The following is a 144,179-nucleotide window of genomic DNA, read 5'->3' as shown; positions in this document are numbered from 1 at the left end:
CGATACTCAACTGCCGAATGTTAAGAGGCAGGAACTGCTGAATGTTAAGAGGCAAGGCCTGGAGAGGCAATACTCAACTGCTGAATGTTAAAAGGCAGGGCCTGGAGAGGCAATACTCAACTGCTGAATGTTAAGAGGCAGGGCCTGGAGAGGCAATACTCAACTGCTGAATGTTAAGAGGCAGGGCCTGGAGAGGCAATACTCAACTGCTGAATGTTAAGAGGCAGGGCCTGGAGAGGCAATACTCAACTGCTAAATGTTAAGAGGCAGGGCCTGGAGAGGCAATACTCAACTGCTGAATGTTAAGAGGCAGGGCCTGGAGAGGCAATACTCAACTGCTGAATGTTAAGAGGCAGGGCCTGGAGAGGCAATACTCAACTGCTGAATGTTAAGAGGCAGGGCCTGGAGAGGCAATACTCAACTGCTGAATGTTAAGAGGCAGGGCCTGGAGAGGCAATACTCAACTGCTGAATTTTAAGAGGCAGGGCCTGGAGAGGCAATACTCAACTGCCGAATGTTAAGAGGCAGGGCCTGGAGAGGCGGTACTCAACTACCAAGGTTGTCAGAAACGCCGAGGTATGCATCAACCTGGAGAGGCTACTCAACAATTTTCCACCAGAAGACATTACAAGTCAGAAGGTTGGCACATTACCCGGACAATTGGGTCAACTCCTTTACTTGTCAATCGGTACACCAAAAGGCCGTTTGACTAAGTAAAGGGGGGGCAGCTGTAGACCCCTAAAATTGTCCGGGTCGGAAATAAAGCTTGAAGACTCTCGAAGACTGAAGGAAGATCAGCCAGAAGGACTCCTGGAAGGCCCTAGGAGGGTTCTCTGTAGTCTAGAGGTCTTAGAATAGCTTAAAATAAGGAAGTGGAGGGAATGAAGCCCAATACGGCCGTACTGAACTTAATACGGCCGTATTGAAGCTTCAATACGGCCGCAATGAACTCAATATGGCCGTATTGAAGTTTCTGAAACTTCAATACGGCCGTACTGAAATCAATACGGCCGTATTGAAGCTTCAATACAGCCGCAGTGAACTCAATACGGCCGTATTGAAGTTCAAAAATTTCAATACGGCCGTATTGATTCCATAGCCCGTATTGCGCCTGTTCCCTATAAATATGACGTCAATTGGACGTCATAGGACACTTTCACACATAGTTTTAACCCTCTCCTTGAGTATTCTGGGGTTTTTGAGCAGTGTTCTGCCCTAGAAATCACTCGGAGAGTTGATCCGACGAAGTTCTTGAGTCTCGAGCCATTTTGCTTGAGGATCGAACCTAGTCGAAGGGAAATCCTCCGGATTTCCGTAGTCGAAATTTTATAGGAGGGAGCAAGCGGGCTTGTAGAGCGAGGGAACGCCAAAAAGCTTCCCAGTTTTACGAAATATATAAAAGCACGCTTCAAAGGTTTCTTCTTAAATCCTTCCTTTTACTGCTTTCTGTGTGCATATTAAATTGTCATCATGTAGATAGTTAATTTATAATTGCTTAGAATAAATAGGGGTAATTTAGTAATTTTGTACTATTATTTTCAGAAATAATCTGTCATAGGGAACCCGAAAGGGGCGTTGTGGGGTGCTAACACCTTCCCCACACGTAACCGACTCCCTTACCCAACTCTGGTTGTAATGGCCGAAGTTGATTTATAAAATCGATTGCCTTATCCCTTTTTCCAATGTTTTGAGTAAAACATTGGTGGCGACTCCACGAACCCTTTTACTACGAAAACCACTAATCCATGGAGGGTCCCGCTTGGGATTAACATGGATTGGTGAGACATTTAATAAATAAATTGGATAAGATCGACAAGGTCTCAGTTTGAGAACAAGTCGTTCTAATAATCCAATACATTTTCAAAACTAAAATAAAAGCGAGCTCGACCGTCTTCGCGACCGCCGAGGCCCGTTTGGGCCGGTGGCGACACTCCTTCATTTCATGGGAAAGAGGATGCAGATGCCTACTTGGATTGGAAACCAAGACAAGCTATGTATTGGTGGACAACTCTAGTTAAGGAAAGAAGGTTTCACAATGACCCACTCGTACAATATTGGAATGACCTAAGGAGTGTTATGAGAAGAAGGGATATTTCTTCTTATTATAGTATAGAGCTTATGGATAAGCTCCAAAGACTCCAACAAAAGAATATGAGTGTGGAAGAGTATAGACAGAAAATATATCTTTATCTTATGAGAGTCGGCATAAGGGAGGAAGAGAGATTGACCATAGCAAGGTGCTTGAGTGGTCTTAATTTTGATATAAGAGATAAGGTTGAGTTACTCCCTTATAGGAACCTTGATGATTTGGTCCAACTTTGTATAAGGGTGGAACAACAACATTTGAGAAAAAATTCTTTCAAGAAAGATAAAACTCAATCTAACTCTTATGTTAAAAAGGATTATAAGAGGAAGGGAAAATTTTCTAAATACAACAATAAAATAGAACCCTCCAAGAATCTTCAAAAAGAAAAGGAAAAGGGAAAAAAAACTTCCACTTCAACCAATAAAACTAGTGAAATCAAATGCTTTAAATGTCTTGGAAGAAGATATATTGCCTCACAATGTCCAAATAAAAAAGTGATGATTTTAAGAGGACAAGACATTTATAGTAGTTATGATGAATCTAGCACTATTACTTTAAGTGAAAGTGAATCTAGTGATGAAGACCATGAAATTGAAAATGCTTATCCATATGATTGTCAACTAGTAACCATTAGGAGACTTCTTGGAAGTCAACCTAGTGATCAACATCTTTCAAAATGACAACAATTTTCACACAAGGTATAAAATTTTAGATAATGCATGTTCTATCATTGTGGATAGTGGGTCATGCTGCAATTGTTGTAACACTAAGTTGGTCGAGAAGTTAAAACTAACCACAATTCCCCATCCAAAAGCATATCAACTTCATTGGCTAAATGAAGATGGGGATATCGTAGTGGATACACAAGTGAAGGTCAAGTTTTCAATAGGCAACTATGAAGATCAAGTAGTATGTGACACAATGCCTATGGAAGATTGTCACATTTTGTTACGAAGACTATGGCAATTTGATAAGAAAATTATGCATAATGGTCTTACTAGTGAAATTACCTTTACTCAATAGGAAAAGAAATTTGTACTTCATCCTTTATCTCCTTCCAAGGTGATAGAAGATCAAGTACAAATGAAATTGAAAAGAGAAAAAGAAAAAAAAAATTGAAAAAAGAAGAAGAAAAACATAAGTCTTCAAAGAAGAAAAAGGAAAAAGAGAATGAAACTTCTTCTTTAAAAAATCTTCAACAAGAAAATGAAATCAAGAAAACTCTTCATGTTGAACAACCTTCTTACCTTCTTCTTTGTAGAAGTGTGTTAAATTACCATAATTTATCTCTTAAACCTAGTTTTCTACCACATGGGGTTGAAAACCTTTTAAAAAAATTTGGTTATGTATTCCCTAGTGAGGGTCCAAAGGGCCTTCCATCTTTTAGGGGTATAGAATATCAAATTGATTTTGTGCCTGGGGCAAGCCTACCAAATAGGCCAACGTATAGGACCAATCCCCAAGAAACAAAAGAAATAGAGAACCAAGTTCAAGAGTTGTTGGACAAAGGATGGGTGCAAAAGAGTTTAAGTCCCTAAGAAAGATGGAAAATGGAGAATGTGTTGTGATTATAGAGCTATCAATAACATCATTATCAAGTATAGGCACCCAATCCCAAGACTTGATGACATGCTTGATGAATTACATGGTGCTACCATATTTTCCAAAATAGATCTTAAGAGTGGATATCACCAAATAAGAATAAAGGAACGTGATGAGTGGAAAACTGCATTTAAGACTAAGTTTGGTCTATATGAGTGGTTTGTCATGCCCTTTGGGTTGACAAATGTATCAATTACATTCATGAGGCTTATGAATCATGTCTTAAGAGAGTGTATTGGGAATTTTGTTGTTGTTTATTTTGATGACATCTTAATCTATAGTAGGAGTCAAGATGATCATCTAGGACATCTTAGACAACTTCTTTTGATCCTTAGGAAAAAACAATTGTTTGCTAATGTAGATAAATGCACCTTTTGTGTTGATCATGTGGTATTCCTAGGATTTATTGTTAAAAAAAATGGGGTTCATGTTGACCTCGAGAAAATCAAAGCCATCCAAGAGTGGCCAAAACCAAAGAATATTGGTGAAGTTAGGAGTTTTCATGGATTTGCAAGTTTTTATAGATGTTTTGTTCCTAAATTTTCCACCATTGCTTCACCCCTAAATGAACTTGTCAAGAAAGATAATCCTTTTGAATGGGGTGAAAAACAAGACCAAGCATTTCTATCCTTAAAAGATAAACTCACCAATGCACCCATATTAGCTCTCTTGATTTTTCTAAAACTTTTGATCTAGAATGTGATGCATATGGAATTGAAATATGTGCTATATTATTGCAAGGAGGACACCCAATTTCCTATTTTAGTAAAAATAATTAAAAAGTGCCTCCCTCAACTATCCTGCCTATGACAAGGAGTTGTATGCTCTGGTCAGGTCCCTCCAAATTAGGGAACATTATCTAATGTCCAAAGAGTTTGTCATATATAGTGATGTGGTTAGATTTTCTTGAACAATTTCCTTATATTATCGAATTTAGAAAGGGAAAAACTAATGTGGTGGCTAATGCCTTTTCACGAAGGCACGCCCTGCTTGTTACCCTTGGAACTCAAATTTTAGGGGTTGATAATATCAAGGAAATATATGAGAAAAATATAGACTTTGCATCTATTTATTCCTCTTGTCAACAAAAGGCTATTAATGGTTTTTAGGTGGTTGAGGGGTATTTATACAAAGAAGGGAAATTATGTATACCCCAAGGTTCCATGAGAAACAAGTTAACAAAAGAAAGCCATAAAGGTGTGTCGCCACCGGCCCGAAACGGGCTTTCGGCCTTCGCGAAGGATGGTTGGACTCGTTTATTTGTTTAAAAATATGGATTGCTAGAATGACGTATTCTCAAACTGAGACCTTGTCAAACGAGCAATTTTATTAAATGATTCACCAATCCATATTAATCCCAAGCGGGACCCTCCATGGATTAGTGGTTTTCGCAAAAAGGAGGGGTTCGTGGAGTCGCCACCAATGTTTTACTCAAAACATTGGAAAAAGGGATAAGGCAATTGATTTTTACAAATCAACTTTGGCCATTACAACCAGAGTTGGGTAAGGGAGTCGGTTACGCGTGGGGAAGGTGTTAGCACCCCACAGCGCCCCTTTCGGGTTCCCTATGACAGATTATTTTCTAAAATAACAGCGTAAAATTACTAAATTACCTCTATTTATTCTAAGCAATTATAAATTAACTATCTACATGATGACAGTTTAAATATGCACACAGAAAGCAGTAAAAGGAAGGATTTAAGAAAAAACCTCTTGAAGCGTGCTTTTATATATTGAGTGAAACTGGGAAGCTTTTTGGCGTTCCCTCGCTCTACAAGCTCGCTCGCTCCTTCCTAAAAAACTTTTAACTATGGAAATCCGGAGGATTTCCCTTCGACTAGGTTCGATCCTCAAGCAAAATGGCTCGGGGCTCAAGAACTTTGTCGGATCAACTCTCCGAGTGATTTCTAGGGCAGAACACTGCTCAAAAACCCCAGAATACTCAAGGAGAGGGTTAAAACTATCTGAAAAAGTGTGGAATGACGTCCAATTGACGTCATATTTATAGGGAATAGGCGCAATACGGCCTACAGAAGCAATACGGCCGTATTGAAATTTTTGAACTTCAATACGGCCGTATTGAGTTCAATACGGCCGTATTGAAATTCAGAAATTTCAATACGGCCGTATTAAATTCAATACGGCTGTATTGAAGCTTCAATACGGCCGTATTGATTTCAGTACGGCCGTATTGAAGTTTCAGAAACTTCAATACGCCGTATTGAGTTCACTGCGGCCGTATTGAAGCTTCAATACGGCCGTATTAAGTTCAGTACGGCCGTATTGGGCTTCATTCCCTCCACTTCCTTATTTTGAGCTATTCTAAGACCTCTAGACCTACAGAGAACCCTCCTAGGGCCTTCCAGGAGTCCTTCTGGCTGATCTTCCTTCAGTCTTCGAGAGTCTTCAAGCTTTATTTCCGACCCGGACAATTTTAGGGGTCTACAGCTGCCCCCCCTTTACTTAGTCAAACAGTCTTTTGGTGTACCGGCTGACAATTTAAGGAGTTGACCCAATTGTCCGGGTGATGCGCCGACCTTCTGACTTGTAGCGTCTTCCGGTGGAAAATTGTTGAGTAACCTCTCCAGGTTGTTGCATACCTCGGCGCTCCTGACAACCTCGGTAGCTAAGTTTGCCCTCTTCAGGTCCTGCCTCTTAACATTCAGCAGTGTGAGTTTACCCTCTCCAGGTCCTGCCTCTTAACATTCAGCAGTGTGAGTTTACCCTCTCCAGGTCCTGCCTCTTAACATTCAGCAGTGTGAGTTTACCCTCTCCAGGTCCTGCCTCTTAACATTCAGCAGTGTGAGTTTACCCTCTCCAGGTCCTGCCTCTTAACATTCAGCAGTGTGAGTTTACCCTCTCCAGGTCCTGCCTCTTAACATTCAGCAGTGTGAGTTTACCCTCTCCAGGTCCTGCCTCTTAACATTCAGCAGTGTGAGTTTACCCTCTCCAGGTCCTGCCTCTTAACATTCAGCAGTGTGAGTTTACCCTCTCCAGGTCCTGCCTCTTAACATTCAGCAGTTGAGTTTACCCTCTCCAGGTCCTGCCTCTTAACATTCAGCAGTTGAGTATTGCCTCTCCAGGCCCTGCCTCTTAACATTCAGCAGTTGAGTTTACCCTCTCCAGGTCCTGCCTCTTAACATTCAGCAGTTGAGTATTGCCTCTCCAGGCCTGCTTCCGTGTCTTCTGATCACTTCGGCAATGATTTGATATGATTTTTGTCTCCACAGTCCACGATGCTGCTTCGACGGTTTTTCTGATTTTGTGCCGCTGAGGGTTGGATAACGCAGGGATCCGTCTAGGGGATGTGCAGTCATTCATAGGTTCTTGTGCCCCAACTTGCATTGCATTGTTGGTACCCATGGGGAATTTTTGACTCCTTGGGGTGTAGACACAGATGCTCTCTCTCTGAGTTGAGCGATGCCTTATGTTTGGCTGACGTCCTTTTGACGTGGGTGGAGTATCCCGGTTGTCCTTATTCGGGTATCTCTTTTGGATTTTCTGATTTTTGTAGCCTCTGTGTAGGCTGTTTATCCGCTGGGGATTTTGTCATTCATTTCTTGACTGGCCTCTTCTGTTAGGCAAATGATCTTGATGTTTGGTGCTTGGCTGGATGCCACATTCTGTTTGGGGAATATTTATTGATATATATTTTTTTCCTTTTTTGGAAGAGTGCCTCTGAGTAGGCGAATTATCTTGATGTTCAGTGTTCGGCTGAGTGCCGGATTCCTCTTGGGGAATGGTTATTGATCTTTTTGTGATTTTTCTTGAAGGGGTGCCTCTGAGTAGGCGAGATTGGGGATTTAGGGATCTTATGTATCCCAGAGTATTATTTAGGAAGCCTCTGCAGGCTTAGCCTCACTCAACGCTTGAGTTGGAGAGCTATCTTCACTGAGGAAGTTTTAGTCCTTTGACTTGTATATACTGTTTGGATGATCGCACTTCCATTGGGGATTGCGTCGATCTTGCTTTGATAGCTCTCGCTGGGGATTTTCCCGTGAGCTTGAGCTGAGGTTCCCTCTGGGGAGTATTATTTCTGCGAGCCTCTCCAGGCTCAGTTATTCTGCATACTGTGGAGGATGTGGAGTATTATTTTGGTAAGCCTCTCCAGGCTTAGTTATTCGGTTCAAACTGTTTGTTGGATTTTCTATATCCTTGCCCCTTTTTTTTCATTTTCGGCTTTTTCTGTATTTTGCCTTTTCTTCTGATTTGGCTTTTTCTGTATTTTGCCTTTTTTTATGTTTTTGGCTTTTGCTGTATAGAAATTAAGAGTGCTAAAGAAATTAAATTCAGTTATTATGAGAGAGTATTATTTCGGCAAGCCTCTCCAGGCTCAGTTATTTTGCAGGAGTATTATTTCGGCAAGCCTCTCCAGGCTCAGTTATTCTGCAGGAGTATTATTTCGACAAGCCTCTCCAGGCTCAATTATTCTGAAGGAGTATTATTTCGACAAGCCTCTCCAGGCTCAATTATTCTGTGGGAGTATTATTTCAACAAGCCTCTCCAGGCTCAATTATTCTGTGGGAGTATTATTTCGACAAGCCTCTCCAGGCTCAATTATTTTGTGGGAGTATTATTTCGACAAGCCTCTCCAGGCTTCAATTATTCTGTGGGAGTATTGTTTCGGCAAGCCTCTCCAGGCTCAGTTAGTTTGAGAGTATTGTTTCGGCAAGCCTCTCCAGGCTCAGTTATTTTTGAGAGTATTCTTTCGGCAAGCCTCTCCAGGCTCAGTTATTCTGTATGATGCTGTTGATTTTCTGAATCTTTGTGTTTTGCTTGCTGCTGTCATACACAAGCAATTTTCTATTTTTCTATTTTATGTGATTGCCTCATGATAAGGTCTTTGAATGTGCAACTAATGTGTGTGATGCACGCGATGCAAGTTTTTATTTTTGTTCTTTTATTTAGAAAAGTGAATGATTCTCCCTATCCTCTTCTTTTTTGGAGGAGTTTCTGTCATAGACGCGAGGGAGGATTTTTGTGAGCCTTTTATGCAGGAGATTATGGATTTTACAGGAACCCCTCCAATTTTCTTTATTGACCGATTATTAAGGAATCTCATACAATTTTTAGAAATACCAATTTAAAGGCATAATCACATGGTCAAGAGGGAAAAGAAATGAATGGATATTTTATTAATATTCACAAATGTTTTTACAGAAAGATGTACAGAAGGAATTTCCGAAGAATGGCTGGCCAGGGTAGGCTATATACATTTTAGCTTTAAACAATTATATCTGTAATTGTCGCCCTTCCCGTTCCCCTAATTGCTTCGGGTGAGATGCCTGAGCCAGGAGTGTAGATACTGCAAGACGCTTGCTTCTAGAAAATTATCACTTGTACCGCCTTTCGGTTTTCGATTCAAGTGATCGTTGCTTGCTTTGTTTTTACATCTTATTCTTTTGCCCCTAATTTTTGCCTAGGACGTATCCTAGCGGGGATAATTTTGCCTTTGTTTTGCCTAGTACCCTTGTACTGGCGGGCTTTTTGTTTTGCCCTAATTTTTGCCTAGGATGCCCTTTTTGGGTTTTCATCCTAGCGGGCTTGTGCAAGCAACGTCTTCAAGCATAATACTTCTTTACCATGTCAGCGTTGACTGGGTATTGAAGTTCTTCTCCGTCCATGTTTGTGAGGATCAGTGCTCCTCCGGAGAAGGCTCGCTTTACTACGTACGGTCCTTCGTAATTCGGGGCCCACTTTCCGATTTTGTCCTTTTGAGCTGGTAGCAATTTCTTCATCACTAGCTCTCCCTCATGGTAGACTCGAGGGTGGACTTTCTTGTCAAAAGCCTTTTTGATCTTCCTCTGATAGACTTGACCATGGCATATGGCGTTCAGCCGTTTCTCTTCAATGAGGTTCAACTGGTCATACCGGCTTTGAACCCATTCTGCCTCGGAAAGTTTTGCTTCCATGATTACTCTCAGAGAAGGTATTTCGACTTCAACAGGCAGAACTGCCTCCATTCCATAAACAAGGGAAAATGGAGTAGCTCCTGTGGATGTGCGTACTGAAGTCCTGTATCCATGGAGAGCAAAGGGTAGCATCTCATGCCATTCTTTGAATGAGACAACCATCTTTTGTACTATCTTCTTGATATTCTTATTGGCTGCCTCGACTGCCCCATTCATTTTTGGTCGGTATGGGGAAGAGTTGTGGTGTTGGATCTTGAACTCTTGGCACAGTTCTTCCACCATCTTGTTATTTAGATTGGATCCATTATCAGTGATGATTTTGTCGGGAATACCGTATCTGCATATGATATTCTTTCTGATGAAGGATGTTACCACCTTTCGGGTCACATGAGCATACGATGCCGCTTCTACCCATTTGGTGAAATAGTCAATGGCCACAAGGATGAATCTGTGTCCATTGGATGCCTTTGGTTCGATGGGTCCAATAACATCCATGCCCCACATTGCAAATGGCCAAGGTGAAGCCAACACATTGAGTGGCGTTGGTGGGACATGAATATTGTCGGCATATGCTTGACATTTGTGGCATTTCCGAACGTATTGGTAACAATCCCTTTCCATGGTCGACCAATAGTACCCTGCCCTAAGGATTTTCTTAGCCATTGCAGGTCCGGGAATGTGGGTACCGAAAACCCCCTCATGTATTTCTTTGATCACATTTTGAGCTTCGACTTGGTCTATACACCTCAACAAGACCGAGTCGTAATTCTTTTTGTAGAGGGTTTCTCCTATTAGCAGAAATCCCATGGCCCTTCTTCGGATATGCTTTTTGTCATTATCGTTGGCCATGTCAGGATATTCCCCTTTTTTCAGATATTGTTTGATATCGTGGAACCATGGACAATCGTCAATATCTTCATCTATCAGAAGGCAGAACGCTTGCTTGTTATGCCGCCGGATATTAATGACAGGCATTTCATGTTCACTATCCAAGGCGAACATTGATGAGAGCGTAGCAAGGGCGTCAGCAAACTGATTCTCCTCCCTTGGAATGTATTCAAAGATGACACTTTGGAAGAATTGTGTCAAATCTTTGATATGCTCAACATATGGTATCAGTTTAGGATTTCGGACTTCCCAGTCACCTCGTAGCTGATGGATGACTAAAGCCGAATCTCCAAATACTTTGAGTTTGAGGATACCATTGTTGATAGCCGCTTGGATTCCTAACGCGCAAGCCTCGTATTCGGCCATATTATTTGTACAGTCGAAATTGAGTCTTGCTGTTAGAGGGATATGCTTTCCTTGTGGGGAGATTAACACTGTCCCAATCCCCTGTCCAAGCATGTTGGAGGCTCCATCAAAATACATGGTCCACGCATCATCTTTTGGTTCTTCATGTTGTATACTCATTATATACTCATCGGGGAAATCATCCTGAAGGGATTGGTAATCATTGGTCGGCCCGTGTGCTAGGTAATCAGCTAGGGTACTGCCTTTGATGGCTTTTTGTGTGACATGTATGATGTCAAATTCTGATAATTGTACTTGCCATCGGGCGATCTTCCCAGTGATTATTGGCTTGTCGAACACATACTTAATTGGATCCATTTTGGAAACCAACCAAGTAGTATGCCTTATCATATACTGCCTGAGCCTTTGTGTTGCCCACGCTAACGCACAGCAAGTCTTTTCTAATGGCGTGTAGCGGGTTTCATAATCTAGAAATTTCTTGCTCAAGTAGTAGATGGCTCGTTCTTTCTTTCCAGTTTCGTCCTGTTGTCCTAGCACGGCTCCCATGGACTCATCAAGCACTGTTAGATAGAGGATTAATGGCCTTCCCTCGACAGGTGGCACCAATACTGGTGGATTGGCCAAGCACTGTTTGACCTTGTCAAAAGCTCGTTGACAATTCTCATCCCAAGTTTCGGAATGATTCTTGCGCAACAGCTTGAATATTGGCTTGCACGTGTCAGTCAACTGTGCGATGAACCTTGCAATGTAGTTCACCCTGCCAAAGAATCCTCTTATCTCCTTCTCGGTTTTAGGAGGAGGCATTTCCATTATTGCCTTTACTTTATCGGGGTCCACCTCTATGCCTTTTTCACTAACGATGAACCCGAGAAGCTTACCCGACCGGACTCCGAAAGTACACTTAGCCGGATTTAGCTTAAGCTGATACTTGCGAAGCCGATTGAATAATTTTCTCAAATATTGAATATGGTTCATCTCGTCTTTCGACTTTGCGATCATGTCATCCACGTATACTTCAATTTCCTTGTGGATCATGTCGTGGAATAGTGTCACCATCGCTCGTTGGTAGGTGGCGCCCGCATTTTTAAGTCCAGAAGGCATTACCCTATAGCAAAAAGTGCCCCAGGGTGTGATGAAAGAAGTTTTCTCGCGGTCTTCCTTATTCATTTTGATTTGGTTATACCCCGAGTATCCATCCATAAAGGAATAGAGCGTGTTCGTGGCTGTGTGATCCACGAGTGTATCAATATGTGGCAAGGGAAAATCGTCCTTTGGACTGGCACGATTCAGATCCCTATAGTCAACACACACTCTAACCTTTCCATTCTTTTTGATAACTGGCACAATGTTAGCCAGCCATTCGGGATATTGGGATACAACCAAGAATCCCGCGTCTAATTGTTTTTCCACTTCCTCCTTGATCTTTAAAGACGATTCGGGCTTGATTCGTCGAAGCTTTTGTTTAACGGGTCGAAACCCTTCTGTCAATGGCAACTTGTGCTCGACGATTTTAGAGTCCAAACCGGGCATATCACGGTACGACCATGCAAATACATCCTTGTATTCCCTTAATAATTGGATCAATTGTGATTTTATTTCATCACTGATATGGGTCCCAATGTTGACCTCTTGTATTTCTTGACCCTGCCCCAAATTTACGGTCTCCAATTCTTCTTGATACGGTTGGAGTAGACGAGCTTCTTGATCTAGCAGTCTTTGCAGATCCGGAGAGATGGTCTCCTCATCACTGTCCGACTCAACCCATTCATCCTCGGCTTTTGGATCCCGATCGAAGCGAACAATCACAGACATAATTATTTATTGGTTCTGTTTAGGTTTAGAATTTATTAATGTTAATGAGAGAGAGAGAAAAGAACGGAATGAGAGAATAATATGTGAAAAATGCCTTTTTATTGATATATGTATGTAAAACTGTACAAAACCCTTATTTACATGAAAAAGGTCCTCATGATCTCGGGTACTGATCATGAGTCCCAAAAAGAAAAATGTGGAGGGACCCTATCGTGGCTTGCCATACTCTACTCCTGCTTTGGTAGAGGATTCTTGCTCACATCGGGCGCTGTCGAATCGAAAGTGACCCATCCAGCATCAATAAGGCTTTGGACCTTGTGTTTGAGAGCTAGACAGTTCTCTGTTGAATGCCCTGGTGCTCCCGAATGGTATAGACATTTGTCTTGAGGCTTATACCAATCGGGGTAAGGTGGGTCGATCTTTCTTGGTGGAATATAGGCTAGAAGTTGGGCTTCTACTAGCTTCGGCAGGAGATCGCTATAAGTGGTCGGAAGTTTGTCAAACTTCTTCACAGAGTTGTATTGCGATTTGCCTGACTTCGAAGTGGAAGAAGATGGAGAAATGGTTACAGCGTTGACTCCTCCTTCTTTCTTCTTCCCGAAGGCCTTCTTAGCTTCATATGGTTGGGAAGGCTTAGCCAGCTTCCCACTTTTAAGTCCTTGTTCCACCCTTTCTCCAATGGTGATGATGTCCGAGAAGAGTGTCGTTGTGTTCCCTATCATTTTATCGTAATAGGGACCAGTCAACGAGTTGATGAATAAGGACACCGTCTCCTTATCCGACAGCGGGGGCTCTATCTGTGCCGCCAACTCCCTCCAACGTTGGGCGTACGCCTTGAAGGATTCATCATTCTTTTTACTCAAGGCTTGAAGATCAGACCTATCGGGTGTTAGGTTGATGTTGTATTTATAGCGCTTGAGAAAGGCGTCGGCCAACTGCCTCCACGTGCACACTTGATTTCCATCCAGCTGCATATACCAATTGAGTGCAGTTTCAGCTAAGCTCTCTTGAAAGCAATGGATCAAGAGCTTTTCATTTGTGGCATATGCAGCCATCTTGCGACAGTACATGGTGAGATGACTTTTGGGGCAAGTCGATCCCACGTACTTTGGGAAATCCGGCACTTTAAATTTAGGAGGGAATTGAATGTCCCTCACTAAGCACATGTCAGCGGCATCTTTGATGTCAAAATCATGCCCCTCCATAGCCCTCAACCGATCCTCTAGGGCGTGGAATTGTTCTTTTGAAACCTCGGGCTCTTTAATCATGATTCCAGCCCCAAGGGGTACAGCATGTGGAGGATCTTTTTCATGCTCTTCCTCCTCTCCCTCATGATGGGACCCATGTTCACTGTGATGAGATCCATGGACGTTGTGGTGACGCATGAGTTCCATCATTTGCGCCATTTGCTCTTTAAGCTGTGAAAGCTCGGTTGTGAGCTTCTTGTTTTGCTCCTCCAATGCTTCCATTTTCTTGATTCTCTGTGCGCGCGTAAGGACAGAGAGATGACCAGCCACTTTCTAAAATGAATGTTTAGTTAGTTTATTTTATGGAATGAATACACTCTTTAACATGAGCTTGATAAACCTCCATCTTTAAGGCGCTGCCTTTTTAAGACGGAAGTTTACCACCCTTCTTTATCTATGATCTCTCCCCAACGGAGAATCTCTATAGTCATGGGTCTCTTTCACTCATGTCAAGAGGTATTGGTGAACCTAAAATGCATGGTTTATGAGGATGCATGATGTCTTTTATTGGTAATGATGCACATGCCCCTTACTTTTATATTTTCACACATTGGTTTTTCCTCTCATGTCATGACATTTTCATGCATGGGGATTTATTCTTAGACCTTATTACGAGGTTATTTATTAATGCACAAACAATTGCACATAAGCATTTACACAAACAAATTCACTCATCCACGAACAGTCACGAACGAATCACGAGGTAGGGGTCTCCTGCAGAAAAGTGCATATTCAAGGAGGATCTAACTGTTCTCACTTGGTCAAAGGCCCCCAAGGTGCCCCCATGTAGACCCCTAAAATTGTCCGGGTCGGAAATAAAGCTTGAAGACTCTCGAAGACTGAAGGAAGATCAGCCAGAAGGACTCCTGGAAGGCCCTAGGAGGGTTCTCTGTAGGTCTAGAGGTCTTAGAATAGCCCAAAATAAGGAAGTGGAGGGAATGAAGCCCAATACGGCCGTACTGAACTTAACACGGCCGTATTGAAGCTTCAATACGGCCGCAGTGAACTCAATACGGCGTATTGAAGTATCTGAAACTTCAATACGGCCGTACTGAAATCAATACGGCCGTATTGAAGCTTCAATACAGCCGTATTGAACTCAATACGGCCGCATTGAAATTTCTGAATTTCAATACGGCCGTATTGAACTCAATACGGCCGTATTGAAGTTCAAAAATTTCAATACGGCCGTATTGCTTCTGTAGGCCGTATTGCGCCTATTCCCTATAAATATGACGTCAATTGGACGTCATTCCACACTTTTTCAGATAGTTTTAACCCTCTCCTTGAGTATTCTGGGGTTTTTGAGCAGTGTTCTGCCCTAGAAATCACTCGGAGAGTTGATCCGACAAAGTTCTTGAGCCCCGAGCCATTTTGCTTGAGGATCGAACCTAGTCGAAGGGAAATCCTCCGGATTTCCATAGTTAAAAGTTTTTAGGAAGGAGCGAGCGAGCTTGTAGAGCGAGGGAACGCCAAAAAGCTTCCCAGTTTTACTCAATATATAAAAGCACGCTTCAAGAGGTTTCTTCTTAAATACTTCCTTTTACTGCTTTCTGTGTGCATATTTAAACTGTCATCATGTAGATAATTAATTTATAATCGCTTATAATAAATAGGGGTAATTTAGTAATTTTACGCTATTATTTTAGAAATAATCTGTCATAGGGAACCCGAAAGGGGCGCTGTGGGGTGCTAACACCTTCCCCACGCGTAACCGACTCCCTTACCCGACTCTGGTTGTAATGGCCAAAGTTGATTTATAAAATCAATTGCCTTATCCCTTTTTCCAATGTTTTGAGTAAAACATTGGTGGCGACTCCACGAACCCTCCTTTTGCGAAAACCACTAATCCATGGAGGGTCCCGCTTGGGATTAATATGGATTGGTGAGACTTTTAATAAATAAATTGGATAAGATCGACAAGGTCTCAGTTTGAGAACAAGTCGTTCTAATAATCCAATACATTTTCAAAACTAAAATAAAAGCGAGCTCGACCGTCTTCGCGACCGCCGAGGCCCGTTCGGGCCGGGTGGCGACAGATGGCGACTCCACTGGGGAAGCTTCGAGAGTCAGTCCCATTTAGTGACAGATTATTTTTAACAAATAATAGTTAAAATTACTTCATTACCCCTTGCTTGTATGATAATATGCTTTATATATTTGGCTTTAAATAACTGTTGTTTGTTTAAATTTCCGCAATTGTTTGAAATAAAAATTGCACACAAACCTTTGCACACAACAGTTCCCTCTATACCCGGGGGCATGAGTGGTAATCCATAGGGAGTGGATGTTAGTACGGCCGGTTGAATGGGTCTATAGGAGCCTACGAGACCGTTGTCGGAAAAACATCACTCAAGGTGATAACCATGAACTTGAGTCCGACAGTGCGTTGGAGCTTTCCATCGACTTACGACGAGAGGAATTGGGACCCTATAATGGGGGCACCTTGGGGGCCTTTGACCAAGTGAGAACAGTTAGATCCTCCTTGAATATGCACTTTTCTGCAGGAGACCCCTACCTCGTGATTCGCTCGTGACTGTTCGTGGATGAGTGAATTGTTTGTGTAAATGCTTATGTGAAATTGTTTGTGCATTAATAATAAACCTCGTGATAAGGTCTAAGAATAATCCCCATGCATGAAAATACCATGACATGAGAGGAAAAACCATGTGTGAAAATATAATAAAAGTGAGGAGCATGTGCATCATTACCAATAAAGATATCATGCATCCTCATAAACCATGCATTTTAGGTTCACCAATACCTCTTGACATGAGTAAAAGAGACCCATAATTATCGAGATTCTCCGTTGAGGAGAGATCATAAGTCAAGGAGGGTGGTAACGCTTTGTTTTAAAAAGGCAGCGCCTTAAAAATGGAGGGTTATCAAGCTCATGTCAAGAGCGTATTCATCCCATAAATTAATTAGATTAAATATTCATTTTTAGAAAGTGGCTGGTCATCTCTCTGTCCTCACACGCGCGCAGAAAATCAAGAAGATGGAAGCGCTGGGGGAGCAAAATAAGAAGCTCACAACCAAGCTCTCTCAGCTCAACAAGAAAATGGACGCGTTGGAGGAACGAAATAAGGAGCTTACAGCCGAGCTCTCACAGCTCAAAGAGCAAATGGCGCAAATGATGGAACTCATGCGTCACCACAACATACAAGGGGCTGAGCATAGTGACCATGAGTCCCATCATGTTGGAGGAAGAGTGGAACAAGAGCTGAAAAGCGGGAAGCTAGCTAAACCTTCCCAATCATTTAAAGCTAAGAAGACCATTGGGAAGAAGAAGGAGAGAGAAGTCAGTGCCATAACCATCTCTTCGTCTTCTTCCACTTCGAAGTCAGGAAGATCGCAATTCAAACCTGTGAAGAAGTTTGATAAACTTCCGACCACATATAGCGACATCCTGCCGAAGCTAGTGGAAGCACGTCTTCTAGCTTACGTTCCACTAAAGAAGATTGATCCACCTCATCCCAGTTGGTACAAACCACAAGACAAATGTTTATACCATTCGGGGGCATCGGGGCATTCAACGGAGAACTGCAGAGCTCTCAAATATAAGGTCCAAGACCTTATTGATGCCGGGTGGATCACTTTTGATTCGATAGCGCCCGACGTGAGCAAGAATCCTCGGCCAAAGCAGGATTAGAGAGAATAACAAGCCATGATAGGGTCCCTCCACTTTTTTCTTTTAGGGACTCATGATCTGTACCCGAGATCATGAGAACCTTTTCATGTAAATAAGGGTTTTGTACAGTTCTACATACATATATCAATAAAGAGGCATATTTCACACATTATTCTCTTATTTTGTTCTTTTCTCTCTCTCTCATTAACATTAATAATTCTAAACCTAAACAGAACCAATAAAATAATTATGTCTGTAATTGTTCGCTCTGACCGGGATCCGAAAGTTGAGGATAAACGGGTTGAGTTGGACAGTGATGAGGAGACCATCTCTCCGGATCTGCAAAGACTGCTAGATCAAGAAACTCGTCTACTCCAACCGTGTCAAGAGAAATTAGAGACCGTGAATTTGGGGCAAGGCCGAGAGATAGAAGAGGTCAACATTAGGACCCATATCAGTGATGAAATAAAGACTAATGTTTCCACTATGATTATAATAAAATCATTCTTCATTGCTTCTTTTCTTGCTTATAATAAAATTCTAAACCACATTATTTTTAACCCTGTTTGAATAAACATGAATGAGGTTAAAATCATCTTAATAATAATAAGCCCACATCATTTTTATGTGGAGGTGTGTGTGACAACTTGGAGCACCTTCCCTTGGCCTTGACAAGTGCCATCATGGGTAAAAAGAAATCTTTCAAAATAAAAGAAGCTCGGCAGGAAACTCAAAAAAGGGGACTGCGCAAAAATAAGAGCAAAAGACCTGCTAGGAATCCCACGAAAGGGTGACCTAGGCAAAAGTTAGGGTTACAAAAAATAAACAAAAATAAAGGTCCGCTAAAACGCCACAAAAGGGTGTTTTAGGCAAAAATAAGGACAATCAAAAAACAAAATAAATCCATGATGGTACCATGAACCGAATTCAAAAAGAAAGGTTCAAGGGAAGTTATCTAAGTTGTCAAATCACAACGTCAATAAACAAAGATTTTCTTAACTTCATAAGTGTTTAATCAAACAAGCCTAAACACATAAGCCTACCTTGGCCAAACATTCTTACAAAAACCATTTTTGAAAAATAAATCCCTTCTAAAACACAAACTTCAAAACAAAAATATCTTTCCCTTCTTTTCTCTCTTGTCCCAAAAGATTTTAGAATAATTTAGTGGAAGCATGGAGAAATAAATCATCACTGAAAATGGATCTAATCTGAATAATAAAATGGTGGAAGAACTGAGCCAAGAATTCAAGATCCAACACCACAACTCTTCCCCATATCGGCCAAAGATGAATGGGGCAGTCGAGGCAACCAAAAAGAACATCAAGAAAATAGTGCAAAAGATGGTTGTCTCATTTAAAGACTAACACGAGATGTTACCCTTTGCTCTTCATGATTATAGGACTTCAGGAGGCAATTCTACACGTCGAAGTCGAAAAACCTTATATAAGGGTAATCATGGAAGCAAAACTTTCCGAGGCAGAAAGGGTTCAAAGCCGACACGACCGGTTGAACCTTATCCTAGAGAAACGGCTGAACGCCATATGCCATGGTCAAGCCTATCAGAGGAAGATCAAGAAGGCTTTTGACAAGAAAGTCCACCCTCGAGTCTACCATGAGGGAGAGTTGGCAATGAAGAAATTACTACCAACTCAAAAGGACAAAATCGGAAAGTGGGCCCTAAATCACGAAGGACCGTACATGGTAAAACGAGCTTTCTCAGGAGGAGCATTGATCCTCACAAACATGGATGGAAAAGAACTTCGATACTTAGTCAACACTGACGTGGTAAAGAAGTACTATGCTTGAAGACGTTGCTTGCATAGGCCCGCTAGGATGAAAACCCAAAAAGGGCGTCCTAGGAAAAAGTTAGGATAAAATAAAAAGCCCGCCAGTACAAGGGTACTAGGCAAAACAACGGCAAAATCATCCCCGCTAGGATACGTCCTAGGCAAAAGTTAGGGGCAAAAGAATAAGATGTAAAAGCAAAGCAAGCAACGATCGCTTGAATCGAAAACCGAAAGGCGATTCAAGTGATTATCTTCTAGAAGCAAGCATCTTGCAGCATCTACACTCCTGGCTCAGGCCGAAGCAATTAGGGGAACGTAAAGAGCAACAATTACAGATATAATTGTTAAGCCCAATGTATATAGCCTACCCTGGCCAGCCATTCTTCATAAATTTCCTTCTGTATATCTTTCTGTAAAAACACTTGCGTATATCAATAAAATATCTATTCATTTCTTTTCTCTCTTGACCATGTGATTATGCCTCTAAATTGATGTTTCAAAAATTGTACGAAACTCTCTTAATAATCGGTCAAATAAAGAAAATTGGAGGGGTTCCTATAAAATCCATAGATCTCCTGCATAAAGGCTCATAAAAATACTCCCTCGCGTCAATGACAGAAAGTCCTCCAAGAAGAAGAGGATAGGGAGAGCCACTCACTTTTCTAAATAAATGAACAAAAATAAAAAATTGTATTGCATGCATCACACATATTAATTGCACATTTAAAGACCTTATCATGAGGCAATTGCATAAGATAGAAAAAATAGAAAAAATTGCTTGTGTATGACAGCGGCAAACAAAATGCAAAGATTCAGAAAATCAAAAGCGTCATACAGAATAACTGAGCCTGGAGAGGCTTGCCGAAAGAATACTCTCAGAATAATTGAGCCTGGAGAGGCTTGTCGAAATAATACTCCTTCAGAATAATTGAGCCTGGAGAGGCTTGCCGAAATAATACTCCTACAAAATAACTGAGCCTGGAGAGGCTTGCCGAAATAATACTCTCTCATAATAACTGAATTTAATTTCTTTAGCACTTTTAATTTCTGTACAGAAAAAGCCAAAAACATAAAAAAGGCAAAATACAGAAAAAGCCAAATCAGAAGAAAAGGCAAAATACAGAAAAAGCCGAAAATGAAAAAAGGCAAGGATATAGAAAATCCAACAAACAGTTTGTACAGAATAACTAAGCCTGGAGAGGCTTACCAAAATAATACTCCACATCCTCCACAGTATGCAGAATAATTGAGCCTGGAGAGGCTCGCAGAAATAATACTCCCCAGAGGAAACCTCAGCTCGCGCTCAGAACAAATCCCCAGCGAGAGCTATCAAAGCAAGATCGACAAAATTCCCAATGGAAGTACGATCTCCCAAGCAGAATATCCAAGTCAAAGGACTTAAACTTCCTCAGTGATGATAGCTCTCCAACTCAAGTGTTGAGTGAGGCTAAGCCTGCAGAGGCTTCCTAAATAATACTCTGGGATACAATAAGATCCCCAAATCCCCAATCGCCTACTCAAGAGGCATCCCTGCAAAAAGGAGAAGAAAATCAAAAATATCAATAAGTATTCCCTAAGTGGAATCCGGCTCTTAGCCAAACATCGAACGTCAAGCCGATACGCCTAACAGAAGAGGCTAATCAAAATCAACGACAAAATCCCCCAGCGGATAATAGCCTACACAGAGGCAACACAATCAGAAAATCAAAGAGAGACACCCGAATAAGGACAACCGGGATACTCCATTCACGTCAAAAGGACGTCAGCCAAACATAAGGCATCGCTCAACTCAGAGAGAGAGCATCTGTGTCTACACCCCAAGGAGTCAAAAATTCCCATGGGTACCAACTAAGCAATGCAAGTTGGGACACAAGAACCTATGAATGACTGCACATCCCTTAGGCGGATCCCTGCGTTATCCAGCCCTCAGCAGCACAAAATCAGAAAAACAAACCGTCGAAGCAGCATTGTGGACTGTGGAGACAAGCTATACTCAACTGCCTCATGTTGAGAGGCAGGGCCTAGAGAAGGCGATACTCAACTACCTCATGTTGAGAGGCAGGGCCTGGAGAGGCGATACTCAACTACCTCATGTTGAGAGGAAGGGCCTGGAGAGGCGATACTCAACTACCTCATGTTGAGAGGCAGGGCCTGGAGAGGCAATACTCAACTGCTGAATGTTAAGAGGCAGGGCCTGGAGAGGCAATACTCAACTGCTGAATGTTAAGAGGCAGGACCTGGAGAGGGTAAACTCACACTGCTGAATGTTAAGAGGCAGGACCTGGAGAGGGTAAACTCAACTGCTGAATGTTAAGAGGCAGGACCTGGAGAGGGTAAACTCACACTGCTGAATGTTAAGAGGCAGGACCTGGAGAGGGTAAACTCACACTGCTGAATGTTAAGAGGCAGGACCTGGAGAGGGTAAACTCAACTGCTGAATGTTAAGAGGCAGGACCTGGAGAGGGTAAACTCACACTGCTGAATGTTAAGAGGCAGGACCTGGAGAGGGTAAACTCACACTGCTGAATGTTAAGAGGCAGGACCTGGAGAGGGTAAACTCACGCTGCTGAATGTTAAGAGGCAGGACCTGGAGAGGGTAAACTCACACTGCTGAATGTTAAGAGGCAGGACCTGGAGAGGGTAAACTCACACTGCTGAATGTTAAGAGGCAGGACCTGGAGAGGGTAAACTCACACTGCTGAATGTTAAGAGGCAGGAACTGGAGAGGGTAAACTCACACTGCTGAATGTTAAGAGGCAGGACCTGAAGAGGGTAAACTTAGCTACCGAGGTTGTCAGGAGCGCCGAGGTATGCAACAACCTGGAGAGGTTACTCAACAATTTTCCACCGGAAGACGCTACAAGTCAGAAGGTCGGCGCATCACCCGGACAATTGGGTCAACTCCTTTACTTGTCAGCCGGTACACCAAAAGACCGTTTGACTAAGTAAAGGGGGGGCAGCTGTAGACCCCTAAAATTGTCCGGGTCGGAAATAAAGCTTGAAGACTCTCGAAGACTGAAGGAAGATCAGCCAGAAGGACTCCTGGAAGGCCCTAGGAGGGTTCTCTGTAGGTCTAGAGGTCTTAGAATAGCCCAAAATAAGGAAGTGGAGGGAATGAAGCCCAATACGGCCGTACTGAACTTAACACGGCCGTATTGAAGCTTCAATACGGCCGCAGTGAACTCAATACGGCGTATTGAAGTATCTGAAACTTCAATACGGCCGTACTGAAATCAATACGGCCGTATTGAAGCTTCAATACAGCCGTATTGAACTCAATACGGCCGCATTGAAATTTCTGAATTTCAATACGGCCGTATTGAACTCAATACGGCCGTATTGAAGTTCAAAAATTTCAATACGGCCGTATTGCTTCTGTAGGCCGTATTGCGCCTATTCCCTATAAATATGACGTCAATTGGACGTCATTCCACACTTTTTCAGATAGTTTTAACCCTCTCCTTGAGTATTCTGGGGTTTTTGAGCAGTGTTCTGCCCTAGAAATCACTCGGAGAGTTGATCCGACAAAGTTCTTGAGCCCCGAGCCATTTTGCTTGAGGATCGAACCTAGTCGAAGGGAAATCCTCCGGATTTCCATAGTTAAAAGTTTTTAGGAAGGAGCGAGCGAGCTTGTAGAGCGAGGGAACGCCAAAAAGCTTCCCAGTTTTACTCAATATATAAAAGCACGCTTCAAGAGGTTTCTTCTTAAATCCTTCCTTTTACTGCTTTCTGTGTGCATATTTAAACTGTCATCATGTAGATAATTAATTTATAATCGCTTATAATAAATAGGGGTAATTTAGTAATTTTACGCTATTATTTTAGAAATAATCTGTCATAGGGAACCCGAAAGGGGCGCTGTGGGGTGCTAACACCTTCCCCACGCGTAACCGACTCCCTTACCCGACTCTGGTTGTAATGGCCAAAGTTGATTTATAAAATCAATTGCCTTATCCCTTTTTCCAATGTTTTGAGTAAAACATTGGTGGCGACTCCACGAACCCTCCTTTTGCGAAAACCACTAATCCATGGAGGGTCCCGCTTGGGATTAATATGGATTGGTGAGACTTTTAATAAATAAATTGGATAAGATCGACAAGGTCTCAGTTTGAGAACAAGTCGTTCTAATAATCCAATACATTTTCAAAACTAAAATAAAAGCGAGCTCGACCGTCTTCGCGACCGCCGAGGCCCGTTCGGGCCGGTGGCGACACCCCATTATAGGGACCCAATTCCTCTCGTCGTAAGTCGATGGAAAGCTCCAACGCACTGTCGGACTCAAGTTCATGGTTATCACCTTGAGTGATGTTTTTCCGACAACGGTCTCGTAGGCTCCTATAGACCCATTCAACCGGCCGTACTAACATCCACTCCCTATGGATTACCACTCATGCCCCCGGGTATAGAGGGAACTGTTGTGTGCAAAGGTTTGTGTGCAATTTTTATTTCAAACAATTGCGGAAATTTAAACAAACAACAGTTTATTTAAAGCCAAATATATAAAGCATGTTATCATACAAGCAAGGGGTAATGAAGTAATTTTAACTATTATTTGTTAAAAATAATCTGTCACTAAATGGGACTGACTCTCGAGGCTTCCCCAGTGGAGTCGCCATCTGTCGCCACCGGCCCGAAACGGGCTTTCGGCCTTCGCGAAGGATGGTTGGACTCGTTTATTTGTTTAAAAATATGGATTGCTAGAATGACGTATTCTCAAACTGAGACCTTGTCAAACGAGCAATTTTATTAAATGATTCACCAATCCATATCAATCCCAAGCGGGACCCTCCATGGATTAGTGGTTTTCGCAAAAAGGAGGGGTTCGTGGAGTCGCCACCAATGTTTTACTCAAAACATTGGAAAAAGGGATAAGGCAATTGATTTTTACAAATCAACTTTGGCCATTACAACCAGAGTTGGGTAAGGGAGTCGGTTACGCGTGGGGAAGGTGTTAGCACCCCACAGCGCCCCTTTCGGGTTCCCTATGACAGATTATTTTCTAAAATAACAGCGTAAAATTACTAAATTACCTCTATTTATTCTAAGCAATTATAAATTAACTATCTACATGATGACAGTTTAAATATGCACACAGAAAGCAGTAAAAGGAAGGATTTAAGAAAAAACCTCTTGAAGCGTGCTTTTATATATTGAGTGAAACTGGGAAGCTTTTTGGCGTTCCCTCGCTCTACAAGCTCGCTCGCTCCTTCCTAAAAAACTTTTAACTATGGAAATCCGGAGGATTTCCCTTCGACTAGGTTCGATCCTCAAGCAAAATGGCTCGGGGCTCAAGAACTTTGTCGGATCAACTCTCCGAGTGATTTCTAGGGCAGAACACTGCTCAAAAACCCCAGAATACTCAAGGAGAGGGTTAAAACTATCTGAAAAAGTGTGGAATGACGTCCAATTGACGTCATATTTATAGGGAATAGGCGCAATACGGCCTACAGAAGCAATACGGCCGTATTGAAATTTTTGAACTTCAATACGGCCGTATTGAGTTCAATACGGCCGTATTGAAATTCAGAAATTTCAATACGGCCGTATTAAATTCAATACGGCTGTATTGAAGCTTCAATACGGCCGTATTGATTTCAGTACGGCCGTATTGAAGTTTCAGAAACTTCAATACGCCGTATTGAGTTCACTGCGGCCGTATTGAAGCTTCAATACGGCCGTATTAAGTTCAGTACGGCCGTATTGGGCTTCATTCCCTCCACTTCCTTATTTTGAGCTATTCTAAGACCTCTAGACCTACAGAGAACCCTCCTAGGGCCTTCCAGGAGTCCTTCTGGCTGATCTTCCTTCAGTCTTCGAGAGTCTTCAAGCTTTATTTCCGACTCGGACAATTTTAGGGGTCTACAAGGTGGTCTTATGGGGAATTTTGGAATTGATAAACTCTAAATTTTCTTAAAGAAAACTTTTTCTGGCCCCATATGAGAAAAGAAGTCCAAAGGCATTGTGTTAGATGCATAGCTTGTTTACAAGCTAAATCTAAGGTAATGCCTCATGGAACTTACACACCTTTACTTGTTGTTTCTTCCCCTTGGGTAAATATTAGCATGGACTTTGTGCTGGGTTCACCTAAAACCCATGTAGACCCCTAAAATTGTCCGGGTCGGAAATAAGACTCAAAGACTCTCGAAGACCGAAGGAAAGTCAGCCGGAAGGACTCCTGGAAGACCCTAGGATGATTCTTTGTAGGTCTAGAAGTCTTAGAGTAGCTTAGAATAAGGGTGTGTGAGGATTGGAGCTCAATACGCCCTCTTAGAGGTTCAGTACGGCCGTACTGAGCCATTTGAACTACAATACGGCCATAATGAAATCAATACGGCCGTACTGAATTCAGTACGGCCGTACTGTAGTTCAAAAACTCAGTACGGGCCGTATTGACTCCTTAGGCCGTACTGCGCCTCAATCCTATAAATAGGACGTCATTGGCTCGTCCTTCCACACATTTGGAGCATTGCTCCACCCTCTGGCTGAGTATTCTTGGGTTTTTGAGCTATTCTCTGCCCTAGAAATCTCTCCGAGAGCTGATCCGACTAAGTTCTTGAGTTCACGAGCCTTTAGCTTGAGACTCGAACAAGTCGAAGGGAAATCTCTTTGATTTCCATAGTTAATATTTATTTTTAGGGAAAAGAGCGAGCGAACGTGTAGTGGGAAGGAGTGCCAAAAAGCCTCCTAACTCCTTTTTGAATATATAAAAGCCCGCTTCGAAGGTTTCTTTCCAAATCCTTTCTTTTACCGCTTTCATTTATCGCTTTTTGATTGTTGCATTGCACGTTTAAAGCTTTCATCATGTAGATAGTTTACTTATAATCGTTCTAATAAATAGGGGTAGTTTAGTAATTTTACGCTATTATTTATGAAATAATCCGTCATAGGGAACCCGAAAGGGGCGTTGTGGGGTGCTAACACCTTCCCCACACGTAATCGACTCCCTTACCCAACTCTGGTTGTAATGGCCAAAGTTGATTTGCGAAAATCAATTTCCTTATGTCTTTTTCCAATGTTTTGAGTAAAACATTGGTGGCGACTCCAAGAACCCCTTTTGGTGAGAATCATTTAACAAAATTGTTAGTTCGATGAGGTCTCAGTTTGAGAATAAGTCGTTCTAACAATCCATCATTTTTCAAAACTAAAAAAGAGAGTCCAACCATCGTCGCGAATGCCAATGTCCGTTTCGGCGGGTGGCGACAACCCAAAGGGGAATGGACTCTATCTTTGTGGTTGTGGATAGGTTTAGCAAGATGGCATATTTTATTCCATGCCACAAGGTAGTTGATGTTAGCAACATTGCAAAACTCTTTTTTAGAGATGTGTTCAAACTTCACGGACTCCCTAAGACCATTGATCGATGTCGTACCCGATCAAATAAAATATGAAATTTGTAGTACTAGGAAGTGACTCCTAGGTCTTCTCTCAAGGAGCAACAATGCCAATCCAAGGTTCATGTAATACAAACAAACAAACACACAATATGGGGGGGTTTTCAGATTCAAATGAACAAAAACATCAACAGTAATCAATAAAACAGTACACTTTCCAACTCAGTCATCACACACACATCATTGGTTCAAAATATTATCTTCAATCGTTTTAAACCTTGGTTCAGTTTCTAGTAATCACTAAACGTCATTACTCTTGTTTTGAACGCATACAAATGAAGCATTAGCATACATTCATTTCTCTGTTTCACGGGATTAAGCAAACCATGAACAAAACATTCAATCGAGATGAACAAATACCATTAAGCATGGAAAATACAAGGGTTAGAACACGAAGATGCAATGAAATAAACAGACCTCAATGAGCATTAAACTGAGTTAGAAAGTGTTTCAAGTTTAGGCTTCCATGGAGGAAGACAAAGAAGAAAACAAAGAGAGAAATGGAAGAAGAAAATGAAAAATGAGTAATATGTATTCTCAATACAACCAGAAAAGAAAAATGTGAAGAAAAATAGTTCCAGAATAGGGAAAACGTAAAAGAAGAAGGAGAGAAATGTGGTCACATCAAGTCTGCCCACTTGGTGGCTGCATGGTCAGCCTCATGACCTAAAAGAAACATGGTCAAAACCCTAAAATGAAAGTGGGCCTCCTTCCCATTTGTCTGGCCCAAAAAACACTAAAACAAGGTTAACAAAAATGTAAACATGTGGTTGATGTGGCAAGTTGGTGCTGACATGGCGCTTACGTGGCCTGTTATCTCTTGAAGTCCAAAAATAAAATCCAAGCCCGAAAATGCTCCACAATTAACCTGAAAATAATTGATAAGCAAAAATTAGACCAAGTGAATCAGAATTAATTAAAATTCGAATTACTGGCCAATGAAGCCCAAATAGTGAAACTGTACAATTAATAAGCGATTAAGCCCAAATCAACAATTAAAATAAGTACAAAAAGATAAATAAATAAGGGAAAATAATGACTCATCAAATTCCCCCACTCTTAGCCTTTTGCACTCCTGGGCAAAATCATGAAGCAAAGCAATGGATAAATTCAGAACAACAAAGAGAGCCACATGGAGAAGAACAAGATCAAAAATAGCAACACACAAACAACAGAGTTACATACTCCTTATTGAATCCTGGGGAAGGAGAGGGATAAACAACATGCAACACACAAGGAGCCAAAGAAGTCAAATGCCTATGAACATCATCCAAGTATTTCTAAACATGGCAAGGAGAGCAGTCAGTCCAAAAGGTGAATGAAAAGCAATAGAACCTCACAAGATATGCACTATATCACTGTATCTCTCAAGTGTCTAGGCTACTATATAATCTCATAGCACTCATGAAAAACAAGCAACAGATAGTAGAAAAGTCTTGCAAGGAGGGACAAGCATCTGTTGGATGATTAATTGAAGTGCAGATGCCACATACTTTTGCTGGTGTAATATATTTCTGACTTGTAGCAAGTTAGGAGACTAAGGTGGTGAGAGCATCAATCTTACTCTCTAGCTTCTTATGTTCTGTTGACTCAGAGGCTCCCACATCACGAACACCTCTCACAACTATGGCATCACTCCTCATATTGAATTATTGCGAATTGGATGCCATTTTTTCAATCAGCCCTCTAGTAGAAGCAGGTGTCATATCTCCTAAAGCTCATCCACTAGCTACATCAATCATGATTCTATCCATTATGTTCCACCCCTCATAGAAATACTGCAATAATAGTTGCTTTGAAATTTGATGGTGAGGGCAGCTAGCACACAACCTCTTGAATCTCTCCTAGTACTCGTATAAGCTCTCCCCCATGAATTTCCTAATTCCAGATATATCTTTTCAGATTGCAGTGGTCCTGGATGCAGGGAAGAATTTTTTGAGGAACACTCTCTTCAAGTCGTCCCAGCTTGTTATTGAACCAGGAGCCAGATAGTACAACCAGTCCTTGGAAAGATCCTCCAATGAAAAAGGGAATGCCTTCAGGTGTATGTGATCTTCAGGGACATTATGTGTTCTCATGGTGGAACAGACTATGTGGAACTCCTTGAGATGCTTGTGTGGATCCTCACCTGCACGACCATGAAACTTGGGCAAAAAATGGATTAGTCCATTTTTAAGCACAAAAGTAACATCTTATTCAGGGTATTGAATGCATAAACTCTCATATGTGAAATCAGGTGCAACCATTTCCCTAAGTGTTCTCTCTCTAGGTGCAGCTTGGTCACCCATGTTTTCAATTGAGTCAACTTTAGATGCTACACTCACACTATGGTTATCACTCTTAGGAAGTGGAACTATATGCTCTCTAACTAATCTAAGGAAGGTCCTATCTATTTCAGGATCAAATGGATGCAAAATGGCTGCATTGTTCCTAGTCATGCACTACATGCAATCACATGCAACTACGTGAACATTAAGGGTTAAAAGGGAATTTTCATGAAAACTTGGAAACTATCAAAACCAATATACCAATATCATCCTAAAATCATTAGAAACTACCAAAAAAAATTTCAAAGAAAAATTCAAAGCCTAACTATATGAACTACCCATGAAAAGCTTTGAAAAATAGGGAAATAAAACTTCAAAAATAGAAAAAAAAATAGTAATCAACCTTTTTTTGAAAATCTATCTGGGGCCAAACAGCATAGAAATCTGGGTTTGATAGATATTTTTTGTTTTTTCTACACAAAATGAAAAAAAAGTTTGCTTAATTCTGATAACTAGAGCAAAAGTTATGGCCGTTTGAAGTTTTGTTGAAAACTATTTTAAAAAATTTTAGTATCTTCAAATGTGGACCAAATTGGGTGCCCCTGCTATTTTCTACACAAAATATAGGTTGAAATAAGTTACCACACAAAATTTGAGGCAAAAATAACAAGTCTAGCTATCAAAACCAAAAATCACAATTAATTGGAAAATTCAGCTACTATTCAGCACTATTCACGTGCCACATTTTGCACCAGATTTGTAACACTTCCGCTCCATTTTACCATAGTTTTAGGACCCTAACAGAGGACTAGTAGGGAGAGAAAATAGAGTATGCTCACAGCACACGAAATGAAAACAAAGTATGTGGCGCACCAAAACAGAGCAAAAACGCACCAACACGCACCAAAAAAAAAAACAGAGTTATCCTACTTCACAATGAACACACAAACATAGACACACTAATATACATAAACATGAGCACGAACATAACACAACACACACTATATTATGAACCTTTGGCTGGGGCATTGCTCCCCGGAAACGACGCCAAATTTGATCGGTGTCGTACCCGATCAAATAAAATATGAAATTTATAGCACTAGGAAGTGACTCCTAGGTCATCTCTCAAGGAGCAACAATGCAAATCCGAGGTTCATGTAATACAAACAAACAAACACACAATATAGGGGGTTTTCAGATTCAAATGAACAAAAACGTCAACAGTAATCAATAAAATAGTACACTTTCCAACTCAGTCATCAGACACACATCATTGGTTCAAAATATTATCTTCAATCGTTTTAAACCTTGGTTCAGTTTCTAGTAATCACTAAACGTCATTACTCTTGTTTTGAACGCATACAAATGAAGCATTAGCATACATTCATTTCTTTGTTTCACGGGATTAAGCAAATCGTGAACAAAACATTCAATCCAAATGAACAAATACCATTAAGCATGGAAAATACAAGGGTTAGAACATGAAGATGTAGTGAAATAAACAGACCTCAATGAGCATTAAACTGAGTTAGAAAGTGTTACAAGTTTAGGCTTCCATGGAGGAAGACAAAGAAGAAAACAAAGAGAGAAATGGAAGAAGAAATCAAAAAATGAGTAATTTGTATTCTCAATACAACTAGAGAAGAAAAACGTGAAGAAAAAAAGTTCTAGAACAGGGAAAGCATAAGAGAAGAAGGAGAGAAACGTGGTCACATTAAGTCTGCCCACTTGGTGGCTGCATGGTCAGCCTCAAGACCTAAAAGAAACATTGTCAAAACTCTAAAACAAAAGTGGGCCTCCTTCCCATTTGTCTAGCCCAAAAAAGACTAAAACAAGGTTAACAAAAATGTAAACATGTGGTTGATGTGGCAAGTTGGTGCTGACATGGCGCTTACGTGGCCCTTTATCTCTTGAAGTCCAAAAATAATATCCAAGCCCGTAAATGCTCCACGATTAACCTGAAAATAATTGATAAGCAAAAACAAGTGAATCAAAATTAATTAAAATTCGAATTACTAGCCCAATGAAGCCAAAACAATGAAACTGTACAATTAATAAGTGATTAAGCCCAAATCAACAATTAAAATAAGTACAAAAAGATAAATAAATAAGGGAAAATAATGACTCATCAATCATAGTGTCTGACAGAGATACTAAGTTCCTAAGCCATTTTTGAAAAGTTTTATGGTCAAGGCTAGCAACCAAATTAATTTTCTTTACCACTTGTCATCTTTAAAATGATGGATAAACAGAGGTAGTTAATAGATCTCTCTTTTTGAAGTTGTGTATGATTTTAATCCTCTTACACCTATGGACTTGATACCCCTTCCTGAAGTAAATCATTTTATTCATAAAGAAGGGGCATCAATGGCTGAATTTGTTAAAAAACTACATGAGAGGATTAAAATGCAAATACAACAATAATTTGAGAGATATACAAAATACAACAATAAAGGAAAAAAAAATATGATCCTTGAGGAAGGAGATTGGGTTTGGCTTCATTTACAAAAAGAACGGTTTCCACAAAAAAAAAAAAGAAGTTTAAACTTAGTCCCCTAGGAGATGGACATTTTCAAGTCCTCCAAATTGTTAATGATAATGCTTACAGGCTAGATCTTTCAGCTGATTATGGTGTTACTCCTACCTTTAATGTTAGTGATTTAAAACCTTTTATAGGAGCTAGTGATGATGATGAGGAGCATATAGATTCGAGGATGAATCCTTTTCAAGAGGAAGGGGATGATGGAAGAGCATGGACCAAGGGTCCAACCACTAGAGCCATGGCCAGGAGATTACAGAAAGATTTGATTGCTTCAAAGCTTGGTGGACCCAATGGGCTTGGTGGGCCCAGGGTACTTTCACATAGGCTTCACAATGATCCACCTTATTTGTACTTAACTTTGTAGTGTAGGATTTATATGTTTTGGTTTTGTATTTTTAGGCCACCTAGATTAGGTTTTTAGGCCATAGGCTTAGTTGGTCTATTTTTGGGCTTTATGGGCCTTGGGTATTTTGGTACCCAATATTGGGCTCATTTTGCTTCTTTTATTATTTCCTATTGTTTATATTTGATAGGCCATTGTATTTTGGCCATTAGGATAGGAAAATAGAGTGAAAACTTAATTAGGTAATGTTGGCTAGATTTAAGTTTCATCTAGAATTAATTTGAGTTGTATTTGGGTCACATGTATTAAGCCAATGGTGGTTGCGCATGGTACATCCCAAATTAGCCTCAAATTAACTCTAAATGCAACTTAAATGCATAATTTAAGCAAACACATGACATAACACATGGGAGTGATCGAGAATTTTAAATTCAAATGTCATTTGAATTCAAAATCCGACGCCAAGGCATGGCTTGAGTTTGGCGCCAATTGTGCAAGCCACTTGTCCTATAAATTCACTCATTCCTTCACATTTGAATCACTTTTCAATATATGAGAAATATGAACCTTTTGCTTCAGCCAATTCTCTCCCAAAATTCACCGAATTCTTTGCTTAGATCTAGGGAATTTGAGAGCTTCTAAGCCCTTCCATGAGTAATCTTTTTCTCATCTTGCTTAGGTGCTTCCTTCTCTAGTTTAGGAGAGTCTTCAAGAGTCTTAGCTAGAGTCACACTTTTAGAATTCAAATCTCAAGGAGGAGATCTCGGCTTTGGAGTAAGGAAAAGGAGGTTTTCCAATCACTTCACTTGCCTCACTCCATCAGGCTCTAACTTCTCTCGAAGTCTATGGTTGCCTACTCTAATGTACGCTCCATTTTAGAGTCTTCATTGTCTGATCCAAAGTCAACAGCCTTTGATGATGGAATGACTGAGATGAAGTCCTCAGGTGTAAAGGAAGAGGGTTAGACCATTGAGCTATTAAAATTGAAAGGTGCAACAAAGAGCACATTAGTTGGCATCACCATATCATTATCATGCATAGGTTCCACAAGAGTGGGGAACTATGGTGCCAAATAAACTATTGGCCTCGATGGTAGAGTCTAACTATAGGCTTCAACTTTAGCTTCATTGGTTGTAAAGGGAACTTCCACCTTCTTTGACACCCAATCTTCAATAATTGGCCATCAAGATGATTTGTCTATGCGATAGATGATTCTGCAATGGAAATTTTCATTAAGGGCACTTCTTCAATAGTTGCAACCAGTGAGTTTGCATGAACCCCTTGAAAAAATAGGTCTATAAATGATGACTCCTCCTAATTCAAGTTTATAAACCCTGGTTGAGTAGACGATTCCTCAAGAACCTTGGTGTGTGCCTTTAATTCCTACACATTGTCTATAATTGTTGCAAACGCAACAGGCTCATCCTAAGTTAGAGAAGATGAAGCCTATCCTTCAACCTCCGGAAAGGATGGTTGTAGACACCCAATTCATCCAAGGTATCCAAAACAAGGCAAGAAGACTTTGCAGGCCCAACATGACATCAGATTGGACCTAAACAAATGCCAAGAGGCCTAGAAGCACAAAAAGGGTAAAATAGGAGCCCAGAATGGGCCATTCCCAAATTGGAATGAGTCGTTCCAATTCACTAAAAAGGTTTGAAAACCCTAGGTCAGAACGAGGCATTCAAGGGTCCAAAATGAGCCGTTCTGGCCCCGGTTGTTATAGGAAAATTTGAATTTGGAATGGGCCATTCTGATTTTGGAACGGGCTGTTCCAAATTCAAATTTTAGCCATCAAATAGTAGTAGTCTGGAATACCTCATTTTGATAACCAGAATGGCCATTCCAATCAGACCTGACGCCTATAAATAAGACATCTTGTGCACAGTGCTAGGGAAGGAAAAAACGGAGCAAAAATAGCCTTACGAGAGTCTTAGATAACTCGATATTCTCTCTCTCTCTCCCTCCTTTTGTATTTCTTTAGATTTATGAGGTGATTTGTAGTGTGTAAGGCAACCAAAAAACGCCTTGAACCCATCATTAGAAGTACATGTTGTAAAGCTCGTTCAAGAGGTATTTCATCAAATTCTTTATCTATCATCTATCATATCTTGTCTTAATTATTGCCATAAATAAAAGCAACCATGTAGACGACTTGAGGTCAATTGCGTAATTTAAATTTAAGAATGTAAATAACTGTTAAAAAAGGGAACTAAATATTTAAATTTTTATTCACCATTGTGATAATTTCATCATAGGGTATCGATTTAGGGCGATGTAGGATGCCTAACACTTTTCCTACACGTAACCAACTGATCGATGTCGTACTCGGTCAAATAAATGCAATTAAAATGCAGTACTAGAAAGTGACTCCTAGGTCATCTCCCAAGGACCAGTTCTTTCTATCAAAGGATCAAACACGTAGTTGGGGGCAGTTTTGAGCAGATTATCGAAATTAAATAAAACAGAGCAGAGATATGAATTAATTGTAGTAATTAAAATAGGTCAGACCCTTGAACATAATGCCCTCTAATATCCTCGGTTCACGAAAGATAATCTATCTGAACTTAATCATGTTCAGTCCAGATTAACCAACTAAGCGAAGACTAACCTGAGACCTTACTACACGAATTAAGCAAACGTGAACCTTGTCAGACCTTCTTCCTCAAGATTAAGCAACCTGAGATACTGAATGCAAACAACCCAGAGTCATTAAGCATGAATCAGATGTTGTACACCTCAGAATAGATACCTCACAAGGGAGAATCAAGCAGAGCAGAAATGCAACGCACAGAGAACCTCCATCAGAGGGTTGCAATCTGCCCAAAGGCCCAACCCTGGGGTTTTAGCCTCCATAAAAAAAAAGCAGATACAGAAACGAAAATGCAAGGAGAGGAGAGGAGAGCAAAACGAAAATGGATAATTTGTATTCTTCAATGCAAGGGTTCAGATACAAAAAATAAAATTCATACAAGAGGAGAGGAGAGTAAAACATAAACTGCAGCTACAAGAGAGAAAAACGTAAAAAACAAAGAGAAGCCAAGAAGGTAACGTGGTCACATCATATGTCCCTGTTAGTGGCTGCCCTAGGACCCTAAAAAAAACCCTAGTAAAGTCAAAATGGGCCCCCAAGTCAGGTTCGACCCGAAAATACATAAAATAAATGAAAAATAAAATAAAACAAAATGTTGATGTGGCGCTGACGTGGCAGTTGATGTGGCAGCTCCTCTTGAAGTTCAAAAATTAATTCCAAGCCCAGATAATTATTAAACTGCCCTGAAAATAAAAAATTGGAATAATTAGATTCAGAAAATTCAAATTAGTTAAAATATGAATTACCGGTCCAATTAAAGCCTAAATAGAAAACAGTGCAAAATATCAACAATTAAGAACAAATCAGAGATTAAAATAAGTACAGAAAGGTAAGAAAATAAGGGAAAATAATGACTCATCAAATTCCCCCACACTTAGCCTTTTGCTCTCCTGGGCAAAATAAAAAAAATAGAGCAAGCAACTATTCCAAAGACAGCAAAGAGAGTGACACAACAGGAAGAAACAGAAACAAGAGTACACATAAGAAAACAAAAAAAATTTACACAATCCTCAATGAATCCTGGGAAAAAAAAGGAGTAGACAACATCCAACACACGAAAAGTCAGAGAAACCAAATACTTATGGAAATCATCCAAGCATTTCTAAACAAGGCAAGAAAATCGGTCAGTTCAAGAGGTGACTCAAAAGCAACAGAACCTCACAGGATATGCATTGTATCACTGTATCTCTCAAGTGTCTAGGAAATTGTATACTCTCAAAGCACTCATGAAAAAAAAGCAACAGATAAACTTGGCAAGCCTCTAAAATTAACACCCAATAAACATGCACATAAGGATCATAAGCTCTTTTCAGGGTTGTAATGTGGTCAAGGACAAGGTAGAGGATAAAATATGGGATAAGTAGCTAAAAACCAGAGGAACCAGAGGAGCAATGGGGAATAAGTCAAGAATACGCGCAAGAAACAAACCCAGAAACCTCTAATGACCTCTATGATGATCAATCCTCTTTCTCTTGCCTCAAACAACTTCTCTTTTTGGTTTTTTTCTTTTTTTTTGTTTTGTTTTTTTTGTTTTGTTTTTGTTTTGTTTTTTTTTTATTTTTTAAACGAACAGTACGTAGTGGACAGTACATACGAAAATTTGAAATGAGATAAGATAACATGCAGAGAAATAAAATGCACAGCATAAGGAATCAACTAGCCAATATACATCATCCAATGAAACATACACACACCCCTACACTTATTCAAGAACTTATTCCCAAAACAATTCCAAAAGCTCCAAAACTCCCTAAGGTTAAGGTAATCATGGTTTTTCGCTTAAGGCTTGTAATGAGCTTCAAACAAAGAAGGGGAAATAGGCTCAGCAGGGGTTATCAAAGGAGTTAATTCAAGGTAGGCTTATTTGGCTAGAGGCTTATGAGAATCAAAATGCCTTAATCCTTTCCAAACATGCATGCGGACCAAGAAATATCAAACAGAGTCAAGCCAAGAATATTGTGCAGGCAATCAAGAGGCAAAACACATAAGAAAGAACAGAGAAGGGGTCAGAACCTCACACAGGGTAAATCTGTCACATTCAATTCAACTCTCAAACCTTATAATCAAACTTGCCAAGCAGAGAAAGACAGGGATTTCAATCCATATAACATCAAGTAACTCATATCCAAGAGTGAAACAAGTGCCTACAAACTATCAAAACCCAGAAATCAAAGAGAAACGTGCAAAAATGTACATAACAACTAAACATAAAACCTAAACCAAAAATAACAAATAAACCCTAAAAGCATATAACCAAAACAGTCCCCCCCACACTTAAAATACACATTGTCCCAATGTGGCACAAATTGAAAATTAGAGCAATCAGAACAATCAATAAATCTGGACAAGTGCAATAAAAGTAAAGAAGGAGAAGAAAAAAGAAAACTCCCTAAATCATGGTGGGAGAGAAGCAGGGTCAAGCAGAGACATCTCCTCTACAACAACATCCAACAAAGATGGATTGCTGAGGAATGGCTTTAGCCGGTGCCCATTGACTTTAAAGCTCTTATCTGTGGATTCACTTTTGATCTCAACTGTACCATAAGGATAAACATTAGTAACAACAAAAGGTCCAATCCACTTTGATCGTAACTTACCACCCATGAGTCTGAGTCGAGAATTGTACAAAAGAACTTTCTGTCCAACCACGAAGTCCTTCCTAGCTATCAAGCTGTCATGGAACTTCTTGGTTTTCTCCTTGTAGAATTTTGAATTCTCGTAGGCTTCCAAGTGGATCTCATCAAGTCCATTTAGTTGCAACCTCCTTTCCTCACCAGCCTGATCAATGGAGAAGTTGCAGGTCTTCACAGCCCAGTAGGCCCGATGCTCAATCTCAACAGGTAAATGACATGCCTTGCCAAAGACAATCCGATAAGGAGACATCCCTATGGGTGCTTTGTAGGCAGTCCTATGTGCCCAAAGAGAATCATCCAACCTGTTATTCCAATCTTTTCTGTTGGGCTGTACAATCTTCTCTAAGATTCTCTTGATCTCCCTGTTTGAAATTTCAGCTTGCCCATTGGTTTGGGGGTGGTAAGGTGTAGAAATTCTGTGCACTACCCCATACTTCTTGAGCAAAGCCTGCATAGATCTGTTACAAAAATGGGTGCCTTAATCACTAACAATAGCTCTGGGTACTCCAAACCTGTAGAATAGGTGAAATCTAACAAAATCCATAACAACCCGAGCGTCGTTGTAGACCCCTAAAATTGTCCGGGTCGGAAATAAAGCTTGAAGACTCTCGAAGACTGAAGGAAGATCAGCCAGAAGGACTCCTGGAAGGCCCTAGGAGGGTTCTCTGTAGGTCTAGAGGTCTTAGAATAGCTCAAAATAAGGAAATGGAGGGAATGAAGCCCAATACGGCCGTACTGAACTTAATACGGCCGTATTGAAGCTTCAATACGGCCGCAGTGAACTCAATACGGCGTATTGAAGTTTCAGAAACTTCAATACGGCTGTACTGAAATCAATACGGCCGTATTGAAGCTTCAATACAGCCGTATTGAACTCAATACGGCCATATTGAAATTTCTGAATTTCAATACGGCCGTATTGAACTCAATACGGCCGTATTGAAGTTCAAAAATTTCAATACGGCCGTATTGCTTCTGTAGGACGTATTGCGCCTATTCCCTATAAATATGACGTCAATTGGACGTCATTCCACACTTTTTCACATAGTTTTAACCCTCTCCTTGAGTATTCTGGGGTTTTTGAGCAGTGTTCTGCCCTAGAAATCACTCGGAGAGTTGATCCGACGAAGTTCTTGAGCCCCGAGCCATTTTGCTTGAGGATCGAACCTAGTCGAAGGGAAATCCTCCGGATTTCCATAGTTAAAAGTTTTTAGAAAGAGCGAGCGAGCTTGTAGAGCGAGGGAACGCCAAAAAGCTTCCCAGTTTTACTCAATATATAAAAGCACGCTTCAAGAGGTTTCTTCTTAAATCCTTCCTTTTACTGCTTTCTGTGTGCATATTTAAACTGTCATCATGTAGATAGTTAATTTATAATTGCTTAGAATAAATAGGGGTAATTTAGTAATTTTACGCTGTTATTTTAGAAAATAATCTGTCATAGGGAACCCGAAAGGGGCGTTGTGGGGTGCTAACACCTTCCCCACGCGTAACCGACTCCCTTACCCAACTCTGGTTGTAATGGCCAAAGTTGATTTATAAAATCAATTGCCTTATCCCTTTTTCCAATGTTTTGAGTAAAACATTGGTGGCGACTCCACGAACCCTCCTTTTACGAAAACCACTAATCCATGGAGGGTCCCGCTTGGGATTAATATGGATTGGTGAGACGTTTTAATAAATAAATTGGATAGGATCGACAAGGTCTCAGTTTGAGAACAAGTCGTTCTAATAATCCAATACATTTTCAAAACTAAAATAATAAGCGAGCTCGACCGTCTTCGCGACCGCCGAGGCCCGTTTGGGCCGGTGGCGACAGATGGCGACTCCACTGGGGAAGCTTCGAGAGTCAGTCCCATTTAGTGACAGATTGTTTTTAACAAATAATAGTTAAAATTACTTCATTACCCCTTGCTTGTATGATAACATGCTTTATATATTTGGCTTTAAATAACTGTTGTTTGTTTAAATTTCCGTAATTGTTTGAAATAAATTGCACACAAACCTTTGCACACAACAGTTCCCTCTATACCCGGGGGCATGAGTGGTAATCCATAGGGAGTGGATGTTAGTACGGCCGGTTGAATGGGTATATAGGAGCCTACGAGACCGTTGTCGGAAAAACATCACTCAAGGTGATAACCATGAACTCGAGTCCGACAGTGCGTTGGAGCTTTCCATCGACTTACGACGAGAGGAATTGGGTCCCTATAATGGGGGCACCTTGGGGGCCTTTGACCAAGTGAGAACAGTTAGATCCTCCTTGAATATGCACTTTTCTGCAGGAGACCCCTACCTCGTGATTCGCTCGTGACTGTTCGTGGATGAGTGAATTGTGTGTGCATTTTTATGTGACATTGTATGAGCATACATTGCACCTTTTAAACATACAACATTCTTTTTAAATAAAAAAATAATAAATAGGAATAAGGATCTTCTAAGTACATGGTGTTAACATCTACCTTCATTGCATTCATATAGGTAGTTTCCCTTTTCACCCAAAAAATAAATACAAAAAAGATACAAAATACCCAAAGAAAAAAAAAAAAAAAAAAAAAAGAAAAAAGAAAAAAAGGGGTCATTTATCCAAACCAAGCAATATCATGCATCATCTTAGGGACATCCTAAAAACATGATAATGCTTAGTTGAATAAACATTATGCATGCATATTCACCACCATCATCTCATATCATGCATATAGATCATGGAGGAATCTAGGAGTCATACATCTCTCCTAGTAATCCATTAATAAACATTAATAAAAAGAAAGGATTAGTCGATGCGTATGTTCAAAGAATGGATCGCACGCCGTTCGTTATCAAGTGTAAGCCAATGTAGACCCCTAAAATTGTCCGGGTCGGAAATAAAGCTTGAAGACTCTCGAAGACTGAAGGATAATCAGCCAGAAGGACTCCTCGAAGGCCCTAGGAGGGTTCTCTGTAGGTCCAGAGGTCTTAGAATAGCTCAAAATAAAGAAGTGGAGGGAAAAAGCCCAATACGGCCGTACTGAACTCAATACGGCCGTATTGAAGCTTCAATACGGCCATACTGAAGTCAGTACGACCGTATTGACACTTCAATACGACCGCTGCGAACTCAATACGGGCGTATTGAAATTTCTGACTTTCAATACGACCGTATTGAACTCCAATACGACCGTATTGAAGTTCAAAAATTTCAATACGGCCGTATTGGCCCTGTAGGCCGTACTGCGCCTATTCCCTATAAATATGACGTCAATTGGACGTCATTACACACTTTTTCACTCAGTTTTGACTCCCTCCTTGAGAATTCTGGGGTTTTTGAGCAGTGTTCTGCCCTAGAAATCTCTCTGGGAGTCGATCCGACGAAGTTCTGGAATTCCGAGCACTTAGCTTGGAGATTCGAACCTAGTCGAAGGGAAATCCTCCGGATTTCCGTAGTCAAAATTTTATAGGAGAGAGCGAGCGGGCTTGTAGAGCGAGGGAACGCCAAAAAGCTTCCCAGTTTTACGAAATATATAAAAGCACGCTTCAAAGGTTTTCTTCTTAAAATCCTTCCTTTTACTGCTTTCTGTTTGTATATTTAACTGTCATCATGTAGATAGTTAATTTATAATCGCTTATAATAAATAGGGGTAATTTAGTAATTTTATACTGTTATTTTAGAATATAATCTGTCATAGGGAACCCGAAAGGGGCGCTGTGGGGTGCTAACACCTTCCCCACGCGTAACCGACTCCCTTACCCGACTCTGGTTGTAATGGCCAAAGTTGATTTATAAAATCAATTGCCTTATCCCTTTTTCCAATGTTTTGAGTAAAACATTGGTGGCGACTCCACGAACCCTCCTTTTATGAAAACCACTAATCCATGGAGGGTCCCGCTTGGGATTAATATGGATTAGTGAGCCTTTTAATAAAATTGCTCGTTTGACGAGGTCTCAGTTTGAGAATAAGTCATTCTAGCAATCCACATTTTTCAAACAAATAAACGAGTCCAACCATCCTTCGCGAATGCCGAAAGCCCGTTTCGGGCCGGTGGAGACAGATGGCGACTCCGCTGGGGAAGCCTCGAGAGTCAGTCCCATTTAGTGACAGATTATTTTAACAAATAATAGTTAAAATTACTTTATTACCCCTTGCTTGTATGATAACATGATTTATTATATGGCTTTAAATAACTGTTGTATGTTTAAATTCCGCAATTGTTTGAAATACAAACTGTACACAAACCTTTGCACACAACAGTTCCCTCTATACCCGGGGGCATGAGTGATTAACCATAGGGAGTGGATGTTAGTACGGCCGGTTGAATGGGTCTATAGGAGCCTACGAGACCGTTGTCGGAAAAACATCACTCAAGGTGATAACCATGAACTCGAGTCCGACAGTGCGTTGGAGCTTTCCATCGACTTACGACGAGAGGAATTGGGTCCCTATAATGGGGGCACCTTGGGGGCCTTTGACCAAGTGAGAACAGTTAGATCCTCCTTGAATATGCACTTTTCTGCAGGAGACCCCTACCTCGTGATTCGCTCGTGACTGTTCGTGGATGAGTGAATTGTTTGTGCATTTTTATGTGACATTGTATGAGCATACATTTGCACCTTTTAAACATACAACATTCTTTTTTAAATAAAAAGAATAAATAGAAATAAAGATCTTCTAGTACATGGTGTTAACATCTACCTTCATTGCATTCATATAGGTAGTTTCCCTTTTCACCCAAAAAATACAAAAAAGATACAAAATATTCAAAAGAAAAATATGTATTTACCCAAACCAAGCAATATCATGCATCATCTTAGGAAAATCCTAAAAACATGATAATGCTTAGTTCAATAAACACAATGCATGCATATTCAACATCATCATCTCATGCATATAGATCATGGAGGGATCTAGGAATCATTCATTTCATACATCCCTCCTAGTAATTCAGTAATAAACATAAATAAAAAGAAAGGATTAAATCGATGCGTATGTTCAAAAATGGATCGCACGCCGTTCGTCATCAAGTGTAAGCCAACAACCGCGCCAAGCGAGCGCACATCAACTCCGTTGTTGGTAATCAAGACGAATAAAGGGGAAGGTCCGACACCATTAAGGATCACCGCTCCAAGACCTTTCCCCTACGAATCAAATAAGGCTGTGTCGTGGATATACGACATCCACTCTTCTGCCGACAGCGATATCTCCAACATCGCTGGACTTGGGGGCATGACTAGGAGTGGCAGGATCTACACTCCCGAAGATCTTCATGATAAAGCCCCCAAGAATAAAGAAAAAAAAGAAAAGAAAACCGAGGAAAAAGAATCCGAGGAGGAGACAGACGAGCTGTTAAAGTTTATCCAACAGAGCGAGTACTCCATCGTGGATCAACTTCATAGGACGCCAGCAAAGATTACGCTGTTGTCGTTGATCCTAAGTTCCGAACCGCATCGGCAAGCTCTGTCGAAAGTCTTGAACGAGGCATACGTGTCGCACACTATCTCCCAAGACGAGTTTGAGGGGATTGTTAGTCACATCAAGGCTAATGATCACCTCACCTTCATCGATGAAGAAATCCCCGCCGAGGGATCAATCCACAACAAGCCCTTGCACATCTCTGTAAAGTGCAAGGAGTATCACATCGCTAAAGTCTTGGTAGATAATGGATCTTCCTTGAATGTGATGCCAAAAAGAACGCTCAAGCAATTGGCGATCAAGGGAGTCCAAATGCGCCCGAGCAACATGATCGTTCGAACCTTCGATGGATATAAGAGAGAAGTAGTGGGAGAGATCAATCTTCCAATCCAAATTGGACCCACTATCTTTAATGTCGAATTCCAAGTGATGGACATTACTCCCGCATACAGTTGTCTCCTCGGCCGACCTTGGATTCATGATGCGAAAGCTGTACCTTCTACGCTCCACCAGAAAGTCAAATTCATTGTAGGTGACAAGCTGGTGACTGTACAAGCTGAAGATGATATACTCATCAGTTAGCCATCCACCATACCTTACGTGGATGCAACGGAGGAAGCTTTAGAAACCGCCTTCCAAGCATTGGAAATCGCCAATGTCGAAACGTTTCCCCGAGAAATGAAGAAGGTAGCCTCCATGCTCACCAAGAACGGATACTTGCCAGGACAAGGATTAGGCAAGGACTCCCAAGGAATCCCGGAGCTACCCATTATCAAGGATAATCCGGGGAAACAAGGGTTAGGATACAACCCTTATAAAGATCAAAGAACGAAGAGGAATCAAGATCCTTCTCGACGTTCTTTAAGCCACATCTTTAGGAAGGCCGGTTGACAAGCGTTAAGGCCGGTCGTCGTCGTCAAAATGTTTTTTTCCTTCTAATAGGGATGTATAGACTCAGTGACTATTAGAGATCACTCCTCGGGGACAGCCCGACCCCCGAGCCTCGATAGGGCACATGTTTCCGCTGCGATTATAATAAAATCATTCTTCATTAATTTCTTATTGCTTCTTTTCTTGCTTGCAATAAAATTCTAAACCACATTATTTAACCCTGTTTGAATGAACATAAGTGAGGTTAAAATCGTCTTAATAATCAATAAACCCGCATCATTTTTATGTGGAAGTGTGCATGACAGCTTGGAGCACCTTTTCTTGGCATCAATAAGTGCCATCATGGATAAAAGAAATCCTAAAGATAATAAGCTCGGCAGGAAACCCAAAAAGGGGACTGCGCAAAAATAAGAGCAAAAGACCCGCTAGGAATCCCACAAAAGGGTGACCTAGGCAAAAGTTAGGGTTACAAAAATGAACAAAAAACAAAGGTCCGCTAAAACGCCACAAAAGGGGGTTTTAGGCAAAAATAAGGACAAACAGAAAAACAAAATAAATCCATGATGGTACCATCAAATGAATTCTACAAGGGGCTCAAGAAAAGCTATCCAAGTTGTCAAAGCACAATCATTAATAACAAAGATGTGCTTAACTTCATAAGTGTTTAATCAAACAAGCCTAAACACAATAAGCCTACCAATGGCCAGCCATTCTTACAAAATCCATTTTTCAAAAATAAAATAATCCCCTCTAAAACACAAACTTTTGAAAATATATATCCTTTCCTTCTTTTCTCTCTTGTCCCAACGATTTTTGAATAATCTAGTGGAAACATGGAGATATAGTGGTCAATAGGAGGGTTGACACATCTTCTAAAGAAAGGGAAGAATCATTTGGTTGATGACACCAAATCTCAAATATAATACGCATCATTCCTCGGTTACAGAAGTCGGCAGCGCACAGTCCGTCTGGAGGTATGGAAAAATCCAAACACAAAAACGCATCGGTTAATTCTTTTGAAAAAAGAATCAAATAGAATTAGGTGCATCATACTGCATACATGCATACAGATGATAGGTGTACTGGAAGATCACTTATTCTCTGTTTATTGAAAAAACAAAAAATAAATAATATAAATTTCAGAAAAAACAATGCGCCTGTACCATGTTCAGTACACCCGTACTAAAATCAGGGTTATGAACAAAATTTCAACTCAATACGGGCGTACTGAAATGGATGCGGCTGTATTGGCCATAAAGAAATTTTCAAAGACCTCGTCATGAGGCAATTGCATAAAATAGAAAAAATAGAAAAATTGCTTGTGTATGACAGCAGTCAACAAAAGCCGAAAATGAAAAAAGGCAAGGATATAGAAAATCCAACAAACAAGATTGCACAGAATAACTGAGCCTGGAGAGGCTTGCCGAAAGAATACTCTCAGAATAACTGAGCCTGGAGAGGCTTGCCGAAAGAATACTCTCAGAATAACTGAGCCTGGAGAGGCTTGCCGAAACAATACTCCCACAGAATAACTGAGCCTGGAGAGGCTTGCCGAAAGAATACTCTCAGAATAACTGAGCCTGGAGAGGCTTGCCGAAATAATACTCTTTCAGAATAACTGAGCCTGGAGAGGCTCGCCGAAATAATACTCTCTCAAAATAATTGAGCCTGGAGAGGCTCGCTGAAATAATACTCTCTCATAATAACTGAGACATTTCTGTACAGAAAAAGCCGAAAAACAACAGAAAAGGCAAAAATACAGAAAAAGCCAAAAAATGACAAAAAAGACAAAAATACAGAAAAAGCCAAAAAATGACAAAAAAGGCAAATATACAAAAAAAAAGACAAAGATTTCACATCTTTCAGAATAATTGAGCCTGGAGAGGCTTGCAGAAATAATACTTCCTCAGAATAACTAGAGCCTGGGGAGGCTCGCAGAAATAATACTCCCCAAAGGGAACCTCAGCTCATGAAGCTAATATCCAACAAGAGCTTCCAAAGCAAGATCGTCAAAATCTCCCAAAGGAAGTACGATCATCCAAGTAATATATCCAAGTCAAAGGACTTCAGACTTCCTCAGTGGAAAGTAGCTCTCCGACTCAGGCATTGAGTGAGGCTAAGCCTGTAGAGGCTTCCTAAATAATACTCTCCCGATCAGACAGAATAATTGAGCCTGGAGAGGCTCGCAGAAAGAATACTCCCTTCAGAATAATTGAGCCTGGAGAGGCTCGCAGAAATAATACTCCTTCAGAATAATTGAGCCTGGAGAGGCTCGCAGAAAGAATACTCCCTCAGAATAATTGAGCCTGGAGAGGCTCGCAGAAACAATACTCTTCCTTCAGAATAGTTGAGCCTAGAAAGGCTCGATTCCCCAGAGATATCTCAAGCTTACACTCACGGGCCAAATTCCCCAGTGAAAGCTATCAGAATGCGATCAGCGAAATCCCCAAAGGAGGCCTGATCATCCAAGAAAAATGTCTAAGGACTTTAAACTTCCCCAATGGAGGATAGCTTTCCAACTCAAAAGCGATGAGTGAAGCTAAGCCTGAAGAGGCTTTCTAAATAATACTCTGGGATGAATAAAAACTTCAAATCCCCAAGCGCCTACTAAAGAGGCATCTCTTCAAAAGGAAGACCAATAAACTATTCCCCAAGTGGAATTTGGCTCTCAGCCTAACAAATGAACGTCAAGATGATCTGCCTAACAAAAGAGGCCAATCAACATCAATCCCCAGTGGATGATCGCCTATCCAAGAGGCATCCCCACAAAAGGGGAAGAAAATCAAAAAGATTAATAAGATTCCCCAAACGGAATTTGGCATCCCGCCAAAACATCGAACATCAAGACTATCTGCCTAACAGAAGAGGCCAGTCAAAAAATCAACATGTCAACATCCCTAGCGGATAACAGCCTACACAGAGGCTACAAAACCAGAAAAGTCAAAAAGAGTCACCCGAATAAGGATAATCGGGATACTCCACCAACGTCGACAGGACGTCAGCCAAACATAAGGCATCGCTCAACTCAGAGAGAAAGAGCATCTGTGTCTATACCCCAAGGAGTCAGAAATTCCCCATGGGTACCAACTAAGCAAAGCAAGTTGGGGCACAAGAACCTATGAATGACTGCACATCCCCTAGACGGATCCCTGCGTTATCCAGCCCCTAGTGGCACAAAATCGAAAAACAACCGTCGAAGCAGCATCATGGACTGCGGAGACAAAATCATCACAAATCCCTGGAAAGGAGATATTCACGCTACCCCGTCGTCACAAACACGGAGGTATGCAGCTTCCGGCTCGGGCAATGAGCGAAGCTATCTCTAGGAAAAGGGGTACTCATCGCTTACCGTTGTCACAAAGGTACTTAGCTTCCGGCTCAAACAAAGAGTGAAGCTAAGCCTGGGGAGACGGTACTTACAGCTTCCAGCTTGGGCAACAAGCAAAGCAAGACCCTGGAGAGGGCAAACTCAAGTACCGAAGTGTTCAGAAAACATGGAGGTACGCAGCTTCCGGCTAGGGCGTCTAGTGAAGCTAACCCTGGAGAGGGTAAACTCAACCGCCTTATGTTGAGAGGCAGCCACATGTTGAGTGGCAAAGTCTGGAGAGACGGTACTCACCCGCCACATGTTGAGTGGCAAAGTCTGGAGAGACGGTACTCAACCATCAGCGTCATCAGAGGTGCGTTGGTGTCCAAACTTCCGGCTCGAACAAAGAGTGAAGTTAAGCCTGGAGAGACGGTACTCACAGCTTCCAGCTTGGGCAACAAGCAAAGCAAGGCCTGGAGAGGCAAAACTCATACTGCTCACCGTCGTCACAAAGGTGCTTAGCTTCCGGCTCGAACAAAGAGTGAAGTTAAGCCTGGAGAGACGGTACTCACAGCTTCCAGCTTGGGCAACAAGCAAAGCAAGGCCTGGAGAGGCAAAACTCACACTGCTTACCGTTGTCACAAGGGTACTTAACTTCCGGCTCGAACAAAGAGTGAAGTTAAGCCTGGAGAGGCGGGTACTCAACCATCAGCGTCATCAGAGGCGCGTTGATGTCCAACTTCCGGCTCGGGCGTCGAGTGAAGTTGGCCTTGGAGAAGGTAAACTCAGCTACCGAGGATGTCAAAAGCGCCGAGGTATGCACCCACCTGGAGAGGCTACTCAACATTTTCCCACCGGAAGACGCTACAAGTCAGAAGGTCGGCACAATACCCGGACAATTGGGTCAACTCCTTTACTTGTCAGCCGGTATACCAAAAGGCCGTCCGACTAAGTAAAGGGGGGGCAGCTGTAGACCCCTAAAATTGTCCGGGTCGGAAATAAAGCTTGAAGACTCTCGAAGACTGAAGGATAATCAGCCAGAAGGACTCCTCGAAGGCCCTAGGAGGGTTCTCTGTAGGTCCAGAGGTCTTAGAATAGCTCAAAATAAAGAAGTGGAGGGAAAAAGCCCAATACGGCCGTACTGAACTCAATACGGCCGTATTGAAGCTTCAATACGGCCATACTGAAGTCAGTACGACCGTATTGACACTTCAATACGACCGCTGCGAACTCAATACGGGCGTATTGAAATTTCTGACTTTCAATACGACCGTATTGAACTCCAATACGACCGTATTGAAGTTCAAAAATTTCAATACGGCCGTATTGGCCCTGTAGGCCGTACTACGCCTATTCCCTATAAATATGACGTCAATTGGACGTCATTACACACTTTTTCACTCAGTTTTGACTCCCTCCTTGAGAATTCTGGGGTTTTTGAGCAGTGTTCTGCCCTAGAAATCTCTCTGGGAGTCGATCCGACGAAGTTCTGGAATTCCGAGCACTTAGCTTGGAGATTCGAACCTAGTCGAAGGGAAATCCTCCGGATTTCCGTAGTCAAAATTTTATAGGAGAGAGCGAGCGGGCTTGTAGAGCGAGGGAACGCCAAAAAGCTTCCCAGTTTTACGAAATATATAAAAGCACGCTTCAAAGGTTTTCTTCTTAAAATCCTTCCTTTTACTGCTTTCTGTTTGTATATTTAACTGTCATCATGTAGATAGTTAATTTATAATCGCTTATAATAAATAGGGGTAATTTAGTAATTTTATACTGTTATTTTAGAATATAATCTGTCATAGGGAACCCGAAAGGGGCGCTGTGGGGTGCTAACACCTTCCCCACGCGTAACCGACTCCCTTACCCGACTCTGGTTGTAATGGCCAAAGTTGATTTATAAAATCAATTGCCTTATCCCTTTTTCCAATGTTTTGAGTAAAACATTGGTGGCGACTCCACGAACCCTCCTTTTATGAAAACCACTAATCCATGGAGGGTCCCGCTTGGGATTAATATGGATTAGTGAGCCTTTTAATAAAATTGCTCGTTTGACGAGGTCTCAGTTTGAGAATAAGTCATTCTAGCAATCCACATTTTTCAAACAAATAAACGAGTCCAACCATCCTTCGCGAATGCCGAAAGCCCGTTTCGGGCCGGTGGCGACAGCCAACAACCGCGCCAAGCGAACACACGTCAACTCCGTTGTTGGTAATTAAGACGAATAAAGGGGAAGGTCCGACACCGTTAAGGATCACAGTTCCAAGGCCTTTCCCTTACAAATCAAATAAGGCTGTGCCGTGGATATACGACATCCACTCTTCTGCCGACAGCGATATCTCCAACATCGCTGGACTTGGGGGCATGATTAGGAGTGGCAGGATCTACACTCCCGAAGATCTTCATGACAAAGCTCCCAAGAATAAAGGGAAAGAAAAAGAAGAAAAAACCGAGGAAAATAAGGAATCCGAGGAGGAGACAGACAAACTGTTAAAATATATCCGACAGAGCAAGTACTCCATCATGGATCAACTTCATAAGACGCCAGCAAAGATTACTCTGTTGTCGTTGATCCTATGCTCCGAACCGCATCGGCAAGCTCTGTTGAAAGTCTTGAACGAGGCATATATGTCGCACACTATCTCCCAAGACGAGTTTGAGGGGATTGTTAGTCACATCAAGGCTAATGATCACCTCACCTTCATCGATGAAGAAATCCCCGCCAAGGGACCGAATCATAACAAGCCCTTGCACATCTCTGTAAAGTGCAAGGAGTACCACATCGCAAAAGTCTTGGTGGATAATGGATCTTCCTTGAATGTGATGCCCAAAAGAACGCTTGATCAAGTGGCAATCAAGGGAGTCCAAATGCGCCCGAGAAACATGATCGTTCAAGCCTTCGATGGATCTAAAAGAGAAGTGGTGGGAGAGATCAATCTTCCAATCCAAATTGGACCCACTATCTTCAACGTCGAATTCCAAGTGATGGATATTACTCCTGCATACAGCTGTCTCCTCGGCCGACCTTGGATTCATGATGCAAAAGCTGTACCCTCTACGCTCCACCAGAAAGTCAAATCCATTGTGGGTGACAAGCTGGTGACTGTACAAAATGAAGATGATATACTCATCAGTAAGCCATCCGCCATACTCTATGTGGATGCAGCAGAGGAAGCTCTAGAAACCGCTTTCCAAGCATTGGAAATTGCCAATGTTGAAACGTTTCCCCGAGAAATGAAGAAGGTAGCCCATATGCTCACCAAAAATGGATACTTGCCGTGACAAGGACTTGGCAAGGACTCCTAAGGAATTCCCTAACTACCCGTTATCAAGGACAATCCGGGGAAACAAGGGATAGGATATGACCCTAATAAAGATCAAAGAACGAAGAGGAATCAAGATCCTTCTCGACGTTCTTTAAGCCAGATCTTTAGGAAGGCCGGTTCACAAGCGTCAAGGCCGGTTGTCATCGTCAAAATGTTTTTCTCCTTCCGATAGGGATGTATAGACTCAGTGACTATTAGAGATCACTCCTCGGGGACAGCCCGACCCCCGAGCCTCGATAGGGCACATGTTTCCGCTGCGATTATAATAAAATCATTCTTCATTAATTCTTTATTGCTTCTTTTCTCGCTTGCAATAAAATTCTAGACCACATTATTTTAACCCTGTTTGAATAAACATGAATGTAGACCCCTAAAATTGTCCGGGTCGGAAATAAGACTCGAAGACCCTCAAAGATCAAAGGAAAGTCAACCAGGAGGACTCCTAGAAGGCCAAAGGATGACTATCTGTAGGTTTAGAGGTCTTAGAGTAGCAAAAATAAGCAAATAGGAAGAAATAAGCTCAGTACGGCCTGTTTGAGACTCAGTACGGCCCGTATTGAAGTTTTGAACTTCAATACGGCCGTACTGAAATCAATACGGCCGTATTGAAGGTTTTGAACTTCAATACGGCCGTATTGAATTCAATACGGCCGTATTGAAGAACAAATCTTCAATACGGGCCGTATTGACCCCCAATGCCCGTACTGCGCCTGTTTCCTATAAATAAGACGTCATTGGACGTCATTCCACACTTTTTCAGATAGTTTTAACCCTCTCCTTGAGTATTCTGGGGTTTTTGAGCAGTGTTCTGCCCTAGAAATCACTCGGAGAGTTGATCCGACAAAGTTCTTGAGCCCCGAGCCATTTTGCTTGAGGATCGAACCTAGTCGAAGGGAAATCCTCCGGATTTCCATAGTTAAAAGTTTTTTAGGAAGGAGCGAGTGAGCTTGTAGAGCGAGGGAACGCCAAAAAGCTTCCCAGTTTCACTCAATATATAAAAGCACGCTTCAAGAGGTTTTTTCTTAAATCTTTCCTTTTACTGCTTTCTGTGTGCATATTTAAACTGTCATCATGTAGATAGTTAATTTATAATTGCTTAGAATAAATAGGGGTAATTTAGTAATTTTACGCTGTTATCTTAGAAAATAATCTGTCATAGGGAACCCGAAAGGGGCGCTGTGGGGTGCTAACACCTTCCCCACGCGTAACCGACTCCCTTACCCAACTCTGGTTGTAATGGCCAAAGTTGATTTGTAAAAATCAATTGCCTTATCCCTTTTTCCAATGTTTTGAGTAAAACATTGGTGGCGACTCCACGAACCCCTCCTTTTTGCGAAAACCACTAATCCATGGAGGGTCCCGCTTGGGATTAATATGGATTGGTGAATCATTTAATAAAATTGCTCGTTTGACAAGGTCTCACTTTGAGAATACATCATTCTAGCAATCCATATTTTTAAACAAATAAAAGAGTCCAACCATCCTTCGCGAATGCCGAAAGCCCGTTTCGGGCCGGTGGCGACAGATGGCGACTCCACTGGGGAAGCCTTGAGAATCAGTCCCATTTAGTGACAGATTATTTTTAACAAATAATAGTTAAAAATTACTTTATTACCCCTTGCTTGTATGATAACATGCTTTATATATTTGGCTTTAAATAACTGTTGTTTGTTTAAATTTCCGCAATTGTTTGAAATAAAAATTGCACACAAACCTTTGCACACAACAGTTCCCTCTATACCCGGGGGCATGAGTGGTAATCCATAGGGAGTGGATGTTAGTACGGCCGGTTGAATGGGTCTATAGGAGCCTACGAGACCGTTGTCAGAAAACATCACTCAAGGTGATAACCATGAACTTGAGTCCGACGGTGCGTTGGAGCTTTCCATCGACCTACGACGAGAGGAATTGGGTCCCTATAATGGGGGCACCTTGGGGGCCTTTGACCAAGTGAGAACAGTTAGATCCTCCTTGAATATGCACTTTTCTGCAGGAGACCCCTACCTCGTGATTCGCTCGTGACTGTTCGTGGATGAGTGAATTGTTTGTGTAAATGCTTATGTGCAATTGTTTGTGCATTAATAAATAACCTCATAATAAGGTCTAAAGAATAATCCCCATGCATGAAAAAACCATGACATGAGAGGAAAGACCATGTGTGAAAATACAATAAAAGTGAGGAGCATGTACATAATTACCAATAAGACATCATGCATCCTCATAAACCATGCATTTTAGGTTCACCAATACCTCTTGACATGAGTAAAAGAGACCCATAATTATCAAGATTCTCCGTTGAGGAGAGATCATAAGTCAAGGAGGGTGGTAACGCTTTGTTTTAAAAAGGCAGCGCCTTAAAAATGGAGGGTTATCAAGCTCATGTCAAGAGCGTATTCATCCCATAAATTAATTAGATTAAATATTCATTTTTAGAAAGTGGCTGGTCATCTCTCTGTCCTCACACGCGCGCAGAAAATCAAGAAGATGGAAGCGCTGGGGGAGCAAAATAAGAAGCTCACAACCGAGCTCTCTCAGCTCAACAAGAAAATGGACGCGTTGGAGGAACGAAATAAGGAGCTTACAGCCGAGCTCTCACAGCTCAAAGAGCAAATGGCGCAAATGATGGAACTCATGCGTCACCACAACATACAAGGGGCTGAGCACAGTGACCATGAGTCCCATCATGTTGGAGGAAGAGTGGAACAAGAGATGAAAAGCGGGAAGCTAGCTAAACCTTCCCAATCATTTAAAGCTAAGAAGACCTTTGGGAAGAAGAAGGAGAGAGAAGTCAGTGCCATAACCATCTCTTCGTCTTCTTCCACTTCGAAGTCAGGAAAATCGCAATTCAAACCTGTGAAGAAGTTTGATAAACTTCCGACCATATATAGCGACATCCTGCCGAAGCTAGTGGAAGCACGTCTTCTAGCTTACGTTCCACTAAAGAAGATTGATCCACCTCATCCCAGTTGGTACAAACCACAAGACAAATGTTTATACCATTCGGGGACATCAGGGCATTCAACGGAGAACTGCAGAGCTCTCAAATATAAGGTCCAAGACCTTATTGATGCCGGGTGGATCACTTTTGATTCGATAGCGCCCGACGTGAGCAAGAATCCTCGGCCAAAACAGGATTAGAGAGAATAACAAGCCATGATAGGGCCCCTCCACTTTTTTTCTTTTAGGGACTCATGATCTGTACCCGAGATCATGAGAACCTTTTCATGTAAATAAGGGTTTTGTACAGTTCTACATACATATATCAATAAAGAGGCATATTTCACACATTATTCTCTTATTTTGTTCTTTTCTCTCTCTCTCATTAACATTAATAATTCTAAACCTAAACAGAACCAATAAAATAATTATGTCTGTAATTGTTCGCTCTGACCGGGATCCGAAAGTTGAGGATAAACGGGTTGAGTTGGACAGTGATGAGGAGACCATCTCTCCGGATCTGCAAAGACTGCTAGATCAAGAAACTCGTCTACTCCAACCGTGTCAAGAGAAATTAGAGACCGTGAATTTGGGGCAAGGCCGAGAGATAGAAGAGGTCAACATTGGGGACCCATATCAGTGATGAAATAAAGACTAATGTTTCCACTATGATTATAATAAAATCATTCTTCATTGCTTCTTTTCTTGCTTATAATAAAATTCTAAACCACATTATTTTTAACCCTGTTTGAATAAACATGAATGAGGTTAAAATCATCTTAATAATAATAAGCCCACATCATTTTTATGTGGAGGTGTGTGTGACAACTTGGAGCACCTTCCCTTGGCCTTGACAAGTGCCATCATGGGTAAAAAGAAATCTTTCAAAATAAAAGAAGCTCGGCAGGAAACTCAAAAAAGGGGACTGCGCAAAAATAAGAGCAAAAGACCCGCTAGGAATCCCACGAAAGGGTGACCTAGGCAAAAGTTAGGGTTACAAAAAATAAACAAAAATAAAGGTCCGCTAAAACGCCACAAAAGGGTGTTTTAGGCAAAAATAAGGACAATCAAAAAACAAAATAAATCCATGATGGTACCATGAACCGAATTCAAAAAGAAAGGTTCAAGGGAAGTTATCTAAGTTGTCAAATCACAACGTCAATAAACAAAGATTTTCTTAACTTCATAAGTGTTTAATCAAACAAGCCTAAACACATAAGCCTACCTTGGCCAAACATTCTTACAAAAACCATTTTTGAAAAATAAATCCCTTCTAAAACACAAACTTCAAAACAAAAATATCTTTCCCTTCTTTTCTCTCTTGTCCCAAAAGATTTTAGAATAATCTAGTGGAAGCATGGAGAAATAAATCATCACTGATAATGGATCCAATCTAAATAACAAGATGGTGGAAGAACTGTGCCAAGAGTTCAAGATCCAACACCACAACTCTTCCCCATACCGACCAAAAATGAATGGGGCAGTCGAGGCAGCCAATAAGAATATCAAGAAGATAGTACAAAAGATGGTTGTCTCATTCAAAGACTGGCATGAGATGCTACCCTTCGCTCTCCATGGTTATAGGACTTCAGCACGTACATCCACAGGAGCTACTCCATTTTCCCTTGTTTATGGAATGGAGGCAGTTCTGCCTGTTGAAGTCGAAATACCTTCTCTGAGAGTAATCATGGAAGCAAAACTTTCCGAGGTAGAATGGGTTCAAAGCCGGTATGACCAGTTGAACCTCATTGAAGAGAAACGGCTGAACGCCATATGCCATGGTCAAGCCTATCAGAGGAAGATCAAAAAGGCTTTTGACAAGAAAGTCCACCCTCGAGTCTACCATGAGGGAGAGTTGGCAATGAAGAAATTACTACCAACTCAAAAGGACAAAATCGGAAAGTGGGCCCTAAATCACGAAGGACCGTACATGGTAAAACGAGCTTTCTCAGGAGGAGCATTGATCCTCACAAACATGGATGGAAAAGAACTTCGATACTTAGTCAACACTGACATGGTAAAGAAGTACTATGCTTGAAGACGTTGCTTGCATAGGCCCGCTAGGATGAAAACCCAAAAAGGGCGTCCTAGGCAAAAGTTAGGGTAAAATAAAAAGCCTGCCAGTACAAGGGTACTAGGCAAAACAACGGCAAAATCATCCCCGCTAGGATACGTCCTAGGCAAAAGTTAGGGGCAAAAGAATAAGATGTAAAAGCAAAGCAAGCAACGATCGCTTAAATCGAAAACCGAAAGGCGATTCAAGTGATTATCTTCTAGAAGCAAGCATCTTGCAGCATCTACACTCCTGGCTCAGGCCGAAGCAATTAGGGGAACGTAAAGAGCAACAATTACAGATATAATTGTTAAGCCCAATGTATATAGCCTACCCTGGCCAGCCATTCTTCATAAATTTCCTTCTGTATATCTTTCTGTAAAAACATTTGCGAATATCAATAAAATATCTATTCATTTCTTTTCTCTCTTGACCATGTGATTATGCCTCTAAATTGATGTTTCAAAAATTGTACGAAACTCTCTTAATAATTGGTCAAATAAAGAAAATTGGAGGGGTTCCTATAAAATCCATAGATCTCCTGCATAAAGGCTCATAAAAATACTTCCTCGCGTCAATGACAGAAAGTCCTCCAAGAAGAAGAGGATAGGGAGAGCCACTCACTTTTCTAAATAAATGAACAAAAATAAAAAATTGTATTGCATGCATCACACATATTAGTTGCACATTCAAAGACCTTATCATGAGGCAATTACATAAAATAGAAAAATAGAAAAATTGCTTGTGTATGACAGCAGCAAGCAAAATGCAAAGATTCAGAAAATCAACAGCATCATACAGAATAACTGAGCCTGGAGAGGCTTGCCGAAAGAATACTCTCAAAATAACTGAGCCTGGAGAGGCTTGCCGAAACAATACTCCCACAGAATAATTGAGCCTGGAGAGGCTTGTCGAAATAATACTCCTTCAGAATAATTGAGCCTGGAGAGGCTTGCCGAAATAATACTCCTGCAAAATAACTGAGCCTGGAGAGGCTTGCCGAAATAATACTCTCTCATAATAACTGAATTTAATTTCTTTAGCACTTTTAATTTCTGTACAGCAAAAGCCAAAAACATAAAAAAGGCAAAATACAGAAAAAGCCAAATCAGAAGAAAAGGCAAAATACAGAAAAAGCCGAAAATAAAAAGGCAAGGATATAGAAAATCCAACAAACAATTTGTACCGAATAACTAAGCCTGGAGAGGCTTACCAAAATAATACTCCACATCCTCCACAGTATGCAGAATAACTGAGCCTGGAGAGGCTCGCAGAAATAATACTCCCCAGAGGGAACCTCAGCTCAAGCTCACGGGAAAATCCCCAGCGAGAGCTATCAAAGCAAGATCGACGCAATCCCCAATGGAAGTGCGATCATCCAAACAGTATATACAAGTCAAAGGACTAAAACTTCCTCAGTGGAAGATAGCTCTCCAACTCAAGCGTTGAGTGAGGCTAAGCCTGCAGAGGCTTCCTAAATAATACTCTGGGATACATGAGATCCCTAAATCCCCAGTCGCCTACTCAGAGGCACCCCTTCAAGAAAAATCACAAAAAGATCAATAACCATTCCCCAAGAGGAATCCGGCACTCAGTCGAACACTGAACATCAAGATAATTCGCCTACTCAGAGGCACTCTTCAAAAAAAAGAAAAAAATATATATCAATAAATATTCCCAAACGGAATATGGCATCCAGCCAAGCACCAAACATCAAGATCATTTGGCCTAACAGAAAGGCCAGTCAAGAAATGAATGACAAAATCCCCAGCGGATAAACAGCCTACACAGAGGCTACAAAAATCAGAAAATCCAAAAGAGATACCCGAATAAGGACAACCGGGATACTCCACCCACGTCAAAAGGACGTCAGCCAAACATAAGGCATCGCTCAACTTAGAGAGAGAGCATCTGTGTCTACACCCCAAGGAGTCAAAAATTCCCCATGGGTACCAACAATGCAATGCAAGTTGGGGCACAAGAACCTATGAATGACTGCACATCCCCTAGACGGATCCCTGCGTTATCCAGCCCTCAGCGGCACAAAATCAGAAAAACCGTCGAAGCAGTATCGTGGACTGTGGAGACAAAAATCATATCAAATCATTGCCGAAGTGATCAGAAGACACGGAAGCAGGCCTGGAGAGGTAATACTCAACTGCTGAATGTTAAGAGGCAGGACCTGGAGAGGGTAAACTCAATTGCTGAATGTTAAGAGGCAGGACCTGGAGAGGGTAAACTCAACTGCTGAATGTTAAGAGGCAGGACCTGGAGAGGGTAAACTCACATTGCTGAATGTTAAGAGGCAGGACCTGGAGAGGGTAAACTCAACTGCTGAATGTTAAGAGGCAGGACCTGGAGAGGGTAAACTCACACTGCTGAATGTTAAGAGGCAGGACCTGGAGAGGGTAAACTCACACTGCTGAATGTTAAGAGGCAGGACCTGGAGAGGGTAAACTCACACTACTGAATGTTAAGAGGCAGGACCTGGAGAGGGTAAACTCACACTGCTGAATGTTAAGAGGCAGGACCTGGAGAGGGTAAACTCACACTGCTGAATGTTAAGAGGCAGGACCTGGAGAGGGTAAACTCAACTGCTGAATGTTAAGAGGCAGGACCTGGAGAGGGTAAACTCAACTGCTGAATGTTAAGAGGCAGGACCTGGAGAGGGTAAACTCACACTGCTGAATGTTAAGAGGCAGGACCTGGAGAGGGTAAACTCACACTGCTGAATGTTAAGAGGCAGGACCTGAAGAGGGTAAACTTAGCTACCGAGGTTGTCAGGAGCGCCGAGGTATGCAACAACCTGGAGAGGTTACTCAACAATTTTCCACCGGAAGACGCTACAAGTCAGAAGGTCGGCGCATCACCCGGACAATTGGGTCAACTCCTTTACTTGTCAGCCGGTACACGAAAAGACCGTTTGACTAAGTAAATGGGGGGCAGCTGTAGACCCCTAAAATTGTCCGGGTCGGAAATAAGACTCGAAGACCCTCAAAGATCAAAGGAAAGTCAACCAGGAGGACTCCTAGAAGGCCAAAGGATGACTATCTGTAGGTTTAGAGGTCTTAGAGTAGCAAAAATAAGCAAATAGGAAGAAATAAGCTCAGTACGGCCTGTTTGAGACTCAGTACGGCCCGTATTGAAGTTTTGAACTTCAATACGGCCGTACTGAAATCAATACGGCCGTATTGAAGGTTTTGAACTTCAATACGGCCGTATTGAATTCAATACGGCCGTATTGAAGAACAAATCTTCAATACGGGCCGTATTGACCCCCAATGCCCGTACTGCGCCTGTTTCCTATAAATAAGACGTCATTGGACGTCATTCCACACTTTTTCAGATAGTTTTAACCCTCTCCTTGAGTATTCTGGGGTTTTTGAGCGGTGTTCTGCCCTAGAAATCACTCGGAGAGTTGATCCGACAAAGTTCTTGAGCCCCGAGCCATTTTGCTTGAGGATCGAACCTAGTCGAAGGGAAATCCTCCGGATTTCCATAGTTAAAAGTTTTTTAGGAAGGAGCGAGTGAGCTTGTAGAGCGAGGGAACGCCAAAAAGCTTCCCAGTTTCACTCAATATATAAAAGCACGCTTCAAGAGGTTTTTTTCTTAAATCCTTCCTTTTACTGCTTTCTGTGTGCATATTTAAACTGTCATCATGTAGATAGTTAATTTATAATTGCTTAGAATAAATAGGGGTAATTTAGTAATTTTACGCTGTTATCTTAGAAAATAATCTGTCATAGGGAACCCGAAAGGGGCACTGTGGGGTGCTAACACCTTCCCCACGCGTAACCGACTCCCTTACCCAACTCTGGTTGTAATGGCCAAAGTTGATTTGTAAAAATCAATTGCCTTATCCCTTTTTCCAATGTTTTGAGTAAAACATTAGTGGCGACTCCACGAACCCCTCCTTTTTGCGAAAACCACTAATCCATGGAGGGTCCCGCTTGGGATTAATATGGATTGGTGAATCATTTAATAAAATTGCTTGTTTGACAAGGTCTCACTTTGAGAATACATCATTCTAGCAATCCATATTTTTAAACAAATAAAAGAGTCCAACCATAATGAACAAAAACAAAAGCCCACTAAGACATCACAAATGGGTGTTTTAGGCAAAAGTTAGGGCCGTCAAAAAAGAAAAACAAAATAAATCCATGATGGTACCATCAATTGAATTCAACAAGGGGCTCAAGAAAAGCTATCCAAGTTGTCAAAACACAATCATTAATAACAAAGATGTGCTTAACCTCATAAGTGTTTAATCGAACAAGCCTAAACACATAAGCCTACCATGGCCAGCCATTCTTACAAAATCCATTTTTCAAAAATAAAATAATCCCCTCTAAAACACAAACTTTTGAAAATATATCATTTCCTTCTTTTCTCTCTTGTCCCAACGATTTTTGAATAATCTAGTGGAAACATGGAGATATAGTGGTCAATAGGAGGGTTGACACATCTTCTAAAGAAAGGGAAGAATCATTTGGTTGATGACACCAAAATCAAATACGCATCATTCCTCGGTAACAGAAATCGGCAGAGCACAGTCCGTCTGGAGGAATGGCAAAAATCTGAACAAAGAACGCATCGGTTAATTCTTTTGAAAAAAGAATCAAATAGAATTAGGTGCATCATAATGCATACATGCATACAGATGATAGGTGTACTGGAAGATCACTTATTCTCTGTTTATTGAAAAAACAAAAAAAATAAAAAATATAAATTTCAGAAAAAACAATGCGCCCGTACCATGTTCAGTACACCCGTACTAAAATCAGGGTTATGAACAAAATATTAACTCAACATGGGCGTACTGAAATGGATGCGGCCGTATTGGCCATAATGAAATTTTCAAAGACCTCGTCATGAGGCAACTACATAAATTAGAAAAAATAGGAAAAATTGCTTGTGTATGACAGCAGCAAACAAAATGCAAAGATTCAGAAAATCAACAGCGTCATACAAAATAACTGAGCCTGGAGAGGCTTGCCGAAAGAATACTCTCAAAATACCTGAGCCTGGAGAGGCTTGCCGAAAGAATACTCTCAAAATAACTGAGCCTGGAGAGGCTCGCCGAAATAATACTCTCTCAAAATAATTGAGCCTGGAGAGGCTCGCCGAAATAATACTCTCTCAGAATAACTGAGACATTTCTGTACAGAAAAAGCCGAAAAACAACAGAAAAGGCAAAAATACAGAAAAAGCCAAAAAATGACAAAAAAGGCAAACATACAGAAAAAGTCAAAAGTCGACAAAAAAGACAAAAGATTTCACATCATACAGAATAACTGAGCCTGGAGAGGCTTGCAGAAATAATACTTCCTCAGAATAACTAAAGCCTGGAGAGGCTTGCAGAAATAATACTCCCCCAACTGTACAGAATAATTGAGCCTGGAGAGGCTTGCTGAAATAATACTCTCATCAGAATAACTGAGCCTGGAGAGGCTTACTGAAATAATACTCTCTCAGAAATAACTGAGCCTGGAGAGGCTTGCCGAAACAATACTCATTCAGAATAATTGAGCCTGGAGAGGCTCGCCAAAATAATACTCCACATCAAAGAATAATTGAGCCTGGAGAGGCTCGCAGAAATAATACTCCCCAGAGGGAACCTCAACTCATGCTCTTGGATTCAAAATCCCCAGCAAGAGCTATCAAGCAAGATCGTCAAAATCCCCAATGGAAGTACGATCTCCCAAGAAGAATATCCAAGTCAAAGGACTTAAACTTCCTCAGTGAAGATAGCTCTCCAACTCAAGTGTCGAGTGAGGCTAAGCCTGTAGAGGCTTCCTAAATAATACTCTGGGATACATAAGATCCCTCATTCCCCAATCGCCTACTCAGAGGCATCCCTGCAAAAGGAGAAAAATCAAAAAACATCAATAACCATTCCCCAAGCGGAATCCGGCACTCAGCCGAACACTGAACCCCATTCCCCAATCGCCTACATAAGAGGCACTCCTTCAAACGGAAAAATCATAAAAAGATCAATAATCATTCCCCAAGTGGAATCTGGCTCTCAGCCAATCATTGAACATCAAGGTGATATGCCTAACAGAAGAGGCTAATCAAAATCAACATCCAGAATCCCCAGCGGATAACAGCCTACACAGAGGCAGCAAAAAATCAGAAAATCAAAAAGAGTTACCCGAACAAGGATAACCGGGATACTCCACCAACGTCGAAAGGACGTCAGCCAATCATAAGGCACCGCTCACATCAGAAAGAGCATCTTTGTGTCTGCATCCCTAAGGAATCAGAAATTCCCCAGTGGGCACCAACTACGCAATGGAAAGTTGGGACACAAAAAACCTATGAGTAACTGCACATCCCCTAGACGGATCCCTGCGTTATCCAGCCCTCAGTGGCACAAAAATTAAAAAACAACCGTCGAAGCAGCATCGTGGACTGTGGAGACAAAATCATCACAAATCCCTGGAAAGGAGATATTCACGCTACCCCGTCGTCACAAACACGGAGGTATGCAGCTTCCGGCTCGAGCAATGAGCGAAGCTATCTCTGGAAAGGGGGGTACTCACTGCTTACCGTTGTCACAAGGGTACTTAGCTTCCGGCTCGAACAAAGAGTGAAGTTAAGCCTGGAGAGGCGGTACTCACAGCTTCCAGCTTGGGCAGCAAGCAAAGCAAAGCCTGGAGAGGCGAAACTCACACTGCTCACCGTCGTCACAAAGGTGCTTAGTGTCCGGCTCGAACAAAGAGCGAGACTAAGCCTGGAGAGGCGAAACTCACACTGCTCACCGTCGTCACAAAGGTGCTTAGTTTCCGGCTCGAACAAAGAGCGAGACTAAGCCTGGAGAGGCGAAACTCACACTGCTACCGTTGTCACAAGGGTACTTAGCTTCCGGCTCGAACAAAGAGTGAAGCTAAGCCTGGAGAGGCGGTACTCACAGCTTCCAGCTTGGGCAGCAAGCAAAGCAAAACCTGGAGAGGCTACTCGACAATTTTCCACCGGAAGACGCAACAAGTCAGAAGGTCGGCGCATCACCCGGACAATTGGGTCAACTCCTTTACTTGTCAGCCGATACACCAAAAGGCCGTCCGACTAAGTAAAGGGGGGGCAGCTGTAGACCCCTAAAATTGTCCGGGTCGGAAATAAAGCTTGAAGACTGTCGAAGACTGAAGGAAGATCAGCCAGAAGGACTCCTGGAAGGCCCTAGGAGGGTTCTCTGTAGGTCTAGAGGTCTTAGAATAGCTCAAAATAAGGAAATGGAGGGAATGAAGCCCAATACGGCCGTACTGAACTTAATACGGCCGTATTGAAGCTTCAATACGGCCGCAGTGAACTCAATACGGCGTATTGAAGTTTCAGAAACTTCAATACGGCCGTACTGAAATCAATACGGCCGTATTGAAGCTTCAATACAACCGTATTGAACTCAATACGGCCGTATTGAAATTTCTGAATTTCAATACGGCCGTATTGAACTCAATACGGCCGTATTGAAGTTCAAAAATTTCAATACGGCCGTATTGCTTCTGTAGGCCGTATTGCGCCTAGTCCCTATAAATATGACGTCAATTGGACGTCATTCCACACTTTTTCACATAGTTTTAACCCTCTCCTTGAGTATTCTGGGGTTTTTGAGCAGTGTTCTGCCCTAGAAATCACTCGGAGAGTTGATCCGACAAAGTTCTTGAGCCCCGAGCCATTTTGCTTGAGGATCGAACCTAGTCGAAGGGAAATCCTCCGGATTTCCATAGTTAAAAGTTTTTAGAAAGAGCGAGCGAGCTTGTAGAGCGAGGGAACGCCAAAAAGCTTCCCAGTTTTACTCAATATATAAAAGCACGCTTCAAGAGGTTTCTTCTTAAATCCTTCCTTTTACTGCTTTCTGTGTGCATATTTAAACTGTCATCATGTAGATAGTTAATTTATAATTGCTTAGAATAAATAGGGGTAATTTAGTAATTTTACGCTGTTATTTTAGAAAATAATCTGTCATAGGGAACCCGAAAGGGGCGCTGTGGGGTGCTAACACCTTCCCCACGCGTAACCGACTCCCTTACCCAACTCTGGTTGTAATGGCCAAAGTTGATTTATAAAATCAATTGCCTTATCCCTTTTTCCAATGTTTTGAGTAAAACATTGGTGGTGACTCCACGAACCCTCCTTTTACGAAAACCACTAATCCATAGAGGGTCCCGCTTGGGATTAATATGGATTGGTGAGACGTTTTAATAAATAAATTGGATAGGATCGACAAGGTCTCAGTTTGAGAACAAGTCGTTCTAATAATCCAATACATTTTCAAAACTAAAATAATAAGCGAGCTCGACCGTCTTCGCGACCGCCGAGGCCCGTTTGGGCCGGTGGCGACAGTCGTTAGTTCTGGTGGGTTTGGCTTCCACCCATTTTGAAACATAATCAACAGCTAAAAGAATGTAGGAAAAACTAAAAGAAATAGGAAAGGGACCCATGAAATCAATACCCCAAACATCAAACACCTCATAGAATCGCATGGGCTGCTGAGGCATCTGCTGTCTCCATGTAAGGGATCCTCCTGCTTGCTGACTGATCAAAGCCGTATCCGGTCAAATAAATGCAATTAAATGTAGTACTAGGAAGTGACTCCTAGGTCATCTCCCAAGGACCATCTTTTACTATTAAAGGCTTAAACACACAAAGTGATAGAAGAAGGAAGAAGAAGTGAAGATGTACTCCTCCTTAGCTTCTCCTAAGCACGGATCTTCTTCAAGGAAATGCAATCCAAATTGATTGAACACTATAGGAGGATTCTCGGAATAGGATGAAGGCTCAAGCCTTGGATGGAAGCATCCAAGCTCAAGGACCAATGGAGTGCTCACTTCAAAGAGAAGGAAGAAGGTGAACTTCCTAGGGTTTTGAGGTGAATTCTCTGAAGACTTTGAAGAGGAAACTCGGCACTTAGGCTCTCAAATTTCATATATGATTCAAAGTGGTACAAAATGGGAAAGGAGGGAACATATATAGCATCCGGATTGGCTCACACTTGGCGCCAATGTGCAAGCCTCATGTGGCGCCAAGTTTTTTTTTAATTCAAATTTGAATTTGAATTCAAAAACTCAACTCACATGCTAGGGACCGGTCACATTAGTGTTAAGTGTCCATTTAGGTTGAATTTAAATGGCATTTAGGGTTGAATTTGTGTCACACTTGTTCAGCCAAGCTGGCGCAAACAATGTGACTCCAAATTCAACTTAAATGCAAGTTAAATTTAACCTAATGTTGCCTAATCCTTAGATTTAATAATTCCTCCTTAAATCCTAAACTAATGACCCAAATACAATGGTCAATGAAATACAATGAAAGGAAAAAATTACAAGAAGAAGAATGAGCCTAATATTGGGTATCAAAAGCCCAAAGCCTAAGAAGCCCAATTACAAGCCCAAAAGCATAAACCCTAATCTATGGTCAAAATACAAGACCAAAATCAAAGTAGTTTCCTATACTAATAAAATGCAATAAAACATGGTGTTTAATCAAGTAAGGTCCATGTGAGAAGCAGCCTAGGCCCACCAAGCCCATTGGGCCCACTAAGCTCTGAAGCAGACAAGTCTTCAAGTAATCTCCTGGCCATAGCTCTGGTGGTTGGGCCTTTAGCCCATGCTCTTCCATCACAAAGTGGGGGAGGGGGTTTGGTTCAGAATTTTCAGTTTGTAACACAATAAAATGAAATAAAACAGTAAGTAAAACGAATTGGTTCCGTGTACAAATTGCAACTCTTTTATCCCTGGTTCTCAAAAGATTTCTCTGTTCATAACTTAATCCTTGTTCGATCCGAGTTAACCAACTAAGCGAAGATTAACTCAAGATTTCCCTACACGAATTAAGCAAACGTATACAACATTAAACCTCCCCACAAGATTAAGCAACTTGTGAGCAACCTGATTCATTAAGCATGAACAGGTGTCAAAAATGTTTCAGAGGTTCAATGAAGAAGAACCAAGGAGAACACAGATACAAATATGAATAAAACCTCAATTAGAGATTACAATCTGCTCAAGGAGCCAACCCCTGGGTTTTTAGCCTCCCATTAAAATAACACAGAGAAAGAAAACGAAAATGCAAGGCAGAGAAAGAAAACGAAAATGCAAGGTAGAGAAAGAAAACGAAATGAGTAATCTGTATTTCAATCTGTATTCTTCAATGATTCAGATACAAAACGTAACACATAAGAGAAGAAGAGAAGCAAAACGTAAAACTCAGCTGAGAGCAAGAAAAACGTGAATAATAATGGAGTTTTTGAGCAGACAAGGGAAAACAAAAACGTCCAGAACCTAAAGAGACCAAAACGTAAAAGAACAAAGAAGGAGGCAGCTAGGTCACGTAGGCACATCAGAAATATTCAAGCTAGTGTGATGGAATCATGCCTAGGAAGGCAAGGGGTGACCCATTGAAAGAGCCAAGAGGAATGGGCTAGACATGAAGGCTTGGGCCAGTCAAGGCCCAATGGGCCTGGTGGGCTTGGAAGGTCCAAGTCAAGCTTCACATGGGCTACATTGAGTGTTTTGTAAATAACATGTTAGTATAGGTGTGAGTCTTTGGGCTTGAATTGCATTTTTGGGCCTTGTATTTTGGCCAAGTAGTTTAGGAATTTAATTTCATGGTCATTTAAATTTAGGGTTAATTAGGAGTACATATGCATTTTAATTTACATGTAATTAGCCTTACATTTAGTGAGCATTTTCGCCATGTGCACTCATGCACATGGGGTGTCCGAAAATTGCTCCTAAATGCAAGGTAAATCACATGCAGATGGAGTGGCACATGGGGAGACTGGATTTGGCTCCCAAAATTTGAATATTTGAATTCAAATTTTGGCGCCTAAGGTTAGTTAAACCATACCATGGTTTAACTTAACCTTAGGTTAAGCCCATCTAGTCACACACACTTCTTAATTCTATAATTTTACCTATGGCCGGATATTGTAGACACTTTGGATTTTTGGATGAGTTTTTCTCTCTTAGAAATCTCCTTCTCCGAAGTCACCTTCTCCTACAACTCTACCTTACTTGAGCTCCTCTCCTTGTAGAGTTAGGAAAGCTTTCTTCTCCAGCCTTAGCTAGAAGCAAGCCTAGGTCACATTGAAGCTACTTGGAGTCTCTTCCTTGAATTTCTTCTAAGGAATCCGAGAAGCTTTGGAAGTGTTCATGAGAATTCCAAGTGGAATCTCATCAAGTGGTATCAAGAGCATTCGGTTCTTCAAGAGATAAGTCATTTTTCTTGTCTTTTGAAGTTTGGATCCGTGACTATCTTCTTCTTGTGTTCATCTTGTGTTCATCTTATTCTTGAGATTTTGTCACCTAGAGTTTACTCTTTCCTAGATCTAATTTTTGTCTTAAAAATTGATGGATCTAGTATCATGTGCTTGAATGATTCATTTATGCTTTATGACTATATGCTTCCATGAATCATGCTCCATTCTCTTTTGCCTATTAGGAATTTTCTGCCTATTAGCTTTTTGATTTGTTTGAGTCATAATTCAATATTTTATTCGGTCATTGCATTATTGAGTCCTTTTTATTTTGAATTCATGTCTAGTAGTAATGTGTAGTTCTTGTTATGTTCATCTTTCCTAGCTATGCTTGTTTGATTCGTCTTGAATTTTTTTGAATTGCATCTTGAAAATATTTTCTGGATTTGGCCAAGATCCTTTAGTCTTGGTATATGCTCATAATTTTTGTTTCAATTTGAGTTCATAAACTACTACTAGTTCATTAGTAGTTTTCTTAGAAATTTTAGGTTTCCTATACTTGAAAATGTCTTAAGAAAATTTTCTCCTTATCCGTGAGTGTTTGATCTTGTGTAACTTGTGTGTGCTAAAAATTTGTGTTTGTATCTCATTTTGAAATTTGAAATTGGAGCCAAAACCGTGCATGTGCCATTCAAAATAGCAAGCATCAAAATCATGTTGAATGTTCATTACATCTTAACCTAATTTGCTTGTCATTTGGAATTTAAATTGGAATCCGGTTTTGTGTTTCCTTCTAGTGTGAATGAGACTATTGTATTGCATTTTGAAAAAGGCAACTCCTAAGATTAAAAAAATATATATATAGAAGAAAGATCAAAAGAAAATGCAAAATCAAAGTGATTAAAAAAAAGTGCTAAACCTAAATTTCCAAAAGAAAAAGTCATTTAAGGAGTTTTTGTTACAAGATTTATTCTCGGTTTGATATTGCTTATTTTTACATCATATTTTCAGCTTACATTACTTGAGTGTTTTGGTTTTGTGAATCAAATTTTAGAACCTTTCTTAGGTCAATTCTTTCTTGTCCTAGCCATTTCTTGTCTTGTGTCATCTATCTTGTCTTCTTCTACTCTACTCTTGTCTTCAATAATTCTCAAATTTCTTTGTTGTTCATGATCATTGTTTAAACTCAAGTGTGACCTATGTTTGACCTAGCCTATCTCCCTAGAAGCTAGTTCTACAAGGGTCATCAAAAGAGGACTAAGAAAAGGAGGAGGAAAGGACATAGGTGGCTCTCGGATTTGGCTACTCAAAAGCATAAACACTAAACACTTGTGGCTGGAAACTTTGGTGGTGGCTAGACTTGATCATCCGTGGACATCCTTGGAGTTTAAAATTTGTTTTGTAATTGAATTTAAAAAAAAATAGAAGCATTAGTGACGGATTTAGAGACCAACTTTTCCTTACTAACTTGAAATTTTTGTTGCAAAATTGGTCACTAATCCCTCACTAATTCTTGGTGGCTGTTTTCTAATTTCTTTTTAAGCCACTTGTTCTTTGCTGTTTAGCTTTGTATTTTACCTTGTAATTGGCCATTTGAAGGAGTGTCTTGGGTGTGTCTTTGGTACACAACCATCTCTCCTTAGGTGTTCATTTTCGTTAGAACTTGGTGAGAGTGGTCCTTGATTGATCTTTGGTATCTCTCAAGCTCTCACCCTAGGACACGTTTAGGTAGTTTAATTTTTGCATTAATAGTTTTTTTAATTGCTTTCAACCGTCTAACATCTCTTAGTTCACAAATCATAAATAAATATTTTTCATTGAAAAAATATTTTTGTAGAGATTAAACACAAGGGGGATTAGTAATTTTTTACTTGAAGAGGCTTGGTTATTAAGTGGCTCTTAGTAGCTCACCTCCCTCCAAAGTTCAATTTGTATACTTAGTCCTCCAAGTACTTAGTCTTAACCTTGTTTCAAAAATTGCTTTTAACAAATCTTTCATTAAAAAAATCTTTCCCCTATAATGGAAGAATTTTCTACTCCTCAAAGTGATAGTAATTCAAGTGATTATAATGATATTGCCAAAGTATCACATGAATTAAGATAACTAAAAATTTGGAAATAGCAAGAGTCCAAACAAAGACTTAAAGAAAAACTTAAAAGAGAGGCTCAACTTGCCCTCTTGTAGGAGGAAATTCGGATATTAAAGGACAAGGAAGAAAAACTTTTAAAAAAAGAAAAATTGAGGAAAACAAGAGAAAAAGAAAGAAAACAGACATTACTCTTAGGGAAGAGTAAGGAGGAAAATATTATGATGGAAATGGTAAGGAGGAGTGATGAATGTTCTTCTCCTTAGCTCTCCTTATGACCGGATCTTCTTCAAGGAAATAGAAACCAACGTGATGAACACTAGATGGAGGAAGAATCTCAGATATAGAAGAGGCTTAAGCCTTGGATGGAAGCATCCAAGCTTAAGGTGCAAGGGAAAGCTCACTTCAAAGAGGAGGAAAACCTAGTAGGGTTCCTAAGGTGAAGCTTTCTCTCATGGTGACTCTTGAACGAAATTTGGCTGAATAAGCTCTCAAATTTCATTATTCTCAAAAGTGAATACAAAAATGTGAAGGGAGGACTTAAGTATGCACGGAAATGAAGCACATAGGCACCTAAACCAAAGCTACACAAATTGGCGCCTAAAGTTTGAATTCAAATTTGAAATTTGAATTCAAACTTTGGTGCACATGTGTAAGTCCGAAAATTTAGGTACCAAGGTGCATTTAGGTCTGATTTGAGAGTCATTTAGGGTTAATTTGAGTGTCACATGTTCAACCACCAATGGTGCAAAACATGTGACTCAAATGTAACTTAAATGGCTTCCAAATTAAACCTAGTTTAACCTAATTAGCATACTTTAGTATTCCTTGTATTTTCCTATTCTAATGACCTAATTACATTGATCAAACAATTACAATGGAAAGGAAAAATTACAAGAATGAAAATGAGCCCAATATTGGGTACCAAAAGCCCAAAGGCCCATGAAGCCCAAAACTAGGCCCAACAAGCCTAAAACCTAAAATGCTACTCTATGTGGTCCAAAATACAAGACCAAAATATATGATACCTATACTAACATGATGTATACAAAACATATGAAAATAGCTATAACAAAATATGGCCCATGAAAAGTTCAACTTGGGCCCTTCCCAGGGCCCATCAGGCCCATTGGGCCCCCTGACTGGCCCAAACCTTCATGTCTAGCCAACTCCTCTTGGCTCCTTCAATATGTCACCCTCTTGCCTTCCTAGGCATGATTCCATCATATTACCTCTAAGGACTTGTGTGTGAAGAGAGTTGTTCTATCATTAAAAATCATTTTCAAAATACTCTCTCCATACATAGAGACCTTAACTCTTACCCTTGTGCTACCACTAGTCATGAAGTAGAGATTCTAGACCAAAATATTTTAAAGAAAAATGAATCTCAATTTCAAGATATAGTGGAGAAGAAGTGGACTACATTTAGTTCTACTTCTTGTGCTACTTCCTTAGAGGTGCCCAAGGAAGAAAGCATTCCTCTCTTTAGGATACCTTCTACCTTAGTTGTTCTAGTAAAGCACCCAAAATTTGGAATATATTGTTTGATAGATATATCTTGTCATGTTTCATATTCTATTTTTGATCTTATGGGAAGTTCATCTTTATTTGAACTTAAATTACATCCTTCCTTTCAAGACCAAAATAGTTTATATGAGTTTTCAAGATTTCACAAGACATTATCTTTTGACAAGTATCTAATAAACAATATGATTCAAAATTATTTAGGAAGTTTTCTTTTTGTAGTGTTTTTGAGAGCATGCCTAGAACATCATTTAGGATACTTTAGGCAAGAAGTTGTAGTTTTTAAAAATCATTCTTTCCAATGTATTACATTTGCTTCAGATAAACATATCACCTCTAATATATGGTATTTTGAGCATGTAGGTGTTGATTCCTATCATATGGATCCTCGTGATTTGAGGACAAATTCTTTTCAAGAGGGAGGGGATGATGGAATCATGCCTAGGAAGGCAAGGGGTGACCCATTGAAAGAGCCAAGAGGAATGGGCTAGACACGAAGGCTTGGGCCAGTCAAGGCCCAATGGGCCTGGTGGGCTTGGAAGGTCCAAGTCAAGCTTCACATGGGCTACATTGAGTGTTTTGTAAATAACATGTTAGTATAGGTGTGAGTCTTTGGGCTTGAATTGCATTTTTGGGCCTTGTATTTTGGCCAAGTAGTTTAGGAATTTAATTTCATGGTCATTTAAATTTAGGGTTGTAGACCCCTAAAATTGTCCGGGTCGGAAATAAGACTCGAAGACTCTCGAAGACCAAAGGAAAGTCAGCCGGAAGGACTCCTGGAAGACCCTGGAAGACCCTAGGATGATTATTCATAGGTTTAGAAGTCTTAGAGTAGCTTAAAATAAGAATGTGGGAGGATTGAAGCTCAATACGACCTCCTAGAAGTTCAGTACGGCCGTACTGAACAATTTGAACTACAATACGGCCGTACTGAAGCCAATACGACCATACTGAAGTTTTTGAACTTCAGTACGGCCGTACTGAAACCAATACGACCGTACTGAAGTTTTTGAACTTCAGTACGACCGTACTGAATTCAATACGGCCGTACTGTAGTTCAAATCTTCAGTACGGGCCGTATTGATGTCAGAGGCCGTACTGCGCCTCACTCCTATATATAGGACGTCATTTGGACGTCATTCCACACATTTCCACACATTTGGACACCTTTTGGGACCTTCTTGTTGAGCATTCTGGGGTTTTAGAGCAGTGTTCTGCCCTAGAATTCTCTCCGAGAGCCGATCCGACGAAGTTCTTGAGTTCTGAGCATTTAGCTTGGGAATTCGAACTAGTCGAAGGGAAATCTTTCTGATTTCCATAGTAAAAATTAATCTTTAGGGAAGGAGCGAGCAAGCGTGTAGTGGGAAGGAGCGCCAAAAAGCCTCCTAACATTTGAATATATAAAAGCACGCTTCAAAGGTTTCTTCTTCAAAATCCTTCCTTTTACTGCTTTCTGATTGTCGCATTGCATGTTTAATTTATTCATGTAGATATCTTGTTCATAGTCGTTTCTAATAAATAGGGGTAATTTAGTAATTTTACACTGTTATTTATGAAATAATCCGTCATAGGGAACCCGAAAGGGGCGTTGTGGGGTGCTAACACCTTCCCCGCACGTAACCGACTCCCTTACCCAACTCTGGTTGTAATGGCCAAGGTTGATTTGCGAAAATCAATTGCCTTATCCCTTTTTCCAATGTTTTGAGTAAAACATTGGTGGCGACTCCAAGAACCCTTCTTTTTGCGAAAACCACTAATCCATGGAGGGTCCCGCTTGGGATTAACATGGATTGGTGAAATCATTTAATAAAATTGTTAGTTCGATGAGGTCTCAGTTTGAGAATAAGTCGTTCTAACAATCCATCATTTTTCAAAACTTAAAAAGAGTCCGACCATCGTCGCGAATGCCAAGGTCCGTTTCGGCGTGGTGGCGACAAGGGTTAATTAGGAGTACATGTGCATTTTAATTTACGTGTAATTAGCCTTACATTTAGTGAGCATTTTCGCCATGTGCACTCATGCACATGGGGTGTCCAAAAATTGCTCCTAAATGCAAGGTAAATCACATGCAAATGGAGTGGCACATGGGGTGACCGGATTTGGCTCCCAAAATTTGAATATTTGAATTCAAATTTTGGCGCCTAAGGTTAGTTAAACAATACCATGGTTTAACTTAACCTTAGGTTAATCCCATCTAGTCACACACACTTCCTAATTCTATAAGTTTACCTATGGCCGGATATTGTAGACACTTTGGATTTTTGGATGAGTTTTTCTCACTTAGAAATCTCCTTCTCCGAAGTCACCTTCTCCTACAACTCTACCCTACTTGAGCTCCTCTCCTTGTAGAGTTAGTAAATCTTTCTTCTCCGGCCTTAGCTAGAAGCAAGCCTAGGTCACATTGAAGCTACTTGGAGTCTCTTCCTTGAAGTTCTTCTAAGGAATCCGAGAAGCTTTGGAAGTGTTCATGAGAATTCCAAGTGGAATCTCATCATAGTGGCTGCCAAGTCAGCCCTACCCTGGGCTCCTATGAGCTAAAACGAAATTGGGCCCCCAACATCTGACCCAAGGTACAATAAAATAGAGTAAAGGCTGAAAATAAATGTTGAGGTGGAAATGGTGTAGTGGTGACATGGCAGATGATGTGGCAGCTCCTCTTGAAATCCAAAAATTAATTCCAAGCCCAAATAATTATTAAACTGGCCTGAAAATAAAAATTTGGAATAATTATATTTAGAAAATTCAAATTAGTTAAAATATGAATTACCGGTCCAATTAAAGCCCAAATAGAAAATAGTGCAGAATATAAACAATTAAGCACAAATCAGAGATTAAAATAAGTACAGAAAGGTAAGAAAATAGGGGAAAATATTGACTCATCAAATTCCCCCACACTTAGCCTTTTGCACTCCTGGGAAAAATAAAAAAGCAGAGCAAGGAACAATTGCAAAGACATCAAAGAGAGTGACACAACAGGAAGAAATAGAAACAAGAACACAAACAAGAAAACAAACAGATTTACACAATCCTCAATGAATCCTGGGAAAAGAAAAGGAGTAGGCAACATTCAACACAAAAAGAGTCAGAGAAACCAGATACTTATGGAAATCATCTAAGCATTTCAAAACATGGCAAGACAATCAATCAACTCAAGAGGTGAATCAAAAGCAATAGAACCTCACAAGATGTACTGTATCACTGTATCTCTCAAGTGTCTAGGCAACTGTATACTCTCAAAGCACTCATGAAAAACAAGCAACAGATAGACTTGGCAAGCCTCTAAAATCAACACCCAACACACAAGCACATAAGGATCAAAAGGTCTTTTTAGGGTTGTAATGAGGCCAAGGACAGGGTAAAGGATAATATATGGGATAAGTAACTACAAACCAGAGGAACCAGAGGAGCAATGGGGAATACGTCAAGAATACGCACAAGAAACAAACCCAGAAACCTCTAATGACCTCTATGATAATTAATCCTCTTCCTCTTGCCTCAAACAACTTCTTTTTTTTTTCTTTTTTTTCTTTTTCTTTTCTTTTTTTTTGAAGAGTAAGTGACCAGTGCGTAGTGAACAGTACACATGAAAATTTAAAATGGGATAAGATAACATGCAGAGAAGTAAAATGTACAGCATAAGGAATCAACTAGCCAATATACATCATCCAATGAAACACACACACCCCCACACTTATTCAAGAACTTATTCCCAAAACAATTCCAAAGCTCCAAAACTCCCTAAGGTTAAGATAATCATGGTTTTTCGATCAAGGTAGGCTTATTTGGCTAGAGGCTTATGAGAATCAAAATGCCTTAATCATATCCAAACATGCATGTGAATCAAGAAGTATCAAATAGAGTCAAGACAAGGCAACTGTGCAGGCAATCAAGAGGCATAAAACACAAGAAAGAACAGAGAGTGGCTCAAATCCTCACACATGGTATATCTGTCATAATTAAAATAACCTCTCAAACCTCAAAATCATCTTTCCAAGCAGAGAAAAACAGGGATTTCAAACCATATAGTATCAAGAAACTCCTATCCAAGAATGAAGTAAGTGCCTACAAACAATCAAAACCCGGAAATCAAAGAGAAACATGCAAAACTATACATAACAACTAAACATAAAACCTAGACCCAAAAATAACAATTAAACCCTAAAAGCATATAACCAAAACAGTTCCCCCCCACACTTAAATCACACATTGTTCCGATGTGGCCCAAACAGAAGATTAGAGCAATCAGAACAATCAATAAATCTGGACAAGTGCAATAAAAGTAAAGAAGGAGAAGGGGAAAGAAAACTCCCTAAATCATGGTGGGAGAGAAACAGGGTCAAGTAGAGACATCTCCTCTACCACTGCATTCAACAGGGAAGGATTGCTGAGGAAAGGCTTCAAACGGTGCCCATTAACCTTGAAGCTCTTGTCTGTGGATTCACTTTTGATCTCAACTGTACCATAAGGAAAAACATTAGTAACAAGAAAAGGTCCAATCCACTTTGATCGTAACTTACCACCCATGAGTCCGAGCCTAGAATTGTACAAGAGAACTTTCTGGCCAACCACGAAGTCCTTCCTAGCTATCAAGCTGTCATGGAACTTCTTGGTTTTCTCTTTGTAGAATTTTGAATTCTCGTAGGCTTCCAAGCGGATCTCATCAAGCTCATTTAGTTGCAACCTCCTTTCCTCACCAGCCTGATCAATGGAGAAGTTGCAGGTCTTCACAGCCTAGTAGGCCCAATGCTCAATCTCAACAGGTAAATGACTGTAGACCCCTAAAATTGTCCGGGTCGGAAATAAGACTCGAAGACTCTCAAAGATCGAAGGAAAGTCAGCCAGAAGGACTCCCAGAAGACCATAGGATGACTATCTGTAGGTTTAGAGGTCTTAGAGTAGCCAAAAATAAGAAAGTGGAGGGAATGAAGCCCAATACGGCCTCCCAAGAGTTCAGTACGGCCGTATTGAACATTTTAAACTACAATACGGCCGCACTGAACTCAATACGGCCGTATTGAAGTTCAATACGGCTGCATTGAACTCAATACGGCTGCACTGAACTTCAATACGGCCGTATTGAGGTTTTTGAACTTCAATACGGCCGTATTGAATTCAATACGGCCGTATTGTAGTTCAAAACTTCAATACGGACCGTATTGACCCCCAGAAACCGTATTGAGCCTCTTCCCTATAAATATGACGTCAATGGGACGTCATTTCACACTTTCACACACAGTTTTAACCCTCTTCTTGAGTATTCTGGGTTTTTTTTGAGCAGTGCTCTGCCTAGAAATCACTCGGAGAGTTGATCCGACGAAGTTCTTGAGTCACGAGCCATTTGCTTGAGTCTCGAACCTAGTCGAAGGGAAATCCTCCGGATTTCCATAGTTAAAATTTTATAGGAGGGAGCGAGCGGTCTTGTAGAGGGAGGGAACGCCAAAACGCTTCCCAATTTCTGTCAAGATATATAAGAAAGCACGTTTCAAAGGTTTATCTCTTTAAAGTCCCTTCTTTTACCGCTTTCTGTGTGTACATATTTAAACTGTCATCATGTAGATAGTTAATTTATAATTGCTTAGAATAAATAGGGGTAATTTAGTAATTTTGCACTATTATTTTTAATAATCTGTCATAGGGAACCCGAAAGGGGCGCTGTGGGGTGCTAACACCTTCCCCACGCGTAACCGACTCCCTTACCCGACTCTGGTTGTAATGGCCGAAGTCGATTTTTGAATCGATTGCCTTAAACTTCTTTTTCCAATGTTTTGAGTAAAACATTGGTGGCGACTCCATGAACCCTTCCTTTTTATGAAAACCGCTAATCTATGGAGGGTCCCGCTTGGGATTAACATGGATTGGTGAGCCTTTTAATAAAATTGCTCGTCTGACAAGGTCTCAGTTTGAGAATAAGTCATTCTAGCAATCCATATTTTCAAACAAATAAAAGAGTCCAACCATCCATCGCGAATGCCGAAAGCCCGTTTCGGGCCGGTGGCGACAGATGGCGACTCCGCTGGGGAAGCCTCGAGAGTCAGTCCCATTTAGTGACAGATTATTTTTAACAAATAATAGTTAAAATTACTTCATTACCCCTCACCTGTATGATAATATGTTTATCTAATTGGCTTTAAATAACTGTTGTATGTTTAAATTTTCGCAATTGTTTGAAATAAAAACTGCACACAAACCTTTGCACACAACAGTTCCCTCTATACCCGGGGGCATGAGTGGTAAGCCATAGGGAGTGGATGTTAGTACGGCCGGTTGTCGAATGGGTCTATAGGTGCCCGTAGACCGTTGTCGGAAAGCATCACTCAAGGTGATAACCATGAACTCGAGTCCGACAGTGCGTTGGAGCTTTCCATCGGCTTACGACGAGAGGAATTGGGTCCCTATAATGGGGGCACCTTGGGGGCCTCAGACCGGTGAGAACAGTTAGAACCACCTTGAATATGCACCTTTCTACAGGAAACCCCTACCTCGTGATTCGCTCGTGACTGTTCGTGGATGAGTGAATTGTTTGTGTAAATGCTTATGTGCAATTGTTTGTGCATTAATAAATAACCTCGTGATAAGGTCTAAAGAATAATCCCCATGTATGAAAAAACCATGACATGAGAGGAAAGACCATGTGCGAAAATATAATAAAAGTGAGGAGCATGTGCATCATTACCAATAAGTTATCATGCATCCTCATAAACCATGCATTCTAGGTTCACCAATACCTCTTGACATGAGTAAAAGAGACCCATAATTATCGAGATTCTCCGTTGGAGAGGGATCATAAGTCAAGGAGGGTGGTAACACTCCGTTTTAAAAAGGCAGCGCCTTAAAAATGGAGGGTTATCAAGCTCATGTCAAGAGTGTATTCATACCATAAATTAATTAGATTAAATATTCATTTTTAGAAAGTGGCTGGTCATCTCTCTGTCCTCACACGCGCACAGAAAATCAAAAAGATGGACGCGTTGGAGGAACAATATAAGAAGCTTACAGCCGAGCTCTCACAGCTCAAGGAGCAAATGGCGCAAATGATGGAACTCATGCGTCACCACAACATACAAGGGGCTGAGCACAGTGACCATGAGTCCCATCATGTTGGAGGAAGAGTGGAACAAGAGCTGAAAAGTGGGAAGCTAGCTAAACCTTCCCAATCATTTAAAGCTAAGAAGACCTTTGGGAAGAAGAAGGAGGGAGGAGTCAGTGCCATAACCATTTCCTCATCTTCCTCCACTTCGAAGTCAGGAAGATCGCAATTCACCCCTGTGAAGAAGTTTGATAAACTTCCGACCACCTACAGCGATCTCCTGCCGAAGCTAGTGGAAGCACGTCTTCTAGCTTACGTTCCACCAAAGAAGATGGATCCACCTTATCCCGAGTGGTACAAACTACAAGATAAATGCCTATACCACTCGGGGGCACCAGGGCATTCAACAGAGAACTGCCTAGCTCTCAAACACTAGGTCCAAAGCCTTATTGATGCCGGGTGGATCACTTTTGATTCGACAGCGCCCGACGTGAGCAAGAATCCTCGGCCAAAGCAGGATTAGAGAGAAGAACAAGCCACGATAGGGCCCCTCCATATTCTTCTTTTAGGGACTCATGATCAGTACCCGAGATCATGAGAACCTTTTCATGTAAATAAGGGTTTTTGTACAGCTTTAATACATATCAATAAAGAGACATTTTTCACATTACTCTCTTTTTTGTTCTTTTCTCTCTTTCCTCATTAACATTAATAATTCTAAACCTAAACAGAACCAATAAAATAATTATGTCTGTAATTGTTCGCTCTGACCGAGATCCAAAGTTGAGGATAAATGGGTTGAGTTGGACAGTGATGAGGAGACCATTTCTCCGGATCTGCAAAGACTGCTAGAACGAGAAGCTCGCCTACTCCAACTCGTCAAGAGAAATTGGAGATCGTGAATTTGGGGCAGGGCCGAGAGATAAAAGAGGTCAATATTGGGACCCATATCAGTGATGAAATAAGGACACATGTTTCCACTATGATTATAATAAAATCATTCTTCATTGCTTCTTTTCTTGCTTATAATAAAATTCTAAACCACATTATTTTTAACCCTGTTTGAATAAACATGAATGAGGTTAAAATCATCTTAATAATAATAAACCCACATCATTTTTATGTGGAGGTGTGTGTGACAACTTGGAGCACCTTCCCTTGGCCTTGACAAGTGCCATCATGGGTAAAAAGAAATCTTTCAAAATAAAAGAAGCTCGGCAGGAAACTCAAAAAGGGGACTGCGTAAAAATAAGAGCAAAAGACCCGCTAGGAATCCCACGAAAGGGTGACCTAGGCAAAAGTTAGGGTTACAAAAATAAACAAAAACAAAGGTCCGCTAAAACGCCACAAAAGGGTGTTTTAGGCAAAAATAAGGAAAATAAAAAAACAAAAATAAATCCATGATGGTACCATGAACCGAATTCAAAAAGAAAGGTTCAAGGGAAGTTATCTAAGTTGTCAAATCACAACGTCAATAAACAAAGATTTTCTTAACTTCATAAGTGTTTAATCAAACAAAGCCTAAACACATAAGCCTACCTTGGCCATCCATTCTTACAAAAACCATTTTTGAAAAATAAATCCCCTTTAAAACACAAACTTCAGAACAAAAATATCTTTCTTTTCTTTTCTCTCTTGTCCCAAAAGATTTTAGGATAATCTAGTGGAAGCATGGAGAAATAAATCATCACTGAAAATGGATCTAATCTGAACAACAAAATGGTGGAAGAACTGTGCCAAGAATTCAAGATCCAACACCATAACTCTTCCCCATATCGGCCAAAGATGAATGGGGCAGTCGAGGCAACCAATAAGAACATCAAGAAAATAGTGCAAAAGATGGTTGTCTCATTTAAAGACTGGCACGAGATGTTACCCTTCGCCCTCCGTGGTTATGGGACTTCTGTACGCACATCTACAGGAGCTACTCCATTCTCCCTCGTCTATGGGATGGAGGCAGTTCTACCTGTCGAAGTCGAAATACCTTCCCTAAGGGTAATCATGGAAGCAAAACTTTCCGAAGCAGAATGGGTTCAAGGCCGGTATGACCAATTGAACCTCATTGAAGAAAAACGGTTGAACGCCATATGCCATGGTCAAGCCTATCAGAGGAAGAACAAAAAGGCTTTTTGACAAGAAAGTCCACCCTCGAGTCTACCATGAGGGAGAGTTGGTAATGAAGAAATTGCTACCAACTCAAAAGGACAAAATCGGAAAGTATGCCCCAAATCACGGAGGACCATACGTGGAAAAACGAGCCTTCTCAGGAGGAGCATTGATCCTCACAGACATGGATGGAAAAGAACTTCGATACCCAGTCAACGCTGACGAGGTAAAGAAGTACTATGCTTGAAGACGTTGCTTGCATAGGCCCGCTAGGATGAAAACCCAAAAAGGGCGTCCTAGGCAAAAGTTAGGGCAAAATAAAAAGCCCGCCAGTACAAGGGTACTAGGCAAAACAAAGGCGAAATTATCCCCGCTAGGATACGTCCTAGGCAAAAGTTAGGGGCAAAAGAATAAGATGTAAAAGCAAAGCAAGCGACGGTCACTTGAATCGAAAACCGAAAGGCGGTTCAAGTGATTATCTTCTAGAAGCAAGCGTCTTGCAGCATCTACGCTCCTGGCTCAGGCATCTCACCCGAAGCAACTAGGGGAATGTAAAGAGCAACAATTACAGATATAATTGTTAAGCCCAATGTATATAGCCTACCCTGGCCAGCCATTCTTCAGAAAATTCTTATGTATATCTTTCTGTAAAAACACTTGTGAATATCAATAAAATATCTATTCATTTTCTCTTCTCTCTTGACCATGTGATTATGCCTCTAAAAATTGGTATTTCTAAAAAATTGTATGAAATTCCTTAATAATCGGTCAATAAAGAAAAATTGGAGGGGTTCCTATAAAATCCATAATCTCCTGCATAAAAGGCTCACAAAAATATTCCCTCACGTCGATGACAGAAATTCCTCCAAGAAAAGGAGGATAGGGAGAGCCATTCATTTTTCTAAAAACATTAAATAATAAAACTTGCATTTGTGCATCACACACATTAGCATCACATTCAAAGACCTTATCATGAGGCAATTGCATAAAATAGAAAATAGGAAAAATTGCTTGTGTATGGCAGCGGTCAACAGAAAAAGCCGCAAATCAACAGAAAAGGCAAAAATACAGAAAAAGCCAAAAAATGACAAAAAAGGCAAAAAATACAGAAAAAGCCAAAAACGACAAAAAGGCAAAAGATTTAGAAAATCGATCGCCTCGTACAGAATAACTGAGCCTGGAGAGGCTTGCCAAAATAATACTCTCTCAGAATAATTGAGCCTGGAGAGGCTTGCCGAAACAATACTCATGCAGAATAACTGAGCCTGGAGAGGCTTGCCGAAACAATACTCCCACAGAATAACTGAGCCTGGAGAGGCTTGCCGAAATAATACTCCCATAGAATAATTGAGCCTGGAGAGGCTTGCTGAAAAAATACTCCCACAAAATAATTAAGCCTGGAGAGGCTTGCCGAAATAATACTCTCCAAAAGACGTCTCGACTCGCATTCTCGGGCTGAACAAAAAACAATACTCATGCAGAATAACTGAGCCTGGAGAGGCTTGCCGAAACAATACTCCCACAGAATAACTGAGCCTGGAGAGGCTCGTCGAAATAATACTCTCTCAGAATAACTGAGCCTGGAGAGGCTTGTTGAAATAATACTCCCCAACTGTACAGAATAAATGAGCCTGGAGAGGCTCGCAGAAATAATACTCCCCAGAGATATCTCAGCTTCCACTCACGGGCCAAATTCCCCAGTGAAAGCTATCAAACCAAGATCAACAAAATTCCCCAAGGGAGGCTTGATCATCTAAACAGAATATCCAAGTCGAAAGGACTTAAACTTCCTCAGTGGAAGGTAGCTTTCCAACTCAAACGAAGAGTGAAGCTAAGCCTGAAGAGGCTTTCTAAATAATACTCTGGGATACATAAGAACTTCAAATCCCCAGTCGCCTATACAAGAGGCACTCCTTCAAAAAAGGAAAATCAAAAATCCAAAAGATCAATAATCATTCCCCAAGTGGAATCCGGCTCTCAGCCAATCATTGAACGTCAAGCTGATACGCCTAACAGAAGAGGCCAATTACAACCAATGACAAAATCCCCTAGCGGATAACAGCCTACACAGAGGCAACAAAATCCAAAAAATCAAAAAGAGTCACCCGAATAAGGATAACCGGGATACTCCACCAACGTCGAAAGGACGTCAGCCAATCATAAGGCACCGCTCATCTCAGAAAGAGCATCTTCGTGTCTACACCCCAAGGAAACAGAAATTCCTCAATGGGCACCAATTACGCAATGCAAAATTGGGACACAAGAACCTATGAGTAATTGCACATCCCCAAGGCGGATCCCTGCGTTATCCAGCCCTCAGTGGCACCAAAATCAAAAACAGATCGTCGAAGCAGCATCGTGGACTGTGGAGACAAAACCATCACAGATCCCTGGAGAGGGCAAACTCACATTGCCAATGTCGTCAAGAACACGGAGGCAGACCCTGGGGAGGGCAAACCGCAGACCCTGGAGAGGGCAAACTCACCCTGGGGAGGGCAAACCACAAACCCTGGAGAGGGCAAACTCACCCTGGGGAGGGCAAACCGCAGACCCTGGAGAGGGCAAACTCACCCTGGGGAGGGCAAACCGCAGACCCTGGAGAGGGCAAACTCACCCTGGAGAGGGCAAACTCACCCTGGGGAGGGCAAACCGCAGACCCTGGAGAGGGCAAACTCACCCTGGGGAGGGCAAACCGCAGACCCTGGAGAGGGCAAACTCACCCTGGGGAGGGCAAACCGCAGACCCTGGAGAGGGCAAACTCACCCTGGGGAGGGCAAACCGCAGACCCTGGAGAGGGCAAACTCACCCTGGAGAGGGCAAACTCAACCTGGAGAGGCTACTCAACGATTTTCCCACCTAAAGACACTACAAGTCGGAAGGATGGCTTATTCCCCGGACAATTGGGTCAACTCCTTTACTTATCGAACGGTACACCAAAAGGCCGTTTGACTAAGTAAATGGGGGGCAGCTGTAGACCCCTAAAATTGTCCGGGTCGGAAATAAGACTCGAAGACTCTCAAAGATCGAAGGAAAGTCAGCCAGAAGGACTCCCAGAAGACCATAGGATGACTATCTGTAGGTTTAGAGGTCTTAGAGTAGCCAAAAATAAGAAAGTGGAGGGAATGAAGCCCAATACGGCCTCCCAAGAGTTCAGTACGGCCGTATTGAACATTTTAAACTACAATACGGCCGCACTGAACTCAATACGGCCGTATTGAAGTTCAATACGGCTGCATTGAACTCAATACGGCTGCACTGAACTTCAATACGGCCGTATTGAGGTTTTTGAACTTCAATACGGCCGTATTGAATTCAATACGGCCGTATTGTAGTTCAAAACTTCAATACGGACCGTATTGACCCCCAGAAACCGTATTGAGCCTCTTCCCTATAAATATGACGTCAATGGGACGTCATTTCACACTTTCACACACAGTTTTAACCCTCTTCTTGAGTATTCTGGGTTTTTTTGAGCAGTGCTCTGCCTAGAAATCACTCGGAGAGTTGATCCGACGAAGTTCTTGAGTCACGAGCCATTTGCTTGAGTCTCGAACCTAGTCGAAGGGAAATCCTCCGGATTTCCATAGTTAAAATTTTATAGGAGGGAGCGAGCGGTCTTGTAGAGGGAGGGAACGCCAAAACGCTTCCCAATTTCTGTCAAGATATATAAGAAAGCACGTTTCAAAGGTTTATCTCTTTAAAGTCCCTTCTTTTACCGCTTTCTGTGTGTACATATTTAAACTGTCATCATGTAGATAGTTAATTTATAATTGCTTAGAATAAATAGGGGTAATTTAGTAATTTTGCACTATTATTTTTAATAATCTGTCATAGGGAACCCGAAAGGGGCGCTGTGGGGTGCTAACACCTTCCCCACGCGTAACCGACTCCCTTACCCGACTCTGGTTGTAATGGCCGAAGTCGATTTTTGAATCGATTGCCTTAAACTTCTTTTTCCAATGTTTTGAGTAAAACATTGGTGGCGACTCCATGAACCCTTCCTTTTTATGAAAACCGCTAATCTATGGAGGGTCCCGCTTGGGATTAACATGGATTGGTGAGCCTTTTAATAAAATTGCTCGTCTGACAAGGTCTCAGTTTGAGAATAAGTCATTCTAGCAATCCATATTTTCAAACAAATAAAAGAGTCCAACCATCCATCGCGAATGCCGAAAGCCCGTTTCGGGCCGGTGGCGACAATGACATGCCTTGCCAAAGACAACCCGATAAGGAGACATCCCTATGGGTGCTTTGTAGGTAGTCCTATGCACCCAAAGAGCATCCTCCAACCTGTTACTCCAATCTTTTCTGTTGGGCTGGACAATCTTCCCTAAGATTCTCTTGATCTCCCTGTTTGAAATTTCAGCTTGCCCATTGGTTTGGGGGTGGTAGGGTGTAGAAATTTTGTGCACTACCCCATACTTCTTGAGCCAAGCCTGCATAGATCTGTTACAAAAATGGGTTCCCTGATCACTAACAATAGCTCTGGGTACTCCAAACCTGCAGAATAGGTGAGATCTAACAAAATCCACAACAACCCGAGCATCGTTAGTTCTAGTGGCTTTGGCTTCCACCCATTTTGAAACATAATCAACAGCTAAAAGAATGTAGGAAAAACCAAAAGAAACAGGAAAAGGACCCATGAAATCAATACCCCAGACATCAAACACCTCACAGAATAGCATGGGCTACTGAGGCATTTTTTGTCTCCATGTAAGGGATCCTCCTGCTCGCTGACACTGCTCACAAGTGCTACAAGTCTTCCACGCATCTCTGAAGATGGTGGGCCAGTAGAAACCACAATCGAGCACCTTGCGAGCTATCCTCTAAATGCCTAGATGGCCCACCTGGGGCGGAAGAGTGACAAAACTACAGGACCGAATCGATCTCATGATCGGGTATGCATCTCCTAATCACCTGGTCACTGCACAACTTCCACAAATAGTGGTCATCCCAAATATAATGCTTAGCATCACTCTTAATTTTATAAATCTGAGCTCGTGATGCTAAGGGAGGAAAAATAGAAGCAACTAAAAAATTAACAATATTTGCAAACCAAGGGGTGGTAGAAGAAACAGAAACAGAAGAAACAATCAAAAGATTTTCATCAGGAAAGTTATCTTGGATGGGCAACATGTCAGCACTATCCTCAGCTCTTTCAATTCTACTGAGATGGTCTGCCACTAAATTCTGAGCTCCACTCCTGTCCCGTATATCCAGATCAAACTCCTGGAGCCAGAGCATCCACCTGATCAATCTGGGTTTTGACTCAGCCTTTTTTAGTAGGTACTTCAAAGCTGCGTGGTCAGTATAGACAATAACATGAGAACCAAGCAAATAAGATCTAAATTTATCAAAAGCAAAAACAATGGAAAGAAGCTCTTTCTCAGTGGTAGTGTAATTTGCTTGGGCAGCGTCCAAAGTCCGGGAAGCATAATATATCACTCTGGGAAACTTGTCAACTCTCTATGCTAGCACAACTCCCAATGCATAATTGGATGCATCACACATCAGCTCGAATGGGACTATCTAATCAGGTGCCTGAATGATTGGCGTGGTGGTGAGTGCTTCCTTGAGGCAGTCAAAAGCCTGTTTACACCTGTCATCAAAAACAAAATCAACCTCTTTTTGCAGTAGATTGGACAGTGGAAGGGCCTTCTTGCTGAATTCTTTGACAAAGCGCCTGTAGAAACCTGCATGGCCAAGAAAAGATCGAACCTCTCACACGCAAGAGGGGTAAGGTAACTTTGAAATAACAGAGACTTTCGCAGGATCTACTTCTATGCCCTTACTTGAAATAATATGCCCTAAAACTATACCATGTTCTACCATGAAGAAACATTTTTCAAAATTGAGAACAAGATTAGTTTCAATGCATCTATTAAGCACTCTATCCAAATTATCTAAGCATGTGGCAAAAGAGGATCCATATACAGTAAAATCATCTATAAACACCTCTATGCAATTTTCAAGAAAATCAAAAAAGATACTAAGCATGCACTGCTAGAAGGTACCAGGGGCATTGTGTAGGCGAAAGGGCATCCTCCTATAGGAAAAAGTGCCAAAAGGGCAGGTGAATGTGGTTTTATCTTGATCTTGAAGAGCAATCTAGATTTGAAAATAACCAGAAAAACCATCAAGAAATGTAGACCCCTAAAATTGTCCGGGTCGGAAATAAAACTCGAAGACCCTCAAAGATCGAAGGAAAGTCAGCCAGAAGGACTCCTAGAAGACCATAGGATGGCTATCTGTGGATTTAGAGGTCTTAGAGTAGCTTAAAATAAGGAAGTGGAGGAAATGAAGCCCAATACGGCCGTACTAAACTTAATACGGCCGTATTGAAGCTTCAATATGGCCGCAGTGAACTCAATACGGCGTATTGAAGTTTCTAAAACTTCAATACGGCCGTACTGAAATCAATACGGCCGTATTGAAGCTTCAATACAGCCGCAGTGAACTCAATACGGGCGCATTGAAATTTCTGAATTTCAATACGGCCGTATTGAACTTCAATACGACCGTATTGAAGTTCAAAAATTTCAATACGGCCGTATTGATTCTGTAGCCCGTATTGCGCCTATTCCCTATAAATATGACGTCAATTGGACGTCATTCCACACTTTTTTACACAGTTTTAACCCTCTTCTTGAGTATTCTGGGGTTTTTGAGCAGTGTTCTGCCCTAGAAATCACTCGGAGAGTTGATCCGACGAAGTTCTTGAGCCCCGAGCCATTTTGCTTGAGGATCGAACCTAGTCGAAGGGAAATCCTCCGGATTTCCATAGTTAAAATTTTATAGGAGGGAGCGAGCGGGCTTGTAGAGCGAGGGAACGCCAAAAAGCTTCCCAGTTTTACGAAATATATAAAAGCACGCTTCAAAGGTTTCTTCTTAAATCCTTCCTTTTACTGCTTTCTGTGTGCATATTTAAACTGTCATCATGTAGATAGTTAATTTATAATTGCTTAGAATAAATAGGGGTAATTTAGTAATTTTACGCTATTATTTTAGAAATAATCTGTCATAGGGAACCCGAAAGGGGCGTTGTGGGGTGCTAACACCTTCCCCACACGTAATCGACTCCCTTACCCAACTCTGGTTGTAATGGCCGAAGTTGATTTATAAAATCAATTGCCTTATCCCTTTTTCCAATGTTTTGAGTAAAACATTGGTGGCGACTCCACGAACCCTTTTACTACGAAAACCACTAATCCATGGAGGGTCCCGCTTGGGATTAACATGGATTGGTGAGACATTTAATAAATAAATTGGATAAGATCGACAAGGTCTCAGTTTGAGAACAAGTCGTTCTAATAATCCAATACATTTTCAAAACTAAAATAAAAGCGAGCTCGACTGTCTTCGCGACCGCCGAGGCCCGTTTGGGCCGGGTGGCGACAGATGGCGACTCCACTGGGGAAGCCTCGAGAGTCAGTCCCATTTAGTGACAGATTTTTTTAACAAATAATAGTTAAAATTACTTCATTACCCCTCACTTGTATGATAACATGTTTATCTATTTGGCTTTAAATAACTGTTGTATGTTTAAATTCCGCAATTGTTTGAAATACAAACTGTACACAAACCTTTGCACACAACAGTTCCCTCTATACCCGGGGGCATGAGTGATTAACCATAGGGAGTGGATGTTAGTACGGCCGGTTGTCGAATGGGTCTATAGGTGCCCGTAGACCGTTGTCGGAAAGCATCACTCAAGGTGATAACCATGAACTCGAGTCCGACAGTGCGTTGGAGCTTTCCATCGGCTTACGACGAGAGGAATTGGGTCCCTATAATGGGGGCACCTTGGGGGCCTCAGACCGGTGAGAACAGTTAGAACCACCTTGAATATGCACTTTTCTGCAGGAGACCCCTACCTCGTGATTCGCTCGTGACTGTTCGTGGATGAGTGAATTGTTTGTGCATTGATTATGTGACATTGTATGAGCATACATTGCATTATTTAAACATACAACATTCCCTTTTTTAAAATAAGAATAAATGGGAATAAGAATCTTCCATTACATGGTGTTAACATCTACCTTCATCACATTCATATAGGTAGTTTCCCTTTTCACCCAAAAAATAAATACAAAAAAAAGATACAAAATACCCAAAAAAAAGAAAAAAGGGTTATTTATCCAAACCAAGCAATATCATGCATCATCTTAGGAACATCCTAAAAACATGATAATGCTTAGTTGAATAAACACTATGCATGCATATTCAACCTCATCATCTCATATCATGCATATAGATCATGGAGAGATCTAGGAGTCATTCATACATCTCTCCTAGTAATCCATTAATAAACATTAATAAAAAAAAGAAATAATCGATGCGTATGTTCAAAGAATGGATCGCACGCCGTTCGTTATCAAGTGTAAGCCAACAACCGTTCCAAGCGAGCATACGTCAACTTCGTTGTTGGTAATCAAGACAAACAAAGGGGAAGGTCCAATGCCGTTAAGGATCATCGCTCCAGGGCCTTTTCCCTACGAATCAAATAAGGCTGTGCCGTGGATATACGACATCCATACTTCTGCCGACAGTGATATCTCCAATATCGCTGGACTTGGGGGCATGACTAGGAGTGGCAGGATCTACACTCCCGAAGATCTTCATGATAAAGCCCCCAAGAATAAAGAAAAAGAAGAAAAGAAAACCGAGGAAAAAGAATCCGAGGAGGAGACAGACGAGCTGTTAAAATTTATCCGACAGAGCGAGTACTCCATCGTGGATCAACTTCATAGGACGCCAGCAAAAATTACGCTGTTGTCGTTGATCCTATGCTCCGAACCGCATCGGCAAGCTCTGTTGAAAGTCTTGAACGAGGCATACGTGTCGCACACTATCTCCCAAGACGAGTTTGAGGGGATTGTTAGTCACATCAAGGCTAATGATCACCTCACCTTCATCGATGAAGAAATCCCCGCCGAGGGATCAAACCACAACAAGCCCTTGCACATCTCTATAAAGTGCAAGGAGTATCACATCGCTAAAGTCTTGGTAGATAATGGATCTTCCTTGAATGTGATGCCTAAAAGAACTCTTGATCAGATGGCAATCAAGGGAGTCCAAATGCGCCCAAGCAACATGATCGTTCGAGCTTTCGACAGTTCTAAAAGAGCAGTGGTGGGAGAAGTCAATCTTCCAATCCAAATTGGACCCACCATCTTCAACGTCGAATTTCAAGTGATGGATATTACTCCTGCATACAGCTGTCTCCTAGGCCGACCTTGGATTCATGATGCGAAAGCTGTACCCTCTACGCTCCACCAGAAAGTCAAGTTCATAGTGGGTGACAAACTGGTGACCGTGCAAGCTGAAGACGACATACTCATCAGCAAGCCATCCAACATACCTTATGTGGATGCAGCAGAGGAAGCTTTGGAAACCGCCTTCCAAGCATTGGAAATTGCCAATGTTGAAACGTTTCCCCGAGAAATGAAGAAGGTAGCTCATATGCTCACAAAGAATGGATACTTGCCAGGACAAGGATTAGGCAAGTACTCCCAAGGAATCCCGGAGCTACCCATTATCAAGGACAATCCGGGGAAACAAGGGTTAGGATACAACCCTGTTAAAGATCAAAGAACGAAGAGGAATCAAGATCCTTCTCGACGTTCTTTAAGCTAGATCTTTAAGAAGGCTGGTTCACAAACATCAAGGCCAGCTGTTGTCATCAAGTGTCCTTCTCCGTCTGATAGGGATATGTAAACCTGATGACTATTAGAGATCACTCCTCGGGGACAGCCCGACCCCCGAGCCTCGATAGGGCACATGTTTCCATTTATGATTATAATAAAATCATTCTTCATTATTTCTTATTGCTTCTTTTCTTGCTCGCAATAAAATTCTAAACCACGTTATTTAACCCTGTTTGAATAAACATAAGTGAGGTTAAAATCGTCTTAATAAAAATAAACCCGCATCTTTTTATGTGGAAATGTGCATGATAGCTTGGAGCACCTTTTCTTGGCCTCAATAAGTGCCATCATGGATAAAGAAATCCTAAAGATAATAAGCTCGGCAGGGAACCCAAAAAGGGGACTGCGCAAAAATAAGAGCAAAAGACCCGCTAGGAATCCCACAAAAAGGGTGACCTAGGCAAAAGTTAGGGTTACAAAATGAAGACAAAAACCCGCTAGGAATCCCACGAAAAGGGTGACCTAGGCAAAAGTTAGGGTTGAAAAAAAATGAACAAAGACAAAAGCCCGCTAAGACATCACAAATGGGTGTTTTAGGCAAAAGTTAGGGCCGTCAAAAAAGGAAAAAACAGAATAAATCCATGATGGTATCATCAATTGAATTCAACAAAGGGGCTCAAGAAAAGCTATCCAAGTTGTCAAAGCACAATCATTAATAACAAAGATGTGCTTAACTTCATAAGTGTTTAATCGAACAAACCTAAACACAATAAGCCTACCATGGCCAGCCATTCTTACAAAATCCATTTTTCAAAAATAAAATAATCCCCTCTAAAACACAAACTTTTGAAAATATATCCTTTCCTTCTTTTCTCTCTTGTCCCCAACGATTTTTGAATAATCTAGTGGAAACATGGAGATATAGTGGTCAATAGGAGGGTTGACACATCTTTTAAAGGAAGGGAGAATCATTTGGTTGATAACACCAAAAATCAAATACGCATCGTTCCTCGGTTACAGAAATCGGCAAAGCACAGTCTGTCTGGAGGAATGGCAAGATCCAAACAAAGAACGCATCGATTAATTCTTTTGAAAAACTGAATCAAATAGAATTAGGTGCATCTCATTTGCATACATGCATACAGATAATAGGTGTACTAGAAGATCACTTATTCTCTGTTTATACAAAAAAAAAAAAAAAAAAAAAAAAAATCATAAATCAGAAAAATCCAATACGCCCGTATTGGTATTAATACGGTCGTATTGGAGTTAACGTTAAGTACAACGTTTCAACTCCAATACGGGCGTATTAAAATCCAGTACGCCCGTACTGAACCCCAATACGGTCGTATTGAATCCAATACGGTCCATATTGATTGTAAACTTTGTACATCAACGGAAAGGCCAATACGGCCGTATTGAATCCAATACGGGCCGTATTGGCAGAATTTTGCCTATAAATAAAGACTTCCCCTCCCTCATTTTGCATACCTTTCTTCATTCTCCACATTCCTTGCTTGTGAGTGCATTCCTACAAAGATTATCGGAAATGGCAGAATCTTCTCGCAAAAGGCAGAGAGCCCCGACCAGACGTGTAATGACAGATCGACACCGGGACCGGCTACAGCTTATAGAGACGTTCACCATCGAGCCGTCAAGAGTGCTCGACTTTGAGCTTCTCCAAGCAGTGGGCTTGGAGAATGATGTCAGGAACTACTTCGACGCCATAGGATGGGGATTTGTCCTTAATCCACCATCCCAGCTATATTTGACAGCCACGAAGGAGTTCTTGGCTACAGTCGGCGTCACGGAGTCGACTAACAGCTATGGGGAGGATGTTTGCGCGGTGGATTTTTGGATGAATGAAGGATACCGCTCGCTGACGTTGGACGAGTTCAACGTCCAGGCAGGGTTTTTCAGCCGCACTGATCAGCTGACATTCCGAGATGCCATATGCGAGTGGCCTGATCAGTGGACTCCGGTTGAGATGTGGAGTTTGCTCATTGGCCGACGGGATTATCATTGAGGGGTGAAGGGCTCCCGGCTCCCGACTGCTCTTAGGATCTGTCACAAGATCCTCACCAGTACTATTCATGGCAGGTCCAAGAGTCCGGAGTCGATTACACGGCCGGATCTGCTGGCCTTATATTGCATGGCCACCGGCCGGAAGGCCAATCCTGGATATTTCTTCCTCGAGCACGGGAAGAAACTTGGGGTACGAGAGGGAGGAGAGTCCAGACAGGGGTACATCTTGGTTGCCCCACTCCTCTCACAGCTGGCGGAGACATGGGGATGTCCCGATGGTGCAGAGCCAGGGGCATTGGCGCCGAAGCTGATTGGTGCCTCCACCCTGATTAACATGAAGATCATCGCTAGATCGCCAGGAGGGGGGTTTGTGCGAGTAGATGGCCTCGAGACCTTCGACGACCTCCTCAACAACCTCGACTGAGGGAGGCGACGCCCCGCAGCCAGAGGCTAGCACATCACGGTCGGACAGGGGATACTTTGACGCCCGCTTCGACACACTGCAGCAGAGCATTGACACGCGATTCGATGCTTTTCAGCAGAGCATCGACACGCGATTCGATGCTTTTCAGCATAGTGTCGGTACATGGCAGCAGAGTACCGATACTCGACTAGACAGCTTGGTGCAGGGTTTTGACAACCTCTCAGTCTGGCTTCATAGCCACTACCCCACTCCTCCTCAGGATCCGCCGGCCGATGAGTGAAGACCGGATTGCTTCCTTTAATTTTTATGTATTTAGTTTGTTTGGGCTGCGTCCCATCTTTTGATATCTTTTGATTTCTCTCGTACAAACTTATTTTCTATTTAATGAAAATTTCCTCTGTCTGAATTTTAAATTCTCTAGCAATTTAAATTTTGTACAGCAAAAGCCAAAAACATAAAAAAGGCAAAATACAGAAAAAGCCAAATCAGAAGAAAAGGCAAAATACAGAAAAAGCCGAAAATGAAAAAAGGCAAGGATATAGAAAATCCAACAAACAGATTGCACAGAATAACTGAGCCTGGAGAGGCTTGCCGAAATAATACTCCCGCAGAATAACCGAGCCTGGAGAGGCTTGCCGAAACAATACTCATCAGTTTGTACAGAATAACTGAGCCTGGAGAGGCTTACCAAAATACTCCTCATCCTCTACATCAAAGAATAATTGAGTCTGGAGAGGCTCGCAGAAATAATACTCCCCAGAGGGAACCTCAACTCATGCTCTTGGATTCAAAATCCCCAGCAAGAGCTATCAAGCAAGATCGTCAAAATCCCCAATGGAAGTACGATCTCCCAAGCAGAATATCCAAGTCAAAGGACTTAAACTTCCTCAGTGAAGATAGCTCTCCAACTCAAGTGTCGAGTGAGGCTAAGCCTGTAGAGGCTTCCTAAATAATACTCTGGGATACATAAGATCCCTCATTCCCCAATCGCCTACTCAGAGGCATCCCTGCAAAAGGAGAAAAATCAGAAAAGATCAATAACCATTCCCCAAGAGGAATTTGGCATTCAGCCAATCATCAAACATCAAGATAATTCGCCTATTCAGAGGCACTCTTTCAAAAAAGAGAAAAAATCGAAAAGATCAATAATCATTCCCCAAGTGGAATCTGGCTCTCAGCCAATCATTGAACATCAAAGTGATATGCCTAACAGAAGAGGCTAATCAAAATCAACGACAAAATCCCCCAGTGGATAACAGCCTACACAGAGGCAGCAAAATCAGAAAACCAAAAGAGACACCCGAACAAGGATAACCGGGATACTCCACCAACGTCGAAAGGACGTCAGCCAATCATAAGGCACCGCTCACATCAGAAAGAGCATCTTTGTGTCGGCACCCCTAAGGAATCAGAAATTCCCCAGTGGGCACCAACTACGCAATGGAAAGTTGGGACACAAGAACCTATGAGTAACTGCACATCCCCTAGACGGATCCCTGCGTTATCCAGCCCTCAGTGGCACAAAAATCAAAAAACAACCGTCGAAGCAGCATCGTGGACTGTGGAGACAAAATCGTCACAAATCCCTGAAAAGGAGATATTCACGCTACCCCGTCGTCACAAACACGGAGGTATGCAGCTTCCGGCTCGAGCAATGAGCGAAGCTATCTCTGGAAAGGAGGTACTCACTGCTTACCGTTGTCACAAGGGTATTTAGCTTCCGGCTCGAACAAAGAGTGAAGCTAAGCCTGGAGAGGCGGTACTCACAGCTTCCAGCTTGGGCAGCAAGCAAAGCAAAGCCTGGAGAGGCGAAACTCACACTGCTCACCGTCGTCACAAAGGTGCTTAGTTTCCGGCTCGAACAAAGAGCGAGACTAAGCCTGGAGAGGCGGTACTCACAGCTTCCAGCTTGGGCAGCAAGCAAAGCAAAGCCTGGAGAGGCGAAACTCACACTGCTCACCGTCGTCGCAAAGGTGCTTAGTTTCCGGCTCGAACAAAGAGCGAGACTAAGCCTGGAGAGGCGAAACTCACACTGCTACCGTTGTCACAAGGGTACTTAGCTTCCGGCTCGAACAAAGAGTGAAGCTAAGCCTGGAGAGGCGGTATTCACAGCTTCCAGCTTGGGCAGCAAGCAAAGCAAAACCTGGAGAGGCTACTCGACAATTTTCCACCGGAAGACGCTACAAGTCAGAAGGTCGGCGCATCACCCGGACAATTGGGTCAACTCCTTTACTTGTCAGCCGGTACACCAAAAGGCCGTCCGACTAAGTAAAGGGGGGGCAGCTGTAGACCCCTAAAATTGTCCGGGTCGGAAATAAAACTCGAAGACCCTCAAAGATCGAAGGAAAGTCAGCCAGAAGGACTCCTAGAAGACCATAGGATGGCTATCTGTGGATTTAGAGGTCTTAGAGTAGCTTAAAATAAGGAAGTGGAGGGAATGAAGCCCAATACGGCCGTACTAAACTTAATACGGCCGTATTGAAGCTTCAATATGGCCGCAGTGAACTCAATACGGCGTATTGAAGTTTCTGAAACTTCAATACGGCCGTACTGAAATCAATACGGCCGTATTGAAGCTTCAATACAGCCGCAGTGAACTCAATACGGGCGCATTGAAATTTCTGAATTTCAATACGGCCGTATTGAACTTCAATACGACCGTATTGAAGTTCAAAAATTTCAATACGGCCGTATTGATTCTGTAGCCCGTATTGCGCCTATTCCCTATAAATATGACGTCAATTGGACGTCATTCCACACTTTTTTACACAGTTTTAACCCTCTTCTTGAGTATTCTGGGGTTTTTGAGCAGTGTTCTGCCCTAGAAATCACTCGGAGAGTTGATCCGACGAAGTTCTTGAGCCCCGAGCCATTTTGCTTGAGGATCGAACCTAGTCGAAGGGAAATCCTCCGGATTTCCATAGTTAAAATTTTATAGGAGGGAGCGAGCGGGCTTGTATGTTGGTCCCTACGGTTAGAATCTAGAAGGGGGGTTGAATAGATTCTATGTTATTTTTCCTTTTCTTCCTTGCTTTCTAAATCTTTACCAAACAAATCTTGATTTAAAACAAACCTTTAAACAAAAAAGGTAATTCAGAGTTATAAATGCACAGCTTATCCAACAAGATTTGAATAACAAGATATGTAAAGATTGAATTTATCAATTACCAAGAATCTTTAAAGTTCAGTTTCTGCAGATAATGTTTTTCTTCATACAACATTAATCAAGAAACTTATACAGAATGTAAAGAGTGTAAGAGTTAAGAAAATCATGCACCAAGATATATACTGGTTCAGCCATCCAAAGGCCTACATCCAGTTTCAGATTTAGATACACCTCTAAATCCAGTCAAATCCACTATTGATATTCTTTACATGCACCCTGCACAAGCAATATCCAATCAATGAATTTAACAAGCAAATCTTGACACCTACAAGATTAACAAACCATTTCTTGACTCCACAAGAAACATATAACCCAAGAATATTGATCCCACAATATCCTACTTGAGAAAAACCTATCTCAAGATTTCTCTTTACACAACTCTTCCAGAGATTCTCTAATCTCAAGAGTTAAAACCATTCAAACAATAACAAAAGATCAGAAACGAGTACACCTGTTCGTGTAGATATGATCTTCAACAACGTAAACCAGTTTAGAATGAATTTTCTATATGAACTTCATCTTCTTGAATTGATCTTGCACACTTCTTTTTCCAAAAGTTGATTTTCAGCAGATATGTTCTTTCTTTCTTTTTCAGAAAATCTTTTTCTCTTTTGCAGTAATGTGTATTCTAAAAAAAAGTCTCTCTTGTTCGTGTAAGTATTTCTCTTCTTTCCGTGTGTGAAAATTCTCTTTTCTCCTTCTTAAAAAAAAATTCAGTTTTAATCTTATTTAAAGATAATTTTCATGTGCAAGGAAACAGTTATTTCAGTTATATTCATAACAGAGATAATCTATTACCTGTGATGGTAATCTATTACCACGAGTTAGAATAACTGAACTAATTGTTTCAGCTCCTGTTTTAATCTATTACCTAACATGGTAATCGATTAACACGATGCCAAAATAACACAAAACTCACATTTGGAACAGAGGTAATCGATTACTTTAAAGAGGTAATCGATTAACACGATCCTTTTTCCTCTTGAAATCATCAGAATCAGTTTGGTAATCTATTACCACACATGGTAATCGATTATTCCAGTATCAATCAGTTTTTCAACATGAGTCAGGTAATCTATTACCAGTTCAGGTAATCTATTCCTTAACTCAGAAAATTTCTGATGTTTTCAAGTTTTCATTTAAAGTCTCAAACACTCAGTAAATTAATACTTCATGTTCTCAACAATGAATGAAATAAGAAAAATGAGTATTATGATATTTTCACCTTCATGTTAATTACTAATTTTTAACACATAACAAACAAACACATACAAGCCTAATCTTTTAAACAATCAATACATTATCCTTTTGACATAGGCTTAAAATAAAAAGCAACATGAGCAAAACATCAAAACTAAAACTTCTAGGGAACATCTTCCAGATGTAGATTCTTCAATCTTCAACAATCTCCCCCTTTTTGGTTTTGATGAGCCAAACTCTTCATGTTGACTTTCACGATCATCATGTTGTTTTGTTTCACTTGTTTGTTTGGAATTTGAACTTGAATTTGAACCTGCATATGTCTAGAACAAAAACTTCCATACAAAGCATTATGCAGTTCTATTTCCATTTCTCTCTTATACAATACATAAACAACCACATAAACATTTAATCAGTTTCTCATGAATTTCTCCCCCTGTTTGGCTTAACCAAACCAAAAAAAACAGAGTAAACAGAGAAATAACATGATACTTATGCAACAAAAACAACAAGCACTTAATAAGACTTTCATCATATAAGCATTAAAAATGTTCAGAAGCATACAAATACTACAACTATTACAAACTTTAAGTCTGAAATATAAATCAAAGTATTTATGCAGAACAAATTAAAATGCAGTGCCTAAAATGTAATGCATAACTAAAGTTCTTCAGGGTAGGGTATGTTCATCGCATCCAGTCGTTCAGATATAGATTCAAAACAAGCCTTCAGCTCTTGATAATCTCTTCTCTGAGTTTCTCTGATGTCATCTAGCTTTGCCAGAACAGATAGCTCAAAAGTAGAAAGAGGCTTGGGCTCTTCAGCACCTTCCTCTTCTTCAGTTTGAACTTCAGGTTGAGACGACTCTGTAGTCTCAGCAGTAGGAACATCTTCCTTTGCTATCCAACCAGCATCTGTTTTCACTAGCTTCATCATTTTCAGAGCTCTATCCTTGATATCATGAACATCTCTGGTGACCTCTCTTGCTTCACCAGTTAAGGGAACTTTATAGAACACCAATACCTTGCTTATGAACACAGCATATGGACACTTGCAGTCCATTAACCTCCTTGTCTTTAGCATTATGTCTTCTACCACATATACCCAATCAACTTGAATGTTGTTCTTAAAAGCTGCGAGCAGTGCCATATCTTCTTCACTGATTTGTGCGTGATTGCTCCCCCTTGCTGCCAGAATCCAGACAATTACATAATGTAGGAGTCTATCTTCCATTCGTAGACCTCCAGCATTATATGTAATTTTCCTCTTTTCTTTTCTTTTGTATTCTTTATTAGCCTCCCAGGCTGAAACATCCCTCAGCATACTCATAAAAAACGTATCTTTACCTATTGAGAAATTTTTCATCTTTAATTCATTGAAGGTAGGTTTAATACCATTTCTGGTTAATCCACCAATCTTCAAAAATACATCAGTAGATAGAGTAACTTTTATTCCTTTAACTTCTGAAACCAAAGCACCATTTTCATCTCTTCCCAAATTTGAGTAAAAGACCCTAACAAGATCAGGGTTGTACAGTCCACTTAACCCAACAAATTTGCTAACTCCTTGACTAGATAACAGAGTAGGAAATGTAAAACCTTGCTCTATAAGCCAAGACGAGTAGAGTACCTTTGGAGCCACAATGTCTTTGCAAGCAAAAGACTCATTGAAAGTTTCCTCTTGAGACTTCCTTGTGAACCACGAATGAGAATATTCTTCTTCAGGTTCTGGACGAGAGGACTCTTGTTTCTTCTTTTTAGATGTACCTTGACCTTGAGTAGTAGGACGAGGGTAATCTCTGTTGGCTATGTGCTTTACACGCTTTCCTTTGCCAAGACTTTCCATGAATGGGGCTTAGGGTTAGGTTTTGAAATAGATTTTGAGATAGAAAAGGGAACCAGGGGTTTCGTTCGTTTTAGTTTGAAGTAAAAATGGAGAGAGTTTTGAATTAATTTGAATTCGAAACAGATTTAAAGAGGGTTTTTGAGTACAAAAAAAAACAGGGGTTCGCGTCAGGTAATCGATTAACCCAGTTGGTAATCGATTATCTCGCAACTGAAACAGGGTAATTATGCAAGTGAGTGAGTGGTAATCGATTAACCCGATAGGTAATCGATTATCACAGTGAAATGTGTGCAGATACAGGGCATACTGTGTTTTGTGTGATTTCCTATTATGAGTGCACATACATCAAGTTTAAACCTATAAGTGCTTAGCAATTTCATGCATATTCACACAATCATACTTTAATTATGAGATTTAGGATAGATTGGACTCACTAATGATACCAAGATTGGTTCTTAGCTTGAAAAATCTTTCCTTTGGTAGAGGCTTTGTAAAGATGTCAGCAAGTTGATCTTCTGACATTATGAATTTGATGTCACAGTCTCCTTTCTCTACATGATCTCTGATAAAGTGATGTCTAACTTCAATGTGCTTAGTTCTTGAGTGTAGAATAGGATTCCTTGAAATGTTAATTGCACTTGTGTTGTCACACTTCAGTGGTATGTGATCAATCTTCAAACCAAAGTCTTGAAGTTGATGTTTAAACCAAATTGACTGAGCACAGCAGCTTCCAGCAGCTATATACTCAGCTTCAGCAGTTGAGAGTGCTACACAAGCTTGTTTCTTGCTCTGCCACGATATGAGACATTCTCCAAACGTGTGGCACGTTCCACTTGTACTTTTCCTATCCAATTTACAACCAGCAAAATCGGAGTCAGAGTAACCAGTTAAAGATGGAGAAGTACCTTTAGGATACCACAATCCAACATTGATTGTGCCTTTCAAATACTTCAGTATTTTCTTTACAGCCTTCAGATGTGATTCCTTTGGTTTTGATTGGAATCTAGCACATACACATACACTGTACATGATGTCAGGTCTGCTAGCTGTTAGATACAGAAGAGATCTAATGATCCCTCTATACATTGATTCTTCAACATCTTTTCCTGCAATATCACTATCTAGATAACAATTAGTAGACATAGGAGTATTTGATATCTTACAATTCTCCATATCAAATTTCTTTAACAGTTCTTTGCTATATTTAGTTTGATGTAGAAAAATTCCATTTTCCATTTGTTTGACTTGTAGTCCTAGGAAGAAGCTTAATTCTCCCATCATAGACATATCAAACTCCTTCTGCATATTGGAAACAAATTCTCCACAAAGAGATTGGTTAGTTGATCCAAATATTATATCATCAACATAAATCTGAATCAGCAGAATATCTTTTGATTTTCTCTTTATGAAAAGAGTTTTATCAACATTACCTCTTTGAAAGTCATGAGTTAGTAGAAACTTACTCAGCCTTTCATACCATTTCCTTGGAGCTTGTTTCAGTCCATACAAAGCTTTCTTGAGCTTGTAAACATGCTTAGGTAATTTGCAGTCAACAAAACCAGGTGGTTGATCTACATAAACTTCTTCATCAATTAAACCATTTAAAAATGCACTTTTCACATCCATTTGATATAGTTTGAAATCAAACACACAAGCAAATGCAAGTAAAAGCCTAACAGCTTCTAATCTAGCAACTGGAGCATATGTTTCACCAAAGTCTATACCTTCCTGTTGATTGTATCCTTTGGCTACTAATCTAGCTTTATTTTTAACTATAACACCTTCTTCATTTAGTTTGTTTCTGAAAACCCATTTTGTACCAATGACATTCATATTCTTATTGAAAGGAACTAAAATCCAAACATCATTTCTTTTGAATTGATTCAGTTCATCATGCATGGCCATTATCCAGAATTCATCTTTTAATGCATGTTCCACACATAATGGTTCAATTTGAGAAACAAATGCCATATCATCACTTAGAAGATTAAAAGAGTGTCTAGTAGAAACTCCCTTATTTATATCTCCAAGAATGTTATCCAGAGATAGATCTTTGGGTTTCCTCCATTCTTTGGGTAGTGATGTGTCTTCAGATGGTGTTTTCTGCTGTAGTTCCAGTTTTTCTTCTTCTTGTGTAATACTGTCACCTATCTCATCTTCATCATTAAGAGATTTTCCTTTTTCAAGGATGTTAGTTTCATCAAAGGTAACATGTATAGATTCTTCAACAGATAAGGTACTTTTGTTAAAGACTCTATATGCTTTGCTAATTGCAGAATATCCAATAAAAACTCCTTCATCAGCCTTAGCATCAAATTTTCCAAGAGTGTCTTTTCCATTATTCAGAACAAAACACTTACAGCCAAACACTTTAAAATGTGAAATGTCAGGCTTTCTTCCTTTGTAAAGCTCATATGGTGTTTTCTTTAAAATAGGTCTAATCAAGATTCTATTTAGAACATAGCATGCAGTGCTTACTGCATCAGCCCAAAAGTATTTTGGTAAACCATTTTCATTTAACATGGCTCTTGCTAGCTCTATTAGAGATCTATTTTTCCTCTCTACAACTCCATTTTGTTGAGGAGTTCTAGGGACAGAAAAATTGTGATTAATACCATTTTCTTCACAAAAAGTTTGAAAAGATTCATTTTGAAATTCACCACCATGATCACTTCGCAAAGATTTAATTTTCAAGTCCTTTTCATTCTGAATTCTTTTTGAAATGATTCTAAAGGCTTTAAAAGCATTGTCTTTATGGGATATAAATGCAACCCATGTGAATCTGGAGTAGTCATCAATGAGAACTAAAGCATAAGTGTTTCCACCTAGACTTTTGGTTCTTGATGGTCCAAAGAGATCCATGTGCAAAAGTTCCAGCGGTCTAGAGGTTGACATAACTTTCTTTGATTTAAAAGAAGCTCTAGTCTGCTTTCCCTTTTGACATGCATCACAAAGTCCTTGTTTAGAGAACTTGATCTTTGGAAGACCACTAACAAGATCTTTAGATGCAAGTCTATTTAACTGATCTGCATTTATATGTGCAATGCGTCTATGCCATAACCATGTTACATTATCATGTGATGTGAGACAAGAATTGGATGATGAATGCTCTAAGTCTAAGATGTATATGTTATTGACTCTTTTTCCTATAAGCAGGACTTCATTTGATTCCTTATCACAAACCATACAGCATTGATTATTAAAAGAGATGTTGTAATTTTTGTCACAAAGCTGGCTAATACTAAGCAGGTTATATTTGAGACCTTCTACATACAGGACATTTTCAATGAGAGTATTGGAATTGTTACCAACACTGCCTGAGCCTAGTATTCTGCCTTTGTTGTTATCTCCATATGTTACAGATCCTCCTTCTTTTTCCTGTAATGAGATAAATTTGCTTTTATCTCCTGTCATGTGTCTTGAGCAGCCGCTGTCTAAGTACCACATTGATTGCTTTGCTCTCAAGCACACCTGCAGCACAAGTTATTCAATTTGATTTTGGTACCCAATGGATCTTGGGTCCTGGAGAATCAGTGAGTACATAATCTAATTTCTTAATCCATTTATATTTTCCACTAGGAATGCTAAATTTCCTTATCATGCATCTGTAGTAGTTATGACCAGATTTCATACAATAGTTACATGAGTGGGAATTAATGGATTTCATAACATTAACATTCTGTTTTTCTTTATCCTTTGCTTTTAATGCAGCATACAATGTTTCACAGTTCTCACATGGTGACTTTAGTTTAGAGATATCTGAAAGTAGTTTCCTGTTATCATTCTCTAAATCAGAAATTTTATCTCTCATGTGTGTCATTTTCTTTTTGTAAACATTATTTGATTTTTCTAATTTCTTTGCTTCAGCATACAGTTCAGCAAATGCATTTTGCAATTCATCATACGAGTCAATAGATGAGTCAGAATCATATACCTCATAATCTGAATTATGTTTGGTCATGAGACAGAGATTTGCTTCCTGATCCTCATCACTATCACTTGAAGTTGTTGAGGCATTATCTTCCCATGCTATGTATGCTTTCTTTTTCTTTGATCTGAACTTTTGTTTCGTCTCCTCATTCTTTTTCAGGCTTGGACAGTCAGCTCTCATGTGTCCAGCTTTTCCACATTCAAAACATTTGAACTTTGGAGATGAGTTTTCATTCTTCTTGAAGGATTTCTTCTGACTGGAGAATCTCTTATTGTTGTTCTTCCTTCTCATGAATTTTCTGAAATTCTTCACCATTAGATTTAATTCTTCTTGTTCAGAACTTTCATTGCTGCTATCCTCTTCATCACTTGAGGATTCTTTTACCTTTAAGGCCAGACCTTTTGCCTTTTTATCTTTTTGTTCTTCATCAGCAATCCTTGACAGATCCATCTCATATTCTCTTAGCTTTCCAAATAACTCAGCACTTGTCATCTGAGCTAAGTTCTTTGACTCTGTAATTGCTGTGACAGTTGGTTGCCATCTTCTGTTTAGTGACTTCAGGATTTTGACATTTACTTCTTCTTCCACGAAGTCTTTCCCTAATCCTTTTAGGTGATTTATTATGTGAATGAACCTCTTTTGCATATCCATGACAGTTTCACCTTGATTCATTCTGAAGGTTTCATATTCCTGAATGAGTGTGTTCTTTCTAGCTCTTCTCACTTCTGGAGTTCCTTCATGTGTTACTTGGATTAAATCCCAAGCTTCCTTTGCTGTAGAACAAGCTGAAATTCTAAAAAATTCATCAGAATTTAGTGCAGAATGTATGATATTTAAAGCTTTTGCATCATTCTCTGCTCTTCTAATTTCACTTTGATCCCAGCTATCATATGGTTTCTCAATTTCTTTTCCTCCCTCTATCTTAGTGGGTATTTTGTAATCTGTGATTACAGCCTGCCAAATATTTCTATGAACAGATTCCATGAAAATTTTCATTCTAACTTTCCAAAAGGGATAGTTATCTCCACAAAACAATGGGGGTCTGTTTATAGAAGCACCTTCAGCAAACGGTAATTGATTACCAGCCATCTAACCTTTCTAAAGATCTAGTCTTGAATGTTTTACAAGATACAGCTCTGGTACCAATTGTTGGTCCCTACGGTTAGAATCTAGAAGGGGGGTTGAATAGATTCTATGTTATTTTTCCTTTTCTTCCTTGCTTTCTAAATCTTTACCAAACAAATCTTGATTTAAAACAAACCTTTAAACAAAAAAGGTAATTCAGAGTTATAAATGCACAGCTTATCCAACAAGATTTGAATAACAAGATATGTAAAGATTGAATTTATCAATTACCAAGAATCTTTAAAGTTCAGTTTCTGCAGATAATGTTTTTCTTCATACAACATTAATCAAGAAACTTATACAGAATGTAAAGAGTGTAAGAGTTAAGAAAATCATGCACCAAGATATATACTGGTTCAGCCATCCAAAGGCCTACATCCAGTTTCAGATTTAGATACACCTCTAAATCCAGTCAAATCCACTATTGATATTCTTTACATGCACCCTGCACAAGCAATATCCAATCAATGAATTTAACAAGCAAATCTTGACACCTACAAGATTAACAAACCATTTCTTGACTCCACAAGAAACATATAACCCAAGAATATTGATCCCACAATATCCTACTTGAGAAAAACCTATCTCAAGATTTCTCTTTACACAACTCTTCCAGAGATTCTCTAATCTCAAGAGTTAAAACCATTCAAACAATAACAAAAGATCAGAAACGAGTACACCTGTTCGTGTAGATATGATCTTCAACAACGTAAACCAGTTTAGAATGAATTTTCTATATGAACTTCATCTTCTTGAATTGATCTTGCACACTTCTTTTTCCAAAAGTTGATTTTCAGCAGATATGTTCTTTCTTTCTTTTTCAGAAAATCTTTTTCTCTTTTGCAGTAATGTGTATTCTAAAAAAAAGTCTCTCTTGTTCGTGTAAGTATTTCTCTTCTTTCCGTGTGTGAAAATTCTCTTTTCTCCTTCTTAAAAAAAACTTCAGTTTTAATCTTATTTAAAGATAATTTTCATGTGCAAGGAAACAGTTATTTCAGTTATATTCATAACAGAGATAATCTATTACCTGTGATGGTAATCTATTACCACGAGTTAGAATAACTGAACTAATTGTTTCAGCTCCTGTTTTAATCTATTACCTAACATGGTAATCGATTAACACGATGCCAAAATAACACAAAACTCACATTTGGAACAGAGGTAATCGATTACTTTAAAGAGGTAATCGATTAACACGATCCTTTTTCCTCTTGAAATCATCAGAATCAGTTTGGTAATCTATTACCACACATGGTAATCGATTATTCCAGTATCAATCAGTTTTTCAACATGAGTCAGGTAATCTATTACCAGTTCAGGTAATCTATTCCTTAACTCAGAAAATTTCTGATGTTTTCAAGTTTTCATTTAAAGTCTCAAACACTCAGTAAATTAATACTTCATGTTCTCAACAATGAATGAAATAAGAAAAATGAGTATTATGATATTTTCACCTTCATGTTAATTACTAATTTTTAACACATAACAAACAAACACATACAAGCCTAATCTTTTAAACAATCAATACATTATCCTTTTGACATAGGCTTAAAATAAAAAGCAACATGAGCAAAACATCAAAACTAAAACTTCTAGGGAACATCTTCCAGATGTAGATTCTTCAATCTTCAACATTGTAGAGCGAGGGAACGCCAAAAAGCTTCCCAGTTTTACGAAATATATAAAAGCACGCTTCAAAGGTTTCTTCTTAAATCCTTCCTTTTACTGCTTTCTGTGTGCATATTTAAACTGTCATCATGTAGATAGTTAATTTATAATTGCTTAGAATAAATAGGGGTAATTTAGTAATTTTACGCTATTATTTTAGAAATAATCTGTCATAGGGAACCCGAAAGGGGCGTTGTGGGGTGCTAACACCTTCCCCACACGTAACCGACTCCCTTACCCAACTCTGGTTGTAATGGCCGAAGTTGATTTATAAAATCAATTGCCTTATCCCTTTTTCCAATGTTTTGAGTAAAACATTGGTGGCGACTCCACGAACCCTTTTACTACGAAAACCACTAATCCATGGAGGGTCCCGCTTGGGATTAACATGGATTGGTGAGACATTTAATAAATAAATTGGATAAGATCGACAAGGTCTCAGTTTGAGAACTGTAGACCCCTAAAATTGTCCGGGTCGGAAATAAAAGCTTGAAGACTCTCGAAGACTGAAGGAAGATCAGCCAGAAGGACTCCTGGAAGGCCCTAGGAGGGTTCTCTGTAGGTCTAGAGGTCTTAGAATAGCTCAAAATAAGGAAGTGGAGGGAATGAAGCCCAATACGGCCGTACTGAACTTAATACGGCCGTATTGAAGCTTCAATACGGCCGCCGTGAACTCAATACAGCGTATTGAAGTTTCTGAAACTTCAATACGGCCGTACTGAAATCAATACGGCCGTATTGAAGCTTCAATACAGCCGCAGTGAACTCAATACGGGCGCATTGAAATTTCTGAATTTCAATACGGCCGTATTGAACTCAATACGACCGTATTGAAGTTCAAAAATTTCAATACGGCCGTATTGCTTCTGTAGGCCGTATTGCGCCTATTCCCTATAAATATGACGTCAATTGGACGTCATTCCACACTTTTTTCAGATAGTTTTAACCCTCTCCTTGAGTATTCTGGGGTTTTTGAGCAGTGTTCTGCCCTAGAAATCACTTGGAGAGTTGATCCGACAAAGTTCTTGAGCCCCGAGCCATTTTGCTTGAGGAGCGAACCTAGTCGAAGGGAAATCCTCCGGATTTCCATAGTTAAAAGTTTTTTAGGAGCGGGCGAGCTTGTAGAGCGAGGGAACGCCAAAAAGCTTCCCAGTTTCACGCTTCAAGAGGTTTCTTCTTAAATCCTTCCTTTTACTGCTTTCTGTGTGCATATTTAAACTGTCATCATGTAGATAGTTAATTTTATATTGCTTAGAATAAATAGGGGTAATTTAGTAATTTTACGTTGTTATTTTAGAAAATAATCTGTCATAGGGAACCCGAAAGGGGCGCTGTGGGGTGCTAACACCTTCCCCACGCGTAACCGACTCCCTTACCCAACTCTGGTTGTAATGGCCAAAGTTGATTTGAAAAATCAATTGCCTTATCCCTTTTTCCAATGTTTTGAGTAAAACATTGGTGGCGACTCCACGAACCCCTCCTTTTGCGAAAACCACTAATCCATGGAGGGTCCCGCTTGGGATTAATATGGATTGGTGAATCATTTAATAAAATTGCTCGTTTGACAAGGTCTCAGTTTGAGAATACGTCATTCTAGCAATCCATATTTTTAAACAAATAAACGAGTCCAACCATCCTTCGCGAATGCCGAAAGCCCGTTCGGGCCGGTGGCGACAGATGGCGACTCCGCTGGGGAAGCCTCGAGAGTCAATCCCATTTAGTGACAGATTATTTTTAACAAATAATAGTTAAAATTACTTCATTACCCCTTGCTTGTATGATAACATGCTTTATATATTTGGCTTTAAATAACTGTTTTTTGTTTAAATTTCCGCAATTGTTTGAAATAAATTGCACACAAACCTTTGCACACAACAGTTCCCTCTATACCCGGGGGCATGAGTGGTAATCCATAGGGAGTGGATGTTAGTACGGCCGGTTGAATGGGTCTATAGGAGCCTACGAGACCGTTGTCGGAAAAACATCACTCAAGGTGATAACCATGAACTCGAGTCCGACAGGGCGTTGGAGCTTTCCATCGACTTACGACGAGAGGAATTGGGTCCCTATAATGGGGGCACCTTGGGGGCCTTTGACCAAGTGAGAACAGTTAGATCCTCCTTGAATATGCACTTTTCTGCAGGAGACCCCTACCTCGTGATTCGCTCGTGACTGTTCGTGGATGAGTGAATTGTGTGTGCATTTTTATGTGACATTGTATGAGCATACACCTTTTAAACATACAACATTCTTTTTAAATAAAAAAATAATAAATAGGAATAAGGATCTTCTAAGTACATGGTGTTAACATCTACCTTCATTGCATTCATATAGGTAGTTTCCCTTTTCACCCAAAAATACAAAAAGATACAAAATATCAAAAAAAAAAAAATAATGATATTTACCCAAACCAAGCAATATCATGCATCATGTTAGGAAAATCCCAAAAACATGATAATGCTTAGTTAAATAAACACTATGCATGCATATTCATCTCCATCATCTCATATCATGCATTTTATTGTAGATCATGGAGGGATCTAGGGGAGTGCAAGGGCAATTGAAGAAAGTGGACTTCTTATTGTACCGTGCCGAGAGGTTGGATCACCTCTGTACCTTGATGCCACGAGAGGCTCGTTTGGAGTTCGAAAAATCTTATGGACGAGTTCTCGACTTGATGAAGATTTGTGTGGATCCATCTTTTCTGAGAGCATTGGTCCACTTTTGGAGTCTCGATCTACATTGTTTCGAGTTCCCCCAGTTTGACCTAGTTCCTACTCTCGAGGAGTACGAGCTCATGCTACGATGGCCCAAATCAGCTGGGGTCTATATCTTTCATGATAACCATGTGGCCGTGGAGAGAGTTGCCACTCAGGTCAAATTACCATCACGATCAGCTGCCTTAGTGGGGAACGGCAGTATTAAAGGTTGGAAGCTTGCTATGATTGAAGACCACCTTTCTTCCTTGGCTGGTGAGGGAGATTGGTTAGCTTTCAACAAAACTCTAGCGTTAGCTGTATTTGGGATGATCCTTTTCCCCTTTTACGCTAACACAGTGGACCATGCTGCGATGGACGCTTTCTTCGCTTGGGACGTACACATGAAGAGTCCCGTGCCTGCCATTCTTGCCGACACCTTGCTCTCTGTTCATTTGTCTCAACAGAAGCAAGGAAAAATCATCCGATGCTGCACCTCCTTGTTGTATGTGTGGGGCATCACACACTTTTATGCCTTTAGTCATATGGGGACTTTGCCCGATCCGTTGAGAAGTTTTTCGAAGATCCCCGTACGCCGCCGATATGCTTCCGAGTGGAAGGAGGAGATGGAACAGTGGAGTATTGAACACTTCACGTGGGTTTGCCCTTGGTTCTGTCCAAGCAATGTATTGATGAGATGCGGCAGTTATCCAAGCATACCATTGATGGGCCTCAGAGGTTGTATAGCCTACTCACCAAGATTGGTTATGAGGCAACTGATGAGGACTCAGATCATTCCTACTATAGAGGAGCTTGGAGGGTTGTGTTTCTCTTTCGATTATGAGCATCAGAAGGACATGCACGCTGTCATGAGAGCGTGGGAGAGACCAACCTATGAGGGAGATCTCGAGCTTGGAAAGCCTCGGGTATCCGTCTCCATTGATTATGAGGAATGGAGGAGCAAGAGGGGGGTGCCTCAACCATCCACTTCTTGTGCAACCACAGCAACAAGGAAGGCATTGCAAGAACAAGTCGACGCCTTGACCAAAAAGCTGGAAATTATGGGAGCTCAAATGAGAGTTCTTGAAGAGAAAAATGAAGAATCCAGTTTTACTATTGATGGTCTTCAAAGGCAATGCAAGAAGAAAGACCACGAGATAGAGCGGCTCAAGGATGAGTGTGCTAACCTCAATGAGGAGACTACTCGGGCATCCAAAATGCCAAAGGTTGAACCGAGTAGTCAACTCCAAGAAGTCAACGCAAAGATAGCACACCTTGAAGCCGAACATGCAAGGCAGGCACAGTTGATCAAGAACATGCAAGACGATCTGCTCTTGACTCGATCCGACGCACAACAATGGCGGGAAGTTGCTCAACAACAAACCGCAAACCTTTCCGATTTCCGCAAAAAGGAAAGGGAGGGACTAGCACAAATGACTAGACTCCGAGAAGAGAAGGATCGAGCCGAAGACGAGCTTAACGAGTTGCAGGCCATGATCAACTATCACACTCAAAAGGCGAAGGACGCTCAGAAAAGTAGTGATGATATGAGTCAAGCCGTCCATATGCAAGTTGAAGCAATAGCACGCCATGTGGAGGAAGCCGAAGACGAATGGAGAAGAAAAATGAACCCGCCTGTGGGTTTTTATCGGCTTTTCTTATATTGTAAAAAATTGCTTCAAAGCATCGTATGATAAGTTGTACACTTTCTTTAATGAATAAAACAGTATTTTTGAGATTTATTGCCTTTGCATCTCATTAGTCATTCATTTTGCATTTATCTCTCCTAGTAATTAATAAATAAGATTAATAAAAAGAAAGAATTAATCGATGCGTATGTTCAGAATGGATCGCACGCCATTTGTGATAAAATGCAAACCAACAACTGCGCAAAGTGAACACACGACGACGCCGTTGTTGGTAATCAAGACAGAAAAAGGGGAGGGTCCCACGCCGTTAAGGATTGTCGCTCCAAGACCTTTCCCTTACGAATCGAATAAGGCTGTGCCATGGATATACGACATCCATACTTCTGCCGACAATGATATCTCCAATATCGCTGGACTTGGAGGTATGACTAGGAGTGGCAGGATGATGGAAGGTGGCTTAGTTCCATGCACGCCCTTGATCTTGGTTCAACAAGGGAGACTCCAAAATGGAGGTGATGTAGGCGGAAGCACAAATAGATGATGGTGAAGATGGTTTGCTCAAGGTAGTATCATCCAAGTGTAGGATGAGACCTAAGTAGGGTTTTGCTTTTATGGTGGAGATGGAAGGAGGTTAGCCAAAGGCAACCTAGAACTATGGAAAGGTTGGTGTTTAGGGTGGTTGAAGGTGGCGCACAAGGTGAAGGGAAGGTGTTTGGTGGAGGTGATGCTCCTTTTGGTTAGCTCACTTCACTAGGGTGGTGAAGGCCAACCAAGGAAGGCCAAGCTCACTCACTCACGGTGGTTTAGGGAGGAGGAGAAGGGAGGGGCCGTGGAGTTCCTAAGACTAAGGAGAATGACAATGAGGCAAGAATGCACACTCAATATCACTATAATCCAAAGTGTCTACAAGGAGCTAGACTAGGGGAATATATAGGAAGGCTTGCATTTAGGGTTGCATTTAGGGTGAGTGGCCGAATTTCACTAGGGAGAAATGCACCCTAAATGAAATGCCAAATGCAACCCTAGATGCTACTTGGTGGCCAAGTTTGGCATCTTTAAGGGTTTAGGTTGGCTACAACAAGGTGCATGATAAGTCCATGCATCCTTGGCCCTCCAATTGGGCCTAAGCCTACCTAACACCAAAAAAATGACCAAACAACACCACTAAGTGTGCGTCACCTCCTTAATGGATGCACCCTAGCCTAATTAAAATCCTAAGCATCTAAATTACCCCATAATACAAGGGCAAAATGGGAAATACAAAGAAAATAAATCCTATGACTAAAATACCCCAAAATACAAGGGTAAAATTGGAAATACAAAGAAAATAAATTCTATACCTAAAATACCCCTAAGGTAAAATTTGGAAGTAAACATAGTTAAGGCCCAAAAAGTAGGCTTATTCCTCTTCATGGGTTTTCAAGTCTAACCCATTCCTCTTGCCTCCTTCAAAATGTCACCCCTTGGGCTTCGTGGCCTTATTGATATTCCATCATTCCCTCCCTCTTGAAAAGGATTTGACCTCAAATCAAGAGGTTCGTCATGATGGGCTTTTTGATTAACAAAAACATAAAAATAAGCGTTAGATGTAAAAGTATATGATAGTAATGGAAAATGTATCCTACGAAAAAGATGGTCTAAATGAAAAGGATTAGACTCCCCAATAGTAAGGATAAGATCCTCTCTATTGTAAAGTCTAAATGGATAAATGAGACCTAAAAAGGTAGAAACACTAAAACTATAACACATTCTCCTAAAATTCTTGTCTAAACTAAAAGGACTAGACGCACTAATGTTAAGGATAGGATCCTTCCCATAGTGAAGTCTAGGTGTATAACTAAAACCTAAAAAGGTAAAAAGACTAAAACTATGGCACACTAACATATGAGTCCTAAAAACTAAAATATCTTGCCTAAAGTGTACAAGGTAATGTCCTAGAGATGTGCTAGGAAACAAAGAAAGTACCACTAAAAAATTTCCTAGACAACTTTTTATTGCATTATTTGTTGGATATGTAAGAGAAAAAGGTGTTAAGATGTGTTTAGAAAAATCATATAATCTAAATTTGTCTTGTAGGGAAGTAGCCAAGTTAAGTGTAAATAAGTTTGAACTTCCTTCAAGATCAAAATTAGAAGATAAGACACCATGAGATGTATCCAACAAATTATTCAATTTTGAAGTTGGGTGCATTATTGACACAACCAAGGTAGGAAAAATCCTACACAAAGGAATGCTATTTTCCTTGGGCACCACCAAGGAAGTAGCACAAGAAGTGAGATTAAGTGAAGTCCACTTCTTCTTCACCAAATCTTGAAGTTGAGATTTGTTTGCTTTAAAAAGAGTTTGTTTTTGATTCTCTACTTCATGATTAGTGGCATCATAAGAAAAAGAGTTAAGGTTTTGATGAATGAAGAAAGTCTTTGTTAAATCATTTTCAATGGGAAAATGACTTTCTTCAAGCATAAGGCCTTTGGAGGAAATATTATCCTCCTTACTCTTCTCTAAGGGTGTTGGTTGTGTTTCTTTTTCTAACCATTCTTTAACTATTTCTACACTTTTCTTTACCTTTTCTTTCTTTCTAAGTTCCTTTTCTTGATTTTGATACCTAGTTGAGTTAACCCTATGTTTGGATTCACTATTTTCTTTCCTCTCAACTAAGGTAATAAGCAACCCTTTTATTTCTTCACTATTCTTTTCTAACTCTTTTTCTTTTCTTCTTGCTTCTTCCTCTCTTTTTATACTTCTTTTTAGGTACTCTTTTATTTGCCTAAGTTCATCCCTAGAACTAGATCTAGAACTACGCGAATTATGACTATGAACACTAGAATGCTCACTCATCTTTGATCAAAAAGGTTTTCACAAAATTTTCACAAAGAGCTAAAAAGGTTTTCACAAAGATTGAGTGATAAAAAGATTTTCACAAAAAGTTTTTAAAGGTGCAAGATAAGTAGGAAAGGCTTAAATGCACAAATTGAACCTTCAAGGGGAGGTGGACTACAAAGAATCACTTAATAACCAAGCCCTCTTAAGTAGGAATCACTAAGCCTTTACCACTTTTCTTACAAAAAATTTTTGACACTACCAAGTGTGTGTGTGCACGCACCCCTAGTAGGCAAAAATTAAGCCTTCTAAACGTTTTTGGAAACAAAGGATAAAAACTTAAACAATTATACTAGTAAAGCTATAAAGCATGCAATGGAAAGCAATTTAAAACAGACACTAGTCGAGGTCCTAGTGAAGGTTTTCAAATCACCTTCTCTACACGAACTAAAAACCAAGTTGTAGAGGTTTAAAATGGCCAAAAATTACAAACCAAATGGGAAAGAGGAATGGCCTAAAACAAAGAGGCCGAAAGCAAGAAAAACAAAGTAAAAAAAAAATGAAAGCAAGAAATTTAAGTCTTCAAAACTCCTTCTCTTTGGCTCCTTCACAAATAGCAAACGTGTTAGCACCTCTCCAAAGTGTTTACTCTCCTTTTGGTTTAGTGAAAACCCTTCCAAAGGCTAGGTTGGGTTTTGGTTCACTCCTCCACTCAATCCACCAAAGGATTGCTACTTTGCTAGTTAGGTGCTTCACCTACAAGTTAATGAGAACAACCAAGAGCAAGAGTTCCAAAGAAATAAAAACTGAAAAGGCTAATTATGAAAGGCTAAACTCAGATTGATTAAGATGAGACAAAACAAAAGAGATCAAAGGAAAGACAAGCAAAAAAAATTAAGACTCAATCAATAGAAGCTAGCACTCAAAAGAATTAAACCTAGAATGGCACTAGAATGGTTTGTGTTTAAGTTTCACTTGATTAAGTCCTTTAGTAATTTCGGTCCAGCCAAGGTATAAGTCCCAAAATAAGTCCAAAATGGTCAAGTTCCAACTCCAATGCTAAGGTAATTTGGTCCAAGTCCACAAGTCAAGCAACAAGTCCTTTTTGTCCAAGGTATTTTTTTTTTTTTTGTCCAAGATTTTTTTGTTCTTGTTCTTTTGGTCACGGCAATTGGCTTTTAAAATGTCCTTGGGTCCAATTTTTTTTTTTTTTTTTTTTTTAAGTTTTCAGCCCAAATAGTTGCTTAGGTTTTGCACTTGTGGTGGCACAAAATTAGGTCAAAAATATGTAGCATAGGAGCAAGACAAGTGGCGTGAATTTAGAGGTCCTTAGGGAATATTTTGAGTGGATTTTGTTTTGTACTATTTAGGTCAAGTTGTTTAGCACAAAAAGTCCAGCACCTCTTAGATTCTTTTAGGGTTCTTGGAAAACAAAAGATAAACTTAAACAAGTGAAAATGCAAGGGTAAAGATGGGCGGTTTTTCTAGCATGTGCAAGGAGGTTCACACATGGAAAATCATGGCAACATAGAACATGCTAGAATCTATTAGCATGCATGAATGACCTAGATAGGAATTCTATATGACACGCCCACTTTAAGATGTATGCATCATGGTATTTTTCATGTTTTCATGCAAGGTGTTTGGCACATACATGGAAAATGTGTAAAACAAAATATAGGAAGTAAATTGACAAAACAATAGGTAGATTCAAAAAGAAAAATGCATGATCATGTAATACTCAACCTAGCATAGAAATATGACAACCTAACAATGGAACCTAAAACATGGAAGGTTCAAGGAAAACAAGCATGAACCACACAAAAATATATTCGGTCAAGAGAGGAGAAGAAGTGAAATGACCGAATACAAAAATAGAGCACAAGGAAGACTCAAAGGAAAGACAAGGAAAGGAAACATTTACCCTTGAAGAACCATGGCTCTAGATACCACTTGATGGAAGGTGGCTTAGTTCCATGCACGCCCTTGATCTTGGTTCAACAAGGGAGACTCCAAAATGGAGGTGATGTAGGCGGAAGCACAAATAGATGATGGTGAAGATGGTTTGCTCAAGGTAGTATCATCCAAGTGTAGGATGAGACCTAAGTAGGGTTTTGCTTTTATGGTGGAGATGGAAGGAGGTTAGCCAAAGGCAACCTAGAACTATGGAAAGGTTGGTGTTTAGGGTGGTTGAAGGTGGCGCACAAGGTGAAGGGAAGGTGTTTGGTGGAGGTGATGCTCCTTTTGGTTAGCTCACTTCACTAGGGTGGTGAAGGCCAACCAAGGAAGGCCAAGCTCACTCACTCACGGTGGTTTAGGGAGGAGGAGAAGGGAGGGGCCGTGGAGTTCCTAAGACTAAGGAGAATGACAATGAGGCAAGAATGCACACTCAATATCACTATAATCCAAAGTGTCTACAAGGAGCTAGACTAGGGGAATATATAGGAAGGCTTGCATTTAGGGTTGCATTTAGGGTGAGTGGCCGAATTTCACTAGGGAGAAATGCACCCTAAATGAAATGCCAAATGCAACCCTAGATGCTACTTGGTGGCCAAGTTTGGCATCTTTAAGGGTTTAGGTTGGCTACAACAAGGTGCATGATAAGTCCATGCATCCTTGGCCCTCCAATTGGGCCTAAGCCTACCTAACACCAAAAAAATGACCAAACAACACCACTAAGTGTGCGTCACCTCCTTAATGGATGCACCCTAGCCTAATTAAAATCCTAAGCATCTAAATTACCCCATAATACAAGGGCAAAATGGGAAATACAAAGAAAATAAATCCTATGACTAAAATACCCCAAAATACAAGGGTAAAATTGGAAATACAAAGAAAATAAATTCTATACCTAAAATACCCCTAAGGTAAAATTTGGAAGTAAACATAGTTAAGGCCCAAAAAGTAGGCTTATTCCTCTTCATGGGTTTTCAAGTCTAACCCATTCCTCTTGCCTCCTTCAAAATGTCACCCCTTGGGCTTCGTGGCCTTATTGATATTCCATCACAGGATCTACTCTCCCGAAGATCTGCACGATAAAGCTCCCAAGAATAAAGGAAAAGAAAAGGAGAAAACCGAGGAAGATAGAGAATCCGAGGAGGAGACTGATGAGCTGTTAAAAATCATCAAACAAAGCGAGTACTCCATTGTGGATCAACTTCACAAGACACCAGCAAAGATCACTTTGTTGTCGTTGATCCTAAGCTCCGAACCGCATCGGCAAGCTCTGTTGAAAGTCTTGAACGAGGCGTATGTATCACACACCATATCCCAAGACAAATTTGAGGGAATTGTTAGTCACATCACGGCTAATGATCACCTCACCTTCACAGATGAAGAGATCCCCACCGAGGGACCGCACCATAACAAGCCCTTGCACATCTCTGTAAAGTGCAAGGAGTATCACATCGCGAAGGTCTTGGTGGATAATGGATCTTCCTTGAACGTGATGCCAAAAAGGACGTTTGATCAGATGGCAATCAAGGGAGTCCAAATGCGCCCAAGCAACATGATCGTTCGAGCTTTCGACGGCTCTAAAAGAGAAGTGGTGGGAGAAGTCAGTCTTCCAATCCAAATCGGACCCACTATCTTTAACGTCGAATTTCAAATAATGGACATTACTCCTGCATACAGCTGTCTCCTCGGCCGACCTTGGATTCATGATGCGAAAGCTGTACCCTCTACGCTCCACCAGAAAATCAAGTTCATCGTGGGTGACAAACTGGTGACCGTGCAAGCTGAAGATGACATACTCATCAGTAAGCCATCCAACATACCTTATGTGGATGCAGCAGAGGAAGCTTTGGAAACCGCCTTCCAAGCATTGGAAATCGCCAATGTTGAAACGTTTCCCCGAGAAATGAAGAAGGTAGCCCATATGCTCACAAAGAACGGATACTTGCCAGGACAAGGATTAGGCAAGAACTCCCAAGGAATCCCGGAGCTACCCATTATCAAGGACAATCCGGGGAAACAAGGGTTAGGATACAACCCTGTTAAAGATCAAAGAACGAAGAGGAATCAAGATCCTTCTCGACGTTCTTTAAGCCAGATCTTTAGGAAGGCTGGTTCACAAACGTCAAGGCCAGCTGTCGTCATCAGGTGTCCTTTTCCTTCTAATAGGGATGTGTAAATCCAGTGACTATTAGAGATCACTCCTCGGGGACAGCCCGACCCCCGAGCCTCGATAGGGCATGTAGACCCCTAAAATTGTCCGGGTCAGAAATAAAGCTTGAAGACTCTCGAAGACTGAAGGATAATCAGCCAGAAGGACTCCTCGAAGGCCCTAGGAGGGTTCTCTGTAGGTCCAGAGGTCTTAAAATAGTTTAAAATAAAGAAGTGGAGGGAAAAAGCCCAATACGGCCGTACTGAACTCAATACGGCCGTATTGAAGCTTCAATACGGCCATACTGAAGTCAGTACGACCGTATTGACACTTCAATACGACCGCTGCGAACTCAATACGGGCGTATTGAAATTTCTGACTTTCAATACGACCGTATTGAACCCCAATACGACCGTATTGAAGTTCAAAAATTTCAATACGGCCGTATTGGCCCTGTAGGCCGTACTGCGCCTATTCCCTATAAATATGACGTCAATTGGACGTCATTCCACACTTTTCAACATAGTTTGAACCCTCTCCTTGAGTATTCTGGGGTTTTTGAGCAGTGTTCTGCCCTAGAAATCACTCGGAGAGTTGATCCGACGAAGTTCTTGAGCCCCGAGCCATTTTGCTTGAGGATCGAACCTAGTCGAGGGGAAATCTCTTTGATTCCCTTAGTTAAAATTTTGTTCTAGGAGAGCGAGGAGCGGGCTTGTAGAGCGAGGGAACGCCAAAACGCTTCCCAGTTCATTTTTTATAAAAAGCACGCTTCAAGAGGTTTCCCTTCAATCCTTCCTTTTACTGCTTTCTGTGTGCATATTTAAACTGTCATCATGTAGATAGTCAATTCATAATTGTTTAGAATAAATAGGGGTAATTTAGTAATTTTACGCTGTTATTTTAGAAAATAATCTGTCATAGGGAACCCGAAAGGGGCGCTGTGGGGTGCTAACACCTTCCCCACGCGTAACCGACTCCCTTACCCAACTCTGGTTGTAGTGGCCAAAGTTGATTTTTAAATCAATTGCCTTATCCCTTTTTCCAATGTTTTGAGTAAAACATTGGTGGCGACTCCACGAACCCTCCTTTTATGAAAACCTCTAATCCATGGAGGGTCCCGCTTGGGATTAATATGGATTAGTGAGCCTTTTAATAAAATTGCTCGTTTGACGAGGTCTCAGTTTGAGAATAAGTCATTCTAGCAATCCACTATTTTTAAACAAATAAACGAGTCCAACCATCCTTCGCGAATGCCGAAAGCCCGTTTCGGGCCGGTGGCGACAGATGGCGACTCCACTGGGGAAGCTTCGAGAGTCAGTCCCATTTAGTGACAGATTATTTTTAACAAATAATAGTTAAAATTACTTCATTACCCCTTGCTTGTATTATAATATGTTTATCTATTTGGCTTTAAATAACTGTTGTTTGTTTAAAAGTTCCGCAAATTGTTTGGAATAAATTGCACACAAACCTTTGCACACAACAGTTCCCTCTATACCCGGGGGCATGAGTGGTAATCCCTAGGGAGTGGATGTTAGTACGGCCGGTTGATGGGTTTATAGGAGCCTATGAGACCGTTGTCGAAAAGCATCACTCAAGGTGATAACCATGAACTCGAGTCCGACGGTGCGTTGGAGCTTTCCATCGACCTACGACAAGAGGAATTGGGTCCCTATAATGGGGGCACCTTGGGGGCCTTTGACCAAGTGAGAACAGTTAGATCCTCCTTGAATATGCACTTTTCTGCAGGAGACCCCTACCTCGTAATTCGCTCGTGACTGTTCGTGGATGAGTGAATTGTCTGTGCATTGACTATGTGACATTGTATGAGCATACATTTGCATTCTTTAAACATACAACATTCCTAGTAAAATAAAAATAAATAGAAATAAGGATCTTCTAGTGCATGGTGTTGACATCTACCCTCATCACATTCATGTAGGCAGTTTCCCTTTTCACCCAAAAAAAAAATACAAAATACAAAAAAATAATATTTACCCAAACCAAGCAATATCATGCATCATGTTAGGAAAATCCCAAGAAACATGATAATGCCTAGTTAAATAAACACTATGCATGCATATTCATCTCCATCATCTCATATCATGCATTTTACTGTAGATCATGGAGGGATCTAGGGGAGTGCAAGGGCAATTGAAGAAAGTGGACTTCTTATTATACCGTGCCGAGAGGTTGGATCACCTCTGTACCTTGATGCCACGAGAGGCTCGTTTGGAGTTTGAAAAATCCTATGGACGAGTTCTCGACTTGATGAAGATTTGTGTAGATCCATCCTTTCTGAGAGCATTGGTCCACTTTTGGAGTCTCGATCTACATTGTTTCGAGTTCCCCCAGTTTGACCTAGTTCCTACTCTCGAGGAATACGAGCTCATGCTACGATGGCCCAAATCAGCTGGGGTCTATATCTTTCATGATAACCATGTGGCCGTGGAGAGAGTTGCCACTCAGGTCAAATTACCATCACGATCAGCTGCCTTGGTGGGGAACGGTAATGTTAAAGGTTGGAAGCTTGCTATGATTGAAGACCACCTTTCTTCCTTGGCTGGTGAGGGAGATTGGTTAGCTTTCAACAAGACTCTAGCATTAGCTGTATTTGGGATGATCCTTTTCCCCTTCTACGCTAACACAGTGGACCATGCTGCAATGGACGCTTTCTTCGCTTGGGACGTACACATGAAGAGTCCCGTGCCTGCCATTCTTGCCGACACCTTGCTCTCTGTTCATTTGTCTCAACAGAAGCAAGGGAAAACCATTCGATGCTGCACCTCCTTGCTGTATGTATGGGGCATTACACACTTCTATGCTTCTAGTCATATGGGGACCTTGCCCGATCCATTGAGGAGTTTCTCCAAGATCCCCGTACGCCGCCGATATGCTTCCGAATGGAAGGAAGAAATGGAACAGTGGAACATTAATCACTTCACATGGGTTTGCCCTTGGTTCCATCCGAGCCATATATTGACGAGATGCGGCAGTTATCCAAGCATACCATTGATGGGCCTCAGAGGTTGCATAGCCTACTCGCCTAAATTGGTTATGAGACAACTAATGAGGACCCAAATTATTCCTACTAAAGAGGAGCTTGGAGGGTCGTGTTTCTCCTATGATTCCGAACATCAAAGGGATATGCACTCTGTCATAAGAGCGTGGGAGAGACCAACCTATGAGGGAGATCTCGAACTTGGAAAGCCTCGGGTATCCGTCTCCATTGATTATGAGGAATGGAGGAGCAAGAGGGTGGTGCCTCAACCATCCACTTCTTGTGCAACCACAGCAACAAGGAAGGCATTGCAAGAACAAGTCGACGCCTTGACCAAAAAGCTGGAAATTATGGGAGCTCAAATGAGAGTTCTTGAAGAGAAAAATGAAGAATCCAGTTTTACTATTGACGGTCTTCAAAGGCAATGCAAGAAGAAGGACCACGAGATAGAGCGGCTCAAGGATGAGTGTGCTAACCTCAATGAGGAGACTACTCGGGCATCCAAAATGCAAAAAATTGAACCGAGTAGTCAACTCCAAGAAGTCAACGCAAAGATAGCGCACCTGGAAGCCGAACGTGCAAAGCAGGCACAGTTGATCAGGGACATGCAAGAGGACTTGCTATCGACTCGATCCGACGCACAGAAATGGCGGGAAGTCGCTCAACGACAAGCCGCAAACCTTTCCGACTTCCGCAAAAAGGAAAGGAAAGGATTGGCACGAATGGCTAAACTCCAAGAGGAGAAAGATCGAGCCGAAGACGAGCTGAACGAGCTGCAGGCCATGATCAACTATCACATTCAGAAAGCGAAGGAGGCTCAGAAGACTTGTGATGATATGAGCCAAGCCGTCCACTTGCAAGTTGAAGCAATGGCACGCCATGTTGAGGAAGCCGAAGAAGAATGGCAACGACGTATGAACCCGCCTGTGGGTTTCTACCGGCTTTTCTCTTTTTGTAAAAAATTGCTTCAAAGCATTGTATAAAAAGTTGTGCACTTTCTTCAATGAATAAAATCGAATTCTTGAGATTTATCGCCTTTGCATCACATTAGTCATTCATTTTGCATTTATCTCTCCTAGTAATTAATAATAAAGATTAATAAAAAGAAAGAATTAATCGATGTGTATGTTCAGAATGGATCGCACGCCATTTGTGATAAAATGCAAACCAACAACTACGCAAAGCGAACACACGACGACGCCGTTGTTGGTAGTCAAGATAGAAAAAGGGGAAGGCCCCACGCCGTTAAGGATTGTCGCTCCAAGACCTTTCCCTTACGAATCAAATAAGGCTGTGCCATGGATATACGACATCCATACTTCTACCGGCAGTGATATCTCCAACATCGCTGGACTTGGGGGCATGACTAGGAGTGGCAGGATCTACACTCCCGAAGATCTGCACGATAAAGCTCCCAAGAATAAAGGAAAAGAAAAGGAGAAAACCGAGGAAGATAGAGAATCCGAGGAGGAGACTGATGAGCTGTTAAAATTCATCAAACAAAGCGAGTACTCCATTGTGGATCAACTTCACAAGACACCAGCAAAGATCACTTTGTTGTCATTGATCCTAAGCTCCGAACCGCATCGGCAAGCTCTGTTGAAGGTCTTGAACGAGGCATATGTGTCGCATACCATCTCCCAAGACAAGTTTGAGGGAATTGTTAACCACATCACGGCTAATGATCACCTCACTTTCACCGATGAAGAAATCCCCGCCGAGGGACCTAATCACAACAAACCCTTGCACATCTCTGTAAAGTGCAAGGAGTACCACATCGCAAAAGTCTTGGTGGATAACGGGTCTTCCTTGAATGTGATGCCCAAAAGAACTTTTGATCAAGTGGCAATCAAGGGAGTCCAAATGCGCCCGAGCAACATGATCGTTCGAGCTTTCGATGGTTCTAAGAGAGAAGTGGTGGGAGAAGTCAATCTTCCGATCCAAATTGGACCTACCATCTTCAACGTCGAATTCCAAGTGATGGATATTACTCCTGCATACAGCTGTCTCCTAGGCCGACCTTGGATTCATGATGCGAAAGCTGTGCCCTCTACGCTCCACCAAAAAGTCAAATTCATTGTGGGTGACAAACTGGTGACTGTACAAGCTGAAGATGACATACTCATCAGCAAGCCATCCAACATACCTTATGTGGATGCAACAGAGGAAGCTTTGGAAACCGCCTTCCAAGCATTGGAAATTGCCAATGTTGAAACGTTTCCCCGAGAAATGAAGAAGGTAGCCCATATGCTCACAAAGAACGGATACTTGCCAGGACAAGGATTGGGCAAGTACTCCCAAGGAATCCCGGAGCTACCTATTATCAAGGACAATCCGGGGAAACAAGGGTTAGGATACAACCCTGTTAAAGGTCAAAGAACGAAGAGGAATCAAGATCCTTCTCAACGTTCTTTAAGCCAGATCTTTAAGAGGGCGGATTCACAAACGTCAAGGCCGGTCGTCGTCATCAAGTGTCCTTTTCCTTCTAATAGGGATGTGTAAATTCAGTGACTATTAGAGATCACTCCTCGGGGACAGCCCGACCCCCGAGCCTCGATAGGGCACATGTTTCCATCACGATTATAATAAAATCATTCTTCATTAATTTCTTATTGATTCTTTTCTTGCTTACCATAAAATTCTAAACCACGTCATTTAACCCTGTTTGGATAAACATAAGTGAGGTTAAAATCGTCTTAATAATCAATAAACCCGCATCATTTTTATGTGGAAATGTGCATGACAGCTTGGAGCACCTTTTCTTGGCATCAATAAATGCCATCATGGATAAAGAAATCCTAAAGATAATAAGCTCGGCAGGAAACCCAAAAGGGGACCGCACAAAATAAGAACAAAAGACCCGCTAGGAATCCCACAAAAGGGTGACCTAGGCAAAAATTAGGGTTACAAAATAATGAACAAAAACAAAAGCCCGCTAAGACATCACAAATGGGTGTTTTAGGCAAAAGTTAGGGCCGTCAAAAAAGGAAAAACAAAATAAATCCATGATGGTACCATCAATCGAATTCAACAAGGGGCTCAAGAAAAGCTATCCAAGTTGTCAAAACACAATCATTAATAACGAAGATGTGCTTAACTTCATGAGTGTTTAATCGAACAAACCTAAACACAATAAGCCTGCCATTGGCCAGCCATTCTTACAAAATCCATTTTTCAAAAATAAAACAATCCCCTCTAAAACACAAACTTTTGAAAAATATACCTTTTCCTTCTTTTCTCTCTTGTCCCTAACGATTTTTGAATAATCTAGTGGAAACATGGAGATATAGTGGTCAATAAGAGGGTTGACACATCTTCTAAAGGAAGGGAGAATCATTTGGTTGATAACACCAAAAAACAAATACGCATCATTCCTCGGTTACAGAAATCGGCAAAGCACAGTCTGTCTGGAGGAATGGCAAGATCCAAACAAAGAACGCATCGATTAATTCTTTTGAAAAACTGAATCAAATAGAATTAGGTGCATCTCATTCGCATACATACATACAGATGATAGGTGTACTAGAAGACCACTTATTCTCTGTTTATCAAAAAAAAAAAAAAAAAAAAAAAAAAAAAAAAAAAAAAAAAAAAAAAAACCATAAAATCAGAAAAAATCCAATACGCCCGTATTGGTATTAATACGGTCGTATTGGAGTTAACGTTAAGCACAACGTTTCAACTCCAATACGGGCGTATTAAAATCCAGTACGATCGTATTGAATCCCAATACGATCGTATTGAATCCAATACGGTCCGTATTGGTTGTAGATTTTGTACATCAACGGAAAGGCCAATACGGCCGTATTGAATCCAATACGGGCCGTATTGGCGGAATTTTGCCTATAAATAAAGGCTTCCCCTCCCTCATTTTGCATACCTTCCTTCATTCTCCACATTCCTTGCTTGTGAGTGCATTCCTAGAGAGATTATCGGAAATGGCAGAATCTTCTCGCAAAAGGCAGAGAGCCCCGGCCAGACGCGTAATGACAGACCGACACCGAGACCGTCTGCAGCTCATAGAGACGTTCACCATTGAGCCGTCAAGAGTGCTCGACTTTGAGCTTCTCCAAGCGGTGGGCTTGGAGAATGATGTCAGGAACTACTTCGACGCTATAGGATGGGGATTTGTCCTTAATCCACCATCCCAGCTATATTTGACGGCCACGAAGGAGTTCTTGGCCACAGTCGGCGTCACGGAGTCGACTAACAGCTACGGGGAGGATGTTTGCGCGGTGGATTTCTGGATGAATGAAGGATACCGCACGCTGACGTTGGACGAGTTCAACGTCCAGGCAGGGTTTTTCAGCCGCACTGATCAGCTGGCCTTCCGAGATGCCATATGTGAGTGGCCTGATCAGTGGACCCCGGTTGAGATGTGGAGTTTGCTCACTGGCCGACGGGATTATCATTCAGGGGTGAAGGGCTCCCGGCTCCCGACTGCTCTTAGGATCTGTCATAAGATCCTCACCAGTACCATTCATGGCAGGTCCAAGAGTCAGGAGTCGATTACACGACCGGATCTGCTGGCCTTATACTGCATGGCCACCGGCCGGAAGGCCAACCCTGGATATTTCTTCCTTGAGCACGTGAAGAAGTTTGGGATACGAGAGGGAGGAGAGTCCAGACAGGGGTACATCTTGGTTGCCCCACTCCTCTCACAGCTGGCGGAGACATGGGGATGTCCCGATGGTGCGGAGCCAGGGGCGTTGGCGCCAAAGTTGATTGGTGCCTCCACCCTGATTAACATGAAGATCATCGCTAGATCGCCAGGAGGGGGGTTTGTGCGAGTAAATGGCCTCGAGACCTTCGACGACCTCCTCAACAATCTCGACTTTGAGGGAGGCGACACCCCGCAGCCAGAGGCTAGCACGTCACGGTCGGACAGGGGATACTTTGACGCCCGCTTCGACACACTGCAGCAGAGCATTGACACGCGATTCGATGCTTTTCAGCAGAGCATCGACACGCGATTCGATGCTTTTCAGCATAGTGTCGGTACATGGCAGCAGAGTACCGATGCTCGACTAGATACCTTGGTGCAGGGGTTCGACAACCTCTCCGTCTGGATGCATCGCCGCTTCCCGGACTCGCCACAGGACCCGCCAGCAGAGGAGTGAAGACTGGCTTCTGTTTTAGTGCTTTTTCATGTACTAATTTGGTTGGGCTTAGCCCCATTTCCCAAATTTTTCTTGTACAAATTCATTTTTAATGAAATTTGCCACTTTTGAATTCAAAATTCTCTAGCAATTTAAATTCTGTACAGCAAAAGCCAAAAATATGAAAAAAGGCAAGATACAGAAAAAGCCAAAAAATAAAAAGGCAAGAATACAGAAGATCCGACAATCAGTTTGCACAGAATAACTGAGCCTGGAGAGGCTCGCAGAAATAATACTCCCCAGAGAAACCTCAACTCACGCTCTTGGACTCAAAATCCCCAGCAAGAGCTATCAAAGCAAAATCGTCAAAGACCCCAATAGAAGTACGATCACCCAAGCAGAATATCCAAGTCAAAGGACTGAAACTTCCTCAGTGAAGATAGCTCTCCAACTCAAGTGTTGAGTGAGGCTAAGCCTGTAGAGGCTTCCTAAATAATACTCTGGGATACATAAGATCCCCAAATCCCCAGTCGCCTACTCAAGAGGCATCCCTGCAGAAGGAGGAAAAAATAAAAAATCAATAATCATTCCCCAAGTGGAATCTGGCTCTCAGCCAATCATTGAACGTCAAGCTGATACGCCTAACAGAAGAGGCTAATCAAAATCAACGACAAAATCCCCCAGTGGATAACAGCCTACACGGAGGCAGCAAAATCAAAAACCAAAAGAGACACCCGAACAAGGATAACCGGGATACTCCACCAACGTCGAAAGGACGTCAGCCAATCATAAGGCACCGCTCACATCAGAAAGAGCATCTTTGTGTCTGCACCCAAAGGAATCAGAAATTCCCCAGTGGGAACCAACTACGCAATGGAAAGTTGGGACACAAGAACCTATGAGTAACTGCACATCCCCTAGACGGATCCCTGCGTTATCCAGCCCTTAGTGGCACAAAATCAAAAAACAACCGTCGAAGCAGCATCGTGGACTGTGGAGACAAAATCATCACGAATCCCTGGAAAGGAGATATTCACGCTACCCCGTCGTCACAAACACGGAGGTATGCAGCTTCCGGCTCGGACAATGAGCGAAGCTATCTCTGGAAAAGGGGTACTCACCGCTTACCGTTGTCATAAGGGTACTTAGCTTCCGGCTCGAACAAAGAGTGAAGTTAAGCCTGGAGAGACGGTACTTACAGCTTCCAGCTTGGGCAACAAGCAAAGCAAGGCCTGGAGAGGCAAAACTCACACTGCTTACCGTTGTCACAAGGGTACTTAGCTTCCGGCTCGAACAAAGAGTGAAGTTAAGCCTGGAGAGACGGTACTCACAGCTTCCAGCTTGGGCAACAAGCAAAGCAAGGCCTGGAGAGGCAAAACTCATACTGCTCACCGTCGTCACAAAGATGCTTAGCTTCCGGCTCGAACAAAGAGTGAAGTTAAGCCTGGAGAGACGGTACTCACAGCTTCCAGCTTGGGCAACAAGCAAAGCAAGGCCTGGAGAGGCAAAACTCACACTACTCACCGTCGTCGCAAAGGTGCTTGGTTTCCGGCTCGAACAAAGAGTGAAGCTAAGCCTAGAGAGGCGGTACTCAACCATCAGCGTCATCAGAGGCGCGTTGATGTCCAACTTCCGGCTCGGGCGTCGAGTGAAGTTGGCCTTGGAGAAGGTAAACTCAGCTACCGAGGATGTCAGAAGCGCCGAGGTATGCACCCACCTGGAGAGGCTACTCAACATTTTCCCACCGGAAGACGCTACAAGTCAGAAGGTCGGCACAATACCCGGACAATTGGGTCAACTCCTTTACTTGTCAGCCGATACACCAAGAGGCCGTCCGACTAAGTAAAGGGGGGGCAGCTGTAGACCCCTAAAATTGTCCGGGTCAGAAATAAAGCTTGAAGACTCTCGAAGACTGAAGGATAATCAGCCAGAAGGACTCCTCGAAGGCCCTAGGAGGGTTCTCTGTAGGTCCAGAGGTCTTAAAATAGTTTAAAATAAAGAAGTGGAGGGAAAAAGCCCAATACGGCCGTACTGAACTCAATACGGCCGTATTGAAGCTTCAATACGGCCATACTGAAGTCAGTACGACCGTATTGACACTTCAATACGACCGCTGCGAACTCAATACGGGCGTATTGAAATTTCTGACTTTCAATACGACCGTATTGAACCCCAATACGACCGTATTGAAGTTCAAAAATTTCAATACGGCCGTATTGGCCCTGTAGGCCGTACTGCGCCTATTCCCTATAAATATGACGTCAATTGGACGTCATTCCACACTTTTCAACATAGTTTGAACCCTCTCCTTGAGTATTCTGGGGTTTTTGAGCAGTGTTCTGCCCTAGAAATCACTCGGAGAGTTGATCCGACGAAGTTCTTGAGCCCCGAGCCATTTTGCTTGAGGATCGAACCTAGTCGAGGGGAAATCTCTTTGATTCCCTTAGTTAAAATTTTGTTCTAGGAGAGCGAGGAGCGGGCTTGTAGAGCGAGGGAACGCCAAAACGCTTCCCAGTTCATTTTTTATAAAAAGCACGCTTCAAGAGGTTTCCCTTCAATCCTTCCTTTTACTGCTTTCTGTGTGCATATTTAAACTGTCATCATGTAGATAGTCAATTCATAATTGTTTAGAATAAATAGGGGTAATTTAGTAATTTTACGCTGTTATTTTAGAAAATAATCTGTCATAGGGAACCCGAAAGGGGCGCTGTGGGGTGCTAACACCTTCCCCACGCGTAACCGACTCCCTTACCCAACTCTGGTTGTAGTGGCCAAAGTTGATTTTTAAATCAATTGCCTTATCCCTTTTTCCAATGTTTTGAGTAAAACATTGGTGGCGACTCCACGAACCCTCCTTTTATGAAAACCTCTAATCCATGGAGGGTCCCGCTTGGGATTAATATGGATTAGTGAGCCTTTTAATAAAATTGCTCGTTTGACGAGGTCTCAGTTTGAGAATAAGTCATTCTAGCAATCCACTATTTTTAAACAAATAAACGAGTCCAACCATCCTTCGCGAATGCCGAAAGCCCGTTTCGGGCCGGTGGCGACAGGGCACATGTTTCCATCATGATTATAATAAAATCATTCTTCATTAATTCTTTATTGCTTCTTTTCTTGCTTGCAATAAAATTCTAGACCACATTATTTTAACCCTGTTTGAATAAACATGAATGAGGTTAAAATCATCTTAATAATAAACCCACATCATTTTTATGTGGAAGTGTGTGTGTCAACTTGGAGCACCTTTTCTTGGCCTCAATAAGTGCCATCATGGATAAAGAAATCCTAAAGAGCAAAAGACCCGCTAGGAATCCCACAAAAGGGTGACCTAGGCAAAAATTAGGGTTACAAAATAATGAACAAAAACAAAAGCCCGCTAAGACATCACAAAAGGGTGTTTTAGGCAAAAGTTAGGGCCGTCAAAAAAGAAGAAAAACAAAATAAATCCATGATGGTACCATCAATTGAATTCAACAAGGAGCTCAAGAAAAGCTATCCAAGTTGTCAAAGCACAATCATTAATAACAAAGATGTGCTTAACTTCATAAGTGTTTAATCGAACAAACCTAAACACAATAAGCCTACCATTGGCCAGCCATTCTTACAAAATCCATTTTTCAAAAATAAAACAATCCCCTCTAAAAAACAAACTTTTGAAAATATATCTTTTCCTTCTTTTCTCTCTTGTCCCAACGATTTTTGAATAATCTAGTGGAAACATGGAGATATAGTGGTCAATAGGAGGGTTGACACATCTCTTAAAGGAAGGGAAGGATTATTTGGTTGATGACACCAAATCCCAAAATCAAATACGCATCATTCCTCGGTTACAGAAATCGGCAGAGCACAGCTCGTCTAGAGGAATGGCAAAAATCCAAACAGAAGAACGCATCGGTTAATTCTTTTAAAAAAAAAAAAAAGAATCAAATAGAATTAGGTGCATCATACTGCATACATGCATACAGATGATAGGTGTACTGGAAGATCACTTATTCTCTGTTTATTCTTAAAAAAAAAAAAAAAAAAAAAAATTATCAATCAATGCGCCCGTATTGAGTTTAATACGGGCGTATCAAGGTGAACGTTGAAGCAACGTTTCGTATTCAATACGACGTATTAAACACAATACGGGCGTATTGACGCTCAATACGGCCGTATTCCATTCAATACGGGCCGTATTGATTGCCACATTTGTACAATAACGGTAAAGCCAATACGGCCGTATTATATTCAATACGGCCGTACTGGCGAAAACTTCTCTATAAATAAGCCTCCCCCCTCTCATTTTTGCATAACAATCTTCATTCTCTGCATATTTTGTTTGTGAGTGCACCCTAGACAACTTCTCAGAAATGGCAGAGTCATCCCGAAAAAGACAGAGAGCCCCAGCTCGACGTGAGATGACGGATCGACACAGGCAACGGCTGGAGCTCATAGAGACATTCAACTTCGAGCCGTCAAGGGTGCTCGACTTTGACCTTCTCCGAGCAGTGGGCTTGGAGGATGACGTCAGGGGTTACTTCGGCAGCATAGGATGGGAATTTCTCCTTGATTCCCCTTCTCAGCTGTACTTGACAGCCACGAAGGAGTTCCTGGCCTCCGTCGGTATTACTGAGTCGACGAACAGTTATGGGGAAGATGTCTGCTCGGTTGACTTCTGGATGAATCAGGGGTACTGCTCCTTGACTTTGGACGAGTTCAATGTCCAGGCAGGATTTTTCAGCCGCACTGATCAGCTGGAATTTCGTGATGCCATATGCGAGTGGCCTGATCAGTGGACTCCGGTTGACATGTGGAGATTGCTCACTGGCCGAGAAGATTACCATTCAGGGGTAAAGGGCTCCCGGCTTCCGACCGCTCTTCGGATCTGCCACAAGATCCTTACCAGTACTATCCATGGCAGGTCCAAGAGCCCCGAGTCGATTACTCGTCCGGACCTGCTGGCATTATATTGCATGGCCACCGGACGGAAGGCCAACCCTGGATATTTCTTCCTCGAGCATGTGAAGAAGCTGGGGACACGAGAGGGAGGAGAGTCTAGACAGGGGTATATCTTGGTCGCCCCACTCCTCTCACAGCTGGCGGAGACATGGGGATGCCCCGATGGCGAAGAGCCAAGGGCGCTGGCGCCAAAGCTGATCGGTGCTACCACTTTGATTAGCATGAGGATCATTACTAGATCAGCTGGGGGGTTTGTACGAGTAGATGGCCCCGATGCCTATGCCGACATCCTCAATGACCTCGACTTTGAGGGCGATGGCAGCCCACAGCCAGAGACCGGCACTTCGCAGTCGGATAGGGCCTACTTTGATGCCCGCTTTGACGCTTTACAGCAAAGCATCGATACTCGATTCGATGCTTTTCAGCATAGCATAGGCACATGGCAGCAGAGTACAGATGCTCGACTAGATACCTTGGTGCAGGGGTTCGACAACCTCTCCGTCTGGATGCATCGCCGCTTCCCGGACCCGCCACAGGACCCGCCGGCAGAGGAGTTAGGACTGGCTTCTGTTTTCTTGCTTTTTTTTATGCATTAGTTTGGTTGGGCTTAGCCCCATTTCTCAAATTTTCCTTGTACAAATTCATTTTTAGTAATGAAATTTGCCACTTTTGAATTCAAAATTCTCTAGCAATTTAAATTCTGTACAGCAAAAGCCAAAAACATAAAAAAGGCAAAATACAGAAAAAGCCAAATCAGAAGAAAAGGCAAAATACAGAAAAAGCCGAAAATAAAAAAGGCAAGGATACAGAAAATCCAACAAACAATTTGTACAGAATAACCGAGCCTGGAGAGGCTTACCAAAATACTCCTCATCCTCAAAGAATAATTGAGCCTGGAGAGGCTTGCAGAAATAATACTCCCCAGAGGGAACCTCAACTCATGCTCTTGGATTCAAAATCCCCGGCAAGAGCTATCAAGCAAGATCGTCAAAATCCCCAATGGAAGTACGATCTCCCAAGCAGAATATCCAAGTCAAAGGACTTAAACTTCCTCAGTGAAGATAGCTCTCCAACTCAAGTGTCGAGTGAGGCTAAGCCTGCAGAGGCTTCCTAAATAATACTCTGGGTTACATAAGATCCCTCATTCCCCAATCGCCTACTCAGAGGCATCCCTGCAAAAGGAGAAAAAATCAAAAAATATCAATAAATATTTCCCAAGCGGAATTCGGCATGCAGCCAATCATCAAACATCAAGATAATTCGCCTACTCAAGAGGCATCCCTGCAAAAGGAGAAAAATCAAAAAATATCAATAAATATTCCCCAAGCGGAATCCGGCACTCAGCCGAACACTGAACTCCAATTCCTCAGTCGCCTACATAAGAGGCACTCCTTCAAAAGGAAAAATCATAAAAAGATCAATAATCATTCCCCAAGCGGAATCCGGCTCTCAGCCTATCATTGAATATCAAGATGATCTGCCTAACAGAAGAGGCCAATCACAACCAATGACAAAATCCCCTGGCGGATAATAGCCTACACAGAGGCAACAAAATCCAAAAGTTAAAAAGAGTTACCCGAATAAGGATAACCGGGATACTCCACCAACGTCAAAAGGACGTCAGCCAAACATAAGGCATCGCTCAACTCAGAGAGAAAGAGCATCTGTGTCTATACCCCAAGGAGTCAGAAATTCCCCAAGGGTACCAACAATGCAATGCAAGTTGGAGCACAGGAACCTGTGAATGACTGCACATCCCCTAGACGGATCCCTGCGTTATCCATCCCTCAGTGGCACAAAATCAAAAAGAACAACCGTCGAAGCAGCATCGTGGACTGTGGAGACAAAATCATCGCAAATCCCTGAAAAGGAGATATTCACGCTACCCCGTCGTCACAAACACGGAGGTATGCAGCTTCCGGCTCAAGCAATGAGCGAAGCTATCTCTGGAAAGGAGGCACTCACTGCTTACCGTCGTCACAAAGGTACTTAGCTTCCGGCTCGAACAAAGAGTGAAGCTAAGCCTGGAGAGGCGGTACTCACAGCTTCCAGCTTGGGCAGCAAGCAAAGCAAAGCCTGGAGAGGCGAAACTCACACTGCTCACCGTCGTCACAAAGGTGCTTAGTTTCCGGCTCGAACAAAGAGTGAGACTAAGCCTGGAGAGGCGAAACTCACACTGCTACCGTTGTCACAAGGGTACTTAGCTTCCGGCTCGAACAAAGAGTGAAGCTAAGCCTGGAGAGGCGGTATTCACAGCTTCCAGCTTGGGCAGCAAGCAAAGCAAAACCTGGAGAGGCTACTCGACAATTTTCCACCGGAAGACACTACAAGTCAGAAGGTTGGCTTATTACCCGGACAATTGGGTCAACTCCTTTACTTGTCAATCGATGCACTAAAAAGACCATTTGACTAAGTAAAGGGGGGGCAGCTGTAGACCCCTAAAATTGTCCGGGTCGGAAATAAAAGCTTGAAGACTCTCGAAGACTGAAGGAAGATCAGCCAGAAGGACTCCTGGAAGGCCCTAGGAGGGTTCTCTGTAGGTCTAGAGGTCTTAGAATAGCTCAAAATAAGGAAGTGGAGGGAATGAAGCCCAATACGGCCGTACTGAACTTAATACGGCCGTATTGAAGCTTCAATACGGCCGCCGTGAACTCAATACGGCGTATTGAAGTTTCTGAAACTTCAATACGGCCGTACTGAAATCAATACGGCCGTATTGAAGCTTCAATACAGCCGTATTGAAGCTTCAATACAGCCGCAGTGAACTCAATACGGGCGCATTGAAATTTCTGAATTTCAATACGGCCGTATTGAACTCAATACGACCGTATTGAAGTTCAAAAATTTCAATACGGCCGTATTGCTTCTGTAGGCCGTATTGCGCCTATTCCCTATAAATATGACGTCAATTGGACGTCATTCCACACTTTTTTCAGATAGTTTTAACCCTCTCCTTGAGTATTCTGGGGTTTTTGAGCAGTGTTCTGCCCTAGAAATCACTTGGAGAGTTGATCCGACAAAGTTCTTGAGCCCCGAGCCATTTTGCTTGAGGAGCGAACCTAGTCGAAGGGAAATCCTCCGGATTTCCATAGTTAAAAGTTTTTTAGGAGCGGGCGAGCTTGTAGAGCGAGGGAACGCCAAAAAGCTTCCCAGTTTTACTCAATATAAAAGCACGCTTCAAGAGGTTTCTTCTTAAATCCTTCCTTTTACTGCTTTCTGTGTGCATATTTAAACTGTCATCATGTAGATAGTTAATTTTATATTGCTTAGAATAAATAGGGGTAATTTAGTAATTTTACGTTGTTATTTTAGAAAATAATCTGTCATAGGGAACCCGAAAGGGGCGCTGTGGGGTGCTAACACCTTCCCCACGCGTAACCGACTCCCTTACCCAACTCTGGTTGTAATGGCCAAAGTTGATTTGAAAAATCAATTGCCTTATCCCTTTTTCCAATGTTTTGAGTAAAACATTGGTGGCGACTCCACGAACCCCTCCTTTTGCGAAAACCACTAATCCATGGAGGGTCCCGCTTGGGATTAATATGGATTGGTGAATCATTTAATAAAATTGCTCGTTTGACAAGGTCTCAGTTTGAGAATACGTCATTCTAGCAATCCATATTTTTAAACAAATAAACGAGTCCAACCATCCTTCGCGAATGCCGAAAGCCCGTTCGGGCCGGTGGCGACAAGAACAAGTCGTTCTAATAATCCAATACATTTTCAAAACTAAAATAAAAGCGAGCTCGACCGTCTTCGCGACCGCCGAGGCCCGTTTGGGCCGGTGGCGACAAGAAAGAAGTAGTGAGATTTACCTGCCAGAAGCTCAAGCATCTGGTCATTGAAAGCTAGCGAAAAATGATCTTTCCTGGTTGCTTGATTCAGCCTCCGGTAGTCGATGCAGACCCTCCAACTATTTTGCACTCTAGTGGGAATGAGCTCATCCCTCTCATTTTTCACAACAGTGAGGCCTGTCTTCTTGGGGACCACCTGGACTGGACTCACCCACTAACTATCTGATATAGGATAAATGATCCCAGCTTGAAGAAGCTTGGTCACCTCCTTCTTCACTACATCCAAAATGACAGGGTTGAGTCGCCTCTTGGGCTGTCTGATTGGTTTAGCTCCATCCTCTAAGAGTATCCTATGCATGCAAGTTGATGGACTGATACCAGGAATGTCTGCCAGGGTCCAACCGATGGCTTTCTTATGCTTTTAAGAACATGTAACAATTTCTCCTCTTAAACAGCATCAAGGGAGGTGGAAATGATCACTGGCAACTTCCCATCATCCTCCAAGTAAGCATACTTGAGATTTTCTAGTAGAGGCTTTAATTCTGGAATGGGTGCTGGCTGAACAGTAGAAGGAACTAAGGGTTCCATAGCATGTACCTTAACCTGCAAGTCAGATTCATGTGTACTTCCTGAAACATGGTTAGTGCATTCTGACTCTAAAGAAATAATATCCAGAGAAACAGCACCCAAAACATCAGATATAAAATCAGATTTATTTTTTGAACAGGAATCAAAATCGGATACTGAAATAGATTTATAATCAAACTCAGAAACAGATTCGGAAACATAATCAGATTCAGTGCATGAAAGAGAATTATATAGATCAGATAGAAAACAATGTTTATCATGCAAAGAATGAAAATCAAAAGCATACTCATCAACAACATCATCAAGTATCTCAGCACGAAAAATAGAATGGTCTTCAGATGGATGTCTCATGGCATCAAGAATATTAAAATGGACAATACTATCACCAAATTCCATGGAAAATGTACCATCATACACATCAATCTTAGTTCAGACTATTTTCAAAAATGGTCTACCTAAAATGATTGGGACAAATCCATGGGAAAATCCCTCCTCCATATCAAGCACATAGAAATCAGCATGAAAAATTAGTTCACCGACCCGAACTAAGACATCCTCAATGAAACCTGTAGGGTGGGCAACACTTCTATTTGCCAACTGTATCACCACACCCGTAGGTTGCATAGGACCAAGAGATAGAGATTTAAAAATGGATAGAGGCATGACATTTATAGAAGCACCCAAATCAAGCATGGCATTTTCAAATTTGTTATTCCCAATAATACAAGGTATGTAGAAAGTACCTGGGTCCTTACATTTTTCAGGAATGTGCAGAACAGATTTACCTATCAAAGTAGACACATTTCTGCCCATGCTGATTCTCTCATTTCCCTTTATTTTCCTCTTATGAGTGCACAACTCCTTCAAGAATTTTGCATATCTCGGGATTTGCTTTATGGCATCAAGTAGAGGTATGTTCACCTCTACCTTTCTAAAGGTCTCCAATATCTCCTTATCCACCACTTCCATCTTTTTGCTTGGAATCAATTTAGGAGGAAATGGAAGAGGGACAGGAGGCTGCTGCAAATCAGAATTTGTGCTGGAAGAAGGTCCACCTGCATGAAAATTTTGAGCACCAACTGGTTCATCATTTTGCTCAGGTGCAGATGCTGGAATTGGTACTAGCACAGGTGCAAATGAACGTGGAGGTACTATAGTGGGTATGTCAATCTGTTTCCCTGACCTCAATGTGATAGCACTCACATTTTTCGGATTCTGCATAGTCTGTGAATGCAACTTATCTGAATTTTGAGATTGTTCCTGATTGAGTTGAGTAGCCATCTGCCCCATCTGAATGGTCAAGCTCTGAATGGAAGCTCTGGTCTCTTTCTAGAATTGCATATTTTGAAGAGCCATCTACCTCACTAACTCCTCCAATGAAGGTTCAGAAGTAGAAGGTTGAGGAGCTAGCGGTGTAGGAGCTTCATGTTGTCTCTGCTGCTGCTGTTGGATAGGGGGAGGCACATATCTGCTAGGACCAACATTGTTTTGGAAGGGAGGGGATGGTTGTTGTTGCTGTTATTGCTGGTTAGACCATTTGAGATTGGGATGATTTCTCCAACCTGGATTGTACCTATTGCTGGAGAGGTCATAACTTTGCTGTTGTTGTTGTTGGACAAGAGGTCTGTTGTAAATATTTGTAGCATATGCCTCTAGATGCTCATTTACTCATGACTGCTACAAAGAAGGGCATACATTTGTGTGATGATCAATTGAAGAACAAAGGTCGCGGACCCTTGCCACAGATGAAGATTTTTGATTTGCAGCAAGTTGAATCACCAGGTTGACCAATGCATCAAGTTTACTCTCTAACTTTTTATCTGCATTAGTGGCCACATCATGAACTCCTCTGAAGACAATTACATTGTCATTTCTGGTACTAAATTGTTGAGAGTTGGAGGCCATTTTTTCTATCAAGTTCCTGGCTTCAGCTGGGGTCATGTCACAAAGTGCTCCACCACTTCCAGCATCTATCATACTCCTCTCCATGTTATTCAGCCCCTCATAGAAATATTGCACCAACAAATGCTCAGAAATCTGGTGGTGAGGACAGCTTGCACACAACTTGTTGAATCTCTCCCAGTACTCATACAAGCTCTCTCCACCAAGTTGCCTGATCCCTGATATATCTTTTCTATTTCTAGTGGTCCTCGTGGCAAGGAAGAATTTCTCCAGAAACATTCTTTGCAGATCATCCCAGCTAGTGATGGACCTGGGAGCCAAATAATATAGCTAATCTTTAGCAACTCCCTCCAATGAGTGTGGAAATGCCTTCAGGTAAATGTGATCCTCTTGAACATCAGGAAGCTTCATGGTAGAACAAACAATATGGAACTCCTTCAAATCTTTATGTGGATCCTCACCTGCATGACCATGAAACTTGGGCAACAAATGGATTAGTCCAGTTTTAAGCACAAAAGGAACATCTTCTTCAGGATATTGAATGCACAAACTCTCATAATTAAAATCAGGTGCAGCCATCTCCCTAAGAGTCATCTCATGGGGTCCATTATAAGGTTGTTCACCCATGTTTTCTGTTTGAATTAAATCAAGCTCAGATGCAACAGTTACACTAAGACTATCACTATGGCTATCACTGTGACTATGACTATCACTATCTAAAGATGGAATGATATGCTCTCTAGTTAGTCTATGGAATTTCCTATCAATCTCAGGATCAAATGGGTGCAAAAAATCAGGGTTGTTCCTAGTCATGCACTACATGCAACACATGCATCAGGACACGTGAACAGTAGGGGTAAAATGGGAAATTTTCATGAAAACTCAGAAAACATCAAAAATAATGCACCAATATCATCCTAAAATCATTAGAAACTACCACAAAAAATTTGAGAGCAAAATTCAAAGCCTAGCTATATGAACTACCTAAGAAAAGTTTGGAAAAATAGGGAAATAAAACTTCAAAAATAGAAAAAAAAAATAGTAAACGGCCTTTTTTTGAAAATCTAGCTGGGGCCAGACGACATTGCAGTCTGGGTTTGATAGATCTTTTTTTTCTACACAAAATGAAAAAAAAAGTTTGCCTAATTCCGATAACCAAAGCCAAAGTTATGGTCATTTGAAGTTTTGCTGAAAACTATTTTTTACACAAAATATAAGTTGAAATAAGTTACCACACAAAATTTGAGGCAAAAATAACAATTCTAGCTATCAAAACCAAAAATCACAATTTATTGGAAAATTCTGACATTATTCAGCACTATTCACCGCCACATGAAATGCACCAGATTTGCAACATTTTCACACCATTTCCCACAATTTTAGAACCTGAACAGAGGAGTAGTAGGGAGAGAAAACAGAGCTGATGGAGGAAGCCCATGGGCCAAGGGCCCAACTACTAGGGCTATGGCAAGGAGGATATAAGAGGAGTAGGCGCAAGCTCAAGGAAAGCCCATCACATTGTTTAGTTGGGCTTTGACTCAAGCCCAAGTAGAATAGGAGTAGTGTAGGGTTGGGCCTTAGAGCCTTGTATTTCTTTAAGGCCTTGTATTTCCGGCCATTTAGATTAGGAGGTTCATTTGATGGTCATTTAAATTTAGGGTTATTTAGGTTGCATGTGTATTTGCATTAGAATGTAATTAGTTTCACATTTGGTTTACATTTTGGCCATGTGCAACACGTGCACATGTGACCGAAATGCAACTCAAATGGAAGCCTAATGACATTCCAAATGAAGTAAACATGGTGTGATCCGGGTTTAGGCTCCAAAATTTGAATTTTGAATTCAAATTTTGGGCGCCTAAGGTTAAGTGAACCATACCATGGTTTCACTTAACCTTAGGCTAACCCATGGTTCACTTTGACCTAATTTTCTCTATAAATTTTATATGGCCGAAACATGTAAACACTTTTGGATTATATACATGAGACTTCTCTTCTTAGAACTCTCTCCCTCCGAAAGTCACTTGATCCTTTCTCTACCCTTCTTGAGCTCCTCTCTTTGTACAGCTAGGATCACTCACCTTCTTCCAGACTTGGCTAGAGCAAGCCTAGGTCACCTTGGTGCAACTTGGAGTCTTCTTCCTTGACAACCTTCCAAGGAATCCGAGAAGCATTGCATTGTTCTTGAGGATTCCCAAGTGGATTCTCATCAAGTGGTATCAAGAGCTTCAGTCTTCAAGAGATAAGTTCATCATCTTGTCTTTTGAATTTTGATCCGTGGTTCATCTTGTTCTTGTGTTCATCTTGTTCATATTGTTCATCTTGTGTTCTTGTCATTTGAGAGTTTAATCTTTTCTAGATCTAATTTTTGCCTTAAAAATTTGATGGATCTAGTATCATGTTGCTTGAATGATTCATTTATGCGTTTATGACTATTTGCTTCCATGAATCATGCTCCATCTCTTTTGCCTTTTAGGAAATTCTGCCTATTGTCGCCACCGGCCCGAAACGGGCTTTCGGCATTCGCGAAGGATGGTTGGACTCGTTTATTTGTTTGAAAAATGTGGATTGCTAGAATGACTTATTCTCAAACTGAGACCTCGTCAAACGAGCAATTTTATTAAAAGGCTCACTAATCCATATTAATCCCAAGCGGGACCCTCCATGGATTAGTGGTTTTCATAAAAGGAGGGTTCGTGGAGTCGCCACCAATGTTTTACTCAAAACATTGGAAAAAGGGATAAGGCAATTGATTTTATAAATCAACTTTGGCCATTACAACCAGAGTCGGGTAAGGGAGTCGGTTACGCGTGGGGAAGGTGTTAGCACCCCACAGCGCCCCTTTCGGGTTCCCTATGACAGATTATATTCTAAAATAACAGTATAAAATTACTAAATTACCCCTATTTATTATAAGCGATTATAAATTAACTATCTACATGATGACAGTTAAATATACAAACAGAAAGCAGTAAAAGGAAGGATTTTAAGAAGAAAACCTTTGAAGCGTGCTTTTATATATTTCGTAAAACTGGGAAGCTTTTTGGCGTTCCCTCGCTCTACAAGCCCGCTCGCTCTCTCCTATAAAATTTTGACTACGGAAATCCGGAGGATTTCCCTTCGACTAGGTTCGAATCTCCAAGCTAAGTGCTCGGAATTCCAGAACTTCGTCGGATCGACTCCCAGAGAGATTTCTAGGGCAGAACACTGCTCAAAAACCCCAGAATTCTCAAGGAGGGAGTCAAAACTGAGTGAAAAAGTGTGTAATGACGTCCAATTGACGTCATATTTATAGGGAATAGGCGCAGTACGGCCTACAGGGCCAATACGGCCGTATTGAAATTTTTGAACTTCAATACGGTCGTATTGGAGTTCAATACGGTCGTATTGAAAGTCAGAAATTTCAATACGCCCGTATTGAGTTCGCAGCGGTCGTATTGAAGTGTCAATACGGTCGTACTGACTTCAGTATGGCCGTATTGAAGCTTCAATACGGCCGTATTGAGTTCAGTACGGCCGTATTGGGCTTTTTCCCTCCACTTCTTTATTTTGAGCTATTCTAAGACCTCTGGACCTACAGAGAACCCTCCTAGGGCCTTCGAGGAGTCCTTCTGGCTGATTATCCTTCAGTCTTCGAGAGTCTTCAAGCTTTATTTCCGACCCGGACAATTTTAGGGGTCTACAGCTGCCCCCCCTTTACTTAGTCGGACGACCTTTTGGTATACCGGCTGACAAGTAAAGGAGTTGACCCAATTGTCCGGGTATTGTGCCGACCTTCTGACTTGTAGCGTCTTCCGGTGGGAAAATGTTGAGTAGCCTCTCCAGGTGGGTGCATACCTCGGCGCTTTTGACATCCTCGGTAGCTGAGTTTACCTTCTCCAAGGCCAACTTCACTCGACGCCCGAGCCGGAAGTTGGACATCAACGCGCCTCTGATGACGCTGATGGTTGAGTACCGCCTCTCCAGGCTTAACTTCACTCTTTGTTCGAGCCGGAAGTTAAGTACCCTTGTGACAACGGTAAGCAGTGTGAGTTTTGCCTCTCCAGGCCTTGCTTTGCTTGTTGCCCAAGCTGGAAGCTGTGAGTACCGTCTCTCCAGGCTTAACTTCACTCTTTGTTCGAGCCGGAAGCTAAGCACCTTTGTGACGACGGTGAGCAGTATGAGTTTTGCCTCTCCAGGCCTTGCTTTGCTTGTTGCCCAAGCTGGAAGCTGTGAGTACCGTCTCTCCAGGCTTAACTTCACTCTTTGTTCGAGCCGGAAGTTTGGACACCAACGCACCTCTGATGACGCTGATGGTTGAGTACCGTCTCTCCAGACTTTGCCACTCAACATGTGGCGGGTGAGTACCGTCTCTCCAGACTTTGCCACTCAACATGTGGCTGCCTCTCAACATAAGGCGGTTGAGTTTACCCTCTCCAGGGTTAGCTTCACTAGACGCCCTAGCCGGAAGCTGCGTACCTCCATGTTTTCTGAACACTTCGGTACTTGAGTTTGCCCTCTCCAGGGTCTTGCTTTGCTTGTTGCCCAAGCTGGAAGCTGTAAGTACCGTCTCCCCAGGCTTAGCTTCACTCTTTGTTTGAGCCGGAAGCTAAGTACCTTTGTGACAACGGTAAGCGATGAGTACCCCTTTTCCTAGAGATAGCTTCGCTCATTGCCCGAGCCGGAAGCTGCATACCTCCGTGTTTGTGACGACGGGGGTAGCGTGAATATCTCCTTTCCAGGGATTTGTGATGATTTTGTCTCCGCAGTCCATGATGCTGCTTCGACGGTTGTTTTTCGATTTTGTGCCACTAGGGGCTGGATAACGCAGGGATCCGTCTAGGGGATGTGCAGTCATTCATAGGTTCTTGTGCCCCAACTTGCTTTGCTTAGTTGGTACCCATGGGGAATTTCTGACTCCTTGGGGTATAGACACAGATGCTCTTTCTCTCTGAGTTGAGCGATGCCTTATGTTTGGCTGACGTCCTGTCGACGTTGGTGGAGTATCCCGATTATCCTTATTCGGGTGACTCTTTTTGACTTTTCTGGTTTTGTAGCCTCTGTGTAGGCTGTTATCCGCTAGGGATGTTGACATGTTGATTTTTTGACTGGCCTCTTCTGTTAGGCAGATAGTCTTGATGTTCGATGTTTTGGCGGGATGCCAAATTCCGTTTGGGGAATCTTATTAATCTTTTTGATTTTCTTCCCCTTTTGTGGGGATGCCTCTTGGATAGGCGATCATCCACTGGGGATTGATGTTGATTGGCCTCTTTTGTTAGGCAGATCATCTTGACGTTCATTTGTTAGGCTGAGAGCCAAATTCCACTTGGGGAATAGTTTATTGGTCTTCCTTTTGAAGAGATGCCTCTTTAGTAGGCGCTTGGGGATTTGAAGTTTTTATTCATCCCAGAGTATTATTTAGAAAGCCTCTTCAGGCTTAGCTTCACTCATCGCTTTTGAGTTGGAAAGCTATCCTCCATTGGGGAAGTTTAAAGTCCTTAGACATTTTTCTTGGATGATCAGGCCTCCTTTGGGGATTTCGCTGATCGCATTCTGATAGCTTTCACTGGGGAATTTGGCCCGTGAGTGTAAGCTTGAGATATCTCTGGGGAATCGAGCCTTTCTAGGCTCAACTATTCTGAAGGAAGAGTATTGTTTCTGCGAGCCTCTCCAGGCTCAATTATTCTGAGGGAGTATTCTTTCTGCGAGCCTCTCCAGGCTCAATTATTCTGAAGGAGTATTATTTCTGCGAGCCTCTCCAGGCTCAATTATTCTGAAGGGAGTATTCTTTCTGCGAGCCTCTCCAGGCTCGATTATTCTGAAGGAGTATTATTTCTGCGAGCCTCTCCAGGCTCAATTATTCTGTCTGATCGGGAGAGTATTATTTAGGAAGCCTCTACAGGCTTAGCCTCACTCAATGCCTGAGTCGGAGAGCTACTTTCCACTGAGGAAGTCTGAAGTCCTTTGACTTGGATATATTACTTGGATGATCGTACTTCCTTTGGGAGATTTTGACGATCTTGCTTTGGAAGCTCTTGTTGGATATTAGCTTCATGAGCTGAGGTTCCCTTTGGGGAGTATTATTTCTGCGAGCCTCCCCAGGCTCTAGTTATTCTGAGGAAGTATTATTTCTGCAAGCCTCTCCAGGCTCAATTATTCTGAAAGATGTGAAATCTTTGTCTTTTTTTTTGTATATTTGCCTTTTTTGTCATTTTTTGGCTTTTTCTGTATTTTTGTCTTTTTTGTCATTTTTTGGCTTTTTCTGTATTTTTGCCTTTTCTGTTGTTTTTCGGCTTTTTCTGTACAGAAATGTCTCAGTTATTATGAGAGAGTATTATTTCAGCGAGCCTCTCCAGGCTCAATTATTTTGAGAGAGTATTATTTCGGCGAGCCTCTCCAGGCTCAGTTATTCTGAAAGAGTATTATTTCGGCAAGCCTCTCCAGGCTCAGTTATTCTGAGAGTATTCTTTCGGCAAGCCTCTCCAGGCTCAGTTATTCTGTGGGAGTATTGTTTCGGCAAGCCTCTCCAGGCTCAGTTATTCTGAGAGTATTCTTTCGGCAAGCCTCTCCAGGCTCAGTTATTCTGTGCAATCTTGTTTGTTGGATTTTCTATATCCTTGCCTTTTTTCATTTTCGGCTTTTGTTGACTGCTGTCATACACAAGCAATTTTTCTATTTTTTCTATTTTATGCAATTGCCTCATGACGAGGTCTTTGAAAATTTCTTTATGGCCAATACAGCCGCATCCATTTCAGTACGCCCGTATTGAGTTGAAATTTTGTTCATAACCCTGATTTTAGTACGGGTGTACTGAACATGGTACAGGCGCATTGTTTTTTCTGAAATTTATATTATTTATTTTTTGTTTTTTCAATAAACAGAGAATAAGTGATCTTCCAGTACACCTATCATCTGTATGCATGTATGCAGTATGATGCACCTAATTCTATTTGATTCTTTTTTCAAAAGAATTAACCGATGCGTTTTTGTGTTTGGATTTTTCCATACCTCCAGACGGACTGTGCGCTGCCGACTTCTGTAACCGAGGAATGATGCGTATTATATTTGAGATTTGGTGTCATCAACCAAATGATTCTTCCCTTTCTTTAGAAGATGTGTCAACCCTCCTATTGACCACTATATCTCCATGTTTCCACTAGATTATTCAAAAATCGTTGGGACAAGAGAGAAAAGAAGGAAAGGATATATATTTTCAAAAGTTTGTGTTTTAGAGGGGATTATTTTATTTTTGAAAAATGGATTTTGTAAGAATGGCTGGCCATTGGTAGGCTTATTGTGTTTAGGCTTGTTTGATTAAACACTTATGAAGTTAAGCACATCTTTGTTATTAATGATTGTGCTTTGACAACTTGGATAGCTTTTCTTGAGCCCCTTGTTGAATTCAATTGATGGTACCATCATGGATTTATTTTGTTTTTCGATTGCCCTAACTTTTTCCTAAAACACCCATTTGTGGAGTTTTAGCGGGCTTTTGTTTTTGTTCATTATTTTGCAACCCTAATTTTTGCCTAGGTCACCCTTTTGTGGGATTCCTAGCGGGTCTTTTGCTCTTATTTTTGCGCAGTCCCCTTTTTGGGTTTCCTGCCGAGCTTCTTTTATTTTAAAGGATTTCTTTTTATCCATGATGGCACTTGTCGAGGCCAAGGGAAGGTGCTCCAAGTTGTCACACACACTTCCACATAAAAATGATGTGGGTTTATTGATTATTAAGACGATTTTAACCTCACTTATGTTCATTCAAACAGGCTTAAATAATGTGGTCTAGAATTTTATTGCAAGCAAGAAAAGAAGCAATAATGAATAATGAAGAATGATTTTATTATAATCATAGTGGAAACATGTGCCCTATCGAGGCTCGGGGGTCGGGCTGTCCCCGAGGAGTAATCTCTAATAGTCATCAGGTTTACACATCCCTATCGGAAGGAGGAGAACACTTGATGACGACGACCGGCCTTGACGCTTGTGAACCGGCCTTCCTAAAGATCTGGCTTAAAGAACGTCGAGAAGGATCTTGATTCCTCTTCGTTCTTTGATCTTTGTTAGGGTTGTATCCTAACCCTTGTTTCCCCGGATTATCCTTGATAATGGGTAGCTCCGGGATTCCTTGGGAGTCCTTGCCTAATCCTTGTCCCGGCAAGTATCCGTTCTTGGTGAGCATGGAGGCTACCTTCTTCATTTCTCGGGGAAACGTTTCGACATCGGCGATTTCCAATGCTTGGAAGGCGGTTTCTAAAGCTTCCTCCGCTGCATCCACATAAGGTATGGTGGATGGTTTGCTGATGAGTATGTCATCTTCAGCTTGTACAGTCACCAGTTTGTCACCCACTATGAACTTGACTTTCTGGTGGAGCGTAGAGGGTACAACTTTTGCATCATGAATCCAGGGTCGGCCGAGGAGACAGCTGTATGCGGGAGTAATGTCCATCACTTGGAATTCGACATTAAAGATAGTGGGTCCAATTTGGATTGGAAGATTGATCTCTCCCACCACTTCTCTTTTAGAACCATCGAAGGCTCGAACGATCATGTTGCTCGGGCGCATTTGGACTCCCTTGATTGTCATTTGGTCGAACGTTTTCTTTGGCATTACGTTCAAGGAAGATCCATTATCTACCAAGACTTTAGCGATGTGATACTCCTTGCACTTTACAGAGATGTGCAAGGGCTTGTTATGATTCGGTCCCCCAGCGGGGATTTCTTCATCGGTGAAGGTGAGGTGATCACTAGCCGTGATGTGACTAACAATCCCCTCAAACTTGTCTTGGGAGATAGTGTGCGACACATATGCCTCGTTCAAGACTTTCGACAGAGCTTGCCGATGCGGTTCGGAACTTAGGATCAACGACAACAGCGTAATCTTTGCTGGCGTCCTATGAAGTTGATCCACGATGGAGTACTCGCTCTGTCGGATAAACTTTAACAGCTCGTCTGTCTCCTCCTCGGATTCTTTTTCCTCGGTTTTCTTTTCTTCTTTTTCTTTATTCTTGGGGGCTTTATCATGAAGATCTTCGGGAGTGTAGATCCTGCCACTCCTAGTCATGCCCCCAAGCCCAGCGATGTTGGAAATATCGCTGTCGACAGAAGAATGGATGTCGTATATCCATGGCACAGCCTTATTTGATTCGTAGGGAAAAGGCCTTGGAGCGATGATCCTTAATGGCGTTGGACCTTTCCCTTCGTCTGTCTTGATTACCAACAACGGAGTTGACGTGCGCTCGCTTGGCGCGGTTGTTGGCTTACACTTAATAACAAATGGCGTGCGATCCATCTTGAACATACGCATCGATTATTTCTTTCTTTTTATTAATGTTTATTAATGAATTACTAGGAGGGATGTATGAAATGAATGACTCCTAGATCCCTCCATGATCTATATGCATGATATGAGATGATGATGTTGAATATGCATGCATTGTGTTTATTCAACTAAGCATTATCATGTTTTTAGGATGTCCCTAAGATGATGCATGATATTGCTTGGTTTGGATAAATAACCCTTTTTTCCTTTTTTTTGGGTATTTTTATTTATTATTTTTTTTTGTATTTTTGGGTGAAAAGGGAAACTACCTATATGAATGTGATGAAGGTAGATGTTAACACCATGCAATGGAAGA

General features: G+C 41.3%; 2 protein-coding genes across 2 annotated transcripts; both read right to left on the bottom strand.

The window, feature by feature from the left end:
• Positions 1–36,864: 36,864 nt before the first annotated feature.
• On the bottom strand, positions 36,865–132,433 carry LOC145949945 (uncharacterized). Its single transcript, XM_083060854.1, has 8 exons — positions 132,295–132,433; positions 84,756–84,893; positions 84,536–84,629; positions 83,993–84,280; positions 83,810–83,860; positions 83,227–83,382; positions 37,068–37,561; positions 36,865–37,004 (listed from the first exon to the last, which is right to left on the bottom strand). The coding sequence occupies exons 1-8, from the start codon at positions 132,431–132,433 to the stop codon at positions 36,865–36,867; spliced, it is 1,500 nt and encodes a 499-aa protein (XP_082916980.1).
• Positions 132,434–133,092: 659 nt separating this feature from the next.
• Positions 133,093–133,953, bottom strand: LOC145949944 (uncharacterized). The gene is made up of 2 exons (XM_083060853.1): positions 133,407–133,953; positions 133,093–133,229 (listed from the first exon to the last, which is right to left on the bottom strand). The coding sequence occupies exons 1-2, from the start codon at positions 133,951–133,953 to the stop codon at positions 133,093–133,095; spliced, it is 684 nt and encodes a 227-aa protein (XP_082916979.1).
• Positions 133,954–144,179: the final 10,226 nt, after the last annotated feature.

This window comes from Cajanus cajan, chromosome 7 (assembly GCF_000230855.2).
Source record: "Cajanus cajan strain Asha chromosome 7, NIPB_CcT2T_4, whole genome shotgun sequence".
Lineage (NCBI taxonomy): Eukaryota > Viridiplantae > Streptophyta > Magnoliopsida > Fabales > Fabaceae > Cajanus > Cajanus cajan.
The sequence above is the reverse complement of the archived record's forward strand: the minus strand, read 5'-3'. Positions and strand labels throughout refer to the sequence as shown.

Bases quoted from the DNA above. Each gene is read 5' to 3' on its own strand.
- LOC145949945 (XM_083060854.1), bottom strand. From the start codon at position 132,433: ATGCATAGGATACTCTTAGAGGATGGAGCTAAACCAATCAGACAGCCC. The intron at 83,383-83,809 runs GTAGTTTTGTCA...TTTTTGTAACAG, and splicing joins CATGAGATCGATTCGGTCCT to ATCTATGCAGGCTTGGCTCA. The intron at 37,005-37,067 runs GTAAGTTACGAT...CTTATGGTACAG, and splicing joins TCGACTCAGACTCATGGGTG to TTGAGATCAAAAGTGAATCC.
- LOC145949944 (XM_083060853.1), bottom strand. From the start codon at position 133,953: ATGGGGCAGATGGCTACTCAACTCAATCAGGAACAATCTCAAAATTCA. The intron at 133,230-133,406 runs GTACTTTCTACA...CCCACCCTACAG, and splicing joins TGAAAAATGTAAGGACCCAG to GTTTCATTGAGGATGTCTTA.